Below are 132,173 nucleotides of genomic sequence, written 5' to 3'. Positions count from 1 at the left end.
GATGGAAGAGAGAAGCGGTGATGCCGCGACAACATTTCATGATTTACAGTCTGAATCGATATACAAGCTTGCCCTCCTCTGTAATTACACATATAATAGCGTACGAGGGATGAATGGAACTTGTGTTCTGGTTCATGGCAGGAACCCCCCCGGAGAGCTTTCTGCACAGGAACATCATTCCGATTGGACGTAAACTGATTTACAACACTTCTCTGGGAACGGGGGCGGAAATCCCACGGCGGTGAGAAACAATCATCTTTATTTTATTTAGATCGGGATGCAAAACGGCACAAAGCCATTAGCATCGTTTCATCTTCAAATCAATGAAACCATAAATCATTCAAAAATATCCCTGCGCCTGTGTGTTTAGCAGAGGAGAGGCAGAGGTGATTTGTGGACAGCGGGCCGGCCCATTAATCACAACCAGATGAGTCAGCAAGAAGCAGTCTCACCAAAACGCCCTTGAGGTTGACGGCGAACCTCCGCTGGCCTGTAGCCGTCTGCGACCTCTGACCTCCGTCCAGCAGGGAGGATAAATCCAAAAAGCCTCCCTGATTCCGGACGTGATGCTCGTCTGCTGGGGTGAGATAGCAGCTCGGGCCGACGGCGTCCAGACAGGAGCAGGGACTCACAGAGGGATGCTGGGACTTTGGTATTTTTAATTACAGCTTTTTCTGTACTAGAGGGTACACTGGATTATAAGGCACGCCTTCAACGAATGGCCCTTCAGACTTTTTCCACACATAAGGTGCACTGGATTATAAAACGCACTGGATTATAAAGCGCACTGGAGTATAAAGCGCACTGGATTATAAGGTTTTTGCATTATTGGTTTTTGATAAAATGTCTTATAGTGCTGACAATACTGCAGTCGTATATTTTCTCCGGGACACAAACCTGAAATACGACTGACGGAAGTAGAGAAAAGTATTGGTGTCCCCGCCGTTTCAGACTGTAATCCGTTCACTTTAGTGTGAAGTTTGTCGTCACAAAGCGGACAAGAAACACTGTTTGTCTTTATCATGTCAAATCATTCTTGTATCCCTCTTCATGTAGCCGAGCATGCCAATTGTTTTGGCTGCAGCTCGGTCATTAATCAGTAACTTTGCGTTAATTTGATTAAATTACAAATTCCATCAACATTTCTGGTCAAAATTAAGACACATGCAAGAATTGTTAAGTTTATTTGGTAATAATTCCTTTATAATCCTCACTTGACGCTCAGGAGACAATCTGCAGAGGCTCCACGTCTTCCCTGACAGTAATAACAGTCCATTCCTATTTCTGAACTAAAATAAAAACAACAATACACGCTGTTTATTTGCATCGACACAAAGGCGTTCCCATTTCTGCAATTTCTCATACATCAATAGGAAAGTGGGATCTGATTACCGAGACAGACTTGCAGATGCGGCGTCTCCACAGGAGTAAATGTATATTGATCACAAAGGACCTGGGAATGTAAATTCTGATTTGTATGTGTGTGTTGTCTGGGCCAAAGTAGTTGCAGAGTGGAATCCATCACTATTGGCATGTAGACCTGATTACTGGAGAGACACTGAACGTCTCATAGACCCATGATAAAGAACTCTGTCCAGGCCTGTTTGCGACCGCATCACTCAGAGTGTCTACAGAAAACCCGTGTGGAGAAAACAACCATCCACACGAACAGGCTGGTTCTGGTGCGGCCGCCTCCGCTCGGCTCCATCCGGGCAGATTATCATCACGTCTGGACCGCAGGAAAACTTCTGGACCCCCCAGTTCATAGAAGTGTTTTAAAGAGGAGGAGAAGGCTCATAGAAAGACATTTAAAATCATATGAGATGAACGTTCGTTTGTCTGTAGTTTGATTCCTCTCCCCGTCAACAGGGGGCAGCATCGAGCCTGTTTACTTCTATTTCACACTTTCAGCTTTTAAGCTGCAACTAATATGTTCCACAGCATCGGATTCCGGACAATCTGAGGACTCTTTAGGCGGTAAATAATTTTGAAGTTATATTTCGTAATAATCGTTTTACATATTAAGCAATCCCTCGTCCCTCACGGTTAATGCGTTCCAGGATCCACACGGGATTAACGAATTTTGCGATTGAGCGACAAACTATTTATCTTATTATTTACGGTTATTTAAACGTTTCTGAACCCTCTCCATACTGATATTGAACCTCCTCTATTGAACCTCACTCTGATAGACCGTTTTTAGCGATGGTAATTTCCTGAATCTGATGTATTCGCTTCGCTGCAGGAGAGGCGACGCGTCGATGAGTCATCTCTGGCGTTGAATAAAACCGAACTCGTCCTGTACGTTCCCCGGTCGCTTCGAGACGCGAGCCCACAAACACAAACACACCAGTTGTGTCAGACCAGCAGGGAAATGATGTCACCCGTCAGCAGCCATGCTGGTGTGAACGGGTTCTCGCCGGAGTTCATTTCCTGTCAGCGCTCCACCTTCTTGTAAAGACTAACGAGGGAGATCCCGCGGCCGATCGCGGCGCCGCCAACCAGAACCGTTTGAAAGGCGCCGCGTGTGTCGGGAGAGATTTAATCACACCAACCGCATATGCATTTTAAATTAAAGCCAGGTGAGATAAGAAACCAAATAATGTCGACACCGCTCAGGTGTGTGGACTGAAAGTTTGGATTCATTCAGAGGTTGGGAATACCAATCCCTGCACGCGAGGCTGATCACATGATTCTCACCTCCGGTTCTCCGTTGTTCTCCATGCATTTTGTGTTTGACACCTGGGTTTGATCCAGAAGCAGCTGATGGTTCTGTGGAGACGCTTTTCAGGATGTAGACCCCTACAAAACAGGAATAACCTGTTCCTCTGTGAGGGAGATCATTACCTCACCACAAACAAGTGTGTGTGTGCGTGCGTGCGTGCTTGCGTGCATGCATGCGTGCGTGCGTGCGTGTGTGTGTGTGTGTGTGTCTGTGTGTGTGTGTGTGTGTGTGTGTGTGTGTGTGTGTGTGTGTGTGTGTGTGTGTGTGTGTGTGTGTGTCATCTGCACAAAAACAGTCAGGCATCGTGACGTTAGCGCTAGATGAGCTAATCCTGATCCAAAGCTAAAACTAACTAGTTTCACTAGGTTTTAAACTAACTAGTTTTTGAACTAACTAACTCGTGTTTTTGAACTAACTAGGTTTTAAACTAACTAGTTTCTGAACTAACTTACTAACTAACCCATTAGGTTTTGAACAAATTAGGCTCTAAACTATCTAGGTTTTTGAACTAACTAGGTTTTGAAATAACTAACTAACTAACTAGGTTTTGAAATAACTAACTAACTAACTAGGTTTTACACTAACTAGTCTGAACTAAGTAATGAACTAACCCATTAGGTTTTGATAAACTAGGTTCTAAACTAACTAGGTTTTGAACTAGTTTTTTTGAAACTAACTAACAACATTTTTAAATTAACTAGGTTTTAAACTAACTAGTTTCTGAACTAAGTGACTAACTAATTAACTAACCCATCAGGTTTTCAACAAATTAGGTTGTAAACTAACAGGGTTTTAAACTAGCTCACTTGGTTCTGAACTAACTAGGTTTTGAGTTATTATTTAACAAACATTGTATTTATATTGATGTTATTATTTATTTATTATGTATGTTTATTATTTATGTTAACACTGTTTACGTTTACTCTGTATGTTTTACACTTATCCTGCTTTATCTGCTTTGAATTGGCCCCTTTGGGGACTAATAAAGTTTTTTTTTTTTAACACACCCCAAACCCGGATCACATGACCTCCAACACGTAAACGTGTCACAGTTTAAACCAATCACAGCGTGTCTGCACACATTCCTGTCCCTAATAAAACTTTCCTCACAAAAAACTTTTATTTCCTTTGTTTTAAACGAAGCGTTTAATTAATTGATGGCTGGCTGACGCCGTTCGCTCGCAGCTCTTCAGTCATCCATCCTCGTTTGACATGATGCACCCCCCCCCCCAGGGGAGAGATCAAGGCCTCATCGATGCCCAGCTCCCACCGACGATCCACATCTCCCATGAAGTGTCCCATTTCCCGATGAAAGCGACCCCCGCCGAGGCGTATTGTTCACGCGGCGTTTGAACGCAGGGAAACTCATGTAAATGATCAGGGCGTCCCCGTTTGTCTGGGGTGTCTCTGCGTCTGCAGGATCTCGTTTCCATGGAGTCACCAGTGTGTGTTTTTCCTCTTTGCTGTGTGTCGACTGATAAAAAGTCCAGACTGTGTGACCGCATTTTTTTTTTTCAGACAGGAAGTGGCAGAAACCGCCCTTCCCCCTTCGCCCTCGTCAGCGCTTCGCAGTTTCACGTCCATCACTTCCCCTTTCACCGAAGAACATGCAAAGATCTTCAAGAAGCATTTGCATATTTTCAATGTACACGAGATGTTCGAGCTCTGCCAGGCGATGCTGCATTACAGGAACACAACGGGGACGTGTGCGACGCAATAAATTAACCGCCATCACCCGGAAACCCTGTGGTATCATCTGTTTATGCTTCAGTTCAGGGGGGTCAAACTCATTTTCACCACATCAGCTTCACGTCTGTCCTCAAAGGGCCAGATGTAACTAATAAATGTAACTAAATGTAACTCAGTGTAATTAAACCCACAGAACTCCATCAATCAAGGATCAAACTATCAATCAATAAAGAAAAATAACATCAGACACAAGTTAGGACGTTAACTTTGTTCACTACATTTTTGTCTAAACATTTGGGCTGAATTACTGCATTGTGGGAAATGTAGTTTTTCTTAAAGCACACTTTTAACCTATTTATTTTTACACTCTTGTGGGCCACATAAATTATTGTGGAGGGCCACATTTGGCCCCCGGGCCTTGAGTTTGACACATGTGGTTTAGTTTAATGTCACGTGAGAATCTATCCCTGCATTTCTTTTTCCTGCAACCAGAAAACCTGCTGCTGCTGTAAAAATGATTTAAAATGATCACATAATCCTAATCTGAATGTATTGATTTCATTTGTTCTCTCACCTGCTTTGTTGACACGAGGTAAATGTGTGGAATGAAGCCAAATAACTTCTATTTAATTTTCTTTCAACGATTCAGCAGTGTGCCGTTTACTTGAAGGTGAGGGATGTTTGTCGGCCCACCGGGCCGCGGACGCCGACACGCGTGTGCAGAACACGGCTTGTCGCTCCTCATCAGCAGGTTTTAATGTGAGGACGGAGGAAAAAACTCAAGTTAGCTGGAGGCTGACTGAAAAGGAGAGACAACGTCCACCATGCACATGATCTGCTAGTTAGAGACCAATGTGTGATCCGTGTGTGTGTGTGTGTGTGTGTGTGTGTGTGTGTGTGTGTGTGTGTGTTTGTTTTTAACTCAAAAAGTTAGCGACACGTGTGCAGGTGATTATATTTTATAAAGATTTTGTGCTCACGTACCATCGAGATCCTCCTGAATTATTTATGAAGCACATGTTACAGGAAGCGACATTTCAGTGTGATTTTATCTTGATTAAATAAACTGGATTGATGGATTGATTGACTGATCGATTAATAATAAATAGACCTAAAGCTTCTCTAAAAACAAGCCAGTCTCTCCCTAACAGAGACATCACATCCGTCTCCATCTGCCCCACAGTGAACCAATTCCCCGCTGCTTTCCACTGAGTCACAGTTCATTTGTCTTTCTCCATTAAGGCTCTGATGTTGTGGAAAGAGCTAAGCTCCGCCTCTGACACATTTTTATTATTCATCATAATTTCATTCTTTTCATCTCTGCAGTGTCTGGCCTTGAAAGCAGAGACGCAGAATGAGTTCTCTCCTGTGATGCCAAAGGATCTGAAGAGGACATCCTGCAGCCGGCTTCACTAAATCACACGTGTGATCCGTGTTTTTGTGTCACCGGGGTTATTAGTTTTTTATTCCTAACATCATTAATTTACTAATAATAATCCAGACAAGACAAACACAACAAAAACCAATGAATGAGCTGCTTTCTCTTTCGCTCGGTGACAGGATGTTGGACCCGGGGGGCTTTCTGTGCCTCTCTTTGCAGGTTGTGGTTGAACTATTAAAAGAAGTGGAGCACAAGGTGTGGGAACTAAATGCAAACAGTTTATAAAGCGCGATGCGGTCGGTTGAGCGATGGGTTTAAATAGAACGGTTAGCTCCCTCACACGTCGTGCGTCAGATAGCCCAGAACAGCATGCATGGAGTCACTTCTTTTTCTATTTCCTCAATTCAGCTACATGGCCCCCAAGGAGGAAGCATATTTCAAAACGCTCGGTCCAGAGGTCCTACAGGCACCAACGATGAAGAACGATAATAGCAGGTTTGTACTTACTTTCATTGATTTGTGAATTTTCAGACTGGGTTTTGATACATGTTGCAGCCGATGCCTGAAATCTGATGCAATTTTAATCACGAGTAAAAAAAGTTATACAAGAATTTCTCTGGAGGAAGAAAAATGAAGATTTCCCTCAAGAGCAGTTTGCACACAGATATATAATTGTCGGTTAATGCTAAGCTGCTTTGACCTACATGTGCATTTGTGACTTTAAACCGCAGAGATGTTGTCACATGAGCCGCTTTAAGCGTTACCGTGTCACCTACATGCAATTCGTGGAACTGAATTCATTTCTGTGTGCAGACAGAAAGACAAGGAGAGGAAAAGTCGACTCAGTTTGTTTCTCACCAAGTCGGGCTCTCATGAGAATGTCAGCACCCAGAAAAAGAGTCCGAGCAAGTGAGTCCAAACCCGTTATTAATTTTCAGCTGCTTCCATGACTCACTGCACACTTTCAGGAACACGACATCATCAGGGACCAGCTAACCACGTCTTTTCTCTGTTGTTCTTGCACATGCAGCATCTCACCAGAGGCAGCTCTGCAATGGAGCAGCTCCTTTGAAGAACTGCTGAAGCACTCGGGTCAGTTAAAACTCCTGTCAGATCGCCGTCAAACACGTTTGAATTGTTAAACTGTTAAGTAGCGCTAAAGGCTATGAATAGTTCGGTTTCACTACGTCTTTTAGTGTTTGCTGGGACAGATGGTGAGACAGAAACTCTGCAACTTCCTCATGATCGTAGACGTTGCACATCGGTGCCAAAGGGAAACGCTGCAAACCCTTCAATGTTCTCATTGACTTATGGCTTCAGTAGCAAATGTCACGCAATGTAATAAAGACATTTTTGGTAACTTCATCTATATTGCCGTTGCTTCCTTCAGTCATTGCCATGAAGGTGTACAAAACCTTTCAAACCACCTTGAGTGCCGTGTTCTAGATTTTTAAGCCTTTTTTTGCTCATAATTCTTCCACTTTTCTTTATTTTGAAGGCAGTTTGACGCTCCAGTATTCTCTCTCTCCAGCTCCTTAGAATCTCACCTAATCAGTAATTCTCTGTTTCCCTGCACCAGATGGGGTGGAAACCTTTTCTCAGTTCCTCAAGACGGAGTTCAGCGAGGAGAATATTGAGTTCTGGCTGGCCTGCGAGGAATACAAGACCATCGACTCCGACACGAAGCTGCTCTCCAAGGCCAAATACATTTATACGGTTTTTATCGAATCAGACGCTCCTAAAGAGGTACGACACGCCACGCCGATCCATCACCAGCTACGTGACGTCCATGCAACGCTGCCTGATAATGGCTCGAACAAGTTGTGTGGGTTTAAGGTTTTCTGTGTCTTACATGAGGCGTGTTGGTGGTGAACATATTTAACTCGTAGCTTCCAAGCCTGCAGCGGTTTGACCTTTGTGTGTTAGCTCGCCGGGGTCACACATCTAGAGCACGCATCGCCGCAGGTCAAACCAGGTTTGGTCTTTGGGTCTGAAATGTTTCCATTGTAAGGTGGCGAGACCGCCATCCGATGTGGTCTCTCTGGCTCTGCAGCAGATCCGACGGCGGTTACCGGTTTGAGGTTTTGTCGTTCTCCTGCAGAAGCGAGAGTCAGCTTCACCCCCGCACTTTGAGTCTAAGATGAATGTATGTGAATATTTTTACAGCGTTTGCTGGCATGACATGAAAACATGAAAACAGCTCCTGTGATGTGCAGAGAGATCCAAGCGTAGAAAAAAGTAAGCGTCAGTATCAAGAACCGGGTTTCAGGTTGTGATTTCTGTTGCTATGAAAGGTGTTGCGTTAGAACATTATAAATTATTATTAATATTATCAAATAGGAAACAGGAAGTTAAAAGTTTAACTTTACCAAACAGATCGGGATGTTCCTTTAAAGGATGACACGCTGTGGCGACCCCTAACGGGACACTCCCAAAGGGAGTCAGAACCAGGAAGTTAAAGTTTCCATGAAATTTGGCTTGAATTGCTAACAAATCAAGAATCTATCCAAACCAAAGTTCCTCAAGAGAACCAGCATCAACACGTTCCTGGAGTGGACACCATTTTTGATGTGCTGTCATGCAGATGTTGGTTTTCTCCACTGGATTTGTTTTGCACTTTTTAAATTGGATCTTTTCTTCCGGTGACCATCTGGTGTGTTTCCAGCCGACAACTCGTCTCCTACTCCCTGTAGGAAACCCATATTGTCATATTGTGTGGGTGTGAACACAACAGTGCATCATTATATACCCCGTCCTGCAGGTTTCTCATTATGTTCTATTTCTCCTCAGGTCAACATTGACCACGACACCAAAATCGCCATCAGGAGGAACTTATCGCATCCGACCAGGAACTGCTTCGAAGCGGCCCAGAAGAACATCTACAGTCTGATGAAGAAGGACTCCTTCCCTCGCTTCCTCAGCTCTGACATTTATCTGCATCTCACGTCTCACATCAGGAGCAAGGGCCCCGGGGCCCCCATGTTTCGGAGGAGGTCGCGCTCCTGTGTGTTCAACGAAAGAGGCGAAGCCACAACTTAAAACCGCCGCAGGTGTCTGATGAATGGAGATGAAACACGATAACCAGCGCCGTTGTTGAAGCGTCATTCCTGTATCGTCCACAGATGTTGTGTATTTTTTTATAACCATCGGGGTCACAGTGGAGGATTTTACTTTCACAGCAGCGTGGCTGCTCGCCAGTGATACAACTTTAAAACGGTAGTTTGTTTTAAAGTGAAGCTTGTTTGCTCTGACAGTAAAAACCAGACGCTTGATGCTCAGCAAATATAAAACTACAGGTGTTAGCTTAGCCACACCGCTAAACCAGTGGAACCAGCATGAATCCGTCCAATGGGAGCCTCTTCAAAGATACCTGAATAATTTATACACATGTGGCTCACAGCAACTAGCTTGTACCAGCTAGCGTTCCCTTTTAGTTTCCATTCTTTTTGCTCAGCTTAGCTATCTGCTTAAGTTAATATTAACGCTAATCATTGTTCTAATTTAATTATTTTTATCAGTTAAATTCTGAGTAGTATACTGATTTCAACTCTATACGCTTCATATGCAGCTAATAAATTAACTTTTCAAATATTAAAAGCAGATTATTCTGCAGCACCTGTGAGGTCATCTCTCTATTTTTGGAGGGAACTGATTGGTTGATGCTCACCTTGAACCTTTAATGGGATTGGCTGTGGAACCATCTCACCTGACGTTCCTCCACGCTGACAGTTTTCACACTAAAGTCTTTCTCCTGACTTCACACACATTTCGCTTCGGTTGCTTCGTCTTCCGAGATCCTGCAGAAGCATCTTTATTCCACATTAAATCACGCAACACAATTCGACCATATCTCATTAAAATGGATTTGTGATTTTATCCTTCGCACTGTCCAAACCCTTCTGGACTAACTCGGGGCGGAAGTCGGCATGCATGGTGGCTGCAAAGCACTGAAACTTTTTAATGAGGGATATATATCTCCCTTTTCTGTTATTGATTAAAATAAATCCCATTTTCACACGCGGAAGAATGCATCTCATTTAAATACTAACATTATATCATTACATTACGACGGCTGTTATTCAGTTTGCTGCCATCACATGTGATTTATGTCTTTCTGTGATCAGACGTGTTGCACCGCTGTTGTAAAATGCACATATTATAATGGAGAAAGTCAAATAAATTTTTTTTCATGAAAGCAGTTTTAATGAAACCTTTTTGTGTCGTTAATAAGTCGGAATGACCCCATCTAAATGTGACAAATGGAGCCATAACGCGTGCACATTACACCAGTCGGGAAAATTGTGATCGTGTGTAGCTCCCCATTCCATATCACTGAAAAATTAATAGACCTTATCAACTTCCACCACTTCGGCACAGAATAATTCATGGTAGTGGATATGTATGCGCAAGCAATACTTTTTACAAAGACAAATACATATTACCTCGAGACTAGCAGCGATGCCACTGGGTTTGCCCCCAAACTCTTGCACATGCATGCAAAAAAAAAAAGATGTTACCGCATACGCGTGCATTCGTGCACCCCCATATAGGGAGCACGGGGAGCTGGATGGGCTCATTAACACGGATGTCAGGGTTTCTAGTAGCCTTCAGAGCCACTATGGGTCCCATCTCAGCACAAGTTACCGCCAGATTACATAAGCCTGCGCGGAATACCTCACTGCCCGCATTAAATATGCATCCATCCCGACAGCAGCAGCATGTATAGTCAGGTAGATAGGAGCTCTGCAAGCCAGCAATTTTATCACAGTTTGACATTATTTGCCCACTTTCTTTCTCATCGCTTTTTAAATTTTGACTCCATCTGTGCTAAAAGCCTCGAAATCATTTACGGGAAAAGATGCATTGAGTGTCCTCTGAAGAGAACAGCAAGAAAGTACTTTACCTGGAGGTGTGATAGCGTTAAAAAGACGTAGACCAGTCCGAGAAGGGTTTAAAACAAGAGTGAAGTCAAGTTCCTGCTAATAGAAGTCGGTACTTTCGGTACTTTTTTCACTCTTGGATGCCGTTTATCCCAACTTACACCCCACACGCTCCCATTTGAAGCGCCAGGTTGTCCTATCTCAGGAGCTTTTATCTCATCTGTGGAACCAAATATAATAATGGATTTGCTGACTCCCAGGCTCAGATGCCGAGTCGTGAAATTTTTCGCTTTACAAATCTCTTTGCACTCGATGTTGTTGGTCTGCAAAGATGTCGATGGGCCCAAATATATTTAAGTGTTGAGGCTGTGCACATGGTGAAAACCTCAAGGTGAGACTCGGCTTTAATGGAAGACTAGTGGCATGTTTTTATGTGAGGGAAGGAAACACGCAGAGCGTCTGAAACGCAATTCGTCAATTAATAGGGTCAGGTTTCCACAGGCAAACAACAGGAACGCGAGAAAGAGGGTATTTGAGACTTTCTATGAAATGTTGTAAGCTGAGATAAAGACATTTAGGATTTTATAATAAAACAAAAGGATCATTACTGAAGCCCTTCCAGGAGCTGGAGATCCACTTTTGATAGGGTTTCAGGGTTTGTCTGCCCCCACTGGTCCGTGTGCCTCCTACATTCAGTGGTATCAACACTCTGCTCATGTTCACCTGGTCAAAGCAGGACTGAGTGAGACGGGAGAAATAAATTCTATGCTGTCATCTGAGAGTGGAGACGCGGCGCTGGAGTAAAATACACATCGGTGCCCTGAAGAGGACAGGAGTGCCATCCTGTGTGTAATGGAAAACACTGCAACGCAACAGGAAAACAAATCAGGGCCTTTCTTCCAAACTGGGTCCATATGGAGATGTGTTTGGGTCCCAATGCATTCAAAACGAGGAAAAGAAAAACCACATGAAGGCAAAACATCGATTCTCCCCTGCGATACCAGCAGCGTTGGTATTTTTTTCCTAGCAGCACCTTTTTTGAAAAGCAAATTCCTGGATCTGATGCGTCTGCGCTCATGCAAATAAGGGCAGTCGGGGTATTTTCCATCACCTGCTAGGATTTACATGCTCGGTTTGTTTGGGCCCATCGGATCACATCCAGTGGTCAGGAGGCTCAAGATGGACTGAAATGCACTGAACACCATGAGCTTACAAATCAGTGTGTGACACGACCTGTGTGCAACCAGCAGACCCAGACGAGTGGGGTGGTCACCGCCGTCTGCCCCGGGGTCAGGGGCTCCGCTCCACCGTGCAAATACAAAATATAATGTAGATTCCTTTGCCCTCTGAAACAAAGAGGCAAAATGTGCTGCTTTATTTTTGCAAAGTCCACGTGAATCAAAAGAGTTTTAATGTGAAACCACGAGGTTAAATTTTGAGCTAAATTTGGATTCTAATTATTTTGTCAATTCACGTTATCAGTGACCTGCAAAATTAACAATTCCCATCAGCCTCTGCTGCGCTTTAGTACTAGTAAATGGTAGGTTAGCATTAAGTCGAAAATGATCAGCGTAGTTAGCTTTATATCCGCTACAGGAGTTCTGCAGGACACCTACAGAACCCCTACAGGACCCCTATAGGACCCCAACAGAACCCCTACGGGACCCCTACAGGACTATTACAGAACCCCCAAAGGACCCCTATAGAACCCTTACAGAACCCCTACAGGACTATGTAATTTTTCTGCTCAAGACTATTGTTTGATTGTTCGATTGATTGATTGATTGATTGGTTGGTTGATTGATTGATTTATTGATTTATTGATTGATTGGTTGATTGATTGATTGATTGATCGATTGATCGATTGATCGATTGATCGATTGATCGATTGATCGATTGATTGACTCAGAGCTGCTGACTTGGCTTTAGTGTTTGCACACAATCAATTCCCTGGATTAGGGCACAGATTTGAATGAGAGGTTATAAACATGCAAACATCCAGATTACAACCTTCCTTTCTCAAGAACCAGTGATCATCCTCTCCTGAGTCGTAGAGGAATAAATCACAGCTTGTTTAATTCTTTCTTCCAGCTTCATGAATCAGACTATAAATATTCAAATGGCAGCACGGTGGTACATTTTCATTTAGAGTCCATTTGTTTATTCCATTTGCTTATGGTCAGGATCTCTCCCAGAGCTTCCTCACCATCGCTAATTGGTTTATTGAAATGTTATCGAGTTTGAAGGCCATCCTGGTCACACCTATACAAAATAGATCAGCATTCTAAAATCTGAGACTTCTCTTGACGTTTTTGATTTCTCTCTAGAACCATCTGTCTCCTCGTGATTGCCCGGCCAGTGTCGGAGTTGTTATCACCTTTCAATTCAGTCCAGGTCTCCTTGAGGTGGAACAGACATGGCAGGATGCCTCGGCTGTCCCAACAACAACACTTTGCATACAGATTTCCATATATTCCACTCGTGTAGGGTGGGGGGGTCATTTGCCCAGTCACTTCCACTCCCTTATTTCCAAACAATCACAACCCCGTCTTCAGTTTGGCAGGATCTTTTACCCAGCTGCCTTCGTTGAGGACGTGGAGATGGCGATAAAGTGAGTTACTGCATATTTCCATTTTGGGGCCTTAACCATTTTCAGCAGGCAGCAGGTTACAGAAGCCATGTGGAAAATACCAGCGGGGTTTGCCTTCACTGTAAGTCTCACCTTTCCTCACCTTTCCTGCTGAAGAGGGTTGTAGTGACAGGAACTTTCCCTAGATGATTGGCTGCACTTAGCTGAATCTTATCATGATTGCTAAACGCTTGACAATTTTTCCTGAAAGCATTTTTTTTAGTATCCAACATGTGGAGTTCAGGGACACCTGGGCTAGTGATACATCTCCATGCTCTTTTCAAGGGTAGATTGTGTTGCTTCCCCAAAGATCCGCTGGAGGACGTTGAGACTTGGGGTGAATCCGTGGACAAAGTCCTCACCTGTAAAGGTGAGAGTCTCCTCTGATCCGTACATTCGATTTCATGTCGAGCCGCTCGAGCCGCTCACTGCCTTCTCTGATCTCCAGCCGGGCAGTTAGCGTTCCGCGAGTTCCTCAAGTCCGAGTACAGCGAGGAGAACATCCTGTTCTGGCTCGCCTGCGAGGACTACAAAAAAACCAAGACAGTCCCGGAGATGATCTCCTCCGCCAACAGGATCTACTCAGAGTTCGTCCAAACAGAAGCACCCAAACAGGTAAATGATGGAGAGCCGGAGGCTTCATATTGAATTCCGATGACGAGAACCAAGTTTAGCCAATTCTGTTTGATTCCAGATTAACATAGATTGCAGTACCAGAGAAAACATAACAAAGAACATCTCCCAGCCCACCCTGACTTCCTTTGACGCGGCACAGAAGCTGATCTACAGTCTAATGGCCAGAGATTGCTACCCACGGTTCCTCAAATCTGACATCTACCAGGGACTCCTGAGGAGAAACGATTCAAGGTGACTCCAATAAAACCGAAGAGGCTCTAGAGAATCTCCTCTCCGAATCTGATCTGCTGTAGCGCTCTTTCTTTTCAGTATGCATGACGGGTTCATGGCATACCATCAGGATCTTGTAGCAGAGATAGCTTTTCTCCACCTGTGTGATTCAATAGAGAATTACACGTCATCTCTTTCATCACGCTAAGGATGAAATAGTTTCAGGGTTTGTGCACATCATTCTTCTTTCTGTCATCCGTAATGAAATGAGTGTCTTTACTGTAAAGTACACTTAATCTAATGGATTATTCCCGTAGGAATCCTGAAATATTCAACTTTCAATAAATAAAATGTGACTCTCTTGTTAAGTCTGTCTTTATTTTGGTTTTTAACGAAAGTTGTTGTGTTAGCTGGGTGTGGTCTGTTTGAGTGCCATGCAAACTAGCTCCAATGGAGTCGGAAAAGCCTGTAATGCAGTCATTGTTTAGAAGAAGCACCAGGTGGCAACAGAGATCTTCAAGCGTCATTCGACAAGCAGGACGACCCAACTGAGAAGAAACGGCAGAAATTACATCACGTGTTCCCTGGCGATGGTTGGCGTGTTTCTCACGCATCACAGCTGCAGGTAGATTAAAAATAAAAGAGGAACGAAAACGATCTCCTCAATCTGGAGTCAGATTAGCCTGAACGGGTTAATCTGGATCGGCGATTCAAATGAATTCACGTCATTTATTCATCATGAAAACGTATGATGGGTAAAAAATCTACTATTTGAATCTGATATGCTTCTAACAATGCAGAACTTTTAAGTAATTCGTAAAACAGACCAGTTTTAACTTAATTTGAGACTCCAAGTTGGATCAGTTTTTTTGTAATTTTAAGTCGGGAGCATTATGACTTAAATTTAAGTCATAAAGTTCATATCCTAATGAGGTTCTGCTGCTTCAGAGTTTAGCATAAAATGCTAATGCTACAGTCATCTGAATGTGTGTGTTCATTGTGTGGTGTTCTTGGTGGTTTGGAAAGTATAAGTAGACGTAGTTTCTCCATGTGATTATTTTAACCTCAGCCTTGTGCAGACAGCTCACCACAACTTCCTCTAGTTTAGACAACCCATGGTTACAACAACGTTGTGTTGGGACAGGACTGGAGATACTGACCAATCATATTCCGCAGATGTTTAAAGCAGCAAATAAACTCAGTGGTGCAATTTGCAAAACACACGAGCAACAGGAAATAAAGGAGACAACAGTACAGATTGAAGCCACGATATTCAGAGAGACAACAACGAAACCCATGGATGCTGCAACTGATTAAAGTAGCAGAGATATCAGCGTACGTCACGTCGTGTGCTCTCCAAACATCCTGTCTAGGACCAACACAGACATTAGAACACAACACCTCCCTTTGGGTCGAAAGCTTTACCTCCAGAGTCAGCTGGTCGAGACCGGAGAGCTGCTGGAGAGGAGGAGGCATTCATCAGGCAGCAAGATTATGTACGTCAGAATAAAGTAAAATTAAGGTTATTACATATGCATTCAATTCAAAAATGTGTTTTACTTCATGAGATTATCAAATAATCAAGCAGAGTCCTTAATATTTTTGATGGAGACGTGGAATCTAACGGAGGGTTTTGGAGAACATTTCATTATCAGGCAGAAAAAATATTTTAGGGGAAATTTCCACGTGAAACTCGGAATGAACATTTATGGAACTGACAAAACAAAGGAACTTTTCTGTTCTCCAGCGGAACGTCCAGATTAAAGGTTAAAGTGTTTCTATTATCATTCAACGAGGAACTTTTTTACGGGTATTTACGCAACTAAAGGAAAGGTGACAAAGGGATTGGATCCAGCTTTACTGAGTTCTGTTATACAGATAATTTAAAAATTGTATTTTACCACTGTGACACAGGAGTGACATTACTGAAGCTTCATCACCGCGTGAAGTGGAAACCTGACGTAACCGCAGTGAACCATGGATGATCTGTGGGCGGCGTGAGTTTCATTCATCCCCTTCCCTGTTTCCTCCTGCATTTCCTGTTCAGTCAGGAGTCAAATAATGGAAAGAAAATTGCAAAAATAGAGTCTTCTGGAAAATGACCTGTTAGATCTCCTGGAAAACAGTTCATGTTAAGAAAAAATGGAGGTAGAAATATGGATTGAAAAAAAAAAAGGAAACTCAACAGTGGAGCATTTTTATGCAGGAGTCAACAGATTTATTGTGCGACAAGTGTTCAACATGACCGATGAAGCGAACCGGCTGTAGATCACATCTGTTCCTCAGAGGCTGAACAGAAAGTCATGGTCATCTCTTTTTAGTTTCATGATGTTTCCTCCTCAAGAGTCTCGGATGAAGCGGCTTCAGAGTTTTTCCATTCAGTCTTTTCAGATTAGCATGACCTGGATGAGTAAGACCCGAACACACACACACACACACACACACAAACACACACACACACACACACACACACACACTCTTCTTCTTCTGCTGAGCCGCCGTCTTTTAGAGTCACAAGTCTGACATTCAAAACAAAGAGGAAGTGCTCTCCAATCAGATGACAGCTCAGTGGAGAATTATCGATTGATCGCTGCAAAACCGATCAACTTGTTTAAGAGTTTATAATAATAATACAAGAGATTCCAGCTGAGCTAATATGATTGAATTGCCCTTGTACACAATCAAGTATTGGTTTAATATTAATGTTAGCATCATGTTATTACTGGTGAAAAGTCGTGATGCTAATATTGACTCTTGGCAAACAAATATGCACATTTCCCCCCCCAACAAAAACTGTCTATTATTGTAGTTTAGCTGACCTTTAACTGCCTGCAGCTAATGTTCAAACCAGGTAAAGACATCACAATAATTCCACAACAAAAAAAATTGTCGTCACAAAACTGTGAATGTGACTGGTTTATCATAGAACATCTGCTGCAGAACTTTCCACAGCTACATGTGCCTCCCCAGAAGCAAACAGTCGGTGTTCACAGTGTCATACACAACTTCCTCTCTCTGTGGTTAAGTGTGACGGATGTTGTGACGCTTCTCACCAACCGTACTTCAGATGCCTGGCGTTCATATAAAAGTTGAATCGCAGCAGGTTCAGCAAACACACAGAAGAGCGTCGCGACCCACGTCGATGCGCGAACACAGCGGTAAAGACATGCCAAGTTTGGTCCAATCACCTCTGAGGGAACTGCAGTGCCTCAAAAAGGATGCCGGCAATCAGAAGAGGCCGGCGAAACGGTAACAGTCTGATCACAACAGCTGAGACTGTCCAACTAGAGAGACTGTCTAACTAGAAGTTGGACACTCTCACTCCAACTCCTAGTTGGGGTGGACAGTCTCACTCCAACCTCTAGTTTCTGTTAGACTAGAAGTTGGAGTGAGACTGTCCAACTAGAAGTTGGAGTGAGACTGTCCAACTAGAAGTTGGAGTGAGACTGTCCAACTAGAAGTTGGAGTGAGACTGTCCAACTAGAAGTTGGAGTGAGACTGTCCAACTGGAAGTTGAAGTTTAATTTGAATCAACCTTTGTGTTTTTTGTTTATTTAGGGGAGGAATCTTGAAGTGTCAGTTTAGATCGTGTGAAGGTCCGGACACCAAAGGGTAAGTCAAACAGGAAATGTCTCCTGGAACCTGAACCCGTTGATGTGCAGCTCAGGTGACGGACCACCCTTCTTTTTTCAGGCTGAGTTTCGAGGAGATGTCCCAGTGGTCGCACTCGCTTGAGAGACTCCTGTCGTCTAAATGTAAGACGCTAAAGATGCTAGCCTCATGCTTGAGGTTCATAGTCCAGGTTCTCCCTGAACTTCGGCTAACTCTGCCCTCTCTGTCCAGGTGGCACGCAGATATTCCAGGCCTTCCTCAAGTCCGAGTTCAGCGATGAAAACATTGAGTTCTGGCTGGTGTGTGAGGACTACAAGAAGATCAGGTCGTCGTTCAGGATGTCCTCCAGGGCCAGAACCATCTTCAAGCGCTACGTTCAGCCCGAGGCTGCAAGAGAGGTCAACACCTACTGGAGACACACTCGTCCGTATCCACTTCTTCTGGATTTTTTTTTCCTCATTATTTGTTCTTTACTGCTTCCAGATCAACATTGATCACAAGACCAGAGACTCAATCAGGCGGAACGTGAAGACGCCCACCGCCGTGTGCTTCGACGACGCCCAGAGGATCGTCTACAGCCTGATGGAGAGGGACTCCTACCCACGGTTCCTCAGGTCCAACTTCTACCAGGCTCTGCTGGACGCAGAATCTGTGGATCTGTAGAGAAAGAACGCATGTTGTTTAACCAACTGGACTGCAAAGCTGAGCCAAACGCTGGACTTCTCAAGAGGAGCTGGAGATGGGATTGTGTTACCATGGGAACGCCAAACACTGAAGGTGGTTGGTTCCAGTCCAGCTGATGTACTAGGACAGAGAGGTGCTCCTCAGATTTTACCTTCAGGAGTCACTTCACAATATTACTGACACATAATCCTAATGTTGCCTCTAAATTAATCTAAGTTATATGTTTAAATGTCCGTTTAAGATGGATTTGTACATATTTAATAAACTAACTACAAAACATCCATAAAGGAAGGGGAATTGTCCCACCATGTTTTTGTACCTGAAAGCAACAGTATGTGGAATCACATTAATGTCATTATCATCCATCCATCATCCATTCATCCATCCATCATCCATCCTTCCATTCACCAATCCATCCATCCATCCATCATTCATTCATTCATCCATCCATCCATCTATCATCCATCCACCCAACCATGCATCAATCCATCATCCATCCATCCATCCATCCATCATCCATCCATCCATCCATCCATCCGTCCATCCATCCATCCATCCATCCATCCATCCATCCATCCATCCATCCATCCATCATCCATCCATCCATCCATCCATCCATCATCATTAGTTTAATATTATTCATATTTCAGTACTTTTTGGGATATAAATAATTACATTTTGAAGGACTGAGCTGCAATTTGATCTGAATTAAACATCTGTAAGAAAACTAGAATAAGATTTGAGCCGGGCCTTTTTTATTGGTTGGTTCATCTCATGTGTCGTGTCATCCCATGTTAGGTGTTATCTATGAAGAAACAATCAAAAAACAAACTCTTTTTTTTTAAAAGTCTGGATCCAGAAGATGATTCAGGTCAACGGGTCCAACCTACAGCCTGACAGGGAAGCAAATGGGCGAATTTAACTGGTTAACAGTTAACAAGGTTAATCTAAAATGATGTGCTGTGGGTTTAAACTGTGTCTGGTGTCTGAAGTGATGCTAAAGACACTCACAAAAGCTCCCAGCGATGGCGGATCTGCTCTTACATCAGCCTCTATGTGCGACGGGCCTTTCATGATTGTGAGTGCGTCTCAAGCACTTCTCTCCGCCAGCAACGCTTTTAACATTCCGTGTGACGTTTATCAGCCTGACAATCAGGCGTGAACCGGCGCTCGCTGGTTTATCACAAAAAAAAACAGCAAAAAGGACAGAACCCATCCAGTATCGCTCGTTAGAAGCGTTGAAGCCACTTCCTCTTTCAATCCCTCTCTTACATCATAGTGTTTGCATGAGAACACACACACACACACACACACACACGCACGTACGCAACCGATCTGCACAGTAATAATGTCTCTTTTGGAGACAAAAGAATTAAATCTTCATTTCAGAGTCACTGCAGTGAATTTGTATTTAGGCCAGAAAAGCTGTCAGTAGGATTTGAGCATCCTCTCATTTTCTCGAATGCAGCGTTTAAATATAACTCAGTCATTTGACAGAAGATCAGAGGAGGCTATAAAAGCAACTAAAATAAGATTTAATTTACAACGGGAAATGTGAGTTGTTGATGACCGTGTGTGTCTGAGAATAGCTGATGGAGAACACTGGCGTCCTCTGTGCGGAACGCGTGTCATGAGACACAAGTCATGCCTTTGAAACCACACGGCCCTTTATTCAGCTGGATGTCTGTGCCGCGCCGCTCGGCGACTCCAACAAAGGAGGTTTTGTTTCAGCTCCAGTTCAGAAAAAATGTGGAAAATGTCCTCCAGATAAAAATCTGCTTCAGTCAAACGTGCAGTTATAAAACAAAGAAAAGGGCATCAGCTGGGAAGCAAATTGGTGCGTAGTGAGGTCACCACAGAATGATTGTGAGCGTCTGAACACACAAGCGCTTCACACCTGGTGACCGACACAAATAGTGATCAAATATTACTCATGATATTTCAATAAAAGACAAAAATGTCAGCCGGGTGGAGCTTCTGGAGTTAAATCTCTGAGTGTTCTAAAGACGGTTGGATTTATCCTCATGAGTTTGAACAAGGGCTTTAAATAACAAGGGCACTGATCCAACATGACGCTGACCTACTCTGGGTTTTGTTGGTACATTAAATATTTTGCTTTTCTGCTCGTCTGCGGCCTGTATGAGATCGATCGACCGGTTTTGGTTGATAACCGTCCAACAATCGTGTAAAAACACCCAGAACCTCTGTCTGGCTTCCTCTTGATTCCCTAATAATGAAATGAGCACCTTGTTAAAACATGAACTCATCAAGTCGTGTACATGTTTCTCTCCACACAGGAATAACTCTGCTTTACACTAATGTCTCCTGTCACTAGATAACGCTTTCTCCTATTCAGAGTACATGTTATCACATTTTAAATGCTCATGATGCGGATGTTCCTCTAGCGGCTACTTCCTGTTTGACGCTTCCTGGTCTAATCCTGTGAACCACGTGTTCACATCTACACGAGTCTGTTTGGTTTCTCACCTCAGTTATATACTGTTCAATAGCTCACATTAAAATTCCAGCGGTTTTGATAAACGCATTAGAAAATGATCCCAGATTAAAATAATTGGATTAAGATCATGAAATTTTCTTTTGATCTCCATTTAATCTGATCAAAATCCGAAGAGAGTGAGTATTTTAAAATCGTATTGGTTCGCTTCCCTGTGGAGAAATGAACTGGACTTCCGTCGTCGTGTCGACCGCAGGGACCGACAGTCGGACCCCCAACGTTCTGATGAATGGACGACTCATAAGGCAATAAAAAGGAGTTTTTTTATGCAAGCAATCTTTTAATCATAATATTTTAAACAGAATATTCTTTCAAATGCATTTAAACTATCTTCATAAATGATACTTTCAAACTATTTAATTGTCATAAGATTTAAGATTTAAAAACACACACACACACACACACACATACAGGTCCTGTAGACATACATTTAATGGAGCAATGGTGGGGTGATGGGCAGCGCCCCAGAATTCCAGTTTGAATTAATCCCAAATTTTTACTGCTGTAATTCAGTTATGCTGGGACCAGTTAGTTTTTTTTTTGCTAGTTTTTTTTTGCACACTTATGTAATATTTTATCACTCCTTCCATCCTGTCACACCTCACACACATTCTCCTCCTCGGTTTCCTGTTCATTGTTTGCGACCATCAGCTGTGATGTCATCGTCCGTCCTGCAACCCGGCGACACTTCCTAATGTTTCTGCTGTCTTTTTAAATAAACCGACACCTCCTCTTCACCAGCTTCATCATTTCATTAGCCTCGTTGGTCTGTGAAGACTCATCGGCCACCGCCGCCACCAGCGTGTTGCCTTCAGGGGCTGGATTTATCTCGCTGTCCTCATCTGTGAGACTAATTATTGCGTATCAGATGCCTTCATTATCTCTCATTATAAGTTGTAATGACCAACTTTCTTTGTTTGGTTCGCTCGTGTCTCCTTATTGAAACGCTGTCAGCTCCATTTAACGTCACAGAGGAGGGAGGGAGGGGCGGTCAGGAGGAACGGCGTCATAAAAGAAGAAGTGCTGAGAAAACAATCCCTCATGACACGGTGCCCCCCCCCCCCCCCCCCCCCGGAGTAAGAATAGAACCGACTTGAATGTTCAGATAAATAGTTTACAGACTGGATTCCATTCAGCGTGGGGAATGAGATGGGGGGGGCTGTCAAGGCGTGACGTAAATCCAGTGTTCATGTGGCTCCTAATCACTGAACAATCAGGCTGTGTGTCAACAGAGGTTAAAAATAGGAAGGCCAAAGGGTGGAAGGCAGGCGGGGGGTGGGGCGGTGGGGGGGGGTGTCTGGGACCGGTAGCTCTAAGAGAAATGTGACGTGTTGATCTCAGTCCACTCCTGTTGGCACCATCTCCAGTGGAAACGGTCAGACGGGATCCAGGCGTGAGCCGTGAGGATGCAGAAGATCAGCATCCCAGGAGATACTGGAGTTCAAACTGGAGCTGATTCAGATTTAATGATGCAGAGCTTCTCTGAAGCATCTCTGGACCTCCAGGACACAAAGACACTGTAAGTACACAGGGGTCATTTGCGGTGACTTAACCTTGGAATACAAATGAAATGCAAATCTTTTTTAACTGTTTTTCTCTCTTTAGACGTAAAGCATGGAAGTCCAAAATCAATAAATTCATGCAGAGTTCGGCGCTTTGGAGGAAAAGCAACAGGTGTTTTTATTGAAACATGCATGTTATTGTTGAATTCTGTTTTTTTTTAAAAAATATGTTGCATATAAATCTTCTTATTCTTCCATCTGCAGGCAGGAAACAGATGAAGCGAAACTGGAGGAAACTCTGGAGACACTTCTTTCCCAGCAGAGTAATTTGAATCCCCTTGTAAGCAATTAACAACTAACAAAGTGGTTTTGTGATGATTAAATCTGCTTTTTTTTTTACACAAATAAAGGTGGACAGACAGTATTTCGGGAGTTTCTGAAATCGGAATTCTGTGAGGAAAATCTGGACTTCTGGTTCGCCTGTGAAGAGTTTAGAACCTTCAGCAGCGAAGAGGAGCTGATGGGGAGCGCCACGCGAATCTATGAGGAGTTCATCAAGGCCGACGCTCCCAACCAGGTAAAAGTTTCTGCCAGATGTTTGAAAGGTTTTGTGCAACAGATTGTGCCAAAATCTAAATTCACATTTCTAATTAGTTATTGTCATTGTTTTTTCCCGTTTCCATGGTTACATATAACAACTGTCATTCTTGTGGTTGATTTTGCAAATCTATGATTCAAAATTTTTTTCACAGAAAATTTTAAAAACACATCAAACAGGACTGAATTTGTGCCTTTTGCTTTGTAGGAACGTTGTTTTATAATTTGAATATTAAATTTATTTATGCTGAAATTTTCATGTTTCATTAAATGTGCAAAACAAATAACATTAACAGGGATAAATAACTTCTCCCAGACCTTCTCCTCCTTTAATGATGTGCTCGTAGTGAGGGATCCATGGTGTTTCCTGCTGTTAATAGTTGTGTATTGCTAATGATTTTGCAGGTAAACTTAGATTTCAACACAATAGAGGACATAAGACGGAGTCTTCATCGACCCGGTCCGTTGTGTTTTGCTGTGGCGCAGAGCAAAATCTACAGCCTGATGGAGAATGACTCCTTCCCACGCTTCATTCACTCTGAGCACTACAAAGTCCTGTTTCACACCTCCTGGAAGCACAGCAAGGCCTTGAAACAGAAGTCACCGGGGACCTAAGAGTGCATGATTCAAAAGCAATTATTTGGCAAAGCAAGCCATTGCACAAGGACTGGCCGTACAGATGCTGGTGGTTCCTCTCAAAATGTCACCTCAGTCGTACCTGACGGATGCAAAGGATCAGTTTCTGCAGGAGGTGAAGTCTGGTGCAGCATGGAAACCATCAGAGGGGAAATGCATGAAACAGACGTTATAGAATGTAAACTTTTTATTTATGGTTCTTTACTACTAAAAAGGCACATGGCTGCAGGATTGCTGTGTGGTGTGAATTTACATATGATTAATATCGTTAAATATGTGGATATGGGCGCACAGGAAGTGCTGCTACTAAATGAAAAATCGTATTAGGTAAAAATCATGGGAATTCTTCAGCTGGAGCAGTAACTCACAAACTGAACGACATCATCCGTCTTGCTGGAGGCGGATTGGAAATGTTTCCCTCAGCTGATGCACTACTGACACCTAGTGGCCACTGTGGAAACTGCACTCAGAAGAAGAACAGAAAGACAAGGTTTATTGTTACAGCAAGATGATCAGTAATAACAATAAGTATTGTTCTACTTAGGTAAGCTCTGTGACTAGTTAACAAGATTCAACCAATATTACCTCTAAATCAATTTGGGTTTCGTCTCACAAGTGATGGATAAGCATTTAACGTAGGTTTATTATGAGAAAGACCTGTTGTCCCTTGAAAATCAAATTACCTAAATAACCTCAAGTAAATGAGTTCCTTATCTGGTAGATATTTAAAGCTAAAAATATCTTTACTTTCATGCAATTGGTTGTAAAATGTGTTAAAAAGCAAACTGGTGTTTCTGTTCATTTTACTGTTGACTTAGTCTCACATTTATAACATATAAAAATGACAATTATTCTCATTTTTCCAATATTCATGTGCAGTTGACAGTAATAAGAAACTCTAACTGATTCTAGCATCACTATTTGAGAAAGACGGATCAGAGGAAGCAGGTTTGGGCTTGTTTGAACAGAAAAGCAACAGCAGCACCTGGATGGAGAATTGGATTTCTGTGTGATATGTTCATTTCCTGACTGCTGAAGCGACGCTGGGACTCGGGTAGAGGACATTTGGGCTTGTTAGTGAGAGTTTTGCAGGGAAATGGCATGTAAATGATGACTGAGTGCATGTAAGGTCTGGAAAAATGGTGTTACTGCTGTTTCTGACATTCTCGCTCTGACAGCATGTCAGGCAGCTCCTGTGGTAGTGACAGCGTGGAGCTTAGTGGGGGGGGGGAGTGGGAGGTGGTGGCAGGGAACAAAAGCAGAAAGAGAATGAACGAGGTGAGGAGGAGCTCAGGAGAGATGAAGACGTGGAGGTGAATTATCAGAGGAGGGAGGCATTGAATGTGGTGGTGAAATTTTATGGAGAGGGTGGTGTAAAAACCATCAAATATAAAGGGGCAGGAGGAGGATGTGTTACATAGACAGGAACATGAAGAATGTATGGGGAAAATGTCAGTCATCTTCAGATTACCACTGCTATATCACGGGGAGCCGGAGCCTATCTCGGCGGCATAGGGCGTGAGGCGGGGGACACTCTGGGCACGACGCCAGTGCACCGCGGAGCCACACACAAAGACATACAACCATGCACACACACACTCATTCCTACGAGCATGCTTTTTTTGGAGGTGGGAGGAAGCCGGAGAACCCGGAGAGAACCCACGCAGACACAGGGAGAGCATGCAAACTCATCACAGAGCGGGACTCGAACCCGCGTCCGCCGTGTTGTGTGGAAATGTGTTTCTGACAAATACAGTTCTGGGATGACAGTTGTGTAGTTCACTACACAGTGTAGTTCACTGACATTAATAAGGAAGTAGGCACAGGAAAAATATGTAGTTTTATCTGGATTCCTTTTATCTGAAAACAAAATGGGATGTGAAGCGAGGGGAAAAAGTCATAAATACTGGAAATATATTGAATACAGTATTTAAATATTCCAACATATGACCTGTGTCATCCATGAACTTATTTCTTTGGTTCCACCTCTTCTCCTTCTTCTCCTGTCGGCTTTTCCCTTCAGGGGTCTCCACAGCCAATCAGTGTCCTCCATCTAACCCTGTCTTCTGCATCCTCTTCTCTCACACCAACTATTTTATTTTATTTCATTTCAGTTTATCTATTGTTCCAAGTTGCTGCGTTGTGGGACATTACATTTTAAGGTTAATTTACATTAGAGAGCTGAGTACTGGTTGGCTGAGCTGGTACTCCATATCCCGGCATCCATTGCGGTTTCACCATCCATTCTCACCGACGGTCAGAGCGAAGGCCTCCTGTCATCTGACCACAATCAGAACTTGACCGTTGCACATTAATTTTTGGTAAGTTCATGCGGTGTTAAATTTATTATAAATATGGATCAAAACATCCGTGTTAGCTGATACTCCGTGTTAGCAGGTAGTTAGCTCAGTTTAGTTAGCATTAGCGTTAGCGTTGCTAGGTAGCCAGCATCCATCCCAGCCTAGCGGCGCCCGTCAGAGGAGCCCAAGCAGCCTAGCTTAGCCTCCCTCCCCCCGGCCAGAGGAGGTCCGTGGGACTCTGTGGACCAAGAAGACGGGATAGACAACAGTCCTCCGCCACGGAAAAGAAATTCAGGCGAAGGTTCGGTTCTTTACCTGAATGACAGATGGCTGTTATGGAATGTTTGGAATGAATGGATAAATCATTTCGCTAACGTCAAGTAACTGTTTGCTAGCTTAAAATAGTTATCAAACAGGAATTTGCATACTTAATATCAGCTATGATTGATTGTTTTTGTTGTTATTATTATTATTTTATTACCAGAAACTATTAATAGATGTGTGAGGCTGGTATGTCTGTCGTGTATCATCGCGTCCGCTAATCGGCTTTGGGTTATTTCGGTCGGTGATGCTGCGGTGAGGTTAGCGTTAGCCTGGTGGCTTCAGAGGCTCGAACAGCTGTTCAGGAGCTTTAAGGTCAAATAAAGCTGTTTATTTATCAATGATCCGATTGATCATCAATGAAGCAAATTACGTCATAATCAATCTTGTCGGTGATTGGTTCATTTATCTACTGTAATGTATGTTGTCGCAGTGTGAAGCCAGCTTTGAGGATCATAACAAAACTGCATCGGTTTGACATTATTAGAAATAAGCAGTAATGTAGGAAATCTGTGATCTGTTTTCACTTTGGATCATTTGATCCATCACTAAATACTTTGAGGGCATGTAATTTGGAATTTATTAATTGAGCCAAGTTAAGGGACCTGTTGGGTTTTCATGTACTGACTGGTGACGGTGGATATGAATCAAATCCCCTTTTCACCACTTTGTTTCAGACCTCCACGGTGTTACAATGGATCCGTCGGCAACTGTTATGAGCAACCACACCCTGAACGCCACAGGAGGCGCCGGTCAGTGGGATGTCAGCGATAAGGCCAAGCTGTGCCGCTTCCTCTGCTACGGCTCCGAGGGGGACGCCTACACTGCCAAAGACGAGGGCCGCATCAGCACCAAGAACGCCGGAGCTCTGCTCTCCCTGCTGCAGGAGGGTCGGGGCGCTGAGGTGGTGGAGGAGATCAAAAGGTTCGCTCAGGACGGACGAGCCGTCAGTCCCAGCCCGGCCCTGTTTGCTTTGGCCTTGTGCTCCCAGCACAGCGAGGTGAAGACCAGACAGGCGGCGTTCAAAGCCCTGAAGGACGTCTGTCGGGACCCGGCGCACCTGTTCTCCTTCATCCAGAATAAGAAGCAACTGAAAGAGGGGATGAAGTGCGGCATTTGGGGACGTGCCCTGAGGAAAGCCGTGTCTGACTGGTACGTGGAGCAGGACGCCATGACTCTGGCTGCAGCTGTGACTCGATGCAAACAGAGAGAGGGATGGTCGCACCAGGATCTGCTCCGGCTGTCTCACACCAAACCGGCGAACGAAGGTGAGTTTAAAAATACCCACATCAGCTGTTAAAGCATCACCCCCCTCACATGACAACGTCTTCGCCCTGCAGGAAATTACTGTTGGAAGCCATGAGTGTGTTTAAATCTTATAGAAAACCGTAGATATTAACTGTAGTCCCTGTTTTCTTTTGATTTCTAAATATTCTGTTTAGTGTCTTTACATGTTGAAGTGTTAGAGATCGCCTCAGTATGGGTTGAAGTTTTTTGGTCATATTTTAATCACCTTTGTACTTTTTTTTTCTTACATAATGGTCATTTTAGAGTATTTATGACTACTTAGTAAAACTCAATAATAAGAAAGAGAGATTAATTTTTACTAATCACATATACATATCATTCCTAAATACAGCTTAAAAAAGAGTAAATTGATTAACTGAGTGACAGTTAAAAAAAAAAGAACCAAATTAAGATTTTACCAGCTTTACTTTTTCCACATTTATTCTCTGCTGTAAGGATTGATTATGTTTCTGTCATATCAGAATTTAACCCATTAAATTTACAAACCAGTCCTGATGAATCAATAAAATCTATTTTTCTATTTTGTGTCGTGGCCTAGATGACAGAATGCCAAGTCAAGTAGTATTGTAAGGCTCACACCTTTTACTTTTCAGCAACTGCTTTGGTCTGCAAGTATATCATGAAAGGATGGAAAGAAGTTCAGGCTGCGTACTCAGAAAAGGAGAACTCGGAGGAGGTCATCAAGGTTTTGTCCTATCTTGAAGTGGTGGAGAAGGTCAAACACAGCTGTGACGAAACAGAGGTCGTCAATTTGATAGAGGAACACAAACTGGAGAAGGAACAGCTGCTAACAGACCACCTCAAGTCCAAACAGGTGAGTGGTTTGGTCTGCTTTTAAACCTTCTGCAAGGGCTAGCCAACATCAAGCCTGCCTGAATCTCATAGGTGTGTTTTCCTGTAGGTGTGGAGGGCTCTATTGAAGGAAATGCCTCTGCACTCAGTACTGAGATTCTTAGGTAAGATGACAGCAAACAAAATAATAGAACCAGGAAGTCCGGTAACTCAAGCTGTGTGTGAGCGAATCCAATGCGAGGCCACGCTGAGGAAGGTAGGAGCCGTACTTGTGGCCGTGTGCAGAATTACACCTGAGTTTCTGGTTTCAAGTGTTTGTGTCGAACCCGTCAGGCGAAGATTCACCCGTTCAGCCTCCTCTTGTCTTCTGAAAACTACAAACGAGGCCACGGCTATCAGGGGAAAACCAAATGGGAAGCGGACAGCAGCATCCTGAAAGCAATAGACTCCGCTTTCTACAAGAGTTTTACGGTGGGTGCTTCGGCTCCTGATGATCCATCTGGGGAGGGGGGGGACAAACTTCTGAAGTTTTTCCATTGCTGTCTTCAGAACGTGGAGGCCGTGGGCAAACGCTTCGTGGTGGCCGCGGACGTGAGCACCTCCCTGAGCAGCATCGTACCGGGAACGTCCATCAGCACCGCCGTCGCTGCGGCGGCCGTTACCATGGTGAGACGATGACGGTTTGTGGACAGCTGCATAATTGTAATTGTCAGTGTTTGTGTGTTCGTCCGTTAGGTAGTCCACCAAATATCTTCAGAACCGTTGCAGATAGAAAGGTGAAACAAAAGCACATGACTCAGGCAGCGAAGGGGATGAAAATGAGATGATGACCTTGACCTTGAAAAATAGGTCAAGGTCAAATTTTCACTCATACCTTTTTATGTACACATCTCTGAAACCTAATGAGATATAATCACAAAACAAAAAGCAACATTTTCAGGAAGCCAGAGGCACAAAAATGTGTAGGTCATGGGAGAATGTTGAATTCAGGGGTGTCGCGGGATGTTGCAGTCTCTGACATCATTGCTCGTTGCTTATTGCAGATTTTTGCGAGGACGGAAGCCGACGTGGACGTGCTGGCATACTCCGAAGGAGCCCTGGTTCCGTGCTCCCTCTCTGCCGACATGACTCTGGCTCAAGTAACGGCCGAACTGGTGAAGGTGAGGCAGGATGAGGCTGACTGGGAGGACGAGGGACGTTGCTGAGCTGTAGCTGCAGTTAACCAGACGTGGTTTGCGTTCCCCAGATCCCAGGGGGGACCACTGACTGCACCCTCCCCATCAGGTGGGCCTCCGAGAACGCGAAGCAGACAGACGTGTTCGTCATTCTCACCAACAATCCCTTGTGGGCGTTCGCCGCCAGCCCGGCGGAGGCTCTGAAGAATCACAGACGGGTGCGTCGATGCCTGTCTGCTGGGCGATGGATCAACTTTGTGATGAAGGTGTTTTTTTTCTTGTTTAACACGATTATTTCTTCAAAAAGAAAACAGGAGCCGAGTCCAAGCTGGTGATGTGCGGGCTGACCTCCGTCGGAAACGCCATCGCGAACACGGAGGACAGGGGCATCCTGACCGTCTGCGGGTTTGACCTCGGAGCTCTGACCGTCATTCAGAACCTCGCCCAGGATCTCATCTGATGAAGTCGATCAAAAAAAGAACGCACACAGTGGACCCCTCGGGCTCCCGTAGCGTGTAGAAGACATTTAATATTCAAAAAAAAACCTCACAACTCGATTGACAATGTGTCCAGCGGGCTAGACTACAATGTCATTTTGTTTTCTGAAATGTGTTAAGATGATTTAAAAAAACATGCAATTGCACATCTTGTTGTAAACAGTTTGTAGTGTGTCAGGCTGTTCGATGGATTTGAACAGATTAGAGATTATAACACATCCAACACTGAATCAATTACAGCTAGATGCTAGAAGGTTAAAGAACAAGAACCATGGAAAAGTCTGAATACTGGTATGTTTAATGGGATACAGTGAAGTTCCTATTATGTAGCAACGGAATCATTTAGCATTAGCAGGTTTGATGTGATGGTAGGATGTGTGTTTAATCCCTCATACTAGAAACGATTGGCAAATATAATGGAAGAAAAAGTAAGTGAAATAAAGAACCAAAACTGAATTTTCCAATTCTTTGATTTTTTTTAGGTAATATCCTTCAGAACAATATCAATGCCTAGAATTCCTTCCTGGTGTTGCTTTGACCTCAGTCAGTTATTACTTATGTTTGTGTTTTAACCACATCAACATAAATTTCCAATAGTTTTTAATATTTTTAATTTAATTTTTTTAATTTAAAAAAATGGTGGTGGCATCTGTTATGCAGTTTTCACATAATTTATAATCAATTATGTTAAATTCTGTTTTCCCCTTAGGCAATTATTGAGGAGTTCATTTGTACGACTGTTGATCTGAAACTTGTGTGAAAAAATAACTCTTGGTGCTCTTAAACAAAAAATTAATTTTTTGGAAAATTTTCTACTTCGAGGAATATTTGGGATTTTCCTTTATGAAATGGGAATGTCAGTGTTTTGGACTGAAAAGCTCATGTATTACAGTTTGGATTTTATGGTATTATTTTGTCCAGGAAGGACAGATCATTGCCATTTTACAACTGCTTACCAAGACTGAGTCTGCCAGCATGTTTCTGTATATTTATATAAGAATTTTTGTTATGCAAAAAAACTAACCATGAATTGCTACTTTCCCTGAGGAAGAAAAACTGAACATACTTTTGTATAAAATGTGCACTGCGATATATTTCTTCAAGCCAAGAATAAACGTCCTGCTCACTGTGTTTTTGCATTGGGGACCAATTCACTTGGCGAAATGCAAATGTTGAAGTCGACAGCAGCTGCTGTGAATACTGACACCGTTCAGTAGAAACTCACCATCCCTCCTGATGCAATTCATTCTGTATGAAGGAACACACATCTGAACATGCTATTGTGTGTTTTTATCCATACAAGCCAACACTGTCATTTTCTATGTTAATAATGTCAAAGTGCTAAAGCTAAATATTTAATATGAGCGTTATTACATTTATAGTGTGACATGAGTGTGGGTTCTGCTGTATGGTAGCTTCATCATGATTAACTTGTTTTCCCTCATGTCTATCGTGTCTACTTTGATCAACTTGACTCTTGTAGCATCGAAACTCTTCAATAAACACTTTGCTGCTCCTTCTTTCTATGTGTGTGTGTATGTGTGTGTGTGTATATATATAAACTGGTACTGACTTGCTGAAGGGTTTTCGTCAATCAATAAAACTTCATTTATAAAGTGCTTTTAATAAAAAATGAGTAACCCTTAGTGCTTTACATAAAGACAATACACAAAACAGTTTACACAAGAAATATCCTCTTCCCCAACACAAACACACACTCAAAACATAGAGGAAACGCTATCCTACACTCGCCACTTTGAAGTTAGGAAACACCAGAAAAAAGTTAATCGATTTGGAGATAAAAGATGACTGTATAGATTAAAATTCAGTAATTAAAAGTAATAAAACAAATAAATAAGGTTAGAGGCCTGACAAAGGAGGTAAAAAATAATCATATACTGTAAATAAAATTCAATGAAAAAACAGTCTAAAAAAGTAAAATAAATAAATCTGTAATTAATAAAATAAATAAAATTCAATTAAGAGCCACACTAAAAGGTTAAAAGTAATTTTTTTTTAAAAAAACATACATACATTTTTAGTTAGAAGCCAAGTTAAAATGCTTGTTGATCATTTCCTGCAGCAGAAGTGTCCAACATGTGGAGCCTCCTGAAGCAGCGCTCTGGATCCCTGCGGGGATCCTGTCTGTTTATGACTAACAAAACTGCTCAAAATGAAGAATTTATTTCACGACGGCGGGTATTTTACTATTTATCTGACAAACGATGACGATCGATCCAAATAAAATAAAAAAATTCCGATCAGGCATTCTCCGAAGACGCATCACTTTGATATCAGGGGGCCTCGCAAACTCACTACATCAAGACAAGTGAAGATGGCGGACGTGTTGAGTGTTCTCCGTCAGTATAACATTCAGAAAAAGGAAATCGTCGCTAAAGGAGATGAGGTTATATTCGGAGAGTTCTCCTGGCCGAAGAATGTCAAGACTAACTACATTATCTGGGGGTGAGTGGCTGCTGGTTTAGCTTTAGCAGGAGGCCCGCAGCTCCAGCTAATCCTTACCTTATGGAGCAAAGCGCCCCGCTAGCTGTCAGATGCTACGATGCTAACAGAACTCCACTCGTTGTTGGTTTAAATAACTTTATTTTCTTAATCTGGAATTTATGCATTATATCTTGGACTACTCAGACTCGTTACTCACGTTTGACTTTATATCTAAATTGTAAATGTATTTGTGAGAAATGTACCCACAACCAAAGTTACAGTAGTATTGTAATGCTAACCAATTAGCGACAATAGCTAGCAGTTAAGTTGAGTTCCAAGAGAGTTCGGGTTCTAGTGGCCCGGGGGCCAAAACGTGTGTTTGCAGGACAATCCAGCTTTGCTTCTTGCCCTAAAAGGAAAGCGTTAATGCAACAGAGAAAAAAACAAGGATTAATAGGTTAGCAATCCGGAATAGTTCCGTGTTTATTCTAGAAACGTAGTGTACTTGTGTTTATTATGCACTTATATAACAAGTATGTGCAGGTGGGTCTGTTGGGCTGTAAAGTCAACCTGTTGATGATGCCTTTGTTTGTGTTTACCTGCAGTACCGGTAAAGAGGGCCAGCCTAAAGAGTACTACACTTTGGACTCTATCTTGTTCTTGCTCAACAATGTGCATCTCCCTCATCCCTCCTATGTGCGCAGAGCTGCAGTAAGTACTACTGAATAACCACCATCCTGCCAGGCCCTGCTTCATTTAACAGTAAATTATTATCTAGGACAGTCAGCTATTTCAGCATTGTTCGTCAAATAGCTGACATAACATTTAGATTTTATTTCACTGATTTACTGGACGTGTTTTTGGGTAAAAGGTTTTCACACCTTTCCTTTTAGACCACATATAATTTTGAACTCAGAGGTGTCGCGGGATGTTGTAGTCTATGACTGCATTGTAATTGTCAGTGTTCGTTCGTTCGTCCATCTGTCCATCCGTTAGTCCACCAAATATCTTCACAACCGTTGCAGATAGAAAGATGAAACAAAAAACACATGACTCAGGCAGCAGAGGGGATGAAAATTAGATAATAACCTTGATCTTGAGAAAAGAAGGTCAAGGTCAAATTTCAACTTTTGTACGCTCAGGAACCGGATAACACAGAAAGACAAGGGAGAAAGCCAGTGTGAGTAGACCATAGATCAAAGCTACTGCTTTGATATATGATCAAAGACCTACCCTGGAAGTAGGTCAGGGTAAGTCGCAGGATGTTGTAGTCTCTGACTGCCCTGTTATTATTGGAACCAGCCCACAGGCCACAGCTGCCAGCTGGTGTTTTGCACACACCAGCTCTACATTCCCCACAATGCAACAGTAGCCCGCCGGGTCAATATTGTATTTTCAGTTTAAAACATATGCAATTTCATATATGCATTTATTTTGATATTAAGGAACATATTTTGTTTTTGTAGGACATTAATTTTTTACAAGCTCTTAGCTTGTAGCACATTTGATTTTTTTTTTGGCCCTCAGTGTATTTTTGGCCCTCAGTATAGTTGATTTTGAATCCCTGCTCTAGACGGAGAATATTCCTGTCGTCAGACGACCTGATCGAAAAGGTTTACTGTCGTATCTCAACGGCGAGAGCTGTAAGTACTTGTGTCGTTTCCCTTCTGCGTAGAATGTTGTCTCTGTTGAGTTTATTTATTATGAACTTGTTTCTGAACATTTCAGATTATTATTGATAAATTTTGACGATAGTATTAATAGATTAGTATTTAATACCGCTTTTCATGAACGCAGAGATGGAGAAGAGTTTGGTGGAATTGTTTCTGTTCTCTTTTCACAGCGACATCAACGAGTATCGACAGAAGTGCGCCCATAGAAATAGGTTTACAAAGGCCGACACAAGGTGAGTCCATACTGACTGTTGTGAGATGTTTGAAGCGATAGTTCTAACTGGAAATAATAATTTATTGTTTTATTATCATGGAATAAATGTTATTACAATCTGTACTTAAGACTTGAATTGTATTTTGCCACTCTCTGCTCGCTGTCTTCTGTTAAAGGGTTTTTTCTCAGCCGGGGAAGTTGGTTCAAAACCACTAAAATGCTGTGTAGTTAAATATTTACCACTCTTCTGCTTTTCTAGTCAAGCGAGCAGCTGATGAAGTCTCATCTGAAGCCAAAAAACCAAGGATTGAGGTAAAGAGGACTTAAAATATTTTGTCATCAGTTGTTTTTCATAAACTCATCACTGACGTGTAGAACATTAACCTCTGTTCCCCACACAGGAAATGCTCTTTTAAAGGGATCCAATGCAAATGTGAAATGAATGCTCTTTTCCCGATTCACAGCTGCAGGGTGGAGTTCAGCTCCCACCCCCCACCCCCACAGGGCAGAAGCTTTTCTCTGTTTGCAAAGTTCTCCTCATGTTTTGTTGCTCCGGCTTCCTGTCACAGTTTAAAAACACACAATAGAGACTCCAAGTTTAAAAATGATGTTTTATCTTTCTGTGCGAAGCTGTGATGAAATGGGGGCTTATCCCCCCTCCCCCCACACCCCTCTGTTAACATCAGATGGGTTAGTCTACATTCTCTTCCTACACATGATAAGCAGTTTCAGATTATGGGCGCATGAGTGGATTAAATTAAATTAGAGCAAATTATAAGCAGATGTGCAAAAGAACAGAACATTTTTAATGAATGTAGTTCATTCATTCATTGTCATATGACCACCGCTATATCCGCCGCAGCGGATCACGGGGAGCTGGAGCCTATCCCAGTGGCATAGGGCGTGAGGCAGGGGACACTCCGGGCACGACGCCAGTGCACCGCGGAGCCACACACAAAGACATACAACCACTCACACACACACTCATTCCTACAGGCAATTTGGGACCAGCCAATCAACCTGAAGCGCATGCTTTTGGAGGTGGGAGGAAGCCGGAGAACCCGGAGAGAACCCACACAGACACGGGGAGAGCATGCGAACTCCGCACAGAGCGGGACTCGAACCCGGGTCCGCCGTGTTGTGAGGCGGCAGTGCTACCCACTGCACCACCGTGCCGCCTATGAATGTAGTTGTTAATTTTAAATAAATTCAATTTAGTACAGTTTGGAAGATTAGTTTATAGCTAAATGAAATTTGTTAGTGAATCATGAATCCATTTTGTTGTAGTTGGAGAACAAAGGAACCAACTATCTCTAAAACATGACATTCACTGGTAACAGACTAAAAAAAAAAGTTTAATCTCACAGGTTGAGAATTAAAACGTAAATTCAGTGTGTGTAGGACTGGAATAGCGAGCTAAGAATGAATAAGTCCATTTTGATTTCCAGGATGAGGAACGGGTTCGTCTGGATAAGGAGCGTCTGGCAGCGCGTTTGGAGGGCCACAAAGAGGGCATCGTGCAGACCGACCAAATCAGGTGTCGCACCGGCGACTTGGATTATTTCACAGCTGTTATTAGTTGAGCTGCTCAAACGTTATTTAAATGTTTCCCGTGCAGATCCCTGTCAGAGGCCATGTCAGTGGAAAAAATTGCCGCCATCAAAGCCAAGATTATGGCCAAGAAACGTTCCACCATCAAAACAGACCTGGACGATGACATCACCCTGAAGCAGAGGAGCTTCGTAGACGCAGAGGTGGACGTCACCAGAGACATCGTCAGCAGGGAAAGGGTCTGGAGGACCAGGACCACCATCCTGCAGAGCACCGGCAAGGTTGGTCCCCTGTAACGCTGTCCAATCACAGTGAGAGTCTGCTGTACCCCACGGAGGCTTGAATGACTCAACGAGACTCCAGTATGAATTCATATTGGAGTCCAAGTTTCTTTTCTATTTTTTTTAAAAAGGTATTCTAGTTATTTTTTTCTGGCAGCACCAAAATCATTGTCTGTATTTTACCAAAACAATGATGCTGAGTGAGTGTAAAACATCCCAGTGGATGTGGGGCCTGTGGTGTCGATCTCAACCATTAGGGGGCAGCAGAGGTGTTATTTCTACTGGTTTTTACTGGACACTGAAAAACTTGCTGTAATTATTTCGAGTCAACCTGATTAAGAAGCAAACAAGTGTTGGTGGAATCACAGAGGATTCTAAAAGCCAATGTCCTACTAATAGTTTAAGCAGGAAAAACCAGAAAGCGGAATAATCCTCGTGTTTATGTAGAGCAAACAGATCAGGTTGTGCTCTAGTTGGAGAAAACGACCAATTATGAGTCCTCTGGCAAATATGAATTGATGAAAGTGTGAGACAGGCATCATCTTTACGTGCATGAACTCATTCTATTCTGGTTCTCCGCTGCAGAACTTCTCCAAAAACATCTTTGCCATCCTTCAGTCGGTGAAGGCCAGAGAGGAGGGGCGAGCGCCGGAGCAGAGACCAGCACAGAACACGACTCAGGCGGTGAGGAGACATTTAACATTGTCTATGTGCTTTTTTCGCTTATTTATTCTAAATATAACACTAAATGTGCTTGACTGCGATCAGGAGGTGTCATGAATGATCGTTTGTTTCTGTGTGCAGGACCCCTCCCTGAGGAACAAGCAGCCCGTCACCGCTGCCTACAACAGATACGATCAGGAGCGCTTCAAAGGGAAAGAGGGTATGCTCCACTTTGGCTTCTCTAGCTAATTATAGTCTGGAGCGCACTATTAGTTCCTACTAATATTCAGATCCTGCTGTAGAAAAGAACCATTTTTGTTTCTAATCTATATTTTATTTGTTTTGTTTCTCCAGAAACGGAAGGCTTCAAAATCGACACCATGGGCACCTACCACGGCATGACCCTGAAGTCAGTGACGGTAAGCTAGCAGCAATGCTATGCGCTACATCAGGAGTATCTGGTAGGAAAGCCTCGGTATCACTCACCAGATTGGGATTATAACTTTTTACTCAATGCTTTAATGCTTTTAGGACATCGTGATGATGTCACAATCACAACAGTTAATGAGAATTCAATCAATCTCCACAAATCCTGCGCCGACCCGTACTCACATGTCATCAAACTGACTTCCTGGTTTCCGATGCTAAGATGATGTTTGCTAGAAACGATTTTACTGTGTGCCATAAAGAAAACAGGTCAAATATTTAAAGCTTGTGTGAAATCTTCAAACAGGAACTAGAAAGTCGCCACCTCAGCAGTTTAAACAACCGGTCGAAACTCCACCACGGCGACGGTGGAGGCATTTAGCTGGAGTTGTTGCTGCTAATTGTGGCTCAGAAGTTTGTTCATTCAGGGAGAGATAACTAAACCTTCTGCCTTATGAAACCAAATTAGCATTTAAAACAACATGTATTTAGTTAAACTTTTGTTAAATTTAAGATCAAACACGCAGTAAGGAAGAACAGGAGGGGGTCATAAAGAAGTGGGTCACATAATCGCTGACTTCCTGTTTAACTGTCCTCTGCATTGACTCCACTGATGGTTAAATTCACATCTTTATACGTTTTATTTGGCACGTTGTCTGATTTGCATACAGAGTAAAATCAGATCTTACATTATTACACAAAGCAGCAAACAGTTGTAGATGGAACTGGACATAAACTCATCTTTTTTCATCTTTTTTTCCCTTAACACTGCAGATTTTCATCATTTTGTTGTTGTTGTTTTTTACACAACTTACAGAAAGTTTGCGTCGATCTTTTGATTCCATTGTGGTGCAAGAAAACAAACGTGGCGATTGGCGGTGTGTTTTGTGTTACCGAGCGGATTTCTCGCGGGTCATCCTGCGCATCCGGCCGCCTCGGGTCTTCAGCGCGTTGATGCAGGCGTTGTGTTTGTTGCTCTGGAGGTGATGCCAGTACTTCAGCAGCTCATTGGGATGGAAGCCGTGCGACGTGATCAGGTGGCTGTACTTGCAGCTGGAATAGGAGACGCGCCAGTGGTTGAAAAGGAAGGCGTTGGAGGGGGGCGTGGGCTCGACCCCCAGCCTGGCCAGGCAGACCCCCACGTACACGTCCTCCAGGTGCAGGCGGCGCACGCTCAGCGACGCCACGTAGATTTTCCTGGCCAGGTCTCCCGAGAAGACGTAGCCGGTGCCCGAGCAGAAGGTGGGGTACTTCTCGCCCGGGTACAACTCGGGGGGCATGTACCACTTGCTGTTTTTGTTCCTGTTAGGGGCGAAGCCTCGCATGTTGTTCCCCGTGAAGTAGTTCTTCTTGGGGGTGCTCTCCGGCCGCAGCAGCTTGAGAATCAGGTACTCGGTGTTGACGAACATGTCGCTGTCGGTCTTCATCACGTAGCTGGCCCCCGGGCAGAACAGCCCCACCCAGTTCATCCCCATCAGCGTCTTGATGGTCAGGTTCTTGTAGGAGTCGGTGAAGTCCTGCTGGATGACGTCGTGATGCCTCCGGCTCTCGGCTTCCAGCATCCGCTGCTGCAGGAGCCCCAACTCGCCCCCGTTTGTCCCCAGCAGGAAAAGCCGGATGAACCCCACGTCCGGAGCCACGCTCTCGTTGCCCCACGTCTGCCGGATGGCGTTACGCGCCTCCACCTGCCGAGCCTCGGTGGCGATCAGAAGCACCAGGAACGGCGCCGGTTTGCCGCCGGCGCATTTATCCGGCTCGTTGATGATGTAAGGGAAAGGCCCCGGGGTCAGGGGGCCGCTCAGGTCTCCAGCGATCAGATGGTTCTCAAAGCGGGGCTCCCCCGGCGGTGAGGGGCCGCCCTCCTCGTGGAAGCTCACGTTGGCGTCGACCTGGAAGTTCGGTCGCGGAACGATTACGAACCTCCACCCCGAGTTTTGGGAGGACGCGTTCCCCCTCGTGGCGTGAAGCGCCCCGCCCCCCCCTCCGTAAACCACCGGGTTGCCCCTCCACCAGGGCATCCCCGTGAAGCGGGGCAGCCACACCTGGTGGAGCAGGAACACCAGGACGCCCAGCAGCGAGAGGAGGTAGAACCTCCTGGCGGTGTGGGTGCAGCAGTGGCGTCGTTTCCACTGCATGGCGACGGGGGGGGGGGGTCGTCGGCTTCAATGGCGTCGGAGCAGGCCCCGCCCTCCGAAGGGTTAGGATCTCATTCCCACATACGTAGATGACTCGGTTGTTTTCGGACAGACCAGCTGGACGTCTGGAGACTCTGACACATGACCTGTTGTTGCCTAGGAAACGGGACAAGAGGATGGATTTAAATCATAATTTTAAAATTTTAAAAAAACTGCTGTAATTCAGTTTATTTTGACGACAGATGTGTTTATACATCATGCAGGAGGCATCTCTAGAGCCGTGGCCCCCGTCAGGTAGACGTTGGGGGGCCGTCAGTATTAGATGATGATGATGATGAGGATGTGAAGCCTGTGTGTGTGTGTCATCAGTGTTTTGGTGGAACACACAAAGACTCTTCTGTCCCACCCCCCCGCCCCCCAGCACGCACGACAGAAATAGCAGCTAGCGCTCGACACACCCTCACATCCTGTGTTGGACGTTAGCATCGCTCTGATGTGTGCGTCTGCATTCTGAGCTCCTGCAGCAAACTCACGCGTTCTAACGCCGGTCCGGTTCCGTCCGTCTGTCCTGAATATGACCGGCGTCCCGTCGCACCGCCCTCCTCTCCATCGCACCCGGAACCCCGGCAACAAATCGTCGGAGACGTCCTTAATGTTTAGCGTTTGTGCCGAACCCTCTGCTCCTTTGAGTTCAGACTATGTCGCTACGGAGACGTCGTCCTCGTCCAGAAACGGGCGTCTGTGTGTCAGTGCTCCGACGATCTGCTCTGGTGCATCGTCCCCAGAGGCTGATGCTAACGCCGCTGCCGCCGCTGGCGTTTAGCCAGAGGCATTAGTTGGCAGTAGCAGGAGTCCTGCTCCTTTCGCTGCCTCTGGTGTGTGTGTGTGTGTGTGTGTGTGTGTGTGTGTGTGTGTCTCGGCTCGGTGGGAATCGTCTCCGCCGTGAATCTCGTTGTTTCTGCCACGCGTCCGTTTCCCGAGCCGCCGCGCGTTTATCTGCCTCTTCCTCTTTGATTGACGTGTCGACTTCCTTCCTGCAGCCGTCGTCTGTGCCTTCCTCTTCCTCACGCCGTGCGCTCGGCAGCCCCCTCTACCTCCCGCCGCTGCAAACACGGTGTTGTCTGTGTGTGTGTGTGTGTGGGGGGGGGACCACAGCATCCGCCCCCCGTACAAGATGCGTGATGGTTCCGAGGCTAGTGGCGCTACGCTAATGCTGCCGCTTCTGCTGCCGTTCTGCTGAAGGGAAGGCGGCGGATGGGGGGGGGTGGGGAGGGGGATGGGCTGCTGACCTATTTGTATTCACGCCCCCCCTCCAGAAGGAAGAATGAAGCATTATCTCAGCTCGGCATGCAGTGAACCAAGAGGAAGGGGGGCTTCTCTGCACTAAAGGAGGATTACGCTACAAATTATGCATTCACTGCATGATTTTGTGGGGGTGGGGGGGTAACTCCTCATTCAGGGATTGTCGAAAGAAAGGAGGCGTGGCTCGGTGCGTTAAGGGGAGGAGCCGAGGGGGGTGATCCGTCCAGGTGATCCCTCTCCCCGGTCGCGACGCCTCCAGACTGGCCGTCCCGCGGCGCCACTCACAGGCCCCGCCCCCGCCCTACGACGAGGAAATGAGTTTGGTGCATCAACCAGTCCAGACTGGTTACTTCCTGACTCGTCTGTATTAATGCTAATTACGCTAACGTGGTTTAAAGAAGAAGAGGCTGAAGTGGTTTAAATAATGGATTTGTGTTACGTGGTAGCGGTAGCTGTCATTAACATGTCATTAACATGTTATTAACACACCAAAGCATCAGATATAGAGACCAATTATGACATTTTATTTGCTTTATTATCTTTATTAGCTTTGGGATGCGGGAACGTCACCGGGTAATGGATTACTGCTCACACACACGTCTCTAAGAGCGATCAATAGTGATGTGGACGAAGTGGAGGAGGAGCAGCCGTCAAATAAAACAAAGAGAATTCCATTCATGTGGGAAAGGGGCGCGACTTTTAACCTGCACTCCTTCTCCGTCCCATAATTCAACTCTCTGAAGCTGATGTTTGGTGTTTCTGTGTTGTTTTGATTGAATTTTGGGACGATGGAGGACCTGCACGCCGGTAAACAAACCGTTACTGAGCGCCGCTGAAACGGACTGCTGTGTGTGTGAACAGGCCCGTCGGGTTGTGTTGTGTTTTCCAGGAAGGAGCCTCGGCCAGAAAGGCCCAGACGCCGGCGCTGCAGCCCGTCCCCCGTCCAGGTGGGTGTCGCGTTCAGGCACGCATCCGCGCCGCCAGAGATGGTCGGCTTCAACAAGAACAAAGATGGATGTCTTCAGTTTCCCCTCACTGCAGAACGACCTGACCCGAGGGTCGTTCTGCAGTGAGGGGCGGGTGTTGGGGGTTTTTTGCATTCACTGGATCAAACTCAGAAAGTGTCACTCGAAGCTCTCAGAGTTTGATTGCAAAAGAGCGAGGATGTTGAGCAACTTCCTGCAGGTTATACATACACCCGGGCGTTTCCCCTCCAGAGAAGGAGCTTTGTTTTTTTGGAGGTCGCCCCCTCCCTTGGTTTGTTCTTCAGATCTGAAGATGTCCCGGTTTGACCTCCTGGCGTCTGCAGAGCGTCGTTCTTCATCAGAGGGTCATGAACAAGAAGAGCCGATCCCTTTCTCTGATTTGTAGTTTTGAAAGTTGTAAAAAACGTCACATTCCCAGCTGATGCTTTGTTTTGCGTGTCATAAATTCTTCTCATCTTGTTTCCCCCCCAGTCTCACAAGCCAGACCCCCACCCAATCAGAAGAAAGGTGAGCTTCTCTCTCTGGATCAGACGTTTGAAGCATTCCCTCCTGTCGCTTTCTGATTCTCCGTCTGAAACACTTCCTGTTCTCCCGACAGGTTCCCGTACGCCCATCGTCATCATCCCCGCCGCCACCACCTCGCTCATCACCATGCTCAACGCCAAGGACCTCCTGCAGGATCTGAAGTAAGTGGTTCTGAGGTGAACGGCAGTGGAGGGTTTAATGAGTGTCTGTTTGATTCATTTGTTCTGCATCAAGCAGAAAAATCAGAATTAGCGTCAGGTCGGATTTGAGCCAAGAATGACTGAATGAAACTCCCGATGTTGTTGGTTTTCCGGTTGAATCCTGAAGCCGATCCGACGCTACGGCTGAAGCCGCTGGTGTTGTTCTGCAGTTATTAAATTGAACTAATTGGGATGCACAACAGCACGTCGTCTTCTCTCTGCACCCAGCGGCACAGTTTCCGTTCTCTCTCTAATCACAGCAATCACAGACGCTGACATCTCAGCATTATGTAACAGCGGCGCGAGAACATGCGGATCCGCAGCAGCTCGGATGGAAAATTCAGCGGCGCTAGGGGCGGGACTTAAGAGACTGGGCGTGTCACGTTAATAACTCCTCCCCGCTCCAGGTTCGTGACATCAGACGAGAAGAAGAAGCAGGGGATCCAGCGCGACAACGAGGTTCTGCTGCAGCGGCGCAAAGACCAGATCCAGCCGGGGGGCACGACCCTGAGCGTCACCGTCCCGTACCGAATCATCGACCAGCCGCTCAAACTGGCGCCGCAGGACTGGTGAGACCCGCCTACACGTACGTCTGTCCGGCTGCGAGCCGCCAGACGACACACGGCGACACGTGGGTGTTTGTTCCTGCAGGGACCGGGTGGTGGCCGTGTTCGTGCAAGGCCCCGCCTGGCAGTTCAAAGGCTGGCCGTGGCTGCTGCCCGACGGATCGCCGGTGGACATTTTTGCCAAAAGTGAGTGCTAGTCCCCCCAAAAATGTTTACGTCGGACGTCAGCGCTCAGACTGGATCTGTTAAAACCTGTGGGTTGGTGCTTCCAGTTCGGGCCTTCCACCTGAAGTACGACGAGGCGAAGACGGACCCCAACGTGCAGAAGTGGGACGTGACGGTCCTGGAACTGAGCCGCCACCGGCGTCACCTGGACCGACCCGTCTTCCTGCGCTTCTGGGAAACCCTCGACAGGTCAGTGTCGTCCGTGTTCGTCGCTCGTTCTTCCCGCTCACACCGCGTCTCACCCCCCCTGTCCTCCCGTCTCTGTGGGGTTTCAGATACATGGTGAAGCACAAGTCTCACCTCAGGTTCTGAGCTCGCGTCCCGTCTCCTCTGGTCGACCCAGCGTCCAACTCCATCCCCGTTTTAGCAGGAGAAGCCAGACGTTATCCACATCCCCAAGGACTCCAAAAGCAACGCGCCGGAGTCACAGCTCTGGATGCCGGAGGGGAGTTTCACGTCGTCACAACTTTCTACTCTGTAGTTTAAAAATACCAAAATTTGATTTATATATAAAGGCAGCATCGACACGATGGTGTCAGAGGGGAAAGAGGGTTTTTTTCCAGCAAATATCAATAATTGTTACACAAACCGATCACTTGGACTTCCTCTACACGTCTTTTTTTTTTTTTTTTTTTAATTTCCGGGTGTTGGTGTCCTGAATGTACAGAAATGATTAAAAACCCGTCGGAGCCAAAGCTCGTCCAGCAGAGAGGAGGACGTAGGTTCGGATTGACGACGACTTCCAATCACCAAATTGATCAGTCAATCCCGAGCTCCGGTTCGGCCAGCACCTGTCCCGGTCATGCAATGACCTCGCTCCTCCTCTTCCTCTCACAGTGACGTCTGAAAGGAGGAAGATGATGGGAAATACGTCTTTATGTCATCATGTGGAAACAGACAATAAAGCCTGATAGAAAACAACCTGCCTGTCCTGCTTGTTTTATTCATGAGCTCCCGGTTCGGTCTGATCCTGTGAGACGAGACGATCTGGGCTTGTTTCCATGGAAACAGTGATGTGCTTTTTTTTTCTATTTAAAAAAATTCGAATTGACTCACAGCTTCTTTCTTTCACCGCTACTAACTTACTCAGCTGACCCTCGCCCCACCTCTCCTTAAAGCATCACCTGTTTAAGCCCCGCCCACTGCTCCTAACTCCACCCATATTTATTTCACTTGTCCAGTATTCACTAAAAATTAAATTGCATCAACAAGGTGAAGAGGTTTCCTCATCAATCAGTGAAGGAAGGAGAGATCAATACAAATCTCCTTCATCTGTGGTGTGAATTACAGCGGCGTTGAGTCCCAAAGCTCAGCTTTAAATGCTATTTAAAGGTTCTTCCAATACATTCAGAGCTGTTTTCTCCTGGTTCAGAATGTTTGGGGTTTCATCACATCGACCTTTGAACACAGCGTCCCGTAAAATCAGAAATCTGCTCTCAAGCAAATAAATCAATGGGTCGCATTTTGTTTTGTGATGAAGAAATTTTGCAGGATGTTGTTTTATTTCCCAACAACATGTGACACACACACACACACACTCCACATATTTAAACTGAGGCCAGATCACAGTATTGATCCCCTCCGCACTCACACACACACACACACCACTCCCACTCGTGTGTGTGTGTGTGTGTGTGTGTGTGTGTGTCTGTGTGTCTGTGTGTTTGTAAAGTCTACCTTTGTCACCTGCTGTGGGAAATAACCCGACCAGTGGTTCAGTGCTCCGGCTGAAGTCGACTCTTCCTGCTCTGCTTCTCATCCCGGCACCATGCTTGCCGTCCGTGTTGGATTTCTGCTGCTGCTTTGGTTTCCAGGACGACTGCACGGTGAGAACTTTAACGGCTTTTCTTCTGTGGTGTTCATTCTCCCTCTCACCGCTGGTTCTCCGCTCCCTGCAGCTCAGGGTTGTGACGCTCCTGACCTCACCAGTGGATTCTTCATCCCTGAAAACCAGAATTTTGCCCCCGGCAGCAGGATCAGTTATACGTGCGATGAGGGATTCAAACCAGCAGCAGACAGCTGGTGGGAGACGAGCACATGCCAGAGCGGGACGTGGGTTCCTAAACCGCAGTGTGTCAGTAAGTTTCTGCCTCTGATGGAAACATGAAGGGTTAATCGTCAGTGTGTGGGTCGTTCCATGGAAAGTGTTCAGATTGAACTTTGGAATTATTTAATTTCAGACCATGCAGAACATGTAAAAACTTGCAATAACACATTTTTCAAGCTCAGGCACCATTTTCTGAAAGACTTTTAGCAAATTATGACAATGGTTTTGTTATTAATTTTTTTAATTTTTAATTTTATATACTGGTTTGATCCCCGAAGGGAAATTAAGAAAGCACACTCTAGCTACTGATTACAAACGCATGCATACATGTGAGTACAGGCCCCTGTATCACACACACACACAAAGGGGCCTGTAGGCATGCAGGGGAGGTAGAGTGGCAGGCAGCTCCTTCTTGGTGCGCCTCAAATGAGCAATTTTGTAAAGGGGACGGCACCTTGCTCAAGGGTGCCTCGGCAGTGCTCCGGAGATGAGCTGACACCTCCCACTGTTAGCTCACCTCCGGGTATTTTTGGGGGGACGGGAGCGGGAATCGAACCGCCGATCTTAAATCATAGGACGACCCGCTCTACCGCCCGCTTTACCACTGAGCCACTGCCGCCCCTTAATTTTTTCTAATTTTTTTTTTTTTTAAATTTTATAGATTTTTATGTTATTATTTCTTTTCTTTGTTTTTTGAGGTGGAAATATGTAAAATAGGGCAGAAATTCTGGATGTGCTAAAAGCTAACACCACAGTTAGTCTAAAACTGCATGAATAAATCATGAGTTATACAAATATAATTTGAAAATTAAACTATAAAATTGTTTTCCGCATTTTTTTTCTTTTTCTTTTGCATGATGTGGTGGAGATGTTCCGCTTAACTGAGGTTTTGAAAGGAAAGTTTGCCAAAAATGTCATAAAAATAAAATTAAAACGCCCCATTGTTTGAACTTCTCTTCTTCAAACTCCTGAATGATGTCACTTCCTGTCTGTGGTGCCACTGACAGGAAGTGTGTTGCATTTTGGCGTAAAATTACATTAGTTCGACGAGGTGGAACATGGAATCGATGGACAGATAATTCATGAGATTTTACTAAAATATTATTTAATTTGACCTCATGCTAACAAGTAAACTTGAATCAGTGGTTTCAGACACAGAAAATATCAGTGACAGGTTTATTACGTCTCCAGTTCCTCTCTAATGTTGGGGATTCAAACTGAAAAGTTTTAATGGACTGATCCTTGTCTCCGTATAGCAGAAGAGTTGAATCACAAACTGTTTTTAATTGTGAGTATAATATTTTTGATTAATTTTGTGAATATATTATTTTTAATAAATTTTTTGCAATTTAAAAATATTAAATGTGGTTTTCGCTTTCTTGCTAGTAGCTTGTGCTGGTTAATAAACCTGTGTTTTTTCATTCTTTAGATAAAACAAACTGCTTTCCACCTGAGATACTCCACGCAGATTACCAAGTGAATCCAAGTGGTTCGTATGAACAAGGAGAGAAAATTAGGATCAGATGCCACGAAGGATATGAAACCAAAGGTCAGAAGGTCACGGCCAAATGTGCGAATGGAACATGGTCGCTTGTGCTGGTCTGCAACAGTAAGTCAGGATGAAACCGATGGTGACACGTCTTCGTACTGTTCACACTCTGCAACGTTCCGACTGTGACGGAACAGGGATCCTACATCCTAACCGTCCTGGTAGAATCATCAGCATCTGTGTCTGCTGATGACGGATGTGCTTCTGTTTGCAGGAAAAAGCAACACCTGTGGCGAGCCGCCTCGAATCGATCACGGCGTCATCATTCAACAGAGATACAAGAGTGTGTTTGCTGCCGATTCGACGGTGCTCTACGAGTGTCAGGACAGATACACTCTGGATGGAGTACGCAAACAACAAAACGCCACGTGTATCTATGGAGTGTGGGTCGACATCCCAACATGCCGTAAGTACCACCCATCTATTGTCTTTCAATGATATGGGTAAGATTTAGATGGCAGCAGGGGGTTAGGGTATTTATTTCAGTTCACAAATATTTTTTGTTCCAATAGCTAAGCCAAGACCTGGTAGGCTCAGGGTTAGGGATTAGTGGTTAGGGGTTTACGATTTGAGGATTGGGGATAGGGGTTAGGACTAGAGTAGAGCTTCCGTTTCTCCAAAGTTTACCATTTCCTTTCCTCATGTTTTTCTGCGTAGGCGTTACTGAACCAGTTACTGAACAGGAAGTTTCTGCGGTGGTGCAAAAAGGTGTGGACGACCCCACCTCCTCTAACACTGAAACCCAACCTGCAGGCAGAGGTAAATCATTAAACCATTAAAAGGTGTATGTAGTCTAGAATCTCATACTGCCTTCACACTGTCTAAAGGAACTCAATCAGGAACTGGGCATGGTGGATCACCTGTGGGCGGAGCAGACAGGGTTCATACTACATCCATTAGCAGCAAAACACCACCTGCAGCTGGAGGTAGTTTATTAATATGTACATATATATCAGCAGGAAGTCCTGGACGTGGTGGATCCACTACATCTACGGACAATGGGATGCATAGTGGAGTATTGAAGTATTCACTAATGTGTAATCTGGATTATGTCAGGTTCCACACCAGGTACTGGACATGGTGGAGATACATCAGGCAGCAGAAGACCGCAAGCAGCTGGAGGTCGATTCATATCATCATCATTGTCCGAGGAACAAATTAATATAGTGGTTATGAAGTTGATTTAAGAATCCTTTTACGCACACACGCATTGGAATGTCTGTGCTCTTTCTTCCAGGATGTCAAGACTCAAATGACAGAAACTGTAATCCCACATTCACAACAAGTACGTTTTTCTCAGTCATTTATTTCCTCGTTGGCCCACCATGAGGCTGATTGTGTATCCACTGAGGATCTGGGTTGAAACACCAGTTGGAATCAGTTCACAGCGACGCAGTCTCACCACACGTGGTTAGATACGATCACCAGTAATTCCGTTCTGTTTCCTCTTTCAGTCAACATCTGTGGCGCCTACCCAACAGTTCCAAACGCTGTCGTTGTGAACGAGAATCAGATGTTTTTGGAATACCAGTGTACTATATATTACACCCTAGATAATTCAGGCGTTGTGAGGTGTCTCAGCAATGGTAAATGGTCACATCAGCCCATCTGCAAAGGTACTAAGAAGTCTCCCGCCATTTCTAGTCGTAAGAGTCGCTTAGAGATGTTGGTCTAACAATCAAACACTTCTTTATGCTCATTTTTTTTCAATCACAGAGGCTTTCTGTGCCCTGGATCCTGCTGTATATCCTGAGGTCAGCCTTTTAGTGTCTGGAGTTCAATACCTTCATGAGGGAGTACAAACGTTTCTCCCTTGTATTTGGAGATTTTACAGCAGCGAGGTTATCTGCAAGAACGGAAGGGTGTCTTTAACCAAATGTAAGTTCCTTTAACGCAACTTCACTTTAGCCTTTCCATTGTGACCAAACCTGTTGTGTATAAATATTAACTCTCCATCATTGGATTACTAATAGTTTGATAGATGATCATAGCAGAATAAGCAATTTCTCCCCCTGTCTCTAAGGCAGACACCAGCTATCTGCCTGAGAAAGCCCGTTTCAGCCACTGGCAACAGTGCGATAAAGCGACTGCTGCCCCGATTCTCCATCCAATCTCGCGTTCCGTTGTTCCCTCACTCGTGAACAAGACCCCAAGATACTTAAACTCCTTCACTTAGGTCAGTTGGGGTAGTTGGATTCAGGAGTTCCTCAAACTGTTCCACTGACCAACAACCTCAATCAAGGTCACCAGGGTTCCGTCCTTCCTGTACACAGCTTGGATGGGCCCCCGTTTCCCCCTCCTGAGGTGTCGGACAGTCCTCCAGAACAACTTTGTTGCCGTCTGAAGGCCTCCTTCTTCAGTCAGACGGCTTCCCTGACCACCGGGGTCCACCATGGTGTTCGAGGGTTACCGCCCCTTGAGGCACCCAAGACCTTGAGACCACAGCTCTCAGCTGCAGCTTCAGCAATCGAATCTTTGAACATAGACCAATCAGGTTCCATGTCCCCAGCCTCCACAGGGATGCACGAGAAGCTCCTTCAAAGGTGTGAGTTGAAGGCCTCGCGGACAGAGTCCTCCTCCAGACGTTCACCCACACTACTTGTTTGGGCTTACCAGGTCTATCCCGAGGTGTACCCCACCAACAGACGCAACTCACCACCAGGTGGTGATCAGCTGACAGTTCTGCCCCTCAAAACACGGTCTAAGGTCAGATGATACGATCACAAGATCGATCATTGACCTCTGACCCAGGCTGCTCTGGTACCAGGTACACTTGTAAGCATCCTTGTGTTCGAACATGGTGTTAGTTATGAACAATCCATTAGCACAGAAGTCCAACAACATAAAACCGCTCAGGTTTAGATAAGGGAGGACAATCACGCCCCTCCAGGTGTCTCCATCATTGCCAACGCGTGCATTGAAATCCCCCCAAGAGAGCAATGGAGTCCGACATCCGACCCCATTAGTCTGCCCTGCGGGTGGTGGGTCCAAAGGGGTGGGGTAAAGGTACATTTCCCTTTTTGGGCCTTGGCAGACCCGAACACCAGGCGCTCGCTGATGGGCCCTTTGTCCGGGACTGGCTCCAGACGTGGGCCCCGGGCTTCCAGGCAGGGTCACTCTGCTCCCTCCATGTTTTTTCTTGGGGTCTTCTGAACCATTCTTTGTCTGCTCCTTCACCTGAGACCTGTTTGCCTTGGGTGACCCTACCAGGAGCACAAGACCCCCAACAACATAGCTCTCAGACCCTTAGGGCAAACAAACCTCTCCATCACGATAAGGCGAAGAATCAGCGTGTGCGTGTTTAACGTGTGTGAATTTAACCCTCAACTGTAACCCCCGCTGTTGTTCCGTTTCCTTTAGGTTGTCTGGGAGCTACACATTCAGTGGTGAGACTCTTGATTTGTTCAGAAAATTCCATGATTAATTAATGTTTGTATTTTCTCATTTTGGTCTCCAGCTTTACACGAATGAATCCAGTGTTAACCTGGTTGTTTATCTTCTGTGTTGTAATCAGAATCTTTGCAAAGAAATACAAGCAACGCATTGACGACTGGACTCACTTCAAAGGCGATGATTTGAAATGATTGCTCCAGAAAACATCGACACACACCGAAAAAGCATCTCATACTTGTTTTGGACATATTCAGCACTGACTGTGAAAACATGAATGTAATCCAGTAGCATGAATAAAATGTACGTGAGAAACGTTGTCGGAGACTCTGAGTATTTTTGTCTGTATGTGGTTTCCTACATAAATAACGAATACATCTGTTAATAATATTACAATCAAACCAAGTCAACACAATGCTAATCTTTGGCAAAGGCGACTCATTGGGGCAACTTATTGACCTCTGATCAAGCCAGTCCGGGAAATCATTGGAAATTGGAACTGTAACCAAACATTTCAGCAGAGGGGGTGAATGATCTGTTGGTTTTCTGGTAGTTCTGTTCCAGTTGGTCAAATTATTACAGGACAACATGCTAGGTTAATGTGATGGTAACCAAAACATGGTTTTAAGAGAATTAAAAACTATTTTGCCTGCAAATGTCAGATTAAATGCAGAATTTACTTCTTAATTCTGTGGGTGGAGGGTTCACCTGTGGTCACTCTGCCTTCCTAACCAAAAGTTTACAGATTATTATTAGACTAACACGCTAAAACTCACTCTGTAATGTTACATAACCATAAACATGGTTTGATAGTCAAAACTGGTGTAAAGATGCCTTAGCATTTAAGTTACGGACGTGAACAAAGTTTAACAACATCGTTGTGCTACGTAGGAGCTTCCTGTATGCTTAAATATATTTGTCCAATGACCTGTTGGCTCCAGATCAACAGCATGAAGTGTGTGTTTACTCAAATTTTGTAGATCCTCAGCAATAATTAACTGATCAGATTTGATTTAGACGCTCAGCTCGACTGCAGGATTAGTTCCCTGACAAAATGTACAGCAGACATCTCGGATTTCTTCTTCTGCTTTGGATTCCTGAAGCTCTGCATGGTGAGAATATTAAAACAATGAACGCTTTCACGTATATTTGAATGTCTGAAACTCCAGTGTAGTCCCTGACGACTAATCTCATTTGTGACTGGGTCTTAGCACAAGATGACAGGCTGCCCTGTGCTGCTCCCACACTGGAGGGGGGCGTCTTTGCCCCGCATGAAGAGTCTTACCCTCATGGAATGACCCTGGTCTACAATTGTGAAGACGGACTGAAAGCAGCAGCCGTGGACAGTTGGTGGGCATCAGTTAAGTGTCAGAATGGCAGATGGTCTCACACGCCACAGTGTTCACGTAGGTGTTGATTTAAACATTTCAATTTCTACCGCCTTCTTGTTGATGACACCACAGGCAGGTTTAGACACCGTTCAAAGACCACAAATCTCTTGTAAGGGAGTGGTCACTCTGGTTGAGGACTGTTCTGAGCACCAAGGCTCATGGGATTGTTAATGTTCAGGTTTGTGTGAATGTTCTAAGTGTAGCCTGTGGGTTTCTAGGTGTGTGTGTAGCTAAGACAGTGTTAAGTCTTTTACTCATGTGACCACTGTGACCTGACTCCTGTGGATTGGACACAGCTGTGGTCACACGCTAATGTCCCCACAAAGTCATTATTGTCATGATAGAACCAGGCTGCTAAATGCTAACAGCACCTTAACTCATTAAACACTGTACGCCAAAAGTCTTCACCAACATATATGTGTCCGACCTGAGACCTTACCAGACCTACAACCTGCTTGCAGAGCTGTCTTAGTAGACATGGACCGTCACGTCTCTGGTGATAGAGAAGTTCAGCGAGTGTGTGAGGTTGAGAAATACTAGAAATACGGGCTAGATCTAATCCAGATATTGAGACAGAAGTCCCAAAACGGTGGGGTCCGTCAAGATGAAGGAGAAGAAGAAGAGTCCCACTGGCCTGGTTGGTCTCAAAGTCCTCCACAGTGTCGAAGGCTGCGTGGGAGATTGTCCATCCAGTACACATGTGCTTTGTGCACCTGGTAAAGACATTTGGTCATGTTGTTTGCTCTGCTCTGTGGGGGGCCTGTTATTGAGGGCCATCCTGTCCCGGAGTGACACAGGTGAGAGCTTGGTTTGCATCTCTAGGGAGAAGTCAGACTTGTCCATGAGCAGAGCTGGACAATGTCCAAAAGGAGCCTATGAGCTACCTCACCTCATGGGCCAATCACATCTCAGTTGGGGCGGCGGTGGCTTCGATGGAAGGAATGGATCTAGTTTAAACATTGTTGAATCCGTCTGCCATCAGTGTAGGGATGCCGGTAGTGATCTGTGGACATCGTGGATTCGTCCTCAGCTCCACAGATTTACCTTCATAACACTGAGACTCTGGAAGCAACAGGCTGTCGACCAATTCCTTCATCCTTAAACCTCCACCATCCATTTCTGTGTTTCTGACTTGAACAACGCCACGGTACACCGATCAGTGATCGATCCTTTATCGTGTCGCAGTTGATCGTTTTTCTGGAGCATTCAGTCCTGGTGCCTTGGAGGTATTTCAGGGATAATGTTTAAATGTTTTTATCCTAGACATATTTACAACTGCAAGTTACCGTCAATCCCCCGGGTGTGGGAGTCTTAGAAACGTCACACTGACTCTTATTTGCCTGTATTTGACACTTTCAGCCATTGACCTGACGGATCCAGGCGCCGGACTTGGACTTGGATTCACTGAAGGTAAGTTTTTGATTAATAAGTCTTATACATGACGTGCATCAGATGGTACCTCTTATGGGCTTTTGGTTGGTCTATTTCAGTCTCCAAGTGTGGACATGATCCCATTATTCCTCACTGGAGGGGTATGACAGTCACTCCAATGTATATAACGTACAGCTGTAAACCTGGGTACGCACTGGTGGGGTCAGAGAAAGTCATGTGCTACAACGACGGCATGTGGACTAAAATACCAACCTGCCGAGGTACAAAGAGAAGTCACGTCAGAGATGGTAGCTGGAGTAGCTTTTCTTTGGACACTAATGTGAAAGCCGCTGTCGTTTGCCTTCTACAGAAGCCTTCTGCATCATTCCTGCTGGTAATTTAGGATCGACTCTTTACATTCCTTATGCTGTACGTCTGAACAACGGCGAGAGTAGAATATTCCATTGTTCAAGATATCACTTTGTTGCCAAAGCTAACTGCGTGGACGGACAGCTAACTGTCAGCAGGTGTAAGTACATACTAAATATACTAAAAAATACAATATAATAAATATACTAAATAAGTAGCCTCTAAATTAGGTTTTGTCAACTTCAGTTCAGCCTTTTAAATTTTATTTGACCTAACATACTGCCTAGAAATATTTGCTCTCCAGGATTGGGTTCAGGATATTTTAAAGGTCCTATATGATGACAATCCTGTTTTTTCAGGTCTTTATGTATGAATGAATGCAGACCATGAATGATAGAGACCTCAGTAATAAATGTTGGTGTGAACTGACCCATCAGATGAAATATTCACTGCTGTTCTTCTGTTCCTTTTAGGTTGTCCAATATTTCGCATCGTGAGTGTTTTTCTTCATTTCTTCATTTTTTTCTTCATTCGTCTTTCATATTATCAGTTAATCTATTGATTGGTTTTATGTGAAGTAATCAGCTGTTAAAATTCTTATTGATGGTCTATCTTGTCACCAGGAATACTGCTAAGGAAACAACAAAGGAGTGATGGTGAAGTCTTCTTCCACCAAGGAACACACCTACCAAAAAAAATCTCTCTTTGTCTAAGAATGAGAGACAGATTTTTTTCTTTGGAACTGAAATGCCAAAGACATAATCATTACTTCGAAACATGGCTGTAATATGTTTGGCCTTCAATAAAATGTTCACGAGAAATCGTAGCAGGTATGTTCGTGTCATGTTTTGTGCACTTCGTTCAGAACCTTTCTTCCTTCTCAACTCAAAACCCGTTTCCAACCCAGCATGTTGTTTAGAACAGTCCTTGCAATAAACATGACTTTAAATAACCAATAGTTCCAGTATCTTAATATTACAATCAAACCGAGTCAACACCGTGACAATCTTTGGCAAGGTCGCTAACTGACCTCTGATCAAGCCAGTCCGGGAAATCATCAGGAATTTGAACCCAAACAGGTTTCAGCAGAGGGGCGGAATGATATGTTGGTTTTCTGGTAGTAGAATGTGCATTTTACAAAAAATTAAGTTTCTTTCTCATGGTAACAACTTGAAATATACTGTAAATGGAATTTTAAAGTTTAAAATCAAAATTATTGTGCTGCGCACGAGCTTTCAGTCTACTTGACCAATGACCTCTTGGCTCCAGACCAACAGCATGAAGTGTGTGTTTACTCAAATGTTGAGGATCCTCAGCAATAATTAACTGATCAGATTTGATTTAGACGCTCAGCTCGACTGCAGGATTAGATCCCTGACAAAATGTACAGCAGACATCTCGGATTTCTTCTCCTGCTTTGGATTCCTGAAGCTCTGCATGGTGAGAACATTTAACGAATGAACGGTTTCACGTATATTTACATCTCGTAAATGCTAAAATAGATACCAATGAAAAACACTGTCTGTGACTGCGTCGTAGCACAACGTGACAGGCTGCCCTGTGCTGCTCCCACACTGAATGGGGGTGTCTTGGCCCCTCAAAAGACGTCTTACCCTCATGGAATGACCCTGGTCTACAATTGTAATGATGGATATAAAGCAGCCGTGGACAGTTGGTGGGCAAAAGTCAGATGTCTGAATGGCAGATGGTCTCATACGCCGCAATGTACATGTAGGTGTTGAAGGGTCAGATAATGACCGTAAAGCCATGAAATGTCTCATCTGTTTGGATCATGTCTTCACCTCTAATGTTATGCTGGATGAATATGCAATTTAATTATTCATGATTTAACCATATCAGAGACAGCTTTTCTGTCTTTACACGTAAAAATCTTGGTATCAAACATGTGCAAACAGCCTGAAGAAATGAGAACATGATGCTGACTGTGTTCGTCTGCACCCTGCAGCCTACGGATCGAGCGCTTACCGAACCGGATCTCAAATTTCAGGTGAAGAAGTTTGTTTTTCACGTATCAGATATTACCTCTACGACATCCAGCAGAGGGTTGCTGGAAATTTTAAGGTATTTAACTCCATCAAATTCTTTCTTCCTTCTTATTTTTCATATTCCAGTCTCCTTGTGCGGTAGCCAGCCCGTCGTCGCTCACGGCGTTGTTGTGGAAGCTGATCGAATGCATTTAAAATACCAATGCAATACTTACTACAAACTATGGGGGCCAGAGAAGGTGATGTGTCACGGCGATGGCATGTGGACAGAAATACCCACCTGTGAAGGTACACCTGAGTGATCTCTGAAGGACTGTTGAAGACATTAGCTGGAGTGACTTGTTGCTTCTGTTCTGCAGACAACTACTGTGTGGTGGACACCGACGCAAACCCAGAGTTAAAAAATGCAGGAGTTACGTACCTAAAAGAAGGCCAGAACGGCCACTTTGAATGTGCACTCTCTGGCTATTACACTTTTGGCAAGTGTCACAACGGACAAATGGGTCTTTCCAAATGTGAGTATTTCTATCAGCTCCTCGTGTCATTGTTGCTAGGATCAATGCCAGGTTCAAACCTCAGTCGAGGATCCATCCATCCATCTATCTTCCATTCATCCATCCATCCATCCATATTTTTTCTTAACCACAAGAAAGGTGGAAAAGCGACTGAAGATGAGACGTTCACGGTCGTCTCATCTTCAGTCCACCTTCGGTTCTCGGGGGCGGGGGGGGGGGGTTGCTGATTATAGGCGACAGTTGGGGTACACTCTGGATGTATCGCCAGCACATCTTGGGGCCGTTTCTCTAACTCTTCACTGGAAGTTGCTCTAAATTGAAGTGTTGGGTTGTTTTTGTGAGTTCTGATCCTGTGCTGAGTCAAACTCATGGTGGTTCAGTCGCTCTGGTTTCCATGTCAATAAGAAGCTGCTCCTGCTCTGCTTTCAGGCTGCACCCAGTACGACGTATACATGGTGAGTGTTCTCCAAAACCTTTTACTTAAGGTGTTTGATTATTCATTCGTATGGAGGATTCTAACAGTTTTATGTGATGTCATTCTGACAGCATTATTGCTGAGGCTCCATCACAACTGGACGCATCACAGACTGGAAACTTTCAACAAAATTTTTTGGATTTTCTGCTGTCCAATAAGTGCTTTTTGTTCTTCTTCGTGATTTTGACGTATTTCTCAACTTTCTTATCTGTACCAGAAAACCTGTGATTAAAGAATCCTGCAATTTGTCATGTGTGTTATTAATGTTTATTTCATCTTTTTTTGGTTCCATTAAATCTGAGAAAATAAACATGATATGATTGTTTTTATAAATAGACAGAAATGTGCAGCAGTATTTTCATCTTGCCAAATAGTGAGCCATCATTGGTTGTCGAAAACTTCTAACCTAAAAATGGCCTTTAAGGGTAAAGTTACTGTAAGGCAGTGTCGTTAATTTATCCATCCATCCATCCATCCATCCATTCCCTTCCGCTTATCCGGGGTCGGGTCGCGGGGGCAGCAGCTTAAGCAGGGAAGCCCAGACTTCCCTCTCCCTAGCCACTTCATCCAGCTCCTCCGGGAGAATCCCAAGGCGTTCCCAGGCCAGCCGGGAGACATAGTCTCTCCAGCGTGTCCTGGGTCGTCCCCGGGGCCTCCTCCCGGTAGGACGTGCCCGGAACACCTCACCAGGGAGGCGTCCAGGAGGCATCCTAACCAGATGCCCGAGCCACCTCATCTGGCTCCTCTCGATGCGGAGGAGCAGCGGCTCGACTCTGAGTCCCTCCCGGATGGCCGAACTCCTCACCCTATCTCTAAGGGAGAGTCCGGACACCCTACGGAGGAAACTCATTTCGGCCGCTTGTATCCGGGATCTCGTTCTTTCGGTCACGACCCATAGCTCGTGACCATAGGTGAGGGCAGGAACGTAGATCGACCGGTAAATCGAGAGCTTTGCCTTTCGGCTCAGCTCCTTCTTCACCACGACAGACCGATACAGAGTCCGCATCACTGCAGACGCTGCACCGTTAATTTAAAAAAACAAAATCTTACAATTAAAAGCATCATGGGGAGAATCCCACCCTCCTTACTGAAGTCAGTATTTCATAATCCTGACCAGGTGACCAACATGAAATCTAAACAAACTCATGACTTTCCAAAATAAAGAGTTTCTGATGGACAGGAATCAATTTCATCATGTCTCACATATTTGAACATGTGTGTGAAACAGAGGTGTTTTCTAGAACATGATGAGACCATCTCTCTTTAGATATGTGCATGAAAAACAAACAGTTTTGGTCACGTTGGGAAAATAAATCAATCGTAAAACCATGTAATCACTTTATTTATAGGGAATAAAGACAAAACTCAGCTGTTCTGAGCCAAACACATGAAATGTGTTTGTACCTGGAAGCCAGGTGGTGGCAGTGACCTCTGACCCTGATGCCGTGTTGACTCTCTTATCATTCAGGGAATGCTTGACAGTTATTGATCCGTCCAGGTCTGAACTGAACTCGTGCTTCTGGGTCGTCAGTGAATTGTTCCCAAAATGAGTCGGACGTACCTCAGACTTCTTCTCCTGCTTTGGTTTCCTGGAGCGCTGCACGGTAAGAAAGTCCAGTTCTCTGATTTACAATCATCTTTTGCAAATTACAGTATATTAAATATGATTCTTATATATTTTATATATTAAATATTGTGGGGTTTTTTCAGGGGAAGTCCCATCTCAGGGCTGTCATGCTCCCCGCCTGAATGACGGTTATTTTATTCCTGTGCAAGAAAGTTACCCTGAAGAATCCAGTCTCAGTTACGCCTGTGATGGGGGGTTCAAACCGGTGGGGGAGGAATGGTGGGCGACGAGCACATGTGTGAACGGAATGTGGACTCCAGAACCACAGTGTATAGGTAACCCGCGTCTACGGAGAGCAGCTGTGAAATTTTGTAAATTTTAATAAGGGATAATTGTGTCAATCTGAAAGAGATTAACAGATTATTACAAAAAATTTTTAAAAATGGGCAGTAATTACATTTAAATTTAAATCAAATTAGTTTCACAACTTCATGATCTTATCATTTTTCACAACATTGAAATGTTGTGAAAAAATTGAAAAGTTTTTAAAACAAGTTATGAAATTTATCAAATTCATGCAAACTCAAATGTTTTCGAAGAAATCATCGAATGAAGCAGAGAAGAGGGAATCGCTCAAATAGAACGAATCACGATCTGTTTGTACCGATGATCTTTTTTCCTTCAGATGAAACCGCTTGTCTTCCTCCAACGGTTGCCAACAGAAACCCTCTGGGGCCCCGCGGCGGTTGGTACCGGGACGGCGCCGAGCTGTCGATAGGATGTGATGAAGGCTACGAGCTCGGGGCCCCCAGCGCTTCAGCCATGTGCAGGAATGGAACCTGGTCCCCCGTGCCCGTCTGTAGGAGTACGCCTTCATCCCTTAACGTTAAATAAAACCACAAATATAATATTAACTGCTCTGAATCACAGCTGCAGCAGCTCAGCGTCCATCAGTGTTGTGATTCATGATTTAGTTCTTATTTAAAGGAAGCAGCCGTGCATGTGGAGCACCTCCTGAAATTCCCCACGCCGTCATCATCCTTCAGAAATACCAGGAATTGTTTCCTACAAATTCAGAACTACACTATGAGTGTGAAGACGGATACACTTTAGAAGGAGTGAACAATAAAACGTCAATAAAGTGCAGAGATGGAAGCTGGACAGAAGCACCGACCTGCAGTGAGTGGAAGATATAAGACTAAACATATCGTTATATAGACCTGAACGTTTACAGACAGCAGTTATGCTTCATCATAAATCAAAAGTCATTTTAAGAAATGTTGGTTCTGCTATGAAGTTGTGTAATCAATATTTCAGCATTGAATACCAGAATGCATCGTGGGAATCCTTAAGAACTGCCAATACTATCATCACTTCAACAACAACAATTTATCTTAAATCTGAGGTCCTTCTAAACATTTTCAGACCAATAACAAACACGTCTTTGTGTTTCTTCTTGCAGCCACCTTCTGTTATCTGGACACTCATTTATATCCAGAGTTAATGCCTGTAGGAGTCCAGCGAATAAAAGGTGGAGATGTCATGAAGCTGGAATGTGTGTGGCGATCGAGTTGGAGAACGCCGCGTTATTCTGACGCCCAGTGCACCGATGGGACCCCGACTCTGTCCAGATGTAAGAATCAGTGCTGGGAAATAAACCAGAACAGTCCTGATGTGCTTCAGAACAGGTTAAATGGTCTTTAAAAGCTCTCACTCCCTTGACCTGAGAGCCACGACAAAAAAACAACACTAAATCTGTTGACTTTTTTTAGTTTTCTTGCAGGCAAACAATGTAATCTGATCATAATCCAGATTAGAGCGAATTAATAAACCTGAATATAAAGTAAAGGATAAAGACAAGGAGGCATTCCTTTCTCATAGCTGCTAGCAGAGATGCTAACTAAAGATAACTATTTATAAAGCATAAATAATAGTTTATAATAACAGTAATAATTATTACCCACGCTATGATGATGTCGGTGATTGTTAGTATTGTCATTAGTATTAATGAGTTAATTATCATTAATTTTTTTATTGTAATTTAACAATTTTTATTTAAAAATTATTACTAGTATTAATGAGTTAATTATTTACTTTTTCAATTGTAATTTAACATTTTTAATTTAAAAATTGTTACTAGTATTAATGAGTTAATTATCATTTATTTTCCAGGTCGTAACTAGTCCCAGCTGAAGGCGGTACGTATTGATCCTGGATTTAAACTGATTTTACTCTTTTATGCTGATGATGTTGTTTTCTCACTAATAGTTCATATTTACATGTTTCATTCTGCTTTTAAATCTCGTTTTATTTTACTTTATAGACACAATTCTTGCTCAGGCTTCATAGCAAAGAAGAAGAGCGACTATTGTGACGTCACAACAAACTGGAAAACTGATGTCATCCTTTAGAGAAACGACTCGGCTCCTTTTTTTAATGCATTTCTGGATTTTCAGATTAATTGTAAATTCATTCAATAGATAAAAACGGAGAAAGTTTAAAGGACTCGTATCAATAAAGTCATTCAGCTCCAACAAGTGAGCCTGTTTGATTTGTTTCTGTAAACACACACACACACACACACACACACACACACACACACTTAATCTAAATCAGGATTACAGGACTTTTTAATGTTATTGATCAACTGATATTTATTTTCCATCAAACCAGTTCCTTGTAGAAGACAAATCATTCTAATATTACTATAAGACTTTGAGATCAAGCAAATGTTTCCATTTTTACTGTATAAATTAATTTAATTAAATTATTTATTAAAATCCAACAAAATAACTGAAAAAAAAAGAAAAAAAGTTAAACTCTTTTGCGAGTACAACACAACTTACAATAAAAGTTTTGTTGTGGCAGCAAAAAGTAAACTCCAGTAAAAACCAGAGAGTCGGGATTAAATGATTACTAAAGACACAACACGTCCTGGATTAGAGCAGAATAAGAGCAGAAAGGGACAAAATTGATTGAATTATGTCCTGCGGTTATTTTTGAGTCACTATAAATAAATCGTACCCCGGTTCATCGTGAAAGAAAATCGACCAATCAACAGGAAGAAATTCAGAATCACGTGATCCATCACCAAACGGACTTAAAACCTTCTTCTTGGTTTTGTATTTTAACGTTCTGGCAGACGGTGGTTTTTAATGGTGAATTTGCTTCCTCCCCCCCTCCAAACACAGAGTTACTTCACTTGTGGTGACAGTGGGGCGTGTCGGTCAGTGGGTGTGGTCACTGTTGGACATGTTCTGCACCGTGGACGCGGAGTCCAGCCCCAGCAGCGCCCCCAGGTACGACTGGTCCCGGGGGTCCAGCATCTGCTCGGGCCTGACGGGGTGGACGATGTTGGTGGGCTGGGGGGTGAGGGTGTACTTCTCCAGGAACGCCAGATCCGTGGGGGCCGGGTACCCCGAGTTCTGCTGCTGCTGCCCCCCCTGAGCCTGGAGGTTCACCACGCTCTGAGTCTGTGAGGGCAGCGACGACGCCCCCCGGTGGTCGTTCCCGTCGCCCGCCAGCTGCACGGGGATCAACGTGACGGGAACGCAGACGTTAGCGGGGGCGGAGCTCTTGGGCTCGGCGCGGTAAGCCTTCGACGGCTCCTCAAAGGGAACGGGGGCGGCCTTGTGGTCGGGGGCGGCGGCCAGGGGCGGGTCGCCGAAGCGGGGGCTGTGCACGTGGTCCACGTGGTACTTCAGCTTGTCCTTCCTCTTGAAGGTGGAGCTGCAGTGGGGGCAGTTGAAGGGGCGGGCGTCCGAGTGGATCACCATGTGCTTAGTCAGCGTCTTCTTGATCCGGAACGTCTGGTTGCATTCGGGACACCGGTGGGGCTTCTCACCTACGGGTGAACACATGACACGTGGGCATGAGGTGGGAGGGGTCTAGTCGGGTTAGCCTAGCCTGACTACACCCCTCCAACAAAATGATGATGAGTTTTGTGGACTTAACATCCACAAACTCATCATCCACACACTTCTGTACCGAGTCGAGTTTATTTAATTCCGACTTAAGCTTGGGATAGCTTCATTCTAGTTCCGATTTGTTTGACGTCAAAACGCCCGGATAAAAATGACTTGATGACATTCTGAAGATAAAACGGACGTGGACGTGTGGTCCAGTTTTGTTTACGGGACATCAGCTAGAATGGCTCTGGAATCCGATAAGCCTGACCCCTAGAGGCGAGATCTGGTCATTGCGGTCTGGTCTAGCCCATTCCACTATAGAACCGTAGCTCACGTGTGTCAAACTCAAGGCCCGGGGGCCAAATGTGGCCCTTCAGATTATTTGATGTGGCCCACGAGAGCATAAAAGGTAAGAGTGTTTAAAAATAAATACAGTATTTTCCGCACTATAAGGCGCACTGGACTATAAGACGCACCTTCAATGAATGGCCTATTTTACAAAATTTCATATATAAAGTGCACTGGATTATAATACTATTGTTATACTGTCAGTTTTTGAGAAAATTAAAGGCTTTTAGGTGTGCCTTATCGTGCGGAAAATACTGTAGGTCAAAATTGTGCTTTCTCCAAAAACTACATTTCCCACAATGCATTAATTAAACCCATTTCAACTGTGACAAAAACCTCGTGAACAAAGTTAATGTCCTAACTTGTGTTTGATGTTATTTCTCTTTCTGCATTGATAGTTTGATCGTTGATTGTTTTTTTTATATATACTAATCAAACAGAAGTATATATTTTTTTATATTTTACTTTTTATTTATATACTAATATGGAGTTCTGTGGGTTTAATAACCCGACAAATTAAAAGGATTTATGTTAGAACAGAGAAACAAACAAACATGTTTTTTTCTGTCTAACTGTAATGTTTGGAACTAGAATCAGTCAGAAATTCAGTTATTTAACATTAAGGAGTAGTTACATTTAGTTACATTACACTGAGTTACATTTAGTTACATTTATTAGTTACATTAAGGAGTAGTTACATTTAGTTACATTACACTGAGTTACATTTAGTTACATTTATTAGTTACATTAAGGAGTAGTTACATTTAGTTACATTACACTGAGTTACATCTAGTTACATTTATTAGTTACATTAAGGAGTAGTTACATTTAGTTACATTACACTGAGTTACATTTAGTTACATTTATTAGTTACATTAAGGAGTAGTTACATTTAGTTACATTACAATGAGTTACATTTAGTTACATTTATTAGTTACATCTGGCCCTTTGAGTACAGCCATCATGCTGATGTGGCCCTCAGTGGAAATGAGTTTGACCCCCCTGATAGAATCTATCTAGTCATGTTAAATCAACAGAATCCATGTTTGCTGGTTTATTCCTACCTGAGTGTGTCCTGAAGTGCATTTCCAGACTCGACTTCCCTTTGAATTCCTTCTTGCACACCTCGCACTGATGCACGGCCGATTTATACCTGAGAAAAAGATTCTCCATAACAAAGAAACTCAAAGTGAAGCTTGAAAAATTTCAAGAACAAACAGCAGAGGAACCAGATCCGTACTTCTGCCAGACTTTCTCTCCCAGGTGAATGCTCTTGTAGTGAACCGTCAGGTGATCGTGGCGCCGGAAACACTTCCCACACTCTTCACACTGGTGCGCTTTCTCACCTGCAGCACACAGGAGTTCATTTAACCCTACATCCTGACAGGAAACGATGAAAATTACACGAGAACCCGCACCCGAGTGTATCTTCTGATGTTTGGTCAGGTGGTCGTGGCGGATGAAGGTCTTCCCGCATTCGTCGCACTCGTAGCGCTTGTCGTCATGGTGAACGCGGAGGTGGAGCCTGTGGAAAGAGCGATTGGACTCATTCTGGGTTACTCCACTAACGTCGCCGCCGATCTTCAAACCTCACCTGTAGGAGCTGCCGTGACGGAAACTTTGTCCACAGATGCTGCACAGGTGAGGCTTTTCCCCACTGTGGATCCTCAGGTGCTCCCTCAGGGTTGTCCTGTCCACCAAAAAAAAAAAAAAAGAATCAGGATGTTGTCTGGCTCCAGTCACGTAACCGGAACGCAACGACGTACCTCTCTCGTACAGATTTCCCACAAACGAAGCAGGTCCACTTCCTTTTGCCTCCATGCGTGCATTCGATGTGCCTCTTCCTGTTTCCTGTGTCGTTAAACTGTCGGCCACAGATCTCGCATGGGAACGGGCCTGGAAACGAGAGGGTTAAACAGCGTCGTCCTTGCATTCTGCAGCACGGGGGGGTGGGTGGGGGTAGATCCCTTCCGTTTCTTACCCAGGTGGTACTTCTCTTGATGCTTCAGACGGGCAAACCTGGACTTGAAGCACTCGTCGCAGAAGGAGCACTTGAAGGGTCGGTCCTGGGTGTGGAGGATCATGTGCTCCTGCAGGTGAGGCCGGCGGGTGAAGGTCTTCAGACAGATCTGGGTCAGATGGGTTCAAAGTTCATGTACTCATCATCAAACCTCTTCTGAACGTTCAGATTATTGTGACTTTAAAAAATTGCGTCCAAAAATGATTCTTACAGCACATTTCCAGCCTTCGCTCTTCCTCTTCCTCTTGGTGAGGAACTCCTGAATGTGCTCTGGGTGGAACCTGGTGGGACAGAGGAGACACCATCAGGAGGAAAACCTGCTGAACTCCTTTCTCGTGTGTTGTTTGTTTTTTTTCCGGGGGTCTCACCTTCTGACATGCTTGGCTAACGTCTTCTTGCTGGCGTGGAGTTTGCTGCAGAAGGGGCACTTGTGCTCCTTCTTCTGGAAGGGGGCGTCGCTGGCGTGCTTCTTCTTGTGAACGGTCAGGTTGGACTTGGTGGAGTAGCGCTGGAGACACACGTCGCACTGGAATGGCTTCTCGCCTGTGTGAACCCTGGTGTGGCTCTCGTACTTCCCTGTGGAACACCAGGAGAACGAACGTCAGTGAGCGGCCTGGTTGTAATACAGCACTACCGCCAGAAGATGGCAGCGATCGATCAAACAGCTTTAAACTGATTAGTAAAGATGAATTTGACCGATTTTGATTTTTTTTTTTCTGCATTTGTTATCATTTAAAACTAAAACTTTGGATTTTAAAATGTTTGCTGCAAAAATAAATCAAACTAAAGACTATAATTTAACCGGTGGTGAAAGTTAAAGTACCGCTAAGGCTGCTGGGATAGATTCCAGAAACCCCCCGTGAAGCCGGGGAAGTCGTACGGAAGAGAAACGAATGACAGTTGAAATCAGAACAAATTAATTCCAGGATAACAGAAACACTATACTCTATAAATGTATGGATGGCCCCGCCCCCTCCTGCAGACCCCGCCCCCTCTGCTTCCCACCTGCTCGGTCAAACGTCTTGTCACATTTGGGGCACTTGAGCGTCTTCTTGCTGGATGTCTGAATGATGACCGGAGCAAGGCCCTCTGGGTAAACCGGGCTGTGGGCGGAGCTTCCTGCCGCTGCCGACGCCGGACACGCCTCCACCTCTCCGAAGGCCTGGAGCTCCGCCCCTTCTACCTCATCGACTTCCTGCCGGGCGGAAGTGTCCTCCATCGCTCCCGCCGCCTCTTCCTCTTCCGTGGGCGTGTCCTTCGCGTCCAGGAGTGGTGTTTGCTTTGGCCCCGCCCTCCCCTCTTCTTCTCCTCTTCCTTTAGCGTCCTCATTTGATGATACAGCGCCGTGTTTCCCATCAGGAGTGCTGACGGCGTGCTCCGCATCGACTCTCTGGTACTTGGTGGGTGTCCTCCGGCGGGCAGATCGACGCGTCACGGCGATCTTCTGAACGTCCATCTTCGTTTCCTGCGGCGTGTCGTTCTGGATCTCGAGCAGCCGCACCTGCAACGGGTCCTCAGTGCCAACACGTCCACCGAAAGGCGCTTGAGGCGGGTTCTGCAGGTCCGGGTCGCCCGCCGGCGAGTCTGCGGAGGTCACCTCCGGCTCAGGAGACCCTCGTACATCCTCCTCCACCTGGATCTCCGGCGCCGGCTGGTCGTCCTTATCTTCATACAGCAGCTTCAGGACGTCCATCATGTCCAGGAACCGAGCCGCCGCCGTCAGAGCCGGCAGGTCCGTCTCCATGACGACGCACTCAGAGGTGTACAAGAAGCCCAGAAGGTGCTGGAACACCGAGTCCTCCACGTGGTCCAGAGTCACCTGGGCCACAGCCGGGTTCTTGGACAGCTCGGCGTGGAAGTAGCTGCTCCCATGCGCCAGCACCACCTTGTGGGCGCTGTAGAGCTTCCCCCCCACGGACACGGACACGTCGCAGAACCGCTGCCGGGTCCGGTCCTCGTTCAGGAACCTCAGGAGGCTGCGGCCGTGCTGGGACATGGCCAGGTGTCGGATGTGTGAGATCGGCTCCAGAACGGGTTCACAGGTCGGATCCGGATCGGGTTCAGAGGTCGGCACTGGAACGGGTTCAGAGGTCGGCCCTGGAACAGGTTCAGAGGTCGGGGAGGCGTGGGAGTCCGGGAGGGGATCCTCTGCCGCGGCGCCGGTCCGCCGGCTGCGTTTGGGTCGCAGGGGATTACAAGGCCTCCTCTTCATCGGTGTGCCTGGAGGAGAAGAGGAGAAACATCTCCAGGTAACAGGTTTCATGTGTGCAAGGATTAGCATGTGATGCTAGCATGATGATGTCATCCAAAGGTTGCACCGTTCCATCAGGAGGAGGATTCCTGCTGCCTGAAATGTTTTGTGTCACCAATAACGTTAAAGTTGTTCATATTTCTCCTCTTTCTAAATCGAGATAAATATGTGACGTCATAACTGAATACTGGTTAATGCAGTTCAATTAAAAAAAACCTTTATTTGTGTTTTACATCAAGCTAACACAAGCCTAGCTGCATCGTTTAATACCGGCGATCCGTTCGGACACTCCGCTCCCACCTCAAGGACCCCCATTATGTGTTATCAGTCTGACGGGCGGGCCCCCTCCGAGGAGACTGTTGACAAACGACCTCTGCTGCTTCCCCGGAAATGAAGGTTAGCAAACGTCCAAACGTTCCGTTTAAATCTTACCTGGGAGAGAAAATCCGCGTTAATAGAGAACAAAACAGCCCGCAGGTGGAAGGAAAAGAAACAGGAATAATATCCTGGATAGAAGTAACGACTCTCATCCTGGTCGGAACGTCGGACGCCGTAACAAGCCGGCCGCCTATTGGCTGATACAGTTTGAGTCCCGTGACGTCAATTTCAGTATCCGGAAGCGAAAATAGAAAATAGTCGAGCGAAAATAGAAAATAGTCCTGCAAATATAACCGCACATATAAATCGATTTAAATACAACTAATAAATTCATATTTACTCATATGTGTAGGAATATAAAATTAATTTTGAATATAAAATTAAAGAGGAGACGTTCACGTAAGGCTCACGCGAAGGTCTGCACCCGGCGCTCATGGGTAATGTAGTTGTACAGCAGCTTGTGCTCTCCAGCGAACTACAATGAGTAAAAAGTACATTTGAAAACATTTTAAAAAAAAACTATTTAAAACACTATTACAAAATCAAAAACAAACATTTGAGTACTGGGCTTGAAAGTAAAAGTAGAGAGGTGAGTTTCTGCTGCTACCACTAAAGAAAAACGATTAATGCCTCTAAGGTGTTGTTTTTTTTAATGTGATGATGATAATAATAATTCTATTACAACATAAACCTATCACGTTATAAAATGTTAGTTGTACTATTTATTTACATAAATATTGAGAAATCACTGCAGTACATTTTTTATCCAAACTGGTACATGCAATAAAGGTCTATCACAATAAACTTTATTTTATTTTATAAATACAATCTCAGGCCCACATCTTGGGTTATGACATGAAGTGAGTGTCATTACCTGATCCAGAGCAAATGCAAAAGAGCCACTAGTTTAAGAGTATTTCAGGGTTCTTCGGAGAAAATTACGTCAATGAAGCTTTAATGGGAAAAACACTCCCCAGATTAGAAATAGATTACTTCAGTCAAAGATTGGGCTTTGGTTCAACCAACTGCTGCAGCCAAATAGCATTCAAGTCTCTAGTGCATGTGTGGATCCATGTGCAAAGGTGTCTTTATGTATTAAATTGTGGGAATATTTCCCTTTACAGAAGTTGTAAGAAAGAGAAATCTGCACTTCTGCTCAGGTAAAGTTCACAGTTTGCTCCAGAATGATTACTCGCTGTGGTTTTCATCTGGTGCAGAAACGATCCTTCTGGATGAGCCCCTCCCTCTGGCAACACGTTTACTGTATAAGACACTGTAAGTGCATTAGCTTAATCCCTCCTGTCTTGCTTGCAGCGTGACAAGCATTTCAGAAAACACATGGGTGATAAGAAGTGTTGAGGATGTTTTCCCTGCCTGTCTTTGACCTAAGATGAAGATATTTCTTTATTATTTATCCTGGGAGGTTTAGTGAAGACAATGTTGAGATTCAGTGCACACACCTGGATGTTATGGTTGCTTTACGCAGGTAAATGTTTGATTATAACATTAATGCTGTAACTAAATACTAATAATTTTTGCATTTTTATTACATTTTCAAGCCAGTGTGTACACAGATGTGTTGCTTTATATTAAATTTTAATTTAAATTTAAATGAAATGCTTTACATTAATTTGTAAATTGTATTAAATTGTAACATAATATAATATAATAAATTTTAATATAACATAGTATTTAATTAATGTAATTTAAATGTTTTATATTAAATTGTAATTTGTTTTATATAAAATTGTAATTAAATATGAAGTTAAAAAAATTATATTAAATTGTAATTTAATATGAAATTAAATGTTTTATATTAACTTGTAATTTGGTTTTGAGTTTATGAGTTTAATGCACAAAAAATAAGTTGTCACAGATTCTTCATCTTAATTTCAAGCAGCTGCTGGTTTTTATAGTTTTATTATCTTTAACCCTGAATCCTCTTTGCAGGAGCGTTCTCTGACGAGGACGTTAACGGATGTGAACACCACCCGTGCCAAAACGGGGGGGTGTGCCAGAGCCATGGCGATGGCTTCAGATGCCTTTGCTCCCCACAAAGCCAAAACGGCCTCCTGTATGGGGGGGCCACCTGCACGACTGCACTTTCGGGCTGCGACGGCGACACGTGTGACAACGGGGGGACGTGCTCCCCCCTGCTGGTCGATGGGGAGCAGACGTCCTCGTGCCTCTGCCCCCCCGGCTTCACTGGCCCCCGCTGCCGGACCTCCACCATCTTCTCCTTCGAGTCCAGAGGCTTCGTGTCGGTGGAGACGCCGCTCCTCGACCTGGGGGCGCCTCTGAACGTGACCTTCAGCTTCAGGGCAGCCAGGCCAGGGGGAACCCTGATGCAGCGCCGGGTGGGCAACCTGCTCCTCAGCATCGAGCTGACGGGGGGTCACCTGAGCCTCTGGAGCAGGAGAGGTCGCGACCCCGGCGTGCTTCTCCAGGAGCTGCCGCTGTCCTGGTCCAATCACACGTGGTACACGGTGGAAGCCACGCTGGGGGGGGGCGTCAGCCTCATCCGGACCATCTGCACCGAGGGCAACTGCACCGGGGGGTCCAGCGCTGACGTCCAGCTGAGCTCTGACCTCCCTGATCCAGGAGGAGTCAGTCAAGGCCTCATCATAGGAGCTGGAGGGGGGGCCACGGATGAACCGGACCACCCCCCTCCGTTTCTGGGCTGCTTCAGAGACGTGTTTGTGGGCTCCAAACCGGTGCTGCCCGCTCCGGGGGGCTCGGCTGCTCAGGTGAACGTCACCGCGGGGTGCAGCCACACAGACTGGTGTGCAGAGAACCCGTGTCAGAACCGCGGACGATGCATCAGCCACGGGGGCGGGGGCTACACCTGCGAGTGTCACCGGCCGTACGAGGGGGGCCGCTGTGCAGAGGGTAAGGCGTCCACACACACCGTCAACACTACCACACACACACCAGCTGGGAGTTAAAGGTGGAACCCCAGAAATAAGGACTGAGTAGAATTATTTCATAGTCTGTAAAAAAAAAAAAGGAATTATTATGCCTTACAGTGACCTCTAGTGGCAACAGTTTGAGCTACAAAATGCTAACAAAGCTATGCTTATTTCCACCAATGGGCTCTCAAACACTTCGCAGAACTAAAAAATAAACCTAAACTTGATTTGCAGAATTCTTTTACTGAATTTATTTCCCTTTGCTCACATTCCATGAATCACTTTGCGTTGTTATAAAAGCAGCAGAAATCAAGAATAACTCGTGAGTTGTGCATCTAAACCATGTGTGTCAAACTCAAGGCCCTGGGTGCCAAATGTGGCCCTCCAAAATCATTTTATGTGGCCCGCAAGAGCATAAAAGGTCACTAAAAATAAACGTGTATTACATTTCCCACAATGCAGTATTTCAGCCCATTTTAACTCTGACTAAACGTTGTGAACAAAGTTAACGTCCTAACTTGTGTCTGATGTTATTTTTCTTTATTGATTGATAGTTTGATCCTTGATTGATGGAGTTCTGTGGGTTTAATAACCTGACAAATTAAAAGGATTCATGTTAGAACAACAAACATGTTTTTTCTGTCTAACTGTAATGTTTGGAACTAGAATAAATAATAAATTCATAGTTATTTAATTACATTTATTTATTTATTTATTTAACATTTATTTATTGGGGATTTCACTGATGGGGAGGTAAATCGTAGCTTATATTACACTGGAAATACTTTTAACTGCTTTCACTTGGCAAAGAAAGTTCTCCGTCTGTGGAGGGTGGAGAAGCTGCGATGGAGAACGCGGCGCTAAAGTCTGATGGAGACGTTAAAGGAGCTTAAGCTCCAGTACAAATAGAACAGTTAGACAATTAGGAGGCATCCGGTTACCTGGGATGAGGATTTAAAAAAACGTGTTTCACTCGCTCAGCGTGAATGACGGGACCTGAACACGCCGGCCTCAGAAATAAAAGTTAGAAATAAGGGTTAGAAAATAAGGGTTCTTCTCCTCTGGGCTTTTCCCTTCAGGGGTCGCCACAGCGAATCAATTTCCTCCATCTAACCCTGTCTTCTCATCCTCTTCTCTCACACCAACTACCTTCATGTCCGCTTTCACTACATCCATAAACAAAGGTTAGAAATAAAGTAGTGTATTCATTACGCAGCCTTTGACACCTTACTCTCATGGGTGAGTTTGATTTTCACGTCTTCTCCTCCCTGCAGAGTCCATCACCGCCCGGTTTGGGGGAGAGCAACTGCAGAGCTATGCTGTGTTCTCATTGGACGGCGCCCCTGGTGACGGCAACGCCCTCACCGTCTCCATGTTCGTCCGCACGCGGCAGCCCGGCGGCCTGCTGCTCGTCCTGACCAACAGCACCAGCCAGTTCGTCCGCCTGTGGCTGGAGGGGGGCAGGGTCAAAGTTCAGGTCAACAACTTCGAGACCCTTGTGGGTCACGCGGGGGTCAGCGACGGACACTTCCACCTGGTGACCGTGAAGCTGGAAGCGGCGGAGGTCACGTTGTTCCAGTCGACCCAGCGTCAGGGTTCCCTCCCCATCCGGCGTGTCCAGGTGCATCATGGGGATCTGGTTTTCGTGGGGGGGCTACCGGACCCCAGGGCCTCCGCGTCCTTCGGCGGGTACTTCAAGGGCTGCGTCCAGGACCTGAGGATCAACAGCAGACGACTCCAGTTCTACCCGACCCCCACCCCGGTGGAGTCCCACCCCCTGCAGCGACTGGTCGGGGTCACGCCAGGCTGCGGCAGCGACGACGCCTGTGCCGTGAGTCGTGCGCCGCTCCCCCACTGTCACCATCGCTGGTGACGCGTCACTGACGGGGGGGCGTGTCTTTTCTCCATCAGGTCAACCCCTGCCTCAACGGGGGGGCGTGTTACCCCGTGTGGGACGACTTCATCTGCAGCTGCCCCCCCAGCACCGCGGGCCTGCGCTGCGAGGAAGTGAAGTGGTGCGAGCTGTCCCCGTGTCCCGCCGCCGCCGCATGTCAGCCCCGCCCTCAGGGCTTTGAGTGTGAGTGTCCAGCAGGGGGGGGCATTTCAGGGTCAGATTAAATTCGTGCCTTTTCACCATCACGTTACTGACATTACGGATTCAAATTTACTTGTTTAGAATGTGGTCAAATATGATTAAATATAATTAAATAATTATACAATTAGCATATTTTTAACTTTTTGTGTTAAATACAATAATTTCCTCATGTCAGCTCTGAGTATATTTGTCCTTCATGTAATGTAAAACTAAAAAAACATAAATTAGATCTCACACATTTATTGTTCTTATGCTTAGAAATACTTTCCTCTAAATTGGAAATAATTGGAAATTATATTAAAATGACCTTTTTTAGTTAAAATATGATTTATCTGTGTCCATCAGTTTCATATTCCACCCTGTAACACTAATATAATTTTGCGCCAAAATGCACTTCCTGTAAGTGACGCAGGAAGTGACATCATTCAAGAGTTTGAAGAAGAGAAGTTCAAACAATGTTGAGTTTTGATGTTTCTTTTAGAACATTTTTGGTAGATTTTCTTTTCAAAACCTCCGTTGAGCAGAACATCACCACCCGTCACACAAACACACAATTTTTTTTATCAAATTAATTTTAATATAATTTAAAATTAAATTACAATTAATTTGATACAAAAAATAATAATCTAATTTAATTTTAATTACATTAAATTAATTGTTTAAATCAAATTAATTTTAATGTAATTTTAAATTAATATACAAATTTATATGAATAAACAAAATGTATTTGTATAAATTATGTTTTTTAATGTTTCATGCTAACTGCGGTGTTAGCTTTTAGCACATCCAGATTTTCTGGCGTATTTCTTTAGACTTTCCACCCCGAAAAAAAATGAAAAAGAAAAGAAAAAGAAACTGATCTCTAGATATAGTTTGCTAAAAGACTTTCAGAAAATGATGCCTGAGCTTGAAAAATGTGTTTTATTTGTAAGTTTTACATGTTCTGCTGGTATGAAATTAAATAATTCTAAAAATCAGGCCGAACATTTTCCACGGAACGACCCTTTAACATTTGCAGGGTTACTCCTCGGCGTTGGGATCACCACATTTCCTTCCTCTCCTCCAGGTTTGTCTAATGTGACGTTCCGGGCCGACAGCAGCGTTCTGCGTTACCGTAGTGACGGGACGATAAAACGCCGCCTCAGCAGCCTCTCCCTCAGCTTCCGCACCCGACGGCCGGCCGCCACCCTCCTCCACGGACGGACGAGGTCGGGCTCTGTCACCGTCTCCCTGGTGGACTCACGTCTGGTGGTGGAGCTCCGGCCCGGGGCGACAGAAGACCCCCCCATGGTGACGATTCGCAGCCAGCAGCCAATCAGCGACGGGGCGTGGCATACGCTGGAGCTCCACCTGGAGAACCAGACGCTCCAGAGCTCCAGGTGGGTCCTGGGGGTGGACGGGGGCCAGGAGCGCCTCAGCACCTCCAAGACGACGGCAGGGGGTCTGGATTTTCTCCGGGAGGGGGCGGACATCTTCCTGGGGGGGTTGAACACGGACGCTGGCGTGGATCTGTCTGGATGCTTGGGTCCGGTGGAAGTCGGGGGCCTCCTCCTCCCGTTCCTCCAGGACACGGACCTGAACCTCCCCCGACCTCAGGAGGAGCAGTTTGTGAGGGTAGCAGGGGGCACGCCCCCCCGTTACGGCTGCTGGGGGGCCGACGTGTGTCGACCCAACCCCTGCAGGAACGCAGGCCGGTGCGACGACCTGTTTGACCTCCACCGCTGCACGTGCCCCCCCGATTGGACGGGCCCTCTGTGCGAGGCGTCGGCTAACGCCTGCACCTCCAACCCCTGTCTCCACGGAAACTGCACCGACCTTCCCGGGGGAGGGTTCGGGTGCGCATGCGAGGCGGGGCGTGGCGGCGACCGCTGCCAGGTGGAGGTGGACGCGTGTGAAAACAGCTGGTGTAACAACGGCTCCACCTGCCTCAAAGGCCTGGGGAGTTACTCCTGCCTCTGCCCCCCAGACCTGACCGGACAATACTGCGAGTGAGTCCATTAATATGTAGGGGGGGGTCACGGATAAAATACATCCTGAGCTGAACTGATTGATGCTCTGATCTCTTACAGCGAGAAAATTCCTGAAATCCCCTGGTACATCCAGATCAACCCGTGAGTATTTTTATCAAATACAATGAAATAAATAATAATTATTAATAATAATAATAATAATTAAGAAATAATTTAAAAAACATTTTTTATTTTTTTTAAAGATATAAACATTTTTTTTAAAGATATACTGTATATAACATTTTAAAGACATATAAAAAGAAATCCTTCCTGTTGATTGGCGCGTCTTTTTGTTCAGGCGTCCTCAGTTGCCTGCTACTTCCTGCGTGGGAACTAAACTGAACTACAGCTGCTTCAATGGGGGGAACTGCTCTGGGGGGGACGACAGGTGTTCCTGCCTGCCCGGATTCACTGGAGTCTGGTACGAGTTAAATCACCACCCATTAGATCATGTGTGCAAACTCATGGCCCGGGGGCCAAATGTGGCCCTCCACTTCATTTTATGTGGCCCCCTGTAGCATAAAAGGTCAGAGTGTCTAAAAATAAATAGGTCAAAAGTGTACTACAGTGTACTACATTTGACCCCCCCTGAATTAGATCAACTCTGCCTGGACCAGAACCTGTGTGCAGACATGCGCCACCTGCTGGTGAAAGCTGACTATAACACTTTCTGAAGCAAATGATGAAATTCCTCTCTCCAGGTGTGAGAAGGACGTGGACGAGTGTGCCTCGGACCCGTGTCTGAACGGGGGCTTCTGCGTCAACTACGTGAACGGCTTCGAGTGTGTGTGCGACATGAACTACTCGGGGGTCCACTGCCAGATGGACGTCAGCGACTTCTACCTGTACGTCTTCCTGGGGCTGTGGCAGAACCTCTTCCAGCTGGTGTCCTACCTGGTGATGCGCCTGGACGACGAGCCTGAGATCGAATGGGGGTTCTATGTCAACGATTAGGGGTCCGATGGATCAAATGTATGGATTTCAGCGCTCGGGAGGAGCTTCATCAGCCGGTCTGTGAGGCTTCACAACAGTGAGTCTGGATATTTAAACACAGAACTGGTTTTATCTTTAGTGAACTAGTGATTAATATTGATCCATACTCTTGAGCTGGTTCTCATAATAAAAGCCGTCACGTGCCTTAAAGTTCCCTTTAATCTGCAGCACTGCTTTGAACAGGTAGGACTATTCCTACAGCTGTGTGTTCATTAGAGTCAACATGCGTCTTATGTAACTGGATCTGTAGAGTGGAAACAAAATAAAAGCGGTGCAAAAAGTGATGAAAGCGGTCTGCTTTTATTTCAAACTTTAATTCAGCAAAGAAATACTCATTCCACTTCATTAAAACCTTTTTTCTTCACAAACATAGCTTCTCTTGTGCTAACGGTTAAATTACGACACCAGCAAATGTCAGGACAAAGGAAAACAACTTGTGTGAACGACGGCCTCCTGTCAGAAGAAATTAATTAATCAATTGATTGATTGATAATAATAACTAGCTAAATAAATAAATAGATAAATATATTAATAAAGGTTAAATTTATTTTGCTTGCAACAACTCTAGCTTTGAAAAGGGGTTTCTACTGCATTTTTCATATTTTCTTTGCACAATTAATTAAAACTTTTCAAGAAGTGCCATTAATTCTGCACACAAGAGGAACAAATCCTTCCATGAGTTTAATTGTTAATTAATTGCTTAATTAATTCTTTTTTAAAACAATTTGAAAAAAAACAAGAAATTTTTTTTCTCCAATTTTTTCTAATTGTTTTTTTAATTGTTTCTACCTCCACACTGGTTCTCTCTGGTCTGTTGATGATTTCTCTGTGAACACCAGGGGGCGACAAAATCACACCAGCAGCTCGACCTCGTTGACCCTCCTGTCCTGATTCGGCCTCTTGCAGATCCGTTGCTCTGTAATGTTTGTAGTTCGATCCTCCCGGCATGTAAAACCAACAGAGCCTACGTTATCACACGTCACGGCCCGAACGCCTTCGAAAGAACTTCACCCGTCAGGTATTCCAGGACGTTCTGAAGCACAGACGAATAGGATGCTTTAGAATCTGCAAAGGCTTTAGGAAGCCCAAATGAAATATACAATAAAAAATGTAAAAACATTTTTTACAAAAGGCAGCGGTTACCCTGGCAACCTTCTGGTGCGTATTACCTTGCGAGTCGTGAGGTGGATCTTCTTTCTAACACACTAACGATCACCTGATTCGTCCATCCCTTACATTCATTATATCAGTCACGAGCTGACCAGGGACCAAACTGTTGAGTAAATAGACCAAAGAATGGAGACAAGAAAAGAGTGGAAATATAAGATTTTGTCAGATTTGCGTGAGTGTTCGTCATTACACAACTGTGTGTCCACCCCAGCTTTAAGTCAACAGGGGAACGATCCAGAAACCAGAATCAGAACCAACATATCCACCTCCACACTGGTCATCGATGGACCCAGAGACGGACATGCCAACGCAAAGCCCTGACCCCAATGTCCCACACATGACCTACGAATGAGGTTACTGCTGACTTTATGATATTGTACAACAAAAATGAATGGTTGTTCAGTTGTTTTATCACCAATATAATGCTCTTTACACACACATAAATGTGCTCTCGTCTATATCAACATCTGTTAAATAATGAAACCTATTTAAACTTTTCAATTTCATTTAAATAAAAGAGTAAATCTGCACATGATCGTTAGAAAAACAGCTCACAAGGAGAATATTCAAACCCATGCATTCATATTTATAATATATAAGAACTGAAAACCACGGTGGTCATCTCCACCCAGCCTCTCGTCCTACAGTGAACCCAGTTGAAGTTCTATACGGGGGTCTGGGTCAGAGTCAGGGGTCAGCAGCCTCGGTTGCCATGGGTAACCCCTGTCCTTCAGGTAAAAACCATCAATGTCTCCTGTGATGCATAGTGGATATATTAGAGTTATTAGAGTTATTTCTGTTGCTCAGATAAGAGTAAAATGACTTCATAGTTTAAACCGTCATGATATTTTCAGCTGGGTTATTTTTACTTTCAGAGAATTGTCAGCTCAAATTACATAAATGCCGTGTCGAATATTGATCATGATAAAAGCATCTATTTAAAAGTTGTTGAAATTCATTTTATAAATCCATTCAGATAAACAGGAACAGTGGGACGCTGTTATCTCTAATTCTGCTGAGCTGTCTTGCCTGGAATTCCTCATGTGGGTCTATTGACCTGGTGTGACATTAGTGTATGGGCAGATGGATCAATACAGTTCAAACACACGGGAGGCAGCAATGATTGTCCCTCGACTATGTCCCCCGTTAGCAAATATCTTCTTTTCAGAACCCATTGAGTAAATCCCTGAGGGCCTGACGAGGACGGGGCCCCTGCAGCTGCAGCTGGACCCTCATTCTGGTCTTTTTGTAGTTTGGAGATCTTTTTGACTTAAGTAGCTTGCAAGCTGAAAAGGTGTGAGCACCCGCTTTAAAATGAAGCACATGTTGATGCTGGTTCTGGGTCCATCTAAAGCAGGGGGGCCAAAGTCATTTTCACAGAGGGCCACATCAGAGTCATGGTTGCCCTCAAAGGGCCAGATGTAACTAATAACTGTAACTAAATGTAATGTAAAATAAATGTAACTACTCTTTAATGTTAAATAACATAGAAAAACTGTGTTTCTCTGTTCTAACATAAATCCTTTTAATTTGTCAGGTTATTAAACCCACAGAACTCCATCAATCAAGGATCAAACTATCAATCAATAAAGAAAAATAACATCAGACACAAGTTAGGACATTAACTTTGCTCAAATTGGTTTTGTCAGTGTTAAAATGGACTGAATTACTGAATTGTGGGAAATGTAGTACACTTTTGACCTATTTATTTTCAGACACTGACCTTTTTTTGGGCGGCGGTGGCTCAGTGGTAGAGCGGGTCGTCCAATGTTTCAAAGAGGTCAGCTGACAGTGGGAGGTGTCAGCTCACCTCTGGAGCACTGCTGAGGCGCCCTTGAGCAAGGTGCCGTCCCCCTTACAAGTTGCTCATTTGGGGCGCACCAATAAAGAGGAGCTGCCCGCCACTCTATCTCCTCTGCATGCATACAGGCCCCATGTGTGTGTGTTTGTGTTCAGGACCTGTACACACATATATACGCATGATTTGATTTGAACTAACTAGAGTGTGCTACTAATTTACCTGAGGGGATTATAATCAGTATATAAAATTTAAAAAAAAGTTTTGAGCTCTCGCGGGCCACATAACATGATGTGGAGGGCCACATTTGGCCCCCGGCCCTTGAGTTTGACACATGTGATCTGAAGTCACTGAGACGCTTCCAGACCACTGATTACAATCTGAGAACAGTCATCCAGTGCCAGAATTTGTTTTGGCAGTGATCCTGAACCGGAGAACGACCCTCACGCAACACAGGATGAACACAGTGTTTGACTTGGCCGTTCCCCTGTTTGAAGAGAGGGATATATTAACTCCACACTTCTGCTGCTCAGCCTCTCATCCGTTCCATTCAACCCTCTACTCCTCTGGTACCTGACAGGGACTCGTCTGCTCCAGAATGAACCTCCTGAGCTGTGTCGTTGTGGTTCTGGTGTCGCTGCTGGGGGCCCGGGCTCAGCTAAACCTGAGGATTCCTCCATGTGACTCGCTTGAAGCAGAAGAGGTGGCCCAGGTGGCTCTGGATTACCTCAATCACCAACACAGTCACTTCTACAAGTATGCACTGAACAGGATCGAGCACATCAAGGTCGTCTCTCAGGTAAGCCGGCAGGTGTTGGGTTAGTTGGGTTCGTGGAACTGAACGATGAAATTGCAGCATTTTCAACTGCGAAATATGAGCAGTACCACAAAAATGCATCATGTATGAAAGGAAAAGGGAAATATTTGGGGTCTTTGTATGACAGTAACTTTGATTGGTTGATTGTATCCCATCGTAGCCGAATGGAGACCAAACATACGTCATGGAGCTCGACCTGCTGGAGACCGGCTGCCCCGTGATGGACCCCACGCCCCTCGTCAACTGTACAGTCAGACCCAAAATGCTGACGGTGAGGCCGACTAAATAATCCAGCCATGAGGATTAAAGCAAATGTTAAACTCTTTCATGATGTACATAACGTTGATAGAGATGATACTGATTCTGTTCCCACCAGGCGGTGGAGGGAGACTGTGATGTGGTGGTGAAGAAGGCCGGCGGAGCTCTGAGTGTCACAGCGTTCAAGTGTAAAACAGAGGGTAAAGCTTTCTGATCACTCTCTGAGGTAACCGACAGACAACCGCAGACAGACAGGTTCATCGTCAGCATGTCTGTTTCTCTCGTCACAGAATCGAGAGAGGATTTATGCCTCGGATGTCCCATGCTTCTTCCCCTCAACCACACCAATGCTCTGGAATTGGTCCAAGCCTCTCTGGCAACCTTCAACCTGAGGAATGAGAACCTGACGTTCACCGTCGTGGAAGTGGGACGGATGACATCACAGGTGGGGCCCCTCTCGGACTTTATTCACCTGCATGTTTTATTTCTATGTCAGTGCGATGCTCATCAATACCTCCTTTCAGGTGGTGTCTGGTGGGCCCACCTATGTTGCCGAATACGTTATAGGTGAGAGTAATTGCACAGCTGATGTCTGCGTGGATCTGCCTGAAGGCATGAGGGTAAGTACGCAAAGAATACATTTAGCATCCACAGGATGTTTACATGCAGTAGTCACTATATTGTTGGAATTATGCATTTAAAACATTGTGAAAATAAAACTGAAGAAAACACTTTCCTCCACCAGTCGTACGGTTTCTGCTCTGCCAGAGGCTCGCCTGCGGTTCACCAAGTTGATTGCCATATGTATAACCCTCAGGTAAAGCACTACGTTTTCATATCTCCAAAAATTATGACCAAAAATAAGTCACATGCTTCGTTTTGCTAATTATGTGATGCATGCGTCTTTTCAGGTGCATGAAGCACCTGTCAACGGCACAGGCAGTGTAGCTCCATCGTCACCAGTTGTGCAAGCACGAACAGCCGGCGCATTACCCAACCTCGGTCTGGGGCACCACAAGCTGACGGCGATGCATAACCCAGAGCAAAGTGGGTTCCTGTCTGCAGAGTCAGTGGAGTCTGCAGAAGTTGTTCCTGTTGTTCCTGCAGCCGATCCCAACGCTCCCGTAGCCGATCCCAACGCACCCGCAGCCGATCCCAACGCTCCCGTAGCCGATCCCAACGCACCCACAGCCGATCCAAACGCTCCCACAGGCGATGCCGTGATGGGTGGAGTCAGCTCAGCAAGCCCTGAGGTTCTCAAGCTGAGCAAGAGAGAAGTATTTGCAAATGTTCCAAACGCCATGCCTCTTGTTCCCATCTGCCCAGGCCGGGTCAGGTTTTTCTAAGTTCATCTCCAACAGACTGTTCCTCCACAACAAATGCATTGTTTGAAGATGTTGAAGCACAAAAGAGCAGCATGCTTTACAAAACTGCTAAACTGGACTTTCAAGACTTACACTTGATGCTCAATAAAATTTTGAAAACAAATCTTTGTGTTCCAATATGTTGGGTCCATGCAAAATGCAATGAAAAACAATTTCAGCACATTCAAGTCAGAAGTCAACCAACATCAGATAAGTGGGTTTGTTATATTGAACCTCTGAAGTGGTAAACATAGACATTAATACAAACAAGGAAAATGTTTGCAGAATGTGTTGACTGGTGTCAGTGACTCTAACCTCCTTTGCTTTTCCACAAAATGAATCCGTTACTCATTTTGTCCTACATAACCCTCAAGTTCAGACAACACTATAGCTTCAGGCTGAAGTTTTTTTTATTCTAACAAGTCATGGAGTTTTCACATCACACTATCTAAAATGGAAATTTGTCATGTTACAAATACCATCCTTAAAACACAGCTGTGCTTTAAGGGCACCGCTTCATGAGGGACCAGGAAGTAGCCATTCATGGTAAAGTAAATAAGACAACAGTCAAGCAAGGGCAATGCACCCTTTGACTCCAATGACTGCCTCCGTGCCAACGGTTTCTGGTCAGCTGCAAAACTAGCAGGACAGCGTTCAACAGCCAGCTGCCCCATGAGTTAAGGCCTTGCTTAAGCCCAACCTTGTCTGATAAACGCAAAAATCAAACATTTCTGAACTTTAAAGAAAAGGCAAACTGAATCAGTTTCAATTGTTTATTTACAATCAAGTAAACCAATTTCTGCAACCGATTTCCACTTCTCTGAACGCGCTGATGCAGTCCTGCAAGAGACAGATTAGGTCGAAGTACTGGAAAAGAATCTTAAAATCACAGCATACCCTTTTCTTGCTGGTCAGCTGCAGAGCTCCAGTGCTGATTGGCCTTCTCCGGGACTAGAGGAAAAATCCTGTGGTTGGAGCCTCGAACTGTTGTGGGTTTCCAAAGTTGTTTGAATGAGTTCAAGGATTTGGGGATTGGTTGAGATGCGTCGATTAACAAGTCCTGGGGTGAGGGCACAGAAGGAAAGCCATCCGAAGCAGAGACATGCAAAGGAAAGTCTTCTGATTCAACTCCATGCCTCCGCTTGTCCTTGCCTTTAACAGGTAAGCGATTAGTCAATCCTTTTCTTAGCCATTTGGAGCTTTGGGCCATTTGTGGAGATTGGCCTTGTGGAGGAGGCATTGCAAGGTTTGGTTGCAGGAAGCCCAACTCAGGAACTAGGTGTTTGACAGACATCACAGGCTCATTAAACCCACTGTGCTCCCTTCCCGGTGGGTCTTGAAGCAGAACAAAACCTCTTGGATCTGGGCGGGCCTTCAGAGTCTGTTCATGACTGGCAAGTTTCTTTGAATCTTTCCCAGGTTGTTGTGTGGAGTTGATCGGAGCAGGCGCTTCTGGATCTTGAAGCATGTAGTAAGGAACCAGAAAACGTTCAAGTTCACTCTGGTCTTTAGGATGCCCTTCAGGTCTATCGGAGGCCGTGTCTGACTGCTGTTGATCTGGAACTGAGAGTTTGCTTTTCTGCTCTGCTGTAGGGTGCTGTAGAAGATCAGGATCAACAAGAGGAAAGAAATTTGGTCCAAAGGGATTCCAATTAGTGCCAGTTGGAAGTCCACTCTGCTGCTTCAAGGGCAGTGTACTATAGGGCTCAAAGGGTACTAATGGCATTACTGGACCAGGATTTTTAGAGGCCATATTGTTGTGAGCTCCTAAACTTGGTAACTGACCAACATGTTGAAGCCAATTAGGATACAGAGAATTTGGGTACAATTGGAAATATGGGTATTGTTCAGGATTTGTAGCCTTGCTTGGTTTACTTACAGCAGCAGTGGTGCCATCTGGTGGCAGAAGATGTTGCAGATTTTCCTTTTGAGGTAGAAGGGAGTGGGTTGAGATGGGGGCAGCAGTGGATGTTGTGGTAGCTTCAGTTGGTTTTGGAGGAGAGGGAGTTGAATGCAAGCTATTGCCAAACCCAGAATACACTGCTGGATTGAGGAACGGCAGTCCTGTATAAACTGGAGGAGTGTCCTTACTGCCTGGTCCAGCTGGAACAATGTGATGGAGATGCTGATGAAAAGCAATTTGTGGGCAACAATTAGAAAATCCTGATGGGCAAAAAGAAGGACAGTACACAGGTGGGATATGTGGATGGCTTTGTTGAGGGCTTTGTGGTTGCGGTACCATTGAATCTGTGGACTTGGGACTACTGGTTGTAGTAGTGATCTGTTCTGGTTTCTGAGTGAAGGGGACAGGGGGCAGAGTTACATACTGTGGGTACTGGTAGTAAGGGTAGAAAAACTGAGGCATCAGGTCTTCTGGAGTTTTGTCAGCTGGAGGCTGTGCGCTTTGAGCTGGATTTTCAGTGGGAACGTCAGTCTTTGATTCAGTATCTGGTATCTGGGATGTTGAAGGGAAAGATTTAGGTGGTTTGGTTGGAGGCTTTGACAAAGTGGTGGGCTTCTCAGTTGGCAGAGGTGTGGGGGAGTTGGGATGCCCAGGCTGGTGTTTTCCAGGTGGTGTATTGGTACTACTTTCTTCTGGTTGATTTGGCTGAGGGTAGAATGGGTAATAATAGAAGGGGTACTGCACTTGATCATCAGGGACTTGAGGTCGTTTTGAAACATCAGTTGGCTTTTCAGGCTCCGGCTGAGGGTAGAAAGGGATGTTTACTGGGACTTGAGGAACTATGGGGTGGGGCAATGGCACCATTGCAGGCTTTTCAGGCTCTGGCTGGTAGTAGAAGGGGTATGGGTAGGGATAGGGGTAGACAGGCTGGTATACTTGAGTGTTTGGAGGCTGAGGACCTTCAGGCTGTGGTGGATTTGGACCAGCTGTAGGCTTTACTTCTGGCAGCTGGACAGGTTTGTCAGGTGTGTATATTCCTTTGGGAGCTTTAGTCTGTGGTGGTTTGGGAACAGCTGTGGGCTTTTCTTCTGGCACCTGCTCTGACTGCTGGACGGGTTTTTCAGGCTTGATTATTCCTTTGGGAGCTTTAGTCTGTGGTGGTTTTGGAACAGCTGTGGGCTTTTCTTCTGGCACCGGCTCTGATTGCTGGACGGGTTTTTCAGGCTTGATTATTCCTTTGGGAGCTTTAGTCTGTGGTGGTTTCGGAACAGCTGTGGGCTTTTCTTCTGGCAATGGCCATGGATAGAAGAAGTTGGGGTATAACTGTTGGTATATTCCACCCCCGGGCACTTCAGTCTGTTGAGACTCTTTGACCCCTGGAGTTGGTTTTGTAGGAGGTACAGCTTCAGAGGTTTGAGGTTTAGGAGTTTCAGGTTCCATTGGGGTTATGGATGGCAGTATCTCACCCTGGGGTACTATTGTGGGGGTTTGAGCTGTGGGTGGTAGAGGCCATTCATAAGGACCTGGGGGCCACACGTATGGATAAAATGGCTGGTAGAATTTAGTTTGATCTTCAGAAACTGGGGGACTTGGCAGAAAAGGCTGCTGTGGTACTTTCTCAGGATACCATGGATGAGATTCAGGGATTGGCACATGAGGCTGTACTTTACCATCAAGTTGGCTTTCAGGTTGTGACTTAATTGGATCTGGATGGCCTTCTGTAGCTGAAGCTGCGGTTGTTTTAGCTACATTTGTCTGGGTTACAGGCAGGGAGGTTGGCTGTACCGTAGGTGTTGGTGTTTGGTCTGGATTTGTAGGGCGAGGGTAAAAGAAATGGGGGTAATAAGGGAAGTATTGCAAATAAGGATCATAGATATTCTTTGATCCTTCTTCTGGTTTCATGGGCATCTCTGTAATCGTTGGTATCCGACTTGTCGTAAATTTAGGAGCAATGGTAGTCGTAGAAAGAGGTGGAGTAGAGGCGTGACCCTTCTGCCTTGGGGCTTCCGTTTGTAGTTTTGTCTCAGGTTTTGGAATTGTAGTGGGTTCAGGTCGATATGGTGACATTGATGGACAGGAAATTTTGGTTTCTCCATCTGCATCCAGTTCCAAAGTGAACATTCCATCCTGCAATAAAGAATTTTTATGTTCTTTAAAAGAAATTTTTTTTTAAATTTAATAGACAAAAATATGCACCGTACCTTTATCTCCAGGCAGGGTTTGTAGCGAACAGAGATGACCAAACCTTCAGGATGTTCAACTACACCAAATCCACATTTTGATGATGATTTCATCAGGGGCTCCCAGTTTCCACTCACTGAAAGAATTACCGAGCACCATTAGAAAAGGCCAAGTTGAGGGACAGGCGATTTTCTCCAAAACCAGTCAAAAACCATCAAAGCTTACAAAATTAATCCTCTAAAGTTTTACCTTCCTACTTTTGCAAGGGGACCATTACTAAACATGACTGGAGATCTTTCAGACCAATTTCTGCTCAAATTCATGAAATCCAAGTGTCACGGCATTTTAGGCAGAGAAAATTATACAATGGAAAACTGACTCACAAGTACAATGGATAGATTTAAGCAGTCAGTTCACTTATGCACTATTGTGTAATTTACAAAAAAGCATGTTCATCAAATGCTATTGAAAAAAACTTGTCATGAGAACCATCTGTCATGAGAATAAAGACAACTGGTAAACATACCATTGACTTTAATCTTAGAGACAGATATTGTGCATTCCATTCTCACGACCATTCCCTCAGCGTGACAGGTGACCATTGGTGGGTTGGATTGAGTCTGCCTCATCGACGGGCATGACATCCTAACAGGTAACCCCAGCCAACGCAATGGAAGGACATAGCTGTCCTCCTAAAATGAGAAAATGAAAAAAAGCGTGGGGAGATTGTTCATGCGTATACACAGTGCGTAAATATTAGAGTTACCTACCTCAAGGGAAACGAAGCAACCATCATAAGGTGCATCCAAGACCAAATTTCTATGTGTTGACTGAAGACTGTAACCACAGCTTTGGGGTAACTTTGACAAAGGCAGAGGAGAGAGGCTTCTTCCTGTGACATTAAATAATTTAGTAAGAAATAGCTCCATACACACTTCCAAGAATTACAAAAAATCTAAGGAATTTTAGACTTATGAACTGACCCCTATCCACAAAGAGCAGCAGGCCTTGGGTAGAAGAATCTTGGACTTGAAGTTTCATGGAGTCTCCTGTACATTCAACTTTAGGTTCCATTTTCAGAATCTGTTGCACTGCTGTGTTAGTGGAATAACCATGATCTTCAGGATGCATGGATTTCACAAAACCTGTTTTAATTTAAAAAACAAAAACATGTCCAGTTAAATCCTTAAATTTTGCATATTCATTTAGCTATAAACATTACTCTCAATTGGTGACTTATGCAGGTTTTGTATAGAAATTAACTTTACATACCCATGTCTGCTTGGTAATCTACATCAATATCCATCCACTTCTTGGCAGCTTCAGTTCCTTTGGGTTTAGCACCATGCAGATCGTTTTGCCCAATTAATAATCTTCCGTGGTGCAGTTCATTACCTTTAGCTTGGCCACGGTTGGGCATTGAATTTCCCCTGAATTTATCCAATGACTTAAGCTTTGTCAAGCTTCTGCAGTGGCAATGGACAAAAAGAAGCCCTAAACATAATAAAATGATATTGCCCCCACTCGCTTGACACGCCATTGGAACAAAGAAAAGCACCGCACGGGCAGCTCGCCTCAGCACTGGGCCACAAAAGCTAAACTGAGTTGTGAACAGGCAGAAGAAGGCCTTTAAAGGTTACTTCACGGGCATGGTGCTAATTATCACTACTGACACACCTGCACACAACAGCTGATGCCAATGACCCACCTGAGCACAGGAGTGACTTCATGTTCGTGATCTTCTCAGATTTGTATCTCTAAAGTATGTATCTATACCTATCTATCTATGATGGTGAGGAACAAACACCATTGAACAGCAGAAACCTTGAGCAGATCAGAGACTCAGAGTGGGCAGAACATCTGCTTTGGCCTTCTGAGGAGATAACCAGGCAACAAGAGGGCAACACTGACACTTAGGAGTATTCATAATGACCACTGCAACTACAACACTGATTATAATTACAATAATGATGATAATAACAGCAATAGGGACAATAATAATAATCTTTACAGTGATAATGATGATGTCAGTGGGTATAAACAACGACCCCAGCAGCTGATTGGTAGGAATAATTTCTTTATTATAGATTTCTTACAGCATCATGAAGTGCTATACAAATAAAGGTTGATTGATTGACTGATCATCAGGTTGATAGTGTAGACGCTTTTTTCCAGTAGAGCAAAATAAAGTAATACAAATTTAGTTACGAGATTCTCCTGAAAAAGATTGAATTGTGTGTGTGTGTGTGTGTGTGTGTGTGTGTGTGTGGGGGGGGGGGGGGGTCATTTCGGGGCACCTGCTCCAACGGAAGCGCACACATGCAGGTGGACCACGCCTCTGCCTCCTGGGCGCAGCGCGATGACGTCATTACGTTCTGTCATTAGCTAATAGACTGGAGAAACTCCATCCTTCCTAATAAAATCAAAATTCCACATGATGTGTTCTAAACACGACTTATTGGTGTTCCCTGGCGTGAACCGAAGTTTTTTTTTACGGTGCAATTATTTAACTGAACATTTATAGTATATTTTAACTCCAAGTTAATTAATAGTAAATATACGCAACAGGACGAAACATCACCGGAAACAAACAGGAAGTGACGTAACAACCTCTCTACGTATCGTGTGTGTGTATATATACAGTATATATATATATATAGTATTTATTTGAAAATAAAGTGAGTTAATTAGATATTACTTGTAATTCAGTAAAAATGGAAAGGGGTAACGTGGTATCTCCCGAAACATAATTCTTCACATCATGAACTCAAGCTACTAATTGGTAGTAGGTTATATTGACTTCATTTATTAAAGATATTTTGTATTCAAATATCCTGGAATTTTTGGCTTCTAGCTGAGTTTTATTTGATCTGCCTACAAACAAAATATCTACCTAAGGAATTTGATAATCTGTCACTCAAAATAAAGACAAAATCTCAGTTTTTTTTTCTGTTGTTTAATTCTGTACATATTCCACAAAGTCTGGAGATGATGGATGCCAAAATATCCCTTAGGAAAGTGCCATTAAAAGTTACTCCTTGCTGGGGGGCAGCAGTTATAAATCCAACTCATAGTAGCAACAGATCAGCTCGATTTTATGGCACAGAACAGTTATTCTCAGAATTTTTTCACAAGACAACTTACAAATGTTCTTATTCCAACCAACACCATTTTCAACATGTTTAGTTTACACAGCATTTTTTTTTTTTTGCTTTTGACATACTTCTAAGTACCCTACTATGACAATTTGTGAATACACCTTTGAAGACTAAAGCACAAGGCAAATAATTCCAAGATGTCAGGAGTCCGCCAGCCTGGGTTTACAGTCAAAATGTCTTCATACTGCAGTAAAACGACTGCCATTCATTGGTTAATGGATAAGAAGTTAGCGACAACTCAATTAGTGCTGGAAAATCTAAGCAGTTAAATGGTTTACAGTCATCTGTAGCTTCTAAATGATGTACAGTCCACAGCTGAAGCCAACGATCATCAGAGCAAACTGAAGAAACTCTGAAAATCCCCTTGTAGTGACAGTTGGTCCAACTGGGCAGGAGTGGACAAAAAGTAACCTCACATAACATGTGCATCGTGATTCACAGAGAAGATTACCGATAACCAGAAGCTGACTGACACGTTTGTGAGCCGTCAGAGATGGAACGTCCAGATCCTCACATCTTAGGAATGCTGATCGTACACTTACAAACAACAGCCCAACACTTTAACTTTTCAGACCACATTCATGTACAACAGCAAAAGCATGTTATGGAGGATGGACGAAGTCGTTTTGGGCGAGATGATCGTTGGTGAAACACACGAGGGGCTTTTTCAGAGGAAACTTGTCGTTTCTGTGACGTGAAGATGGAGGCAGATGAGAAGATGGTTTTGGCTGGAATATTACGCAGAGACATGGGGGATGCATGCATGCAACTTTTAAATGCCATCATGCTGGTGACAAAAAAGGAAAACAAAAGAAAAACTGACGCTTACGCTGGGTTTCTTTCTGTAAAAGCGCTTCCAAATGTCTGCTGATGCGATGAAGTGCTTCACACACACACACAAAAAAAAAAAAAGTTGATCGATTGATCTTTTATTAAATGCTCACAAAGCATAACTAGGCAAACTTGTCACCACCATTACACGTGTACTTCCCTTTGGAATAGCAGCCAGTTTCTAAGTAAATGCAAGGCAAGTCCAAATTTGTCTTCAACTTTTATTTACTTTGAAATCTTTTCATTAATAAACATTTCATTGAATAATACATTGTGGCACCACAGCCATGAGTAACACCATGAGAAGTACATTGTTAAAGGTGGGAAGTTTTGTAGAAAAGAACAACTGGGGTGAGTGGCAAGGAAGCGACCTTGTGACCTTGTTTGCCATCTAATCCTGGAAGTAGCGTGGACACAATGCGGTGAGTGGGAGTGTGCTGCTAAGGTGATGGATGAGTGGAGAAGTTGCTCAACATCCAGACTTCCTCAGGTGCTCAACCATTGAATATGCTTTCTTGTTCACATTTCCACCATTGACTAACTCCTTTCCCAAAAACTAAAACCAATACTGGAGCACAAAGGAAAAAAAGAGAAATGAACACGACTGAAGAGTCTCCCCCTTGCATGACAGAGGGGGGGGGACAAAGGTGATCGTATCTTACCACTCTTCACTGCTATTAAGTTTCCGTAACGTTTGACTGCTTGCAGAAAAAAAATCTTAACAGCAACGTTTCTTTTCTCTTCTTTTTGTCCCTCAATTTCTATCTAAGTGAGCGTGAAAACATTAAAACCCTGAATCCCTCAAGTATTTTGCCATTGAGAAAGCCTTCTTATTCAATCCGCCTCCGTGGACCCCTTCTTTGCCCATTACAAGAACCAATACTGCAAGAGAAGAGACAGAAAAAGGGACGGTTAAGGTCAGCAAAAAGAAAAGCATTCTAAATAAAAGCCATTGCTTCAACAATGCGGTCCAGGGAGACGCCACAGTGAGGCATGAGGGCCTTTAGTCACCAGGTGAACAGTCCACACGCTTCGCATTTCAAAATGTGATGACTGCCAAATAAATGCTGCAGAAATATCTAAAAGTCAAGTTTCATAAAAGCAGAATTGTCAGTGTTTCACTCTTGGTGATTTCTTTTATCAGCAAGCCAGGTGTCAAATGCTGATGCGCCTGTCAAAACTGCAAATACTTCAGGTTAGAAGGCAACAGATGAACGCAAACGACCGAATAAAGCTCAGACTATCTTGCATCAGCGCACAGATGATCCTGTCAGTGCAAAGTAAGCAGATCTAAGACTAAATGTGTGCCATTTTATATATCCTGTGTTAAATTCAACAAGCAAAGCAGGTCAAAACTCAACGTATTTAAATTGGGTCACATTAAAATACATGAGAAAACGTAAAACTTGGAAATGTCAGCTAGACCTTGACCGTCAGTCGTTTTTCTAGCTGATGATGTGAGCGCTTGTCAGACTCATCTGTACCTTTTCCGGCTCTCCCCACAGAGACGTTGTACGTGGGCTCCCCTCCCTGGCTCTTCGTCCGGATGTCCATCGTCCAGTCCTGGTCGTCCTGGAGGCTGTCTCTGAGGACAGAACACTTCTTTGAGCCCAGAGTGAGACCACAGGTGTGAAAGCTCTCCCGGTCCTTCCCGATAAGGACGTCGATTTCTTGAGACTGAAAAGGAAACAAAAGCACAGGACGAGGCTTTTAGGTCCTCAGATCACACACACCAATTGTTATGACTAGCAGAAGGTTAACAAGTGTAAAAGGCTTGATATGAGAATACCAATAAAACTGTGACCAAAGGAAATAAAACTAAACATCAAAAGGGCATTGCTTTATACAAGTGTGAAGGTGCAACTTTACAGACCTTTTACATTTTGCACCCTGACAACACTGAATCTCTTCTTATTTTGCAAACTGATTTCCCTTCTTGCAGATGCTATAATCTTTCCGATTTATCACAAGCACCTGTTCTGCATTGCATTACTGTCAAAAAAAAGTGCTTCTATATTCATTGGACAAAAAAATTCAATTTCTCTGGAGAGGACAAGAGAAAGTCTGTCTATCAACGATTTCAGACATTCAAATAATTCCAGCTACAACCTGCTAAGTTTGCTTTAAACTGGCTATAATGAAACCTCTCCTTAAGAACCCACTCTTGATCCTCAGATCCTGACTAAATACAGACCTGATCTGAATCTTTTCTTTATTTGAAGAATTCCAATCAGATTTAAAATCACGGCAGACCTCATGAACTCAGAACCACCAGTGGGGTAAACACCATGAACAAATTCACTTTGGCCTTCAGCTCCACCATGAGGATTCTGGGAGATACATTTGATCAGACTGTCCTTAACTCCCATACTAAACCAATTTCTAGGACTGCTTTCTTTGGCTTGTTTAATATGTCAAGAATCTGACATGTCTCAAGAAGATGCAGAAAAATTCATCTTCCAGTGTGAAATGTAATTCCCAGGCTGTCAGTGATGAAAGACTCCAGCCGACCCATCACCATCATCATCAGTGTTGTTATGGAAACATTTGTATTGTCAAACTGTAGTTTTTGCATAATAGCTGTTATCGTGGTTGCATTAAGTTGTCTGTGAATATAGTTTGAAACCTGCTCGCCTGCAGTCAGCAAAGGTAAAACCCAGACAATTCACCGAACTCACATGTTATCACTAGCAGTGAATTAGGAATAAATTTATGCCATTCCAGTGAAAAAGCAGCCAGAGTAAGCAGCTCTTTTTTGTGAAATTTCTTTACCAGGCAGTGCATATTGTACAATCTAATTTATGGAGGAAATAATCATACAGTGTTAACATCCCCTACATTATAAACAGTGGATATATGCAATTTCCTCCGGGATTAATAAAGTATCTATCTATCTATCTATCTATCAGGTCATTATTCCCTTCATTTGTCCCCCGGCAGGGTGATTATTCCACTCGTTAGTCATTACCACTGAGGCCAGTTCACACTCCAAATTTTTTTTTGTCTGACATGGGTCTTGAAACGGTCACCCTCCGGTCCCCGAGCCCAAGACTTAGTGGACTGAGCTGCTGCCCCCCCTAATGTATTTATTCTCTTTAGTCCTGACCCTATGACACAGTCTGCTTCCAGTCGTAGTCGTCAGCCAAAGACGAAGCAGCTGAAACACAGCACAGCTGAGACAATCCTGTTTGTAATTAAAAATCTGTTAAATGTTTCAAAGCATTGAGTAATTAACTAATGACATTAATTAACAAATGTTTGGTTTTACGTCTTTTATTGTGTACAGACTGAAGTATAACCAGGACAAGGAGGTTGGTTGAGGCAGGTGTTTTACTTCAGTTCACCACCAGGTGTCGCTGTTCTCTGTGGTTTCACAGCAAAGACATTTTCTCTTTCTGGCACAATCAGTTCGAATCATTTTTAAATGCAGGTCCTGCTGGAGCCTATCCCAGCTGACCACGGATGAGAGGTAGGGTACACTGTGGACATGTCGCCAGCGCATCGAGGGGTCACAATTTTTAGACATTTGCAGATTTGTGAGCCAAATCATTTTCCGTCTGAATAGTGTTCATTCACCTCAGATAGAGACATCAAAAAACTGTAAGCATGTGTGGAAATAGTAATAACCTGCCCCAGCAGTGACCACACCTAATGCTAACGTAGCAGCGGTCGTCGCCGCTGTGTGCCACGAACACCAGGAATGTTTTGGTGGGCCTGTGTGATCAATCACTGCCTTGATAGCAACGAGAGTTCTCAATCTGTTCTTCTCCTTTTCAATTTCCTGTTCAATCATTTGTGGGTCTAGAGGATAAAATGTCTCAAGAGAACTTGGAGTAGCTTCAACATTCATTTTTCCAACTGTAGACATTGCAGGAAAATGTGTCAGAGCTGAAGCTCAACTTATACCATCCTGCTTCTATGGATGTTAGGAAATCTCTCTGATCGAGTATCTTTGATCATCATCATTAGATCTTTTGATCCTTTGGTTTCTACGTCCTGAATATGATGTTAAACTGGTGCCACCAGGTTCAACTGCCCACGACACAACACGTGATGACAACCGCGGGTTGTCTGTGGTGCCCCAATGAACCCCTGGGGTTCTGGGATAGGCTAGGCCTTTGGTTTATGTTTGTGAACATTGTTCCTTTTTCCTATCAAAATAAAAAAGCATTCATTCATTCACTCTTTGATGAAGTGAATCCGTCTTCTTGGTTCATCCTTTTTGTGTGTTGTAGACACAAATATCAGTTTGATATAATCACTGCCCATAGAACCACTGTGATTGAGCATTTCAAATCAATCCAATCATACAAAGTCCATCTTTGTACGATTGAACTCAGACCAGGTTCACTCTTGGTCTGAGTTCAGTGGTAGAAACTGGCTCCTGAGAGCAGAGGAACGTCATCACCCGTCGTCCTCTGGACTCAGTCTGCTCTGATTTAACTGTATTTTAAATTCTAACACCTTTGAGGACCAGGGTTTAGTCAGGTCCAAGCTCAGGATAAATTCTGGTGCTCCACACCGGAAGTAGCAGTGTGCTGATGACCAGCTTCCTGGTCAGCCTTATCCAGCATGAGTTATGGATTTGGATGAAATAGTCAAGTCAACTTTATTAATAGATCACTGGAGCTGTTTGAAGCCCTTTAAAGAGTCAGATAAGTCCTCTTGACTGTTAGCGGGCCATTCTTGCCCGTAAACCCCATAAAACACACACACACATTACCGGTAAACCGGCGGATTAACTCGAGCTCCTCAGGCGGCCTCAGCGCACCGGGGCGCGCACGTTTCCTGGACCAAAGCAGCCATCATCCACTTGCTGCTTCTAAATTAGCCTTCAGGCTGACGAAGTAGTGCCTCGATATTCCTAGCCGTGCTCTTCCAGAGCAAATAAATGCTCCTGTTACTCAGGTTAACGCGGATTAGATCCACATGAGGTCTAATCCCGTCACGGGAGCCGCCAGGCCGATAGAGCAGCTAGCATGCTAAACTAGCGCGGTACCGTTAGCTCGCTCCTCAGTTATACCCTGCGACCCCGGACCGTTATTCATTCTAGTGAATGTCTGCAATTTGAATGACAAAACAATCACACCTGCACCTTAAGACAAGAATGTTTATTTCTTACCGTGATATTGTTGAATGTCCCCCCGGCATGTGCTGCCCAAACGTATTTAGCGTCCGTGTAGCCAACAATGGCGCTATCCTGACAGCTGCCGTCGGCCATCAGGTTCTCAACGTAGCTTTGCCAAGACATGTTGAACAAATTGATGCTAAATAAAAAAAATTCCTACAGGTGAAGGAGAGTTGTTACCCCCAAAAAAAGACGGTCACGTCGGGGAGAAAAGCCTGCGGGTGAATTTAGAGTCTCCAATGGAAGCCACACTCCGACGTTAACCAACGTCAAGGCTGGGGCATCAAAGAAAGCCTCCGCGGTGAGGCGGCGGCTGGGTGGAGTCCGGCTCAGATCCCTCCGCGCAGCTGCGAGCCGGCGCGTGCCTGTACGGCGGCGGAAGAAAGAAGGTCCGTCAGCGGGTCGGTTCTGATGCAGATGGGCCGTTAAAGACAGCGGGAAAACGGGATGTAGGGGTCAGATACTCATGCAGTAACCCGGATCATGTGGTTTTATGCCGGGATTGAAGCAAACACAGCCGTAGGTTTGTGCCAGACAGGCGGGTGGTGCAGCGGATGGATGTAGGATGGATGTTGGATGGATGACAGCATCATCCTCCCATCTTCATGTAACCTCCAGATATTCCTCTAATGACAGGAATCTGTGTTGAACTCCCCAAAATATTATGGATTATCAGAATTCTTCACTGCTGAGAAACACTGAATGTTACCTGCAGTAACCTTTGACCTGGACCAGGGGTCAGGAAGGGTCACATGAAGCAGAATGGAATCCGGCCGCTCTCTTGTGGAATCATTCCCACCACCTTTATATTCAAAACTGTGCTAAAAAATTTCCTGAATTATGAATTAACCTGTGAGCAACAGGTTAATTCATAATTCCTTCCTTCCTTCCTTTTTTATTTCCTTCCTTCCTTCCTTCCTTCCTTCCTTCCTTCCTTCCTTCCTTTCTTCCTTCCTTCCTTCCTTCCTTCCTTCCTTCCTTCATTCATTCATTCATTCATTCATACAGGCTGCTACAGGCCCAGGCTGCTGATGGACTTGTCATCATGGACTAAAGGCCTCTCTAAACATTAATACCACACAGACTCTTCTCTTGATTGGCGTTTCCTTCTGAATCTTTGCTATTTCTCATCTCTCAATCTCATTAATTTTGGTTGTATATTAAAATTTATTTATCATTCTATAACTATGGTAGCAGATACTCCTATCTGTAATCTTTTTTTGCTGTACATCTGTTTCTGTCTTCATCCCATCTCTTTGCCCCCGTCTCCCTACCCTATCCTCATCAATCCAGCAGATCAAGACTGGAGATTTTCATCCAGAACTGTCATCTGCTCAGAGGTTTTCGTCTATTAAAAGGACGTTTTATTTTATCGGCATTGTCTGAAGGAGAATCTTTGAGTCTCTTTAATGTACAGTTTGGTCTACGCCTGATATTTCAGACAGCGTCTTGAGATGACTTCATCTGGGGTTTGTTGCTATTTAAATAAAACACTTCTTGGAGTTGCCTCATATCATTCTTCTTTTGCACGAATGACATGATTTGGTAATTTGGCATCAGTTCAGATGGTGGTGAAACAGACTCAGTAACATTTTACGGCATAAGTTTTGTGTGATTTCAAACTAAATTAAAATATTTTGGTTCAAGCACAGTCACGTATAAAAATTATTATTTGATATATTAATAATACTTGTTGCTCACCAAACTCCATTTTTGTAAGTTAAAGCTTCGCTTCTTTATTTTTTTCAGGATGTTAGTTTAATTATGTCAGTCAGTCATTTTCTTAACCCGCTTAATCCACTTACGCAGGTCGCGGGGAGTTTAATTATGGTGAGATGAAAATAAAATGTAGGTAAAAATGTAGGTTTTTAGTATCTGTATCAGTACTATTTTTTCACAAGCATTATTTAACTCATTTGAATCCTAAACAACAAAGAAGTGGTGTCATTAAAGGAAAAAAAGATTTGTCTTTTTAGACTGACTGTGTGCCAGGGGAATGATGGAATGATATCCCATTCAAGAGCAACATGCACAAGCATAAGATTCTTCTGATCACTCAAATGAGATATGATTGTGTCATGTTTTCATTCATTCAATCGTCAGATTGGATCATTTAAAATAGGTCAGAGTGTTTCTCAGCCTGTCCCCACGTTTCATTCAAACCCCTTCAACAGTTTTTGCGTCATCCTTCTGATGAACCAACCAACCAACGGACGTGGATGAAACCAGAACCTCCATGGTGGAGGTTTCATGATGACTGTAAGTCAAATCAAAACATTGTTTTAGACCCGTGAATAGTTGACATTTAGACTCGGTTTTACCAGATTATTTGCTTCCTACAAAAAAAACTATAAAGATTTATATGTATGCTTTTATCTGTGTGAAATACCCTACTGATACCGAAAAACCCCCAAATCAGCCCTACTGTGTTTTTGTAGCTAAGTGTTCTATACATTAAAATAATTTAAATAAAAAAATCCCTACTGAGCGAATTAAAAAAAATCTGAAGAAAAGTTCCAGTTTAATTTACGAAAATAAGTATTATAACAACCATCATATCCTTTAAAAGTAAAAGTTTTATTCCTTGGCCACTGGCGGCAGTGTTCTCCAAAGTTTGTGGCTGCTGTTTTCCAGTTTTCTTATTGACTCAATGAATGAAAAATCTGTCAAAATTGTCACATCGCTATATATTCATTACATTATATTTGTTATTTCAGTATTAATTACTTCAACAAATGCTGCAACTGTAATGCAGTGTTAAGACTTTCCGGTATCTGATGCATGCTGTTCCTCTGACCACATCTTCGTAACCTATTCAGAACATTTTAACGACTTGCATGCATAAATATATTGTATTAGTCTTGACCAAATCATAAAGAATAGTGTGATGATCGGTTATGCTATCACAGTGTAAAACAGCAACGGTGAAAATGAAACTAATCATTAATTCCAGATTAACTTAATAAAAAAATGGGTTAAAGGATAATGTATTAACAGAAAAAAATACCCACTGTACGCTTGATTGTGAAAAGTAGCTTGGCATTTTGGATATTAAAATCTGAGATGGAAAAAAATCATTGCACTGTAAATTTTTAATCATCATCATTATGTATTATTTTGGTGTGTTTTTTTTCCTCAGCCACTAATACTGTATACTGTAAGCCATAAAAAACCATAAAGAACACAATGAAGAGATTGGACTCAGAGAGAGAAATTTGGAGCCTTCAAGAGTTCCGCAAAAGGTCAAATACTGTATTTATTAAATAAGGAACTATTTGCAAACTGATTCTGCAGATAAAAAAAGCCATATGAAATGTTTTGTTATTGTTTTATAATCGTTTTTTTCAGACTGAAAGAAAAAAAGGGCTTCTTTGAGCTAAAATAATATACACAATAAACAAATGTCAGCTGTCAACGACAATAAAAATCACACAATTACAAAGGCAGACCTTACTGTGAGCATATGTGCCAATACATTTCAATCACTTAGCGAACCATTTTTCCGATAGTTCTGAATGCAACATGAGGCAGCGTCCTCAAACTGCTTCTACGTCATCGCGCACATAAACTACCCACGATGCACCGCGGCTATATACAACATAGCCATCTTGTCAAGAGTGACGGGGTGAGGGAGGCAACTGCTGTCGCTGTTTGGCCCGAATTCCGTCGTAAATCGCGGGACAGACGCGTATTTTTCCTCCGTGGCCGTAACGGAAGGTTGTGAGTGAAGCCGGGGAGGTAAGCGGGCTCACGGAACCGGTTCGGCGGATATGTCTTACCCACTTGTACCGACGTAGGGGGAGTGTGCTGCAGCCAGTTGACTTGTTAGCTAGCTCCGTGAGTGGAGGGCTGCGGGCCCTCCTCAGCCCACATCAGGGACGCTTGACAACTCCGACACCGGTGCTTTATCCGGCCTGGTCCGATCGGGATTTACCACCGGTATCAGTATTTAAAGCCTCGTTACCGGGCGACCACGAGTGGACGTGTGGTGTTGCGTTATGAGCCCATGAAACGCAACAGGAGCCCGGGAGAGGAAGCGGGATGATGCCGTAAATTCGTCTTGTTTACAACCAGCGAGGCTAAAAACGACGCGAACGCGAGATCCGAGACCCGGAGCAGCTCGACCCGCGCAGTCCGAGGACAACCAAAGCCGTACGGGAGCTACAACAAGCCCGCCAATATGTCGAAAATGCCGGCTAAGAAGAAGAGCTGCTTCCAGATCACCAGTGTGACTCAGGCCCAAGTGGCCGCGATCGGAGCCGCGGACGACACGGAGAGTCTGGAGGATCCGGACGAGTCGCGGACTGAGGACGTGTCGTCGGAAATCTACGACCTACCGCGGGCTGAGTTCGACCCAGCCGGTGATAGAAGTTCATCCGAGGAGACCCTGAATAATGTTGGAGAACCGGAGGTGATGGCGGCACCGAACGCACCCCAGCCCGGCCAGCTGTCGAGCCATCCCGGGGGGGAATTCCGAAAGGTTGCGGTGTCCGGTTCGACCCAGCAGCAGCAGCAGCATCCAGGGGTTGGGGTTGCAGCTGGTTTACCCCTGATCCCCCAACCTGGAGCCATGCAGCAGCAGCAGTCATCTCCAGCCGGCGTTACGGTGAACCCACCCCAACCTGCTGCTGCCACCAGCCCCGCTCCACCTCCTGCCACCTCCACAGTCAGCTGCACGTCCCGCTTCAGAGTCATTAAACTTGATCATGGTATCGGAGAACCCTTTCGAAGAGGCAGGTGGACGTGTACGGAGTTTTATGACAAAGACTCTGACAGCTCTGCTATCGGAAGGACTGTGGATAGCGTGAGGCACACCAGCGCAGCCCCTGAGGCGGCCCCAGACAGAGACAGTGGCCTCGGGCATACGGGAGGGTCTGTGGTCGCCCCATCGACACTTTCAGGTCAGGGTTCCGTAGCGGATGTTTCCCTCTCATCGGGCCGCGTACATCCGGTGGAGTATCCCAGCTACAGCGCCCGGCTGCAGGGGGGCGGCGGGTTGCCTGCGCAGAGCGCTTTCACCAGGCCCATGACTGTAACCGCTCAGGCAACTCTGGGAAGTCTCCAGCCTTCCGCCCCTCAGAGCGTGCTGCCCCCGGGGCAAAATGGTTTGCCTCAACCCGGCGTCCACACACAGAAGTCTCCCATCATGCCTCCTTCGGCCCAGCCTGTCACGTACCATCCTCAGCATCAGCAGCAGCAGCAGCAGCATCCCATGAGTCACCACCTGACCGCCCAGTCGGAGTATTATCAGCAACAGCAAGCCGCTTCCATGCAGCCGGGGCAGCCCCTCCCCGCGGGGTCGCAGTCCTCTGGAGGAACTTCTGGGGAAGCAGGGGGGGTGTTGGCGTCGACCGGACAGCCCGGCCTCCTGCAGCAGCAGCAGAGTGTAGTAATGGGAGGTGTGGGAGCTTCCATGCTGACAGGAGCCCCCCCTTTACAGCAGCAGGCTGTGAACCAGTACGCAGCCGCGGGACAGCATCAGCTCCACGGCCTCCACCCGACACCGTCGGGCGTACAAAATGTGCCTGCCGTGGCGGCGGTGAGCTCCGGCGCACCCGCCGCCCCGCTCGCCGCCGCGCCCAGTGCCTCCGGTGCAGCCTCGCCAAACGTGACCACCTCCAGCTTCCCTCCGGGGCAGCAACCTCGCAGCAAGACCCCAGTGGGTCTGGGGGCGCAAGGCCTCCCAGCGGCTGGGTTCGGACGCGCAGAGGGCGGCGGAGGGAGGTCGGAAGACCTCATCAACACACAGTCTCCTCTGGTCCCCATGAAGGAGGAGGCCAAGCCCTTCATGCCTGAGAGCCTGCAGCTCGCCACCCCCACCGTCAACAGCCTCTTCGGGATCCACATACCTGTGGACATGGATGGAGACAGGTACCTCTTTCTGCATCTTTGTTAAGTGTGTTAAAATTCACATCCCTGGTGAACATCATCATCGTGCCTTTGGAACGCCATTCTCACAATCAGTAGTTATTACATCCTGCGACGCGGTGATGTGTTGTAATTGTCAGTGTGTGTTCGTCCGTCTGTTTGTCCACCAAATATCTTCACAACCGCTGCAGATAAAAAGATGAAACAAATAGCACATGACTCAGGCAGCAAAGGGGATAAAAATGAGATGATGACCTTGACCTTGAGAAAACTGGGTCGAGGTGAAATTTCAACTTTTGTATTCATCGCAGATTTTTGCTAGGCAGTCACGTGATATTGTACGCGCAATTCTATTGGCTGACGGCATCAGGAAGTGCGCCAAGTTCCGTGAGTCTCTGACTTCCGTGAGACACAAAAGTGCTTTAAACAGTATCAGTGTGGGAAAAGGTAATACAGGTTGAAGGTGGTTTGATATCAGTATGGGGAGGGTTCATAAACGTTTAAATTACCGTAAATTTTCAGGAAGCCAGAACCACAAAAATGTGTAGGTCAGGGTAAAATGTTGAATTCATGGGATGTTGCGGTCTCTGACTGCCTTGTTCAGCTAGTGAGTCTCTTTCACTGTGCTCTTGAAAGAAACTGGTTTAATAGGAAAATTTAAAGCTGTAACAAGATTATCGGTCGGGTTTGGACGTTTCGTTTGTTCGATGAACCAACAGGTTTTTCTCTTTTAGCCGTGGGGGGAGGAGAGCAGAGAGTTGTGTCCCGTAGGAAGGGGATTTTGTGTTTGTCGTTTTTCAGCAGCGCCTGAAGACGAGTGTGTAGCACATGAGAACACCCGTTGCTGCCGCCGCACAGGCAACAACTTGTTAAGCACACACATGACTGCTGTAACACTGATTCATTGTGTGTGAGGGTGTGTGTTTATTTGACTTGTGTGTGTGTCTGTGTGTGTGTGTAAGCATTTTCTTGCAGGTCTAGTGTCTCCGAGCAGCTTTCCTCCCACTGGAGCTGTGACTCCCCACCTTCAGAGACGTGCTGCTAGCTGCCGCTAGGCTAACAGTTAGCTCACCTTCCAGGCTCCTTCTGGACACATGATGATAAACGCGTTCCATGTCGGACCTTTTTAATAAGTCACTTCCTGCTTTGGCAGATACTTTCTAATACAAAAATGGTGCAGATTTTTTGTGTATCGTGGTTTCCATTTGGCCCCCCAGGAAAGTTTTCGCAGAGGATGTCAGTGTGTTGGATTATATAAAAGTTTTAGTTTTGTGCTGCGGATAATCACGGGTCCTGAAAAAGAAAAAACACAGATTCTAAGGATAGGAGCATAATAAAAGAACGGTTATTTGGACTCTAAAGCTTTATGTCCAACTGAATGTTGTATTTCATAAAGATAAACCAATATCAGAATTCTAAGAATTGTTTTCTGGGTTTTTCTTACTAAAGGAATTTTCCCTCGGTGCTTTCTGTTTCACACGCAGTCGATGGCACATCTGAGAGGAAATGATATGCTGCCTGAAGTGTCCGTGGTTTTAATTTAGTGTTTCTCTACCAGAATGGAGAACAGACACATTTATGCAGACTGCAGAGCATATGTGCTGCATTCTTCTTCAGATATGACTGGACTGCCTCTTAAACAGGAATGCTTGCTGACTCTAGATGAGCGTGCTTTTAAATTGGCAGTTAGACGTGAGTGTCACCACAGTCTCCATCATTCATTCATTCCGTGGACCCACGCAGGTGAAACTTCACGCCACGCAAGTTTGATGGGAAGCCTTGTTGCAGTTTGCGAGGCATTCATATGTTCAGCTGGTGGGTGTGCAGACGTGTGCGCTTAACGCTGGATTACCGTGGAAACACACCATCAGACCAGGCACATGTTTCCTCTTATTTCATCATGGAATTAAAAGAAAACTGAATAGAAGTCGTCAGGACGTGCTGGTGGAAAGGTGGCGTGTTTTTTTTGAGAGGGTCCAGCTCCCAGATAAGAGGGGGGGTCTCTTACGACAGCCGAGCCCTATCAGACGCGGAGCAGTGGTCTTTCCACTGTGCCCCTGTTCTGGAGATAAGCGCCCTGACCCTGGGGTGTGTCGGCTAACTCTGCTTGTTGTGGCAGGGCGATACAAGGTGAACTTAATTACTTCATATCATGGTTGTGGACGTGCACCCCCCCACCCCCTGTCAGAGTTGGGGGGTTTGCCAGAGCTCCCACGCTATAGCTTTATTTTAGCCTGTTTTTTGCTCAAGAAGCTGCAGAGCAAACGTTGATGCGACTCTTTAGACACCTCCCTTCCCTCCCACCTCTGCGTTTTGTCTGCACTACTTATTTTGCCTGTCAAACAACTAAATCCTTCCATTTTCTCCTGAACTGCAGGACTTCAACAGCAAATAGCTGTAATCTGTACAGAAGATGTTATACGTACCTACAGCCTAAAGGTGGGCGATATGGCCCTAAAATGAGATGATAGTTCAATACTGACAATGATTATTGATTTTAAGAACATGCAATTACAGCCAAAATTGTTTTAAAATTGTATGTCTGCAAAATATGATGGTGTGCTACAAAAATAATCTGTTCCTGAGATTTTCATTCTCTATAAAAGATAACTAGTGAAATGGGCCACAGAACTAGAGTATGACAGTTTTCAAACTCAAAAAAGATTCTCTATATTACTTTTGCGAAATTTAACAATGGTAAAATAACCCATAAAATCTCATTGTAATTGTCAACACTGAGACAACATATTGCTTTTAAATGAGTTATGATGTGAAAAACATGCAGCTAGCTGCCAGTGAAGGGAGGAAGGCGGTTCTCCAGCAGGCTTTGCAAACACAAACATCACAGAACACACACACACACACACACACACACACAGTGACTGAAGCAGCTAACGTTACCTGATCACAAAAAGGCGAGGATGGACATGAAGACATTTCATCTTATTAGTGGCTTGAGTGTGTCGCTTCGAAATGATGTCATGGTGCATGTGGCATCACTATGGTAACCAGCTACAATGAGAGCCTATGGGGCGAAATGTTTCAGAAGCTGACGTGAGCAGAAATCTTTCCATCTCCCAGACAGTTTGGGCGTCCATGACCTGCATCTCCTCTGAAACCATTTATTAATGCCGAAGCTGAGTTATTGTTTCCTCATTTTTAAATGTCAGCATCAGAAATAAATAAATGGATTTTTATTCTAGCATGACGCTCATTACAATTTATCACTTTTTAATTCTAGGCATCATTCATCTGAAGGATATCAGTGAGGATAAACTAATGATGTCGCCGTAGCGATTTGAGGCGTCAGTGTCTGAGACCTTATGGTTGTCTGGTTGTAGGTGAGGACATGATGACTGTAATACTGTGATATTTACATGACATCATTATGAAAGTTACTGTAGTTGTCCAGCATAACTCTGAGGCCTGTCAAACTCTCACACAGCCTCCATTCATGTTAAATTCGTCCCCGGCCGGTTCTAAATGGGGCTCTGTGGTTCTGAGGGACCATTTGTCCACGTTTTAGGCGTACTGGTCTGACTGGGAGAACTGTGTCTGACCAATGTTTGCGTCAGCGATGCTGGATGGAGGTGTAGCTCTTTAGCTTCATGAATCTGAAGTGTTTCCACCTCGTCCTGCTGCTCTGGACATCGTTGCTGGTCTTGTCAGACTGGTTGGGTGTACCTTTGACCTCCTGAAGCCTCACGTCTTCTATACGACTCAGGTTCCTCCCTTTTATAGAACTAACCTCCACTTTGAAGACAGTATCACAGTTGCTCGCTCTTACAGCTTCTGTTGTTGCTATGCACACATGGATTACGTAACCGTTTAACATTGTTACTTCAAGGAATATTGCTTTTATCGTAATATGATTTGTGTGTATCAAATCTAAACTGACCACTTTTGGCCTGAATAAAGTTTAGAAACTCGATTACGAAACGGTACAAACCTTTCCACAGCTTTCGCAACCTGGAAAACCACTTTTTTGGCCATTTGGTAACGCTCGTCCCCACCCTACAGTTTTCCCTTGGAGCAAAGAAAGCAAAATGGTGGAGATACAGACGAGAGATTTAAGACATCGTCCTCATTCTCTGAATTTGATTGGCTCAGCTTAATGTTTCCCAGATGCCTTCAGCCACCAGAGGTGTAAAGTATCGGCTGATGTCATAAATAACGCCGTTGTCGCACTTGTGAAGTCATGGCTTGTCTTTTTTTCACTAGGCTGGGTAGAAATATGTTGTGTTTGCGGTGTGTGTGTATGTGTGTAATTGACTTCACGCTGGGGAGGTTTGGTTTATTGTCCTCCCATAATGGGGGCTTATGTAAAAATTGGACTCCTTCGTCGGGAGGGGAGGGACGTCTTTGCTTGCGATGTATTGGAGCAATTTCTTCCACTGTGAATCGAGAGATTGTGTCCGTGTGGGCGGATGAGGGGTGTGTCAGCGAAAGGGGATGGGTCAGTGTGAGCGCGATGATCCTCGCTGGGGGGGGATGACTTTCCATCGTAGATGCTACCTTAGCTTTTAACTCTGCTGGCTGTGTGGGTGTGAAAGAATGACAGAGAACATATAGTTTAGGGTCCGTCCCTCCCCTCGGTGACCTCTGGTTTACTGCTGTATCCTGTTTTTAACTTCCAGTCCCTCTCGCAGCACTCCACCTTCTATTCATTTAATATTCCTCAGCTCTCCCAGCTTCCGCACTGAGGCTCTCTGCTCGTATCGTATGACATTTGGTGGGCACATTTCATCCAGGGTGCCTCACAGAGGTAGAAGTACGCAGTAGGGACGGGCCTTCAAATATTCCAGGGGAAAGGAGCGAAGAGTCATGGTTCCAAGCGACTGTATGAGAGGCATTTCATGTAGAGAACAATCCTTTAAGGTGTATGGAACCACATCTGGTGTCAGTAAGTCTACAAGATGTTTGTAGCTGCACATTTAGTGGAGATTCATTGTCAAGTTGTCATTGCTAATAAATGTGGTTGGAGACAGAAGGTCTGTATTAAATTCTACCTTCAAAATCTATTGAAACTAGCATGTATTTCCAATACTTTGCAGTCTTATGCACAGTATTGCCACTGAGATGAACATTATATAAACTCCAGAACCACAGACTATGTTTGGAACATGTAGGTTGATTGTATGTCGCTCCTACCTTGTACAAGCCTCCGTGCAGTTATCAAAAAGAAAGACTTGTTTGGCTCGACCCACCCCGCTCGCCTGTTCGCTTCCCTTTACTCGTCACCTCCACCCCAGGTATGGAGGCCGTCCTTCGTTATCGCCGGCTGAAGAACGCCTGCAGCTCAGTCCAAGGCTTCCAGTTCTCGTCAGACTGCAGGAGGTATCTGAGCCGCTGCTGGGCCCAACGGAGGACACGCTCGCTATCTTGTTTTGGGGAAGTGTTATAAAGTGATCTCAAGTATTATCAACTCGTTGTTTTGGCTCGTTATTACTCTCAACATGTGTCAGGGTTGCATTGGTACCACCTTTTGACAGCACAAGCACAAATAAGTTGCATGTGTGGATCACTTCCCTCCAATCCCAAAACAGTTCTGTTCCTGAACGGTGATGCAGACTTCATGACCAAAAGTTTTGCATGTTCTCGATGTTCCTGCTTGCCCCCCAAAAACCAGGAACTCTGTATCTAAGAACCCTCAAAGGACAATGAAGTACCTTCTCTCCGACGGAATTCTACTGTACATCAGTCATGGACAATAAAAACATGAGCATCAAGCAGGAAAGTAGTGTTATGACTTAGGAGTTAGTTACTCTACGTAGCTAATACACACAGACACTTTAATGTGGATTCTTTGTCCCTCTGACTCGGTTCCTCCCATTGTATTCCTGCCATGCGTAGCAAAGGATGTTAGCAGTATGGCCAACTTCTGTTAAAGTATTTATGGGAGAGATGTTATATTTTGGTACCTCAAAGACTGACGACTTGTAGCATGAATGGTTTGTGTAGCTACAGAGATTTCATTGTGTTGTTACGTCGGTGGGAGTGTGTGGAGAAACTCTGGCCAGCGGCGGATAAAGTTGTGTACAGTATTTTCTGGACTATAAGGCGCACCTTCAATGAATGGCATATCTTCAAACCCTTTTCATATATAAGGCACACTGGATTATAAGGTGCACTGTCGGTTTTTGAGAAAATTAGAGGCTTTTAGGTGCGCCTTATGGTGTGGAAAATACTGTAACTTCACAGCAGATATGTTAGCTGAGGTTTTAGCGTTCGATCTCTTCTGGTGGCCGTTCTGTACAGCAGCTCTGAGTTTCAGCTACAACCCATAAACCAGTGAAAGAACCTCCCAACAGCTGACATCTAAATAGTTCTGACCTACTTCTGCTCGTGTCAGATGGATGGATGGTGCAAAGAACCCACGGCCTCCAGAGCACCAGTAGCAGGAGCTCTCAACAGTCTCTTCTTTAACCTCTCCCACTCAACCCTCCCACGTTCCATTACCTGTTTGTCCTCTTTCGCTGCCACACTGAAGCAATCGCGTTGTTAAATATGGTGGAAACGGAAGGTTTGCACAGGAAACAGCTGTGCTAGCTCGCTAGCAGTTAGCTCAGTGGGTCTGAATGCAGGAGGTGATACCTCTGCAACACCTTCACACAGAAACCTGCTGTAAAACCTTATTCCTGTCGGCTTGTCAGTCGCTCTGCTCACCTCCCATTCTCTCCTGTCACACTTAAACTCCTCTTCCTCACCGCTGAAGGTCTTCATTTGTCATGGAGTTATCAAACCTCCAATTGGACCTCTTTTTCTCCCTACAAACACACACTGGATGAAAAAAATCCCATGCAACGCTCCAGTTACAACGGTGACATCAACCTGCAAGAATGCACCAATAAGTTATTTGCGTTTGCTGCCAGGTCATACGTTTCCTGTGGGGCTGAATCGGGTTTTCGTGTTGGGTTGTGCTTGTAGAGAGAAAAACCTCTGTCTGATGGTGGGAGACACCCTTGTCTTTAGTCGATGTGTTTACGAGTAAGATGACCCTCTCAGCTCTGCTGAAGATGAGTCGACTCACAAAGAGGGGCTTTCATTAACCCATAATGACATATTACATTATCACCCCTACAAAGAGGACCATTGAGAGCGTTTGCCACATGAAAACAGGGAGCTGTGACTTCTTTTGTTCGTGACTCGCTCATGAAGAACTCCTCTGACAGCAACGTCTTCATCAGGTAGCCGGTCGGTCCACAGCTTCTGAAAAGGAGAGGTGTTCTACGGAGGGAGGTGTGTGTGTCTGCCACGTGTGTGCATGCGTCCAGGTTGTTCTTGCGCAACGGCTCCTAAAGTAAAATGAAGCAGAGGCATAGGAGGAGGTCTGTGAGAGTGTTTAGTCATGAGGTAATGTGACAGAGGGAGTCTGTGCCAGTGATTTCTAGGAAAAGAGTCTTGGCCGCTATAAAATTCACACACATGCTGTAAATCAACTCCTTTACTGTGTGTGTGTGCGTGTGTGTACACAAATGCCTGTGTTGACTTGTTTAACTGGGCCAGTATTTGTGTGTATCTGCTCATGTTGGTGTGCGTTTACGTGTGTGTGTGTGTGTGTGTGTGTGTGTGTGTGTGTGTGTGTGTGTAGATGTGGAAGAGAAGCAGTTATTTAAAAGGCCTGAGTGTGGAGTACATTAAGTGTGTGTGTGTGTATAGGTGTGTGTGTGTTTCCAGTCTGTGCATCCCTTTGCATTGAACACAGCGTACTTTTTAGCTGACGTGAACGCAGCAGGTCGTTTTAAATCCTGTCATTCTCAGCGTTTGAAGTCAAACTTTTAACCTTTAAAAAAAAGCTAGAAAATTTCAAAAATGCCATTAGTTGTGAAGAATTCCAGTTTTTAGTGACAATCCAGGGTTGTGACCCCACCTAACACGCTGTAGGTGAAGGTCCTGAGGGAGGCCCTTTCAGTTTACGAAGCCATCTTGACCTTTTGAACGCACCATTCCTGTTTGGAGACTCCCGTTCCTTCATATTACTGTGTTTAAACATCCCTCCTGTTTTATTCCTGCACCAGACTTTATTGTATGACTGATCTTTCCGACATTTCTGACTTTTAGTTTTGCTTCCACTGTTTCACCTCTTCCGTGTCTCTGTCTCCTCTCTCCCTGAATGCGGTTGACACAGGAACCCGTCCAAGGCTTTCTACCAGGCCTTCCAGTCTGGAACCAGACTCAGGGACTCAAAGGCCCTCAGTGATAGGTACGGTACTGTGGTGGCGTGGAGCGTACGCGTCTGCAAGCGTGTGTTCAGTAGCAACCAGCTTTGCTTTTTTTGTTTTTTCTGCACATTGCATGGATTGAGTTTGAAAACCAAGCGTGGGATTGGTTGAGACTTCTCAACCACCTCGCTGTCTGTTTGCTCTCTGCTGCTGTTTCTGGTGCTTTTCTCTGGATCTCTCTCTTCTTTATAAAAGTGGGTTCTGCCTGAATCCTTTAAAAGCTCTGGTGGGACGTTGCTTTCACACGGTTGGCTCTCTCTTGTCACATGCACCAGCTACTGGTGATTCAGCACAAAGACGGTTGATAAAGCCCAACGGTGTGACGTCAGTTTGACAGTTTGATTGGTTTTTGCAGGAAGTCGCATTAGACATTTTTATTTGCTTATTTTTGATGAAAAGTTTGTTTAAGTTTTACCTAAATGGCTAAAACTGAACTAACATTTGCAAATTTGTTGCTTTAACTCGCAACAAATCAAACAGGCTTGCGTGTGCATGATATCTAACGCAAAATCTAATTACCAACCCGAGGGCAGCTGGTCTCCAAGGCAACGCTTTCTGTTAAACAAAGTTTATTTAGTCCCATAGCGAATTCTTCAATGACTCCACCTGATGATCTGTCACGCAGATTCTTGCTGACGTGCTAAAACTGTAGACTCAGAGAATGTTTTAAACATTTCGCTGTTGCCTTTGATAAAACTGAAAAAAAAAAGAAAAAAAAAAAGGAAGTGAGTGAGACTATATGAGTGACAGGAAATGAAACCAGTTTCAGAGAAACATGCAGCTGACACACCATCACCAGTCGCTCACCGACGGGCTGCATGCGTCCCTGTGCACACGGTGATTCAGTCCAGTGTGTGTGTCTCGAGTCTGAGGTCGCATCCTTCTAAGGTCGTGACCTAAGAGTTCTTCGCCTGAGCTATGCCAAGCGTTGATGTCAGCCGTTTTTGATTGGGAGTCATAATTAGAGTCTTTGTGGAAGTCTTGTTGTGATGCGGCCCTCGAATTGAGACACAAACATCTATATTCATGTTTTGTTCACCACATTTTCCAATTTGTGTTGATCTTCCCTCCACAGCAAATGAACAGCTCTCTTTGGAGCCACACACTTCTGGTTGTGTGTGGTGTCTTTGTGAAGACGCTGTTCCACCAGGGGCTGTTTTTGATTTCATGAAGGCAACGATAATCAGGGCTTTGTTGGAGATTCCTGGTGGATCACGGCGATGACCTTTGAACCTTTATCGGTCTCTGTAGTTCAGGTTTATGTGGAACCCTGTCCAACACGAAACAGAGTCGCTCTCCAGTGTCGCTGCTGCAAAATAAGAGCCTGATTTTAAATCGGTTTTAGAATAATCCCGTTGTTCATACCAGCACCTCTCCTGCAATGCAGAAAAAATTCTTTATTTTGAAGAAAGAGACAAAGAATTTCAATTCCTTAAGAATTTTTAAAGAAGATTTCTCAATTGTTTTATTTTCTTATCGCTGTCAACCAAACCGTACACATTTATTTGTCTTTCAGGATCAAATTTGTAATTAGAAACTGGTCATAAAATCTGAGCTTCTCTGTTGCTCACTGTGTAAAAGCGCCAGGGGAAAACCACGTCGCCGTCGCTGCCCTCTGAAACGCTTCATTTCTGATGACACGTGCTTCACCTCAATGGTTTATCAGCAATATAAACTCAAAATGGTGGAAGTTGATTCAAGTTTAGATGATTTGATGACTGAAAACCCGGAATTATGACGCGAGTTTACCGTCATAACGACAGCACAAATGCTTTGTGTCCGGGGGGGTTTACATTAAAAAGGCCACATACTTAAAAAATGAAATCTAGATTACTAACTACGTGAATTACAGATCAGCACTCGTTACTGTTTCTGTTCGATCACTCCTCACCTCTGAGGTTCTGGACCCGCCTCTTCATGTCTGAGGTAAATAGACGTAGTTTTGTTTTTACTGCCAAAGGAAACCTATCAATCAATCAATCAACCTTTATTTATATTCTGCTGGAGGCCAGGAATGACAGCGATTCCATGTTTGGATTGGCTCCACCCCCCCTCCATGCTCCACCTGACGGTTCTGCCTTTAATGGACGTCGTATTGACATTCCTGAGTCGTGGCTAACGCTAAACACCCCCCCCCCCCGGCTCGTCAACCAGTGTCTTCTGTAAACTGCATGTCATCTGTCAGGGGGGAGTCGGTTGCATAATCGTACGCTTGATCTCAGCCCCGCCCATTACCCTGTCGGGGTTTGACCTTTGATCTATCACACGCTAATTTTTCTATTCTGTTTGACTTGTGACGCAGGACGGTGGGGGGTCAGTCCACTGGGGGGGTGGTGGTCGGAGGGTGGCTGGTTCAAGACCCATGTGGACTGAAGGGTTTGGGGTGTGGACTGGTAGGGGTGCCCCTTGAGCAAGGCACCGGCTTGGGCAGAACGCGACTTAGCTGTCTGTAGCTATACCGTCAATCTCCCCTCTACTTGCATGCTTACAGGCCTCTGTGTGTGTGTGTGTGTGTGTCTGTGTCTGTGTCTGTATGCATGCAGGGGCCTGTACATGAAAAATAGATTAAAAACAGTGGAAAAATGATTTCCCTACGGGGATAAAACGCGTTTCTTCTTCCCTCTCGGAGCTGGAGGAGGATTTTCTTTGCATGTAAACGTTTTGCATGGAAGCCAAGAGCTCAAACAAGTACTTGTGTTTGACATGAGAGCCAGAGGTTTATTTCTATTCGCTTCAGAAGCAACACATGACGTCCTGATAGAACTTTGATTCAGATTATTATGGTTGTTTTTTGACTAAGCCCCAAGGCGGAACTACAACCCATCACCCCCAGTCCTGCCTCGAGCGCTTCCATCGCATTCCTTAGACAATATGAGAAATATTTCTTTTGTTGTTGATGTTTTCCAGTTTCCATAGTTACGAGGCCATCATTAGCCAATCACATGTTGCGTATCTCTGGGGTTTTAGAGCGCATAAGAAGCAATCTCAATACGTCACATTGCATTTTAGGTAATAATAATAAGCCTTTTTCTCGGCCCGTGAGGTTTGGCCTCAAATTTTGAAGCAGTAAGGGTGTAACCTGTAAAGTTGGGGGCCTGTGCTTGACAGAAAAAAGGATTCCTAGAAGCTCCATTCTGGTCTATATTTAACCCTTTCGGTGCAGGAAGAAGCTGAGATTGCAGCACTTTAACCGGGTTGTGTAACCAGTTGGGAGGAAGTCACATAAAGCTTAAAACATTCTGAAAGTTGTTTCCTGACAGTTTTGTGTCGTGTCGGTGATGCCGTGGGCGTGACCACATGCCAGATGCATGCTTGTCGCTCTGTGTGTCATTTTTCTCACACATTGTTCATGTCAGGCGGACATCATGCAGGAGGAGCGTCAGTGAGTGGCGGCGTTATCGGCGGCGGAATGAGGAACATCCCCGCCTCAGGCCTGATAACCATCGACTGGCTTCACACACATGAATGAGATGAGGAACAGAACATAGTGTCCTGTGGGGGGGGGGGGGTTGTATCCAAACTGATGTCCACTTTCAGTCACCCTCATTATGTTCAGCGGGAATTTGGTAAATAAGATTGGGCAGCGCCCTCTGGTGGACAAATGTGTAACGCTTCATTTTTTTAAAACAATCTGAAGTAACTGGTTTATTTGTATGGATAGTTTATTAATTGATCATTAACCAATTCGTTGGTATTGGTTAATGATTTTAGCTACACTGCTATAGTTTTGCAAACGCAGAAGGAAATACTTTAATCCATATTCATCTCATAAATATTCATGATTCCGACTGACTGTTCGGGTGCACCAACAGATCTGCATCGATCTGAAACAGATCACACACACACACACACACACACACACACACACACACACACGCTTGGCTACGGCAGCCCGTTAGCATAGCAACAGTGCAGGACAGTCAGGATTTGGGCCCATCGTGCATCAAATCACTGTGCACAGGGGGATTATGGGTACTGGAGGTCTCTGCAGCTGCAGCGCCGGCTGGTCCAAACCCGTTTCTGGGGTGCAGCAGGTGCAGAGGTCCATCTGGTTTCTGGGTCACTGTACACGTGTGACCAGACCACCAATCACCGTCCCTCTGGTGTGCAAACATGACGCTGACATGAAGGCGTGACGCTGGAGCGGTGAGCATTCACTACCGCTGGTAACGCTGTCGTTTCCTCCACAAAAGGCAGAGTTCATTTGGGATCAACAGGATAAAGAAAGTTTTTATTCTGAGAACTGCATTTTAAGAGTCATGATGACTCAAAAAAGTCAGTCATGCATGAACAAACGTTTTCTGTTGAGGTTCATCACATAACCCCACCTGCATTCAGGAGCACCAGCAGTTTAAACCAGAACATGAGCGACAATGAAAGTAAAGTTACTGGTAAAATAATTATTCTTTTTCTCTGATTACAAATTACGTTTTTGTTTGTCACACAGATTTTACCAACACAACTTTTCTCAACTGGCTGAAATGCTGACTTTTTGCTATTTATCTCTCTTTTTTCTTAGTTGTGGAGGTTTTATTTTGTTTCCACGGTTACAAGAGTTCTGGCTCATCTTTCTGGGGCATAAATTTAAAAATGTGACTCACGATTCGCCTTTTTCACTTTAGTTATTATTGATCCCCCCCCCATTTTTACAAAAATGGAAAAAACAATTAAAATAAACACAACTGACTCATTTTAACTCTATATTTAATTTAAAACAACGTGTTGCGTTTGGCGCTCGCTGGCCTCCATACAATCCTCTGGCAGCTGAACCCGGCGGAGGGATATCTATAGATAAAGGTCCGCCTCGGACGGCCCCGCCCATCGGGTCTTGTTTCCCCCCTCTTAACGTGGTGCCAGTCGCCCCCGGCGACCCCTGTCCGGTTTGCTCCCCCCACCGCCGGCTGCAGCGCCATGCCGTCCTCCTTCTCCTACAGCCCCTCGTGCTGTTACCGCGGGAAACCGGGTCGCCGGGCAACCTGCGACCCGCTGACCCGCCGGGCGAGACGCTGGTATCCAGGGTAGGGGGGGTCTCAGACCGATTGATTAGTGGTGTGATCTAATGCAGCTGTTTGTGGAGGAATGTGTTGTTCTACAATTTTTCTGCTTAGAAGATTCCCAGCAGGAGGTTCAAACCCCAAACCCGCTGTGTTTCTCTAACGGGACGATCTCCTTCTTTTCTCTCACACAGAGCCTCTGGAACCAACGTCGCAGCCATTGATAATAAAATCGAACAGGCAATGGTGAGTGATCCTGAAACAGAGAAACTATAAAGGAAAGTCTAGATCAGGGGGGGGTCAAACTCATTTTCACCGAGGGCCTCATCAACTGCTGTCCTCAAAGGGCCAGATGTAACTGATAAATGTAACTAAATGTAACTCAGTGTAATGTAACTAAATGTAACTACTCCTTAATGTAACTAATAAATGTAACTAAATGTAACTCAGTGTAATGTAACTAAATGTAACTACTCCTTAATGTTAAATAACTGAATTTCTGACTGATTCTAGTTCCAAACATTACAGTTAGACAGAAAAAACATGTTTGTTTGTTTCTCTGTTCTAACATAAATCCTTTTCATTTGTCAGGTTATTAAACCCACAGAACTCCATCAATCAAGGATCAAACTATCAATCAATAAAGAAAAATAACATCAGACAAAAGTTAGGACGTTAACTTTGTTCACTACGTTTTGTCAGAGTTAAGATGGGCTGAAGTACTGCATTGTGGGAAATGTAGTTTTTGGTCAAAGCACACTTTTGACCAATTTATTTTTAGACACTCGGACGTTTTATTCTCTCGTGGGCCACATGAAATGATGTGGAGGGCCACATTTGGCCCCCGGGCCTTGAGTTTGACACATGTGGTCTAGAATCTATTCTTTCATCAGGAAAAAAAGTTTATTTCTAGCTTTTTGTGTTCTTTAGTAATCAGCAGTAGAACGTCGTGGAGACGCAGACGCTAATATTTTAGCTTTCGTGACACCTCAAACATCCAAACAGTTGTTTACTTCTATAAAACAGCAAAACAACAGTGAAAAGAAGCTCAATTTACTCATGAATACACAAATACGTCTGAAGTGGATAAATGTAGTGACCCCTTCCTCTGATGCCCCCCCCCCACAGGACCTGGTGAAGAGCCACCTGATGTACGCGGTGCGTGAGGAGGTGGAGGTGCTGAAGGAGCAGATCAAGGAGCTGTACGAGAGGAACTCGGTGCTGGAGCGCGAGAACGCCGTGCTCAAGTCGCTCGCCAACAACGAGCAGCTGTCCCAGCTGCCCGCCCAACCGGCCCCCGGCTCCGGGGCCACGCCCCCTCACCCGTCGCAGCCCCCCCAGCTGCAGCAGCCCCACCCCAAACCGCAGCAGCAGCTCCAGACGCCGCCCGACCCCGCCCAGCAGCTGCAGCCCAACGTCACCTCGGCTTGAAGGGGGCGAAGCCTGGCTCCCCGAAGGGGGCAGGGCCACGAGCATCGTATCTGCAACTCATTACAAATCGTGTATGTGAAATTAAAAAGAAGCCACCAGCTTGACCACAGAGTACAGTGTGTGTGTGTGTGTGTATGCGCGTGTGTGTGTGCGTGTGCATGTGCGTGTGTGCGCGCGCGTGCATCTGTACTGTGGGCCTTTCCAGTGTTAATGCAATCTTCGAGAGAGACAGCGAAGGTGTGTGGAGGCGTAGTCTCCAGGAAGGCTGTGGGCGGGGCTTCAGACGACAGGCGTGTCCAGGCTTCTCCAGGCCCGAGCCGCACTGGCCCGCGACCCCTGACCCCTGACTCCAGCTGTGGGCATGGACAGATGGGCGTGGCTCTCAGGAGAAACTTGGTGCCGCTGTGTTGTAAAGTCAGCTGTGGGGGGGAGTGGGGGCGGGGCTTGGGGTGGGGGCGTTGAAGCACTGCACCGCTGCCGTCACATCCAGTCCGACCCTTACATCAGTTTGAGTTCTACTGTTAAGTATTTTATTTATTACAGGGCTGCTATTTTCATAAATGAACAATTTTTGATTAACAGCCCTCCATTCGTTTTTTTTTGTTTGTTTGTTTTCCCTCCCCAGTAGACGTTACCATGGCAACGCTTTACCTTTAATTGTAGACAAATGCATCATCAGCAATTTGAAAAATGTCAGACACTAAATCCAGATTCTGTTGCGACGGCGACATCAGAGCAGAGCGCCACCTGCAGGCGGCGTGAAAAAATGAATTCATGTTACCATACCTCCCTCCTTTTTCCTTTTTTTAAAACCCCAGTCTTTCTGGGGGTGGCCAATGTGTGGGAGGAGGGGAGGGGGGTGGAGCTGTGAAATCAACCTTCTTTGTAACCAAAGATGCAAAAGCTGTGTAAATTGATTATTTTTAAATGCACACTTTTTTTTTTTGTTACTTGCTTCCTCACAAAATATTTTGTTGCTGTTCAGCATGTTCTGCATGTTCTGTAATCTTCAAACCACTTTCTTACCTCATTTTTATTCAGCACTCGTATTGTAAGATAGTCTGTGAAAAGTGTACCTGGGGAAGCGACAGCTGGCAGAGAAACGAGCTGGTGTTACCGACACTGGTCACAGGACATTGAAGTGAGCCATGTTTTGTTCATATAAATGGTGTTTGAATTTCATATGCCAATAGTTTTGTTACATTGCAAATTTTAATGTATTTAAATAAAAGCAATATTCAGATTCCAAAATTCCATTTCTCAACGTCTCACTAAACTTGAGGTGAATTTAAATCCTTCAGGATGTGATGGATTTATTATCTATGAACCTGAAGCGCACACACACACACACACGTCCTGGTTCTAACCCAGTTCCAGCCCGGTTCCGGTCCTGACCCACAAACCATCTGAAACATCCTTAAAGAGAAACAGATTTATTTGCAGAAACGATACAAAACAATTCAGTATGTCAAAAACAGATATTGAGCAGAGGCGCCGCCCCGGCCGCAGCAGCATCCTCTCTGTAGGCTCACTCCTGGGGGGAGGGGTCCAAGATGGCATCGGTTGTGATGCCAAAAGGGGGCGGGGCAAAGTTCCTCTGCTGCACTACAGAATGTCCACAATACACACACACACGGGAGTACAGTGATGGACGACGAACACACAGTCCTCCAGTCGGATTCCCGCTCCAGCCGCTTTGCGTCTCGTTTGCGTCGTGGCCGCCGCCCCTCCTCCTGGTGAGGTCAAAGGTCAGGGGCAGGTGGAGTTCACCGCGTGTCAGCGTTTATCGTCTCACCTCCTAACCGACAGTGACGAACCGGCTGCCCTTCGGGCTCTGCGCCGTGGCGACGCGTTTGTCCTTCAGGATGCGGAATCTCTCGTTCAAGGTCATCGACGTTTGCTGTGAAAATTTAAAAAAAAAAATCACGCTCACCCACCCGTCTGGTGTTTAAAGTGACCCCATCCCACCATCCAGCTCTCACCGGTTTCCCCACGCTGTTGATGTCGAATTGAAGCGCCACACCTTTAGGTATTTTCTTCTCCGTCGTGTCCACCTGGATGGGGGCGGGGGGCGTGGCCGGAGGGTGGAGGGTCCAAGCAGAAGCAGGCCTACGGAGAACATTCACTAATTTATCCCAGGAAATACAAACCAAGCCCCACCTGGGGTGTCAAACCGGTGGGGGGCTCACTCTGGCTGAGTCCTGGCTGTGGGGTTGTCGATCGAAACCGTCAGGATTCCACTGTTGGTTGAAGAGTTGCGCCACCTGGTGGTTGAAAAGTTGTATTGCATCACAAAACGAAACCGCCGACAAAGGCCTCTCCCCTCCAGATGTGTCATCCGTAGTCTTATATATTTATATGTTTATTCACAGAAACAATAGAGCTGTTTAATAGAATTTTAAAAAAATAAAATTTAAATATATTTAAAGTCAAACGAGACTCACTGGCGAGTTCTGAAGGGGGCTGAGCGAGGATTCGGCTTCACCTGCGTCTGGATCTGGAACACGGAGCAACAGCTTAGATAAATTCACCAAAAACTAACAAATCATCTGTATGATTTGGATGATTTTTTTAGAAAATCATCAAAAAGGAAACCCCTGTTAAGATGAAGATGATCTACACAACACGGAGTCACATGACCATCTCTTACCTCCAGTCCTCTGCGGAACAGGAAGGTCGCCTGGCGAGCTTCCCTCTGAGTCTGCTGGACCGTCGGCAGCGGCCTTAAAAAGAATTCAAGTGTGTGATGCTGCAGTCGACCCCACCCACCCACCTGTCGACCACTCCCACCCACCAGGTGACCACACCCACCCAGATCTTGATGCTTTTACACCTCGAGGCGTTCTCACCTCCGCTGCAGGTGAAACGGTCTCCGGACCGTCGCAGGGTTCTGGCCTCTCTGAGGGTCGTTCTGCCTGTACGGTCGTCGTGGTAACTCCGGCTTCCTGTACGGAGTATCAGGATGCTGAACGAAGGGTTTCGTTCTTTGTCCTCTTTTCTGAGAAACGCAAGAGCAGGATTTCAATTTTAATCTGGGGGGGGGGGGTCGGCTAACCTACTGCTAACCCACTGCGTTACCTGGGTGACTGCTGGTCTGTTGAAGGCCCCGATCCGCTTGAGCAGGACCCCCGGCCTCCTGGCTGCCAGGCCGGTGATGACCCCTTGACCCCGCCGCCGACCCGGGGGTGGGGGGACCCTTCCGTTCCTTAACCTCGGTGCTCCTCCGCCTCGCTGAGCGCCACCAGCTGGTGAGGACCAGGAAACACAATCCACGTGTTAAAGTCAGGTGAGTGGGTGTGAATGATCAGGTGAGGTGAGGTGGGGTGGGGTGAGGTGGGGTGAGGTGGGGGCCCTCACCTCTCGGGACCCCCCTCCCTGGTGTCAAGCGGCCGTTCTTCCTATTGATCGGTCGGCCCCTCCCGTTAGCCTGTCTCCTCTTGAACTGTTGCTCTTTCTTGTTCAACCGGATGATGTCGTCTGTTAAAACCAGAGCAGCGGTCAGACAGACAGCAACACACACTCCATTTAATCAGCTGAGCGGCTCAGCTAGCCGCTAGCTGGCGTTAGCATGCTCCGCTAGCTGACGCTAGCATGTTCTATTTCGGTAGCGGTGACGTTAGCCACGGGAGGCCTTACCTAACGACATGTCCACTTTATCGGGGACCGGAGCTGCCCCGCTGTGACCTCCGGTGTAATAATCTTCGTTCATATTTCGGTAAAAACGCAAAAAACACAACGCAACGCGGAAAGCAACAAAAGCTGATAGCCGCGCTAGCTACGCTGCTACAGACTACAGAGTTTAAGATATCTACTATGGTGACGCCACAGCCCACCGATTATCGGATCTGATTGGCTGGACGTACTGATGACGTCGAGTGAGTGTTTTAAGTCGTTCCGGTAGGAAGAAACCAAAACGAGCTTACATTTAAGAAACACACAAATAAATAAAATAAATATCAGTCACTGTGGTGAACAGGAAGTTATGAGAATTTTTATTCAGTAAAACAGGATGTTAATGTTTCAGTCTCGTATTTCGTGGGACACGCCTCTTCGCTTCTGGCAAATAGGAAGCCGAGGATGGCGTGGCCATAGTAGTATTTGTGATGGCTACTCCAGATACCCATCCTCTGAAAGCCCGTCCCGGTGCATTGTGGGTCATGTAGTTTAAATCAACAAAAACAGCGTTACAAAACGGATCCACGACGCGTGCAGGAACCCGGTTGTGTAAGTGTGAAAGAGACGAACCGAATCGTGCTTTTCGGCTCTCGGTTTATCGTTCTTTAAACCCTAATCGCCTGCTTTCAGTTTCTTTCCCTCCGCCGCCGGTTGAGGAGGTAAGACGGGGGGCATGAGAAGTTTCTCCTGGGTAACTTTCTCCTGTAAACTCGCCTCCGGTGCTGCTGCTGTCGGTTCTCACGGATCTTCCTCTCCGTTCCCTCCGCGCCTCATCCGCTGCTCGTTCCCCAGGTTTGCATCCATCATGTCGGACAAGAAACGCAAGGCAGCCCCCGCCGCCAAGGTGCGGGAAGCCCCGCAGCAGAAGCGGCAGAGAGCCTCCGGGTGGCTGCGGGACGAGCTGCGGGACCGGAGGACCGAGAGCCGGGAGGTGGAGTTCAACCCGAAGCGGCTCCGGGTCATCTCGGAGGAGGGGACCGAGGAGCCGAAGAGCGGCTCCGAGGGGGTCCTGTACTGGATGTGCAGGGACCACCGGGTGCAAGGTGGGGTCTGGACCCAGCTGCCCCCCCTGCATACCCTCCTCCAGTGGTGACCCGTCTCCTGTGTGTTTCAGATAACTGGGCTCTGATCTACGCCCAGAAGCTCGCCCTGAAGCAGAAGCTGCCCCTGCACGTCTGCTTCTGCCTGCAGGTCCCCCGGTCCGAGGCCTCCACCCTGAGACACTACGGCTTCCTGCTGGGGGGCCTCCAGGAGGTCCAGGAGGTACTGGGGTGCAACATGGGGTTGAATCAGATGGGTGTAGGTGACCCTGACCTCTGACCCGTGTCTCTCCACACAGGAATGCCAGAGCTTAGGCCTCCAGTTCCACCTGCTGCGGGGCGCGGCGGGGGACGTCCTCCCCGGGTGGGTGTCGGATCGCCGGTTTGGGGCCGTGGTGACCGACTTCTACCCCCTCAGGGGGCCGCTGCAGTGGCTGCAGGACGTCAAGGAGAAGCTTCCCAAAGACGTTCCCCTCATCCAGGTGAGAAGAACGCCGCTGGCGTGGAGCGATGGATCACCACCGGGAGATAGGCCACTAGTCACATCACTTTATTGATTAGTCCACTACTCGGATCACTTTATTGATTCGTCCACTAGTCAGAGATCAGTTTATTGATTAGTCGAGTATAAGTTGAATGTTAAGCATCCACCTTCTGGCACCAGCATAAAGCTGCTCTTCTACAAACTTCATTAGTTTATAGCGTAACGTGTTTAAGGTAAATACTAACTAAAATAAAGACAAGATGAGAATTCATTAAACCTTTAATTAAATATGCTCATAGCAATAATCAATTGATTAACTGCATGGCATAAAGTGAAAACAGATGAGCAAAATAAGTAAAAGGCACCAAAATAAATACTTCAGGTTGATTTTTTTTCTTTCCTTGATGTCTTTATGTGAAACAACAACGAGGCAGCAGGAACTAAGGAATCATTATTAACGTTACAGAAAACACATGAAACGTGTGCTAAGGGCCGCTAATGAATCAAATCTTCATGGCTAATGCTAACATTTACAGCGATATGAGAGAATATTTCCTCTGGTGTGAGTTCCATGAGTTCAAACACACTTTTTTTATTTTATTTTTTTATTTTTTTTGCAGGTCGACGCCCACAACATCGTCCCTTGCTGGGTGGCGTCGCCCAAGCTGGAGTACTCTGCCAGAACCATCAGAGGAAAAATCACCAAACTTCTGCCAGAATTCCTGACTGATTTCCCTCCAATAGAGAAACATCCCATCGTCGCCGCGGCAACTGCCAAAGTAAAGAGAAGCGTTGATGTTGTCGGGTCGACGTTAATATCCTGCTGGAAGAGGAAAGAAGTGGTGTTTAAATGAATTATCATTTGTCTGCCTGTAAAAATATTCACGTCTTCGCTGCGGAGGTTTGTCAGATCGATCCGAGTGAGAGGGGGCCGTCAGCGGACTCGTTCCTGGGGAGTTAGGAAGTCGCTCCTCGGCAGTAAATCACTTCCTCCCAACCTTTAGCTGCTCCTCTGCACATTATTTATTGATGAGTGAATAAAAAAAGTTCTCGGCCGCACAAAAGTTTCAAAATGTTCCTTCCTGGCAGTAGATTTTAAAGCTGGAGGAGCGTCTGTGATTGATATTCTGGGTAACCCCCCCGCCCCATCATAAGTTAAAGGCTCAGATCTTTCTTCACCTCCTCTGAAGTTTTCTCTTCCATAAAACAAAAGTGTGTTTCCACTCGCTGACAGCTCTGACCTCTGTTCGTTTGTCCTCCTTTTGCCTCGCAGCCGATCGACTGGGAGGAAACGCTGGCGTCCCTGCAGGTGGACAGATCAGTGGGGGAACCGGAGTGGGCGACGCCCGGACCCAAAGCGGGGGAGTTCATGCTGGAGTCCTTCATAGACGAGCGCCTGAAGCTGTTTGATACCCAACGCAACAACCCCAATGCCCCCGCCCTGAGCCAGCTCTCGCCCTGGATCCGTTTCGGTCAGTGGCGTCGTGTGGGAGAGTGTTTCCTTTAATGGACGCTTCGGTGGTAAACGCCACTGAAAGTCAGGTGGTCCTCGCTAGAATATTAAACGTAAGCGCCCACGAGTGGGCAAAATTATTCCTAGTCCTAGTGCTGATAAATACAATTCATGAAAATAATTTAAATTCCATAGATAAAATGTAAATCAACTAAAGATATTATGTCACTAGATATGAGTCCCTATTATGGGCAGCTACGGGTCTACTATGGCCAGATAGGGGCCTACTATGGCCAGCCAGGGGTCTACTATGGCCAGGTAGGTGCCTACTATGGCCAGCTAGAGTTCTAAAATGGCCAGGTAGGGGCATACTATGGCCAGTTCAGGGTCTATTATGGCCAGCGAGGAGTCTACTATGGCCAGCGAGGAGTCTACTATGGCCATCTGGGGGTCTACTATGGCCAGCTAGAGGCCTACTACGGCCAGGTATGGGCCTACTATGGCCAGGTAGGGGCCTACTATGGCGAGCTAGAGGCCTACTACGGCCAGGTATGGGCCTACTATGGCCAGGTAGGGGCCTACTATGGCCAGCTGGTGGTCTACTATGGCCAGCTAGAGGCCCATTATGGCCAGGTAGGGGCCTACTATCGCGAGCTAGTGACTTACTTTGGCCAGCAGTGGAGGGCCTTTCGTCAACACATGAAACCATAAAAACGACTCAGCTTCTCAAGCTGTCCATTCTCACCTGCCTCCTCTTCCTCACCTGCCTCTTCTTCCTCGTCAGGCCACCTGTCGGCCCAGCGGGTGGCGCTGCAGGTCCAGCGCAGCGGGAAGGCGGCGGGCCAATCCACGGCGTCCTTCATCGAGGAGCTGGTGGTGCGGCGGGAGCTGACCGACAACTTCTGCTTCTACAACCAGAACTACGACAGCCTGGAGGGTGGGTGGAGTCTTGCTCAAACACTTCCTGTTGGCCCGTTTGTCTCTGTCTCCATGGCAACGAGCTTGATTGGAGGTGTTTGAGGATCGGCTGTTGTTGTGTGGTTCTCAGGTGCGTACGAGTGGGCTCAGAAGACGCTCCAAGATCACGCCAAAGACGCGCGGCCGTACGTCTACACGCGTGAGCAGCTGGAGGAAGCCAAGACGCACGACAGGCTGTGGAACGCCGCTCAGGTTGGGGCGCGTGAATGCGTTTAAACCCCCCTCCTTTAGCGGCGCGGTAGTAACCACCCCATCCTGTAGCATCAGATGGTCACCGAGGGGAAGATGCATGGTTTCCTGAGGATGTACTGGGCCAAGAAGATCCTGGAGTGGACGTCGTCTCCGGAGGAGGCGCTCGCCATCGCGCTGCACCTGAACGACCGCTATGAGCTGGACGGCCAGGACCCCAACGGCTACGTCGGTGAGCACAAACAGGAAACCACACCAGTGTGACGTTTTTGTATTTTACCTGTCTCACCTGTACTTGCCCCGCCCACTCCAGGTTGCATGTGGTCCATCTGCGGCGTCCACGATCAGGGCTGGGCGGAGCGGCCGATCTTCGGGAAGATCCGCTACATGAACTACAAGGGCTGCCTCCGGAAGTTCGACGTGGCCGCGTTCGAGAGGAAGTACTGCCCCAAAGCGCTTTGAGGAAACGCTGTCGCCGCCTGGTGGATGTTGATGCTTATTCTCCCCAAGGTTGTTCTCTTTTTCAGTGGTTTTCATGCATTTTAATGTGTTTTGATGCGTTTTAATGCTTTAACTGGTTGGTGCCACTGTTATTTTACGGGTTGACATGGAAATGTTTGTTTCTTTAAACTGAAGCTTTTTTCTGAAACTTTTTTTTTTTACTGAACTTAATAAACATTTTCAAGTTGACTTACTGTTTGATTCGATTATTCCTCCTCCTACCAGCTTCTTTTAAATAGATAAAAACTACGTCAGTATGAAACACGGCCACACACAGGAGGGATCTACTATGGCCAGCTAGGGAACTACTATGGCCAGCTAGGGAACTACTATGGCCAGCAGGGGGTCTACTATTGCCAGGTAAGGGTCTACTATGGTCAGCTACTGGCCTACTATGGCCAGTTAGAGGCCCAGAATGGCCAGCAAGTGGCCTGCGATTGCCTGCTAGGGGTCTACTATTGCCAGCTAGGGGAGTACTATGGCCAGGTATGGGCCTACTATGGCCAGGTAGGGGTCTACTGTTGCCAGCTAGAGGAGTACTATGGCCAGGTAGGTGCCCACTACGGCCAGCTGGGGGTCTACTACGGCCAGGTAGGGGCCTACTATGGCCAGGTAGGGGTCTACTATGGCCAGCTAAGAATCTATTATGGCCAGGTAGGGGCCTACTATGGCCAGCTGGGGGTCTACAATTTCATATACAATTTACAATACAATACAATTTCCTCCGGGATATACAATTACCTCCGGGATTAATAAAGTATCTATCTATCTATGACAGCCAGGTCGGGGTCTACTATGTCCAGCTAGTGGCCTACTATGGCTAGCCACAGGTCTGATATGGACTGCTAAGGACTTACTATGGCCAGCTAGTGGCCTACTATGGCCAGCCAATGGTCTGCTATGGCCTGCTAAGGGCTTACTATGGCCAGCTAAGGGTCTACTATGGCAAGCTATGGGCTATGTTCAGGTAGGGGCTTACTATGGCCAGCTGATGGTCTACTATGGCCAGCCAGTGGCCTACTATGGCCAGCTAGGGGCATATTATGGCCAGCTAAGGGTCTACTATGGCCAGCCAGTGGCCTACTATGTCCAGGAAGGGTTCTACTATGGCCAGCTGGGGGCCTACTATGGCCAGCTAGGAATCTACTATGGCCAGCCACTAGCCCATTAGGGCCAGCAAGGGGTCTACTATTGCTAGGTAAGGGTCTACATGGTCAGCTACTGGCCTACTATGACAAGTTAGTGGCCCACTATGGCCAGCAAATGGCCTACTATTGCCTGCTAGGGGTCTACTATTGCCAGTTAGGGGAGTACTATGGCCAGGTGGGGGTCTACTGTGGCCAGCCAGTGGCCTACTATGTCCAGGAAGGGTTCTACTATGGCCAGCTGGGTGCCTACTATGGCCAGGTAGGGGTCTACTGTTGCCAGTTAAGAGCTTACTATGGCCAGGTAGGGGCCCACTATGGCCAGCTGGGGGTCTACTATGGCCAGCTAGGGGAGTACTATGGCCAGGTATGGCCCTACTATGGCCAGGAAGGGGTTTACTGCTGCCAGCTAGGGGAATACCATCGCCAGTTTAGGTGCCCACTATGGCCAGCTGGGGGTCTACTAGGGCAGGTAGGGGCCTACTATGGCCAGGTTGGGGTTTACTACGGCCACGTAGGGGCCTACTATGGCTAGCCACTGGTCTGCTATGGCCTGCTAAGGGCTTACTATGGCTAGCTAAGGGTCTACTATGGCCAGCTAGGGGTCTACTATGGCCAGCTGGGGGTCTAATATGGCCAGCCAGTGGCCTACTAAGGCCAGCTAGGGGCCTACTATGGCCAGGTAAGGGTCTACTATGGCCAGCCAGTGGCCTACTATGTCCAGGAAGGGTTCTACTATGGCCAGCTAAGAATCAACTAAGGCCAGCTAGGGGTCTACTATGGCCAGCTAGGGGTGTACTATGGCCATATATGGTCCTACTATGGCCAGGTAGGGGTCTAGTGTTGGCAGCTAGGGGTCTACTATGGCAAGCTATGGGCCTACTATGTTCAGGTAGGAACTTACTATGGCCAGCTGGGTGCCTACTATGGCCAGCTAAGAATCTACTATGGCCAGCTAGTAGACTACTATGGCCAGTTAAGAGCTTACGATGGCCAGGTAGGGGAATACTATGGCCAGGTATGGGCCTACTATGGCCAGGTAGGGGTGTACTGTTGCCAGCTAGGGGAATACTATGGCCAGGTAGGTGCCCACTATGGCCAGGTAGGGGTCTATTATGGCCAGGTAGGGGTCTACTATGGCCAGCTTAGAATCTATTATGACCAGCTATTGGCTTTCTATGGCCAGCTGGGGGTCTATCACGGCCAGGTAGGGGCCTACCATGGTGAGGTAGGGGTCTACTATGGCCGGCCAGTGGTCTGCTATGGCCAGCTAAGGGTCTATTATGCCAAGCTATGGGCCTACTATGTTCAGGTAGGGGCTTGCTATGGCCTGCTTGGGGTCTACTATGGACAGCAAGTGGCCTACTATAACCAGGTAGGGGCCCACTATGGCCAGCTGGGTGTCTACTATAGCCAGGTAGGGGTATACTATGGCCAGCTAAGAATCTATTATGGCCAGGTAGTGGCCTACTATGGCCAGGTAGGGGTCTACTACGGCCAGGTAGAGGCCTACTATGGCCAGGTAGGGGTATACTATGGCCAGCTTAGAATCTATTATGGCCAGCTAGTAGCCTACTATGGCCAGGTAGGGGTCTACTGTTGCCAGCTAGGGGAGTACTATGGCCAGGTAGGGGTCTACTACGGCCAGGGAGGGGCCCACTATGGCCAGGTAGGGGTATACCATGGCCAGCTTAGAATCTATTATGGCCAGCTAGTGGCCTTCTATGGCCAGCTGTGGGTCTATGACGGCCAGGTATGGGCCTACTATGGCCAGGTAGGGGTGTACTGTTGCCAGCTAGGGGAATACTATGGCCAGGTAGGTGCCCACTATGGCCAGGTAGGGGTCTACTATGGCCAGCGTAGAATCTATTATGGCCAGCTAGTGGCCTTCTATGGCCAGCTGGGGGTCTATCACGGCCAGGTAGGGGCCTACCATGGCGAGGTAGGGGTCTACTATGGCCAGCCAGTGGTCTACTATGGCCAGGTAGGGGCCTACTATGGCCAGGTAGGGGTCTACTAGGGCAGGAATGGGCCTACTATGGCCAGGTAGGTGTCTACAATGGCCAGGTAGGGGTCTACTATGGCCAGCTTAGAATCTATTATGGCCAGCTATTGGCCTTCTATGGCCAGCTGGGGGTCTATCACGGCCAGGTAGGGGCCTACCATAGCGAGGTAGGGGTCTACTATGGCCAGCCAGTGGTTTGCTATGGCAAGCTAAGGGTCTATTATGGCAAGCTATGGGCCTACTATGTTCAGATAGGGGCTTGCTATTGCCAGGTTGGGGTCTACTATGGCCAGGTATGGGCCTACTATGGCCAGGTAGGGGCATACAATGGCCAGGTAGGGGTCTACTATGGCAAGCTTTGGGTCTACTATGTTCAGGTAGGGGCCTACTATGGCCAGCTAAGGGTCTACTATGGCCAGCCAGTGGCCTACTATGTCCAGGAAGGGGTCTACTATGGCCAGGAAGGGGCCTACTATGGCCAGGTAGGGGCCCACTATGGCAAAATGGGGGAATACTATGGGCAGGTAGGTGCCCACTATGGCCAGGTAGGGGTATACTATGGCCAGGTAGGGGCCTACTATGGCCATGAAGGGGCCCACTATGGCCAGCTGGGGGAAAATTATGGCCAGGTAGGTGCCCACTATGGCCAGGTAAGGGTCTACTGTTGCCAGCTAGGGGATTACTATGGCCAGGTAGGGGTCTACTAGGGCAGGAATGGGCCTAGTATGGCCAGGTAGGGGTCTACAATGGCCAGGTAGGGGTCTACTATGGCCAGCTTAGAATCTATTATGGCCAGCTATTGGCCTTCTATGGCCAGCTGGGGGTCTATCACGGCCAGGTAGGGGCCTACCATGGCGAGGTAGGGGTCTACTATGGCCAGCCAGTGGTTTGCTATGGCAAGCTAAGGGTCTATTATGGCAAGCTATGGGCCTACTATGTTCAGATAGGGGCTTGCTATTGCCAGGTTGGGGTCTACTATGGCCAGGTATGGGCCTACTATGGCCAGGTAGGGGCATACAATGGCCAGGTAGGGGTCTACTATGGCAAGCTTTGGGTCTACTATGTTCAGGTAGGGGCCTACTATGGCCAGCTAAGGGTCTACTATGGCCAGCCAGTGGCCTACTATGTCCAGGAAGGGGTCTACTATGGCCAGGAAGGGGCCTACTATGGCCAGGTAGGGGCCCACTATGGCAAAATGGGGGAATACTATGGGCAGGTAGGTGCCCACTATGGCCAGGTAGGGGTATACTATGGCCAGGTAGGGGCCTACTATGGCCATGAAGGGGCCCACTATGGCCAGCTGGGGGAAAATTATGGCCAGGTAGGTGCCCACTATGGCCAGGTAAGGGTCTACTATGGCCAGCTGGGGGTCTACTATGGCCAGGTAGGGGCCTACTATGGCCAGGTAGGGGTCTACTACGGCCAGGTAGGGGCCTATTATGGCAAGGTAGGAGTATACTATGGCCAGCTTAGAATCTATTATGGCCAGCTATGGGCTTTCTATGGCCAGCACGGGGTCTGTGACTGCCAGGTAGGGGCCAACCATGGCCAGGTAGGGGTATACTATGGCCAGGTAGGGGCCTACTATGGCAAGTTGGGTGTCTACTATGGCCAGCTAAGAATCTACTATGGCCAGCTAGTAGCCTACTATGGCCAGTTAAGAGCTTACGATGGCCAGGTAGGGGCCTACTATGTCCAGGAAGTGTTCTACTAGGGGAGTACTATGGCCAGGTATGGGCCTACTATGGCCAGCTAGTAGCCTACTATGGCCAGTTAAGAGCTTACGATGGCCAGGTAGGGGCCGACTATGTCCAGGAAGTGTTCTAGTAGGGGAGTACTATGGCCAGGTATGGGCCTACTATGGCCAGCTAGTAGCCTACTATGGCCAGTTAAGAGCTTACGATGGCCAGGTAGGGGCCTACTATGGCCAGCTGGGGGTCTACTATGGCCAGCTAGGGGAGTACTATGGCCAGGTATGGGCCTACTATGGCCAGGTAGGGGTGTACTGTTGCCAGCTAGGGGAATACTATGGCCAGGTAGGGGCCTACCATGGCGAGGTAGGGGGCTACTATGGCCAGCCAATGGTCTACTATGGCCAGCTGGGGGCCTACTATGGCCAGGTAGGAGTATACTATGGCCAGCTTAGAATCTATTATGGCCAGCTATGGGCTTTCTATGGCCAGCACGGGGTCTGTGACTGCCAGGTAGGGGCCAACCATGGCCAGGTAGGGGTATACTATGGCCAGGTAGGGGCCTACTATGGCAAGTTGGGTGTCTACTATGGCCAGCTAAGAATCTACTATGGCCAGCTAGTAGCCTACTATGGCCAGTTAAGAGCTTACGATGGCCAGGTAGGGGCCTACTATGTCCAGGAAGTGTTCTACTAGGGGAGTACTATGGCCAGGTATGGGCCTACTATGGCCAGCTAGTAGCCTACTATGGCCAGTTAAGAGCTTACGATGGCCAGGTAGGGGCCGACTATGTCCAGGAAGTGTTCTAGTAGGGGAGTACTATGGCCAGGTATGGGCCTACTATGGCCAGCTAGTAGCCTACTATGGCCAGTTAAGAGCTTACGATGGCCAGGTAGGGGCCTACTATGGCCAGCTGGGGGTCTACTATGGCCAGCTAGGGGAGTACTATGGCCAGGTATGGGCCTACTATGGCCAGGTAGGGGTGTACTGTTGCCAGCTAGGGGAATACTATGGCCAGGTAGGGGCCTACCATGGCGAGGTAGGGGGCTACTATGGCCAGCCAATGGTCTACTATGGCCAGCTGGGGGCCTACTATGGCCAGGTAGGGGTCTACTGTTGCCAACTAGGGGATTACTATGGCCAGGTAGGGGCCTACTATGGCCAGGTAGGGGCCTACTATGGCCAGGTAGGTGCCCACTATGGCCAGGTAGGGGTCTACTGTTGCCAGGTAGGGGATTACTATGGCCAGGTAGGGGTCTAATAGGGCAGGTAGGGGCCTAAAATGGCCAGGTAGGGGCCTACTATGGCGAGTTGGGTGTCTACTATGGCCAGCTAAGAATTTACTATGGCCAGCTAGTAGCCTACTATGGCCAGGTAGGGGTGTACTGTTGCCAGGTAGGGGCCCACTATGGCAAGCTGGGGGAATACTATGGGCAGGTAGATGCCCATTATGGCCAGGTAGGGGTATACTATGGCCAGATAGGGGCCTACTATGGCCAGGTAGGGGTCTACTATGGCCAGCCAATGGTCTACTATGGCCAGGTAGGGGTCTACTATGGCACGTAGGGGCCTACTATGGCCAGGTAGGGGCCTACTATGGCCAGGTAGGTGCCCACTATGGCCAGGTAGGGGTCTACTATGGCCAGGTAGGGGTCCACAATGGCCAGGTAGGGGCCTACTATGGGCAGGTAGGGTTATACTACGGCCAAATAGGGGTCTACTATGGCAAGGTAGGGGCCTACTATGGCCAGCTCAGGGTCTACTCTCGCAAGCCAGTGGCCTACTATATCCAGGAAGGGTTCTACTAGGGCAGGTAGGGGCCTAGCATGGCCAGGTAGGGGTCTACTATGGCATGTAGGGGCCTACTATGGCCAGCTAGTAGCCTACTATGGCCAGGTAGGGGTGTACTGTTGCCAGGTAGGGGCCCACTATGGCAGGCTGGGGGAATACTATGGGCAGGTAGGTGCCCACTATGGCCAGGTAGGGGTATACTATGGCCAGATAGGGCCCTACTATGGCCAGGTAGGGGACTACTATGGCCAGCCAATGGTCTACTATGGCCAGCTGGGGGTCGACTATGGCCAGGTAGGGGCCTACTATGGCCAGGTAGGGGTCTACAATGGCCAGGTAGGGGCCTACTATGGCCAGGTAAGAATTTACTATGGCCAGCTAGTAGCCAACTATGGCCAGGTAGGGGTCTACTATGGCCAGGTAGGTGCCCACTATGGCCAGGTAGGGGTCTACTATGGCCAGGTTGGGTCTACTAGGGCAGGAAGGGGCCTACCATGGCCAGGTAGGGGACTATTATGGCCAGGTAGCTGCCCACTATGGCCAGGTAGGGGTCTACTGTTGCCAGCTAGGGGAGTACTCTGGCCAGGTAGGGGCCTACTATGGCCAGGTAGGGGTCTACTGTGGCTAGGTAGGTGCCCACTATGTCCAGGTAGGGGTATACTATGGCCAGGTAAGGGCCTACTATGGCCAGCTGGGGGAATATCATGGCCAGGTAGGGGCCTACTATGGCCAGGTAGGGGTCTACTAGGGCAGGTAAGGGCCTACTATGGCCAGGAAGGGGCCTACTATGGCCAGGTAGATGCCCACTATGGCCAGGTAGGGGTCTACTGTTGCCAGCTAGGGGATTACTATGGCCAGGTAGGGGCCTACTATGGCCTGATAGGGGCCTACTATGGCCAGGTAGGGGTCTACTGTTGCCAGCTAGGGGATTACTATGGCCAGGTAGGGGCCTACTATGGCCAGGTAGGGGCCTACTATGGCCTGGTAGGTGCCCACTATGGCCAGGTAGGGGTCTACTGTTGCCAGCTAGGGGTCTACAATGGCCAGGTAGGGGCCTACTATGGCCAGGTAGGGGTCTACTATGGCAGGTAGGGGCCTACTATGGCCAGGTAGGGGCCTACTATGGCCAGGTAGGGGTCCACAATGGCCAGGTAGGGGCCTACTATGGGCAGGTAGGTGCCCACTATGGCCAGGTAGGGGCCTACTATGGCCAGGTAGGGGTCTACTAGGGCAGGTAGGGGCCTACAATGGCCAGGTAGGGGCCTTATATGGCGAGTTGGGTGTCTACTATGGCCAGCTAAGAATTTACTATGGCCAGCTAGTAGCCTACTATGGCCAGGTAGGGGTGTACTGTTGCCAGGTAGGGGCCCACTATGGCAGGCTGGGGGAATACTATGGGCAGGTAGGTGCCCACTATGGCCAGGTAGGGGTATACTATGGCCAGATAGGGGCCTACTATGGCCAGGTAGGGGACTACTATGGCCAGCCAATGGTCTACTATGGCCAGCTGGGGGTCGACTATGGCCAGGTAGGGGCCTACTATGGCCAGGTAGGGGTCTACAATGGCCAGGTAGGGGCCTACTATGGCCAGGTAAGAATTTACTATGGCCAGCTAGTAGCCAACTATGGCCAGGTAGGGGTCTACTATGGCCAGGTAGGTGCCCACTATGGCCAGGTAGGGGTCTACTATGGCCAGGTGGGGTCTACTAGGGCAGGAAGGGGCCTACTATGGCCAGGTAGGGGACTATTATTGCCAGGTAGCTGCCCACTATGGCCAGGTAGGGGTCTACTGTTGCCAGCTAGGGGAGTACTCTGGCCAGGTAGGGGCCTACTATGGCCAGGTAGGGGTCTACTGTGGCTAGGTAGGTGCCCACTATGGCCAGGTAGGGGTATACTATGGCCAGGTAGGGGCCCACTATGGCAAGCTGGGGGAATACTATGGGCAGGTAGATGCCCATTATGGCCAGGTAGGGGTATACTATGGCCAGATAGGGGCCTACTATGGCCAGGTAGGGGTCTACTAGGGCAGGTAGGGGCCTACAATGGCCAGGTAGGGGCCTACTATGGCGAGTTGGGTGTCTACTATGGCCAGCTAAGAATTTACTATGGCCAGCTAGTAGCCTACTATGGCCAGGTAGGGGTGTACTGTTGCCAGGTAGGGGCCCACTATGGCAAGCTGGGGGAATACTATGGGCAGGTAGATGCCCATTATGGCCAGGTAGGGGTATACTATGGCCAGATAGGGGCCTACTATGGCCAGGTAGGGGTCTACTATGGCCAGCCAATGGTCTACTATGGCCAGGTAGGGGCCTACTATGGCCAGGTAGGGGTCTACTATGGCCAGGTAGGGGCCCACTATGGCAAGCTGGGGGAATACAATGGGCAGGTAGATGCCCATTATGGCCAGGTAGGGGTATACTATGGCCAGACAGGGGCCTAATATGGCCAGGTAGGGGTGTACTATGGCCAGCCAATGGTCTACTATGGCCAGCTGGGGGTCTACTATGGCCAGGTAGGGGCCTACTATGGACAGCTAGGGGCCTACTATGGCCAGCTCAGGGTCTACTTTCGCAAGCCAGTGGCCTACTATATCCAGGAAGGGTTCTACTAGGGCAGGTAGGGGCCTAGCATGGCCAGGTAGGGGTCTACTATGGCAGGTAGGGGCCTACTATGGCCAGCTAGTAGCCTACTATGGCCAGGTAGGGGTGTACTGTTGCCAGGTAGGGGCCCACTATGGCAGGCTGGGGGAATACTATGGGCAGGTAGGTGCCCACTATGGCCAGGTAGGGGTATACTATGGCCAGATAGGGGCCTACTATGGCCAGGTAGGGGACTACTATGGCCAGCCAATGGTCTACTATGGCCAGCTGGGGGTCGACTATGGCCAGGTAGGGGCCTACTATGGCCAGGTAGGGGTCTACAATGGCCAGGTAGGGGCCTACTATGGCCAGGTAAGAATTTACTATGGCCAGCTAGTAGCCAACTATGGCCAGGTAGGGGTCTACTATGGCCAGGTAGGTGCCCACTGTGGCCAGGTAGGGGTCTACTATGGCCAGCTAGGGGTCTACTAGGGCAGGAAGGGGCCTACTATGGCCAGGTAGGGGACTATTATGGCCAGGTAGCTGCCCACTATGGCCAGGTAGGGGTCTACTGTTGCCAGCTAGGGGAGTACTCTGGCCAGGTAGGGGCCTACTATGGCCAGGTAGGGGTCTACTGTGGCTAGGTA

The 132,173-nt window shown here is 46.0% G+C and overlaps 19 protein-coding genes across 35 annotated transcripts; 14 read left to right on the top strand and 5 right to left on the bottom strand.

Annotated features, from left to right (window-relative positions):
• Positions 1-5,902: 5,902 nt before the first annotated feature.
• Positions 5,903-9,990, top strand: rgs18 (regulator of G protein signaling 18). 4 transcript variants are annotated; one of them, XM_068340439.1, is made up of 6 exons: positions 5,903-6,050; positions 6,204-6,290; positions 6,609-6,704; positions 6,826-6,887; positions 7,375-7,541; positions 8,586-9,990. In XM_068340439.1, exons 2-6 carry the CDS (start codon positions 6,208-6,210, stop codon positions 8,832-8,834), a joined length of 657 nt encoding a protein of 218 aa, XP_068196540.1. In that variant the 5' UTR covers positions 5,903-6,050; positions 6,204-6,207; the 3' UTR covers positions 8,835-9,990. The 4 variants fall into 4 exon arrangements, 3 of the variants coding, with proteins under 3 accessions (XP_068196540.1, XP_068196539.1, XP_068196541.1); XM_068340440.1 differs by lacking the exon at positions 5,903-6,050 and adding an exon at positions 6,103-6,121; XR_011038820.1 differs by lacking the exon at positions 5,903-6,050 and having other exon boundaries at positions 6,057-6,290; positions 7,375-8,033; positions 8,586-8,723.
• A 3,235-nt stretch (positions 9,991-13,225) lies between these two features.
• LOC137612105 (regulator of G-protein signaling 21-like) lies at positions 13,226-14,501 on the top strand. Of its 2 annotated transcripts, XM_068340442.1 has the most exons (4): positions 13,226-13,386; positions 13,590-13,674; positions 13,753-13,919; positions 13,999-14,501. In XM_068340442.1, the coding sequence occupies exons 1-4, from the start codon at positions 13,354-13,356 to the stop codon at positions 14,173-14,175; spliced, it is 462 nt and encodes a 153-aa protein (XP_068196543.1). In that variant the 5' UTR covers positions 13,226-13,353; the 3' UTR covers positions 14,176-14,501. The 2 variants fall into 2 exon arrangements, with proteins under 2 accessions (XP_068196543.1, XP_068196542.1); XM_068340441.1 differs by having other exon boundaries at positions 13,281-13,674.
• Positions 14,502-17,239: 2,738 nt separating this feature from the next.
• On the top strand, positions 17,240-19,045 carry LOC137612693 (regulator of G-protein signaling 13-like). Its single transcript, XM_068341352.1, has 5 exons — positions 17,240-17,399; positions 17,709-17,762; positions 17,844-17,905; positions 17,994-18,160; positions 18,246-19,045. Exons 1-5 carry the CDS (start codon positions 17,293-17,295, stop codon positions 18,423-18,425), a joined length of 570 nt encoding a protein of 189 aa, XP_068197453.1. The 5' UTR covers positions 17,240-17,292; the 3' UTR covers positions 18,426-19,045.
• A 3,208-nt stretch (positions 19,046-22,253) lies between these two features.
• LOC137612414 (regulator of G-protein signaling 21-like) lies at positions 22,254-24,553 on the top strand. The gene is made up of 5 exons (XM_068340923.1): positions 22,254-22,480; positions 22,567-22,635; positions 22,728-22,786; positions 22,874-23,040; positions 23,466-24,553. Exons 1-5 carry the CDS (start codon positions 22,368-22,370, stop codon positions 23,673-23,675), a joined length of 618 nt encoding a protein of 205 aa, XP_068197024.1. The 5' UTR covers positions 22,254-22,367; the 3' UTR covers positions 23,676-24,553.
• A 1,329-nt stretch (positions 24,554-25,882) lies between these two features.
• Positions 25,883-31,596, top strand: ro60 (Ro60, Y RNA binding protein). Of its 3 annotated transcripts, none has more exons than XM_068340922.1 (9): positions 25,883-26,017; positions 26,995-27,585; positions 28,219-28,439; positions 28,527-28,673; positions 28,751-28,888; positions 28,967-29,083; positions 29,461-29,577; positions 29,664-29,701; positions 29,900-31,596. In XM_068340922.1, exons 2-9 carry the CDS (start codon positions 27,012-27,014, stop codon positions 29,925-29,927), a joined length of 1,380 nt encoding a protein of 459 aa, XP_068197023.1. In that variant the 5' UTR covers positions 25,883-26,017; positions 26,995-27,011; the 3' UTR covers positions 29,928-31,596. The 3 variants fall into 3 exon arrangements, with proteins under 3 accessions (XP_068197023.1, XP_068197021.1, XP_068197022.1); XM_068340920.1 differs by having other exon boundaries at positions 29,664-29,810; XM_068340921.1 differs by lacking the exon at positions 25,883-26,017 and adding an exon at positions 26,058-26,297 and having other exon boundaries at positions 29,664-29,810.
• A 797-nt stretch (positions 31,597-32,393) lies between these two features.
• On the top strand, positions 32,394-43,743 carry cdc73 (cell division cycle 73, Paf1/RNA polymerase II complex component, homolog (S. cerevisiae)). The gene is made up of 17 exons (XM_068340067.1): positions 32,394-32,555; positions 33,140-33,245; positions 34,108-34,177; positions 34,378-34,440; positions 34,681-34,733; positions 35,870-35,958; positions 36,040-36,253; positions 36,839-36,937; positions 37,058-37,136; positions 37,271-37,335; positions 41,669-41,726; positions 42,237-42,272; positions 42,364-42,451; positions 42,898-43,059; positions 43,142-43,242; positions 43,329-43,470; positions 43,557-43,743. The coding sequence occupies exons 1-17, from the start codon at positions 32,425-32,427 to the stop codon at positions 43,591-43,593; spliced, it is 1,593 nt and encodes a 530-aa protein (XP_068196168.1). The 5' UTR covers positions 32,394-32,424; the 3' UTR covers positions 43,594-43,743.
• On the bottom strand, positions 37,351-41,662 carry LOC137611908 (beta-1,3-galactosyltransferase 2-like). The gene is made up of 2 exons (XM_068340069.1): positions 40,011-41,662; positions 37,351-39,633 (listed from the first exon to the last, which is right to left on the bottom strand). The coding sequence occupies exon 2, from the start codon at positions 39,475-39,477 to the stop codon at positions 38,233-38,235; it is 1,245 nt and encodes a 414-aa protein (XP_068196170.1). The 5' UTR covers positions 39,478-39,633; positions 40,011-41,662; the 3' UTR covers positions 37,351-38,232.
• A 1,215-nt stretch (positions 43,744-44,958) lies between the features above and the next one.
• LOC137611907 (complement factor H-like) lies at positions 44,959-50,586 on the top strand. Its single transcript, XM_068340068.1, has 12 exons — positions 44,959-45,107; positions 45,180-45,359; positions 46,758-46,937; positions 47,092-47,283; positions 47,535-47,636; positions 47,705-47,803; positions 47,934-47,999; positions 48,115-48,162; positions 48,332-48,493; positions 48,594-48,755; positions 50,238-50,263; positions 50,392-50,586. The coding sequence occupies exons 1-12, from the start codon at positions 45,050-45,052 to the stop codon at positions 50,422-50,424; spliced, it is 1,308 nt and encodes a 435-aa protein (XP_068196169.1). The 5' UTR covers positions 44,959-45,049; the 3' UTR covers positions 50,425-50,586.
• A 662-nt stretch (positions 50,587-51,248) lies between these two features.
• Positions 51,249-54,224, top strand: LOC137612582 (coagulation factor XIII B chain-like). Of its 4 annotated transcripts, none has more exons than XR_011038853.1 (7): positions 51,249-51,379; positions 51,479-51,617; positions 53,018-53,068; positions 53,149-53,310; positions 53,400-53,558; positions 53,872-53,891; positions 54,022-54,224. XR_011038853.1 is itself a non-coding variant. In XM_068341178.1 (7 exons), the coding sequence occupies exons 1-7, from the start codon at positions 51,322-51,324 to the stop codon at positions 54,031-54,033; spliced, it is 522 nt and encodes a 173-aa protein (XP_068197279.1). In that variant the 5' UTR covers positions 51,249-51,321; the 3' UTR covers positions 54,034-54,224. The 4 variants fall into 4 exon arrangements, 2 of the variants coding, with proteins under 2 accessions (XP_068197279.1, XP_068197278.1); XR_011038852.1 differs by having other exon boundaries at positions 51,479-51,627; XM_068341178.1 differs by having other exon boundaries at positions 51,479-51,673; positions 53,400-53,423.
• A 392-nt stretch (positions 54,225-54,616) lies between these two features.
• LOC137611846 (complement factor H-related protein 4-like) lies at positions 54,617-56,645 on the top strand. The gene is made up of 7 exons (XM_068339968.1): positions 54,617-54,838; positions 54,938-55,129; positions 55,365-55,406; positions 55,531-55,692; positions 55,764-55,919; positions 56,349-56,374; positions 56,466-56,645. The coding sequence occupies exons 1-7, from the start codon at positions 54,781-54,783 to the stop codon at positions 56,475-56,477; spliced, it is 648 nt and encodes a 215-aa protein (XP_068196069.1). The 5' UTR covers positions 54,617-54,780; the 3' UTR covers positions 56,478-56,645.
• A 1,153-nt stretch (positions 56,646-57,798) lies between these two features.
• LOC137611845 (complement factor H-related protein 2-like) lies at positions 57,799-60,478 on the top strand. Its single transcript, XM_068339966.1, has 7 exons — positions 57,799-57,998; positions 58,105-58,296; positions 58,647-58,826; positions 58,949-59,140; positions 59,424-59,594; positions 60,134-60,159; positions 60,285-60,478. Exons 1-6 carry the CDS (start codon positions 57,941-57,943, stop codon positions 60,142-60,144), a joined length of 804 nt encoding a protein of 267 aa, XP_068196067.1. The 5' UTR covers positions 57,799-57,940; the 3' UTR covers positions 60,145-60,159; positions 60,285-60,478.
• A 177-nt stretch (positions 60,479-60,655) lies between these two features.
• Positions 60,656-67,055, bottom strand: zbtb41 (zinc finger and BTB domain containing 41). Of its 2 annotated transcripts, XM_068339964.1 has the most exons (11): positions 66,921-67,055; positions 65,243-66,457; positions 64,606-64,813; positions 64,449-64,518; positions 64,199-64,346; positions 63,984-64,113; positions 63,812-63,907; positions 63,636-63,742; positions 63,458-63,563; positions 63,282-63,370; positions 60,656-61,805 (listed from the first exon to the last, which is right to left on the bottom strand). In XM_068339964.1, exons 2-11 carry the CDS (start codon positions 66,447-66,449, stop codon positions 61,189-61,191), a joined length of 2,778 nt encoding a protein of 925 aa, XP_068196065.1. In that variant the 5' UTR covers positions 66,450-66,457; positions 66,921-67,055; the 3' UTR covers positions 60,656-61,188. The 2 variants fall into 2 exon arrangements, with proteins under 2 accessions (XP_068196065.1, XP_068196064.1); XM_068339963.1 differs by having other exon boundaries at positions 63,458-63,742.
• A 1,156-nt stretch (positions 67,056-68,211) lies between these two features.
• On the top strand, positions 68,212-76,344 carry LOC137611841 (protein crumbs homolog 1-like). 2 transcript variants are annotated; one of them, XR_011038786.1, is made up of 9 exons: positions 68,212-68,352; positions 68,817-69,755; positions 71,050-71,606; positions 71,687-71,852; positions 72,937-73,858; positions 73,940-73,981; positions 74,178-74,300; positions 74,581-74,909; positions 76,254-76,344. XR_011038786.1 is itself a non-coding variant. In XM_068339962.1 (8 exons), the coding sequence occupies exons 1-8, from the start codon at positions 68,304-68,306 to the stop codon at positions 74,831-74,833; spliced, it is 3,051 nt and encodes a 1,016-aa protein (XP_068196063.1). In that variant the 5' UTR covers positions 68,212-68,303; the 3' UTR covers positions 74,834-75,138. The 2 variants fall into 2 exon arrangements, 1 of the variants encoding a protein (XP_068196063.1); XM_068339962.1 differs by lacking the exon at positions 76,254-76,344 and having other exon boundaries at positions 74,581-75,138.
• Positions 76,345-78,370: 2,026 nt separating this feature from the next.
• Positions 78,371-80,403, top strand: LOC137611844 (alpha-2-HS-glycoprotein-like). The gene is made up of 7 exons (XM_068339965.1): positions 78,371-78,639; positions 78,818-78,928; positions 79,034-79,115; positions 79,206-79,360; positions 79,440-79,535; positions 79,661-79,732; positions 79,827-80,403. The coding sequence occupies exons 1-7, from the start codon at positions 78,439-78,441 to the stop codon at positions 80,259-80,261; spliced, it is 1,152 nt and encodes a 383-aa protein (XP_068196066.1). The 5' UTR covers positions 78,371-78,438; the 3' UTR covers positions 80,262-80,403.
• A 687-nt stretch (positions 80,404-81,090) lies between these two features.
• On the bottom strand, positions 81,091-85,992 carry LOC137611840 (uncharacterized). Its single transcript, XM_068339961.1, has 7 exons — positions 85,636-85,992; positions 85,347-85,508; positions 85,134-85,255; positions 84,890-85,055; positions 84,384-84,499; positions 82,159-84,309; positions 81,091-81,876 (listed from the first exon to the last, which is right to left on the bottom strand). Exons 1-7 carry the CDS (start codon positions 85,901-85,903, stop codon positions 81,166-81,168), a joined length of 3,696 nt encoding a protein of 1,231 aa, XP_068196062.1. The 5' UTR covers positions 85,904-85,992; the 3' UTR covers positions 81,091-81,165.
• Positions 85,993-88,555: 2,563 nt separating this feature from the next.
• LOC137612816 (profilin-2-like) lies at positions 88,556-93,785 on the bottom strand. The gene is made up of 3 exons (XM_068341533.1): positions 93,475-93,785; positions 89,837-90,029; positions 88,556-89,234 (listed from the first exon to the last, which is right to left on the bottom strand). The coding sequence occupies exons 1-3, from the start codon at positions 93,601-93,603 to the stop codon at positions 89,137-89,139; spliced, it is 420 nt and encodes a 139-aa protein (XP_068197634.1). The 5' UTR covers positions 93,604-93,785; the 3' UTR covers positions 88,556-89,136.
• A 3,283-nt stretch (positions 93,786-97,068) lies between these two features.
• On the top strand, positions 97,069-115,238 carry LOC137612226 (TSC22 domain family protein 2-like). Of its 3 annotated transcripts, XM_068340645.1 has the most exons (4): positions 97,069-99,351; positions 107,477-107,551; positions 112,759-112,810; positions 113,693-115,238. In XM_068340645.1, exons 1-4 carry the CDS (start codon positions 97,661-97,663, stop codon positions 113,993-113,995), a joined length of 2,121 nt encoding a protein of 706 aa, XP_068196746.1. In that variant the 5' UTR covers positions 97,069-97,660; the 3' UTR covers positions 113,996-115,238. The 3 variants fall into 3 exon arrangements, with proteins under 3 accessions (XP_068196746.1, XP_068196748.1, XP_068196747.1); XM_068340646.1 differs by lacking the exon at positions 107,477-107,551 and having other exon boundaries at positions 97,070-99,351; XM_068340647.1 differs by lacking the exons at positions 107,477-107,551; positions 112,759-112,810; positions 113,693-115,238 and adding an exon at positions 100,311-100,713.
• A 174-nt stretch (positions 115,239-115,412) lies between these two features.
• On the bottom strand, positions 115,413-117,793 carry LOC137612465 (UAP56-interacting factor-like). 2 transcript variants are annotated; one of them, XM_068341004.1, is made up of 10 exons: positions 117,632-117,793; positions 117,353-117,472; positions 117,074-117,240; positions 116,845-116,993; positions 116,646-116,718; positions 116,440-116,492; positions 116,185-116,259; positions 115,978-116,104; positions 115,791-115,895; positions 115,413-115,728 (listed from the first exon to the last, which is right to left on the bottom strand). In XM_068341004.1, the coding sequence occupies exons 1-9, from the start codon at positions 117,702-117,704 to the stop codon at positions 115,794-115,796; spliced, it is 939 nt and encodes a 312-aa protein (XP_068197105.1). In that variant the 5' UTR covers positions 117,705-117,793; the 3' UTR covers positions 115,413-115,728; positions 115,791-115,793. The 2 variants fall into 2 exon arrangements, with proteins under 2 accessions (XP_068197105.1, XP_068197104.1); XM_068341003.1 differs by having other exon boundaries at positions 115,413-115,895.
• Positions 117,794-117,969: 176 nt separating this feature from the next.
• Positions 117,970-122,476, top strand: cpdp (CPD photolyase). Of its 3 annotated transcripts, none has more exons than XM_068340723.1 (10): positions 117,970-118,219; positions 118,463-118,713; positions 118,785-118,933; positions 119,010-119,192; positions 119,815-119,973; positions 120,468-120,666; positions 121,432-121,584; positions 121,696-121,817; positions 121,887-122,046; positions 122,128-122,476. In XM_068340723.1, exons 2-10 carry the CDS (start codon positions 118,476-118,478, stop codon positions 122,274-122,276), a joined length of 1,512 nt encoding a protein of 503 aa, XP_068196824.1. In that variant the 5' UTR covers positions 117,970-118,219; positions 118,463-118,475; the 3' UTR covers positions 122,277-122,476. The 3 variants fall into 3 exon arrangements, with proteins under 3 accessions (XP_068196824.1, XP_068196823.1, XP_068196822.1); XM_068340722.1 differs by having other exon boundaries at positions 117,970-118,329; XM_068340721.1 differs by having other exon boundaries at positions 117,970-118,713.
• Positions 122,477-132,173: the final 9,697 nt, after the last annotated feature.

This window comes from Antennarius striatus, chromosome 18 (genome assembly GCF_040054535.1).
Source record: "Antennarius striatus isolate MH-2024 chromosome 18, ASM4005453v1, whole genome shotgun sequence".
Lineage (NCBI taxonomy): Eukaryota > Metazoa > Chordata > Actinopteri > Lophiiformes > Antennariidae > Antennarius > Antennarius striatus.
Note: the sequence above shows the minus strand (reverse complement) of the source record. Positions and strands in the feature narration are given on the sequence as shown.

What these genes read in the sequence shown, in the direction of transcription:
- LOC137611846 (XM_068339968.1), top strand. Translation starts at nt 54,781, where the DNA reads ATGTACAGCAGACATCTCGGATTTCTTCTCCTGCTTTGGATTCCTGAA. An exon ending in TCATACGCCGCAATGTACAT is followed by an intron (nt 55,130 to 55,364) that starts GTAGGTGTTGAA and finishes TGCACCCTGCAG; the next exon opens with CCTACGGATCGAGCGCTTAC. An exon ending in AACCGGATCTCAAATTTCAG is followed by an intron (nt 55,407 to 55,530) that starts GTGAAGAAGTTT and finishes TTCATATTCCAG; the next exon opens with TCTCCTTGTGCGGTAGCCAG.
- LOC137612465 (XM_068341003.1), bottom strand. Translation starts at nt 117,704, where the DNA reads ATGAACGAAGATTATTACACCGGAGGTCACAGCGGGGCAGCTCCGGTC. An exon ending in TAAAGTGGACATGTCGTTAG is followed by an intron (nt 117,473 to 117,631) that starts GTAAGGCCTCCC and finishes TGGTTTTAACAG; the next exon opens with ACGACATCATCCGGTTGAAC. An exon ending in TCAACAGCGTGGGGAAACCG is followed by an intron (nt 115,896 to 115,977) that starts GTGAGAGCTGGA and finishes AAATTTTCACAG; the next exon opens with CAAACGTCGATGACCTTGAA.
- cpdp (XM_068340721.1), top strand. Translation starts at nt 118,344, where the DNA reads ATGAGAAGTTTCTCCTGGGTAACTTTCTCCTGTAAACTCGCCTCCGGT. An exon ending in CTCGCCCTGGATCCGTTTCG is followed by an intron (nt 120,667 to 121,431) that starts GTCAGTGGCGTC and finishes CTTCCTCGTCAG; the next exon opens with GCCACCTGTCGGCCCAGCGG. An exon ending in GGACCCCAACGGCTACGTCG is followed by an intron (nt 122,047 to 122,127) that starts GTGAGCACAAAC and finishes CGCCCACTCCAG; the next exon opens with GTTGCATGTGGTCCATCTGC.
- LOC137611907 (XM_068340068.1), top strand. Translation starts at nt 45,050, where the DNA reads ATGCTTGCCGTCCGTGTTGGATTTCTGCTGCTGCTTTGGTTTCCAGGA. An exon ending in TCCTAAACCGCAGTGTGTCA is followed by an intron (nt 45,360 to 46,757) that starts GTAAGTTTCTGC and finishes TTCATTCTTTAG; the next exon opens with ATAAAACAAACTGCTTTCCA. An exon ending in ACATCAGCCCATCTGCAAAG is followed by an intron (nt 48,494 to 48,593) that starts GTACTAAGAAGT and finishes TTTCAATCACAG; the next exon opens with AGGCTTTCTGTGCCCTGGAT.
- LOC137611841 (XM_068339962.1), top strand. Translation starts at nt 68,304, where the DNA reads ATGTTGAGATTCAGTGCACACACCTGGATGTTATGGTTGCTTTACGCA. An exon ending in GTTATGGTTGCTTTACGCAG is followed by an intron (nt 68,353 to 68,816) that starts GTAAATGTTTGA and finishes TCCTCTTTGCAG; the next exon opens with GAGCGTTCTCTGACGAGGAC. An exon ending in CCGCCCTCAGGGCTTTGAGT is followed by an intron (nt 71,853 to 72,936) that starts GTGAGTGTCCAG and finishes CCTCTCCTCCAG; the next exon opens with GTTTGTCTAATGTGACGTTC.
- LOC137612816 (XM_068341533.1), bottom strand. Translation starts at nt 93,603, where the DNA reads ATGTCTTGGCAAAGCTACGTTGAGAACCTGATGGCCGACGGCAGCTGT. An exon ending in GGACATTCAACAATATCACG is followed by an intron (nt 90,030 to 93,474) that starts GTAAGAAATAAA and finishes TTTCCTTTTCAG; the next exon opens with TCTCAAGAAATCGACGTCCT. An exon ending in TGTGGGGAGAGCCGGAAAAG is followed by an intron (nt 89,235 to 89,836) that starts GTACAGATGAGT and finishes CTTCTCTTGCAG; the next exon opens with TATTGGTTCTTGTAATGGGC.
- LOC137611845 (XM_068339966.1), top strand. Translation starts at nt 57,941, where the DNA reads ATGAGTCGGACGTACCTCAGACTTCTTCTCCTGCTTTGGTTTCCTGGA. An exon ending in GTTTCCTGGAGCGCTGCACG is followed by an intron (nt 57,999 to 58,104) that starts GTAAGAAAGTCC and finishes GGGTTTTTTCAG; the next exon opens with GGGAAGTCCCATCTCAGGGC. An exon ending in GACAGAAGCACCGACCTGCA is followed by an intron (nt 59,141 to 59,423) that starts GTGAGTGGAAGA and finishes TTCTTCTTGCAG; the next exon opens with CCACCTTCTGTTATCTGGAC.
- ro60 (XM_068340920.1), top strand. Translation starts at nt 27,012, where the DNA reads ATGGATCCGTCGGCAACTGTTATGAGCAACCACACCCTGAACGCCACA. An exon ending in CTGCGGCGGCCGTTACCATG is followed by an intron (nt 29,084 to 29,460) that starts GTGAGACGATGA and finishes TGCTTATTGCAG; the next exon opens with ATTTTTGCGAGGACGGAAGC. An exon ending in CTCTGAAGAATCACAGACGG is followed by an intron (nt 29,811 to 29,899) that starts GTGCGTCGATGC and finishes TTCTTCAAAAAG; the next exon opens with AAAACAGGAGCCGAGTCCAA.
- LOC137612226 (XM_068340645.1), top strand. Translation starts at nt 97,661, where the DNA reads ATGTCGAAAATGCCGGCTAAGAAGAAGAGCTGCTTCCAGATCACCAGT. An exon ending in TCAAAGGCCCTCAGTGATAG is followed by an intron (nt 107,552 to 112,758) that starts GTACGGTACTGT and finishes TCTCTCACACAG; the next exon opens with AGCCTCTGGAACCAACGTCG. An exon ending in ATAAAATCGAACAGGCAATG is followed by an intron (nt 112,811 to 113,692) that starts GTGAGTGATCCT and finishes CCCCCCCCACAG; the next exon opens with GACCTGGTGAAGAGCCACCT.
- LOC137611844 (XM_068339965.1), top strand. Translation starts at nt 78,439, where the DNA reads ATGAACCTCCTGAGCTGTGTCGTTGTGGTTCTGGTGTCGCTGCTGGGG. An exon ending in GTTCAAGTGTAAAACAGAGG is followed by an intron (nt 79,116 to 79,205) that starts GTAAAGCTTTCT and finishes CTCTCGTCACAG; the next exon opens with AATCGAGAGAGGATTTATGC. An exon ending in GCCATATGTATAACCCTCAG is followed by an intron (nt 79,733 to 79,826) that starts GTAAAGCACTAC and finishes GCGTCTTTTCAG; the next exon opens with GTGCATGAAGCACCTGTCAA.
- LOC137612105 (XM_068340441.1), top strand. Translation starts at nt 13,536, where the DNA reads ATGTGGAGTTCAGGGACACCTGGGCTAGTGATACATCTCCATGCTCTT. An exon ending in CAAAGTCCTCACCTGTAAAG is followed by an intron (nt 13,675 to 13,752) that starts GTGAGAGTCTCC and finishes TCTGATCTCCAG; the next exon opens with CCGGGCAGTTAGCGTTCCGC. An exon ending in AAACAGAAGCACCCAAACAG is followed by an intron (nt 13,920 to 13,998) that starts GTAAATGATGGA and finishes GTTTGATTCCAG; the next exon opens with ATTAACATAGATTGCAGTAC.
- cdc73 (XM_068340067.1), top strand. Translation starts at nt 32,425, where the DNA reads ATGGCGGACGTGTTGAGTGTTCTCCGTCAGTATAACATTCAGAAAAAG. An exon ending in ACTAACTACATTATCTGGGG is followed by an intron (nt 32,556 to 33,139) that starts GTGAGTGGCTGC and finishes GTTTACCTGCAG; the next exon opens with TACCGGTAAAGAGGGCCAGC. An exon ending in TTCTGGGAAACCCTCGACAG is followed by an intron (nt 43,471 to 43,556) that starts GTCAGTGTCGTC and finishes GTGGGGTTTCAG; the next exon opens with ATACATGGTGAAGCACAAGT.
- LOC137611908 (XM_068340069.1), bottom strand. Translation starts at nt 39,477, where the DNA reads ATGCAGTGGAAACGACGCCACTGCTGCACCCACACCGCCAGGAGGTTC.
- LOC137612693 (XM_068341352.1), top strand. Translation starts at nt 17,293, where the DNA reads ATGCGCGAACACAGCGGTAAAGACATGCCAAGTTTGGTCCAATCACCT. An exon ending in GAAGGTCCGGACACCAAAGG is followed by an intron (nt 17,763 to 17,843) that starts GTAAGTCAAACA and finishes TTCTTTTTTCAG; the next exon opens with GCTGAGTTTCGAGGAGATGT. An exon ending in AGCCCGAGGCTGCAAGAGAG is followed by an intron (nt 18,161 to 18,245) that starts GTCAACACCTAC and finishes TACTGCTTCCAG; the next exon opens with ATCAACATTGATCACAAGAC.
- LOC137612414 (XM_068340923.1), top strand. Translation starts at nt 22,368, where the DNA reads ATGCAGAAGATCAGCATCCCAGGAGATACTGGAGTTCAAACTGGAGCT. An exon ending in CTCCAGGACACAAAGACACT is followed by an intron (nt 22,481 to 22,566) that starts GTAAGTACACAG and finishes TTCTCTCTTTAG; the next exon opens with ACGTAAAGCATGGAAGTCCA. An exon ending in AGGCCGACGCTCCCAACCAG is followed by an intron (nt 23,041 to 23,465) that starts GTAAAAGTTTCT and finishes ATGATTTTGCAG; the next exon opens with GTAAACTTAGATTTCAACAC.
- rgs18 (XM_068340438.1), top strand. Translation starts at nt 6,169, where the DNA reads ATGGAGTCACTTCTTTTTCTATTTCCTCAATTCAGCTACATGGCCCCC. An exon ending in AGAACTGCTGAAGCACTCGG is followed by an intron (nt 6,888 to 7,374) that starts GTCAGTTAAAAC and finishes TCCCTGCACCAG; the next exon opens with ATGGGGTGGAAACCTTTTCT. An exon ending in AATCAGACGCTCCTAAAGAG is followed by an intron (nt 7,542 to 8,585) that starts GTACGACACGCC and finishes ATTTCTCCTCAG; the next exon opens with GTCAACATTGACCACGACAC.
- LOC137611840 (XM_068339961.1), bottom strand. Translation starts at nt 85,903, where the DNA reads ATGGCGTGTCAAGCGAGTGGGGGCAATATCATTTTATTATGTTTAGGG. An exon ending in GCTGCTCTTTGTGGATAGGG is followed by an intron (nt 85,256 to 85,346) that starts GTCAGTTCATAA and finishes TTAATGTCACAG; the next exon opens with GAAGAAGCCTCTCTCCTCTG. An exon ending in CTCTAAGATTAAAGTCAATG is followed by an intron (nt 84,500 to 84,889) that starts GTATGTTTACCA and finishes TAATTCTTTCAG; the next exon opens with TGAGTGGAAACTGGGAGCCC.
- LOC137612582 (XM_068341177.1), top strand. Translation starts at nt 51,322, where the DNA reads ATGTACAGCAGACATCTCGGATTTCTTCTTCTGCTTTGGATTCCTGAA. An exon ending in GATTCCTGAAGCTCTGCATG is followed by an intron (nt 51,380 to 51,478) that starts GTGAGAATATTA and finishes ACTGGGTCTTAG; the next exon opens with CACAAGATGACAGGCTGCCC. An exon ending in ACAGCTAACTGTCAGCAGGT is followed by an intron (nt 53,559 to 53,871) that starts GTAAGTACATAC and finishes TGTTCCTTTTAG; the next exon opens with GTTGTCCAATATTTCGCATC.
- zbtb41 (XM_068339963.1), bottom strand. Translation starts at nt 66,449, where the DNA reads ATGAAGAGGAGGCCTTGTAATCCCCTGCGACCCAAACGCAGCCGGCGG. An exon ending in TCAAGAGAAGTACCACCTGG is followed by an intron (nt 64,114 to 64,198) that starts GTAAGAAACGGA and finishes TCTCGTTTCCAG; the next exon opens with GCCCGTTCCCATGCGAGATC. An exon ending in GCACTTCAGGACACACTCAG is followed by an intron (nt 61,806 to 63,281) that starts GTAGGAATAAAC and finishes GTTCACCCGTAG; the next exon opens with GTGAGAAGCCCCACCGGTGT.